At 38.6% G+C, this 109,426-nt stretch overlaps 2 protein-coding genes across 2 annotated transcripts; both read left to right on the top strand.

Annotated features, from left to right (window-relative positions):
• Positions 1 to 23,550: 23,550 nt before the first annotated feature.
• Positions 23,551 to 47,075, top strand: LOC125266344 (kidney mitochondrial carrier protein 1-like). Its single transcript, XM_048186896.1, has 6 exons — positions 23,551 to 23,959; positions 24,339 to 24,424; positions 36,826 to 36,921; positions 39,267 to 39,391; positions 39,488 to 39,701; positions 44,739 to 47,075. The coding sequence occupies exons 2-6, from the start codon at positions 24,347 to 24,349 to the stop codon at positions 44,778 to 44,780; spliced, it is 555 nt and encodes a 184-aa protein (XP_048042853.1). The 5' UTR covers positions 23,551 to 23,959; positions 24,339 to 24,346; the 3' UTR covers positions 44,781 to 47,075.
• Positions 45,142 to 83,120, top strand: pof1b (POF1B actin binding protein). Its single transcript, XM_048186522.1, has 14 exons — positions 45,142 to 45,193; positions 48,177 to 48,784; positions 51,409 to 51,477; positions 60,630 to 60,847; positions 61,382 to 61,415; positions 61,936 to 62,016; positions 62,638 to 62,730; positions 71,159 to 71,272; positions 72,436 to 72,588; positions 73,009 to 73,128; positions 74,287 to 74,415; positions 75,285 to 75,355; positions 75,482 to 75,608; positions 82,729 to 83,120. The coding sequence occupies exons 1-13, from the start codon at positions 45,142 to 45,144 to the stop codon at positions 75,603 to 75,605; spliced, it is 1,866 nt and encodes a 621-aa protein (XP_048042479.1). The 3' UTR covers positions 75,606 to 75,608; positions 82,729 to 83,120.
• The last annotated feature ends 26,306 nt before the right edge of the window (positions 83,121 to 109,426 follow it).

The raw sequence follows: 109,426 nt of genomic DNA, 5'->3' as shown, positions 1-109,426 counted from the left end.
AAATGTTTAGACCCTTACTGATAATTAAATCTAGATTGTGTCCACAGTTGTGTGTGGGTCCATGTACATGCTGAGTCAGATCAAAAGTATTCAAAACTGTTAGGATTTCTTTTGCCATATTGGATTCTGCATTTTCTATGTGGATGTTAAAGACCCCAGTAATAGCAAAACAGTCAAACTCTGAGGAAATTGCTGATAACAGTTCTGTAAAGTCCTCCACAAAGGCTGGAGAGTATTTTGGAGGCCTGTAAATAACTATAAGTAAAATGCGAGGAGCACCTTTTTCAACACAATACCCAAATATTCGAATGACAGGTAATCACCAAATGACACTTGCTTGCATTGATAGATATCTTTAAATAGAGCAGCTACACCTCCACCTCTCCTAACAGCTCTGCATACACTCATAAAAGTAAAGTTAGGAGGGGCTGTTTCATTCAAGATTGTTGAACTGCAACTGTCTTCAAGCCATGTTTCATTTAGAAGCATAAAATCTAGATTGTTTGTGGTTAAGTCATTGACTAGAAGTGATTTATTTTTAAGTGAGCGGATGTTTAAAAGTGCTAACTTAAGAGTCTTACTTTCTGTTTCTGTAGTAATCTTTGTTTAGCGTGTAATAGGTAGCAGAGTAAATGGGTTTGCCAAACGGTTTGAGAAGGCCTTAGGCTTTCTATCACGTAATAAAACAGAAATAGAGAAAGCAACAGGCACACTGGGTTCTGTAAACATTTGACAAAGTCACTGTTATCATAGCGGGGACCTGACACACATCACTGAGAGCTGTTATTGGTTGTTTTTGGTTCACCTAGAACAGATGAAGGAGGGTGAGGGCCCTGGCGTTGTGGCAGGGGCCGAAGAGCTCTCGCAGGAGGAGGGGGAGGCCGAGCTAGGTCCACAGGCTTTGGTGGTTTCGGGGCTCGCTTTTTTGTTGATATCTGGGGGCTTGCAGCAAAAGAGTGGGAGAGTTTGGTTCCAGCATACACCAGTTCTCTGAGAAGCACAGAAGAGGGGATGCTGGAGAGAGGGATAACGTGTCTGGTGAGAGGGGCTGTTGCTCTGATGTTACCGGAGGCTGTAATATGTTGTCCTGGCTTCCCTGGCTGTTTTCCTGAAAGTCGTTCTTGGGTGCTGAATCTTGGTGCAGTTCTAACACGTCACTGTCTATCAGTGAGCTCTGTGGGCAGGGCTCAGTCAGGATTGTGTCCGTAAGCAGTGGTTGTTGTGGCTGCATGGTGTTATCATTGACCTTGTGGGATGTGTCAACAGCATGTCCATTCAGGTGCTGAAATGAAGTCCTGTGGTCAGTTGTACTCTGTCCAGGTGTGTTTGTGCAATCCGGATTGAGTGGATTTGCACACATTGCTGAAGGATGATGAAGGGAGAAGTAGATATTGTCCTTTAGCACTCTTGAGCCCAATTTGTTTGGGTACAGGCCATCAAGTGTGAACATTTGTCTCTGACTCCAGAAAAGATTGTAGTTGTCGATGAAATTCAGTCCCTTTAAGTTGCAGGTTTTTTGCAGCCATGTGTTAAGCCCAAGCAACCGTGTAAATCGATTTGTTCCTCTTGCTGGGAGTGGTCCACTGATGAATGACTGAACTTTTAGTCTTCTAAGCATTTCAAAAAGTTCATTGAAATCCCTTTTAAGGAGTTCTGACTGCTCCTTCTGAATATCATTCTTCCCCACATTAATGATTAGTCGATTTGCAGTCTTATATTTCATCAGAAAGTTCTTAAGTTCCCTGTTTACATCAGAAACTGTTGCTTGTGGAAGGCAGCATGTAGTTGTATCCCTGCTGCTAATGTTTCTGATAATAGAGTCACCCACTATCAGAGTCCTGGGCTTGGCTGCTCTAAGAGCTGAGTGCCGCTGTCTGCTCGAACTTGAGTGGCAGTCAGCATCGGTGTTAGCTGCTGGCTGATTTGATCTGTGTCCGATCATGTTTGGGGATTCCTCACCCACATTCATCACGTCTGGAGATGTGATACTCGTGATAGTCTGATGTCTCGAGTGCCTTTGGGTCTCGCTCCCTGTTTGTGCCATCGATTAGTATGTTGATCGGTTATGACACTCAGTATGGCCTGTTTAGGAGCATTAGATTCATGGGACTCACCGGCTGTGTGCTGAGGACGTCCATGGCGAAGCTCTGTTGTGTGTTCCGTCTGGTTTGGTAGTCCCGCAAGTAACTTTGTTTCAAGAACTGCAATCCTTTGAAGAAGTCTGTGGCAGTTTGTGCAGCAGGTAGATTCTTCAACCAGAGGAGGCATATTATTTCTAATCCTTTTGGATGTAGGCAGCTGTGTTTTCCCTTCTCCGGAATGTAAGCTGATGGCTGCCTTCAGTGGGAGGCTGGTTGGATAAAAATTCCCCTTTTTTGTAGCAATTCTTCCAGTTAAAAAGTTTGTTGGTGCCAAGGTTTGTCGTTTGAGCACTGTGCTGATTTGCTGTAGTTAAAATTAGGAGATAAAATATAAAAGCAATAGAGCAAACCACAGAGCTGTAAGCAAGAGCAGCACAACACCTCTGCACCTTACTCACGATTCAATTCTTCAAAAGATCTTTTTTGTGTGTGCCAATAACAATTCTCTGGCTATTTAGAAGGAAGTTAAAGGTGCCCTAGAATCAAAAAAAAGTATCAAAATTTATCAAAAATTTTTTATCTCGGCATAGTTGAATAAGAAGAGTTCAGTACATGGAAAAGACATACGTTGAGTTTCAAACTCCATTGCTTCCTCCTTCTTTTATAAATCTCATTTGTTTAAAAGACCTCCGGAAAACAGGCGTTACGTAACAGTCGGGATCATTAATATGTATGTAGCAGCCCGGTTGAAATAATAAAGGATTTAGCTCCTCCACTGATGTTGTACTATTTCTTCTCTTTGTTTATTGTTCTTATTAATTCCACAACACCGTAAGAGCTAGAACAGATGAATAAACAATATTGTAATTTGTAAATAATTCACATTCATGTAAATGAAACAAAACAATTGACCATATAGCAAAAAAATTACGAAATTAATACTAACATTTATCCTAAACAACATAAAATTACTCATAAATCAAGCAAATACATATAAAACAATCACAAAGACAAAGTACACTATATCTATGCAAGTATAAATATACATGGATACCTTGTTCTCCTTTCCAACCAGGTGCTAAACAATAAAGACAAAAAAAACAAAAAAAATACTATTATCACGCTCCGTGAATCCGTAACCGCATGGTTTCGTGTCTCCGTCTGTCTGCGATCTTCCGTGTATGCGCCTGTTCACGCAAGCAGTCAGTTTTTTGCATTTCCGCCAAGCCGCCTTTCAATGTAAAGGTCTCTAGGCATAATAACTTAAAGCGGGGAAAATAACATTCCAAAATAAAATAAACCAAACTATTATTAATTAAAATATAGAATTACTATAAATATCAGAATTATGTATTAATCTGCAAAACTAATTAAAATAACTGAGGGTTAGTTACAATGTACGCCCCCAATATTTGCATATGCCAGCCCATGTTCAAGGCATTACACAAGGGCAGTCAGTATTAACGTCTGGATGTGCACAGCTGAATCATCAGACTAGGTAAGCAAGTAAGGACAATAGCGAAAAATGGCAGATGGAGCAATAATAACTGATATTTTTAGTGATATTTGTAAATTGTCTTTCTAAATGTTTTGTTAACATGTTGCTAATGTACTGTTAAATGTGGTTAAAGTTACCATTGTTTATTACTGTATTCGTGGAGACAAGAGCCGTCGCTATTTTCATTTTTAAACACTTGCAGTCTGTATAATGAATAAACACAACTTCATTCTTTGTAAATCTCTCCAACAGTGTAGCATTAGCCTGTTAGCCACAGAGCATATAGCCTCAAACTCATTCAGAATCAAATGTAAACATCCAAATAAATACTATACTCACAGGAATCGTTGCATGCATGCAGCATGAATGACGAACATCTTGTAAAGATCCATTTGAGGGTTATATTAGCTGTGTGAACTTTGTTTATGCACTGTATAACTGCACTTATAGTCGAGAGCTCGGGAGGGCAGGGAGCACGAGATTTAAAGGGGCCGCGCAGCCTGAATCGGTGCATAGTTAATGATGCCCCAAAATAGGCAGTTAAAAAAATTAATTAAAAAAAATCTATGGGGTATTTTGAGCTGAAACTTCACAGACACGTTCAGGGGACACCTTAGACTTATATTACATCTTTTGAAAAGACATTCTACAGCACCTTTAAAGGAAACCTAATATCATCATATAATTAAATCATGCATTCATAGCCTATTTGATGCATAATGTATCCATGAACTGAACTTCTTTTAATGAACATATTTGATTAAACATTATTTTTAGGTGCCATTGTTACAGTATAATCATACAATTAAGCATTGCGTTATACTAATTAACAACATGTTCTTACTAGAGTTTGGAGAGTTAGAGTTTGGTTTAGGGATAGTTGCATGCAATTATGCATACAAATGAAGGGTCAAAAAATGATCCATGCTGATAACTTCAGAGTTGTAGACACTGGGACAGTGCAGGGTGTGTGTGTGCATTTGTGGAATGAAGGATGCAGTTTGGAGTTCTGAGATCCGTTTTGAGGCTGCTCTGCAGCGCTGTGCTGCACTGAATGTGGCAAGGGTTTTTTCTGCCTTTCTGGACCAGTTCCCACCAATGCTGCATTTCTTTCTCATCAGACACACAGACAGACACACACACACACACACACACAGAAAGAAAGAGAAAGAGTGTGTGTGTGTATTTGAGAGTAAGAGAGACAGACAGAGAGAGAGAGAGAGAGAGAGAGAGAGAGAGAGAGAGAGAGAGAGAGAGAGAAAGGTGTCCTCTGCTGGTGCAGCAAAGAGTCTGGCAGGGGACGAGCCTCTTTCAGCACTCTGGTATACCGCAGTGAGCGAGCAAGCAAACACACACACACACACACACACACACACAAACACACGCACACGCACACAGTACAGGAAGTCAGGTTCTCTATTTGGTTGAAACAATTGAAAATCTATAAATTAAATTACTCCTTTTAAGTATAGGGCTCAGAAGCCCGTCATCCATCTCTGTATGACACACACACAGGCATACACAGAGCATCTGAAGAACACAGTATTATAATAAAGCGCTTATAATAAACATACTCGTGACTGACCTCAGATCAATGTAATTTAACACGAGCAGTGCTATACTTTTTTTTGTCTTGTCTCTCAAACACATGCTTTTAATCTACATGCTTTCAGTATGCTAAATAAGTTTTGCTACAATAACAAACACACACACACATGTGCTGATCACAGCCACATTTAAAATAAAAGAGCATGTGCAAAGTTTCCCAATTTAAGGGAGAAGGACCTATGTCTGTTCACCGTATTGAATGAAACTAACTCATGTTATCAATATTTTATGATAGACTTTTACATCCACCAGAGGGTGCTTTTTCACCCATCATCACATCCACTGCTAACTGAAAAAAAAGCTAGAATGTTAGGTATGGTACATTTCCTTTCGGAACCCAAAAACTATAACGGAGTGGTTTAACTTATTTACTCTCATCTGGACTTAAATGTTTGTAATTCATGAAAGCTTTGGAATATATACCTAAGGTTTTTATTTTAAAAAAGACACCCAGAGGCAGCAGATTGTTACAATAGTAACAAAATAAATTGGACTTTAAAATTGCTAGAAGATCAAAGCCATATGTCTAACCAAGTGTTCCAAATTTAATGTTTATATTACAAAAATTGAACCTGGTAAAAAGTTTTATTTCCATGGTTAAGCAATGTCCAATTTTAAAAGGGTTCAGTCTTGTTCGTGGTTTTACTTGTGTTTCTGTTTTTTTTTTTTTTACAATGACTAAATCAGTCTACTTTGAATAAATAGTCTAATAGTCATACATAAAGTTGCTCTAAGAGATTTTGAAAAACGCTGTTGGCCATTGTTGATATTTGAAATCAACTCAAACAAACCCGCCCCTCTCTTCATTGCTCCGCCTCCAAAACTCACATTCCAATCCCAACCACCCTGCACCAAGTCGGTTTCGAACCCCAGCCCAATCACTGCTGATATGCGAGGCGAGTGCATTAACAATGACGCTAACACCGCATTCTCTAGCAGTCATCAGTGTGCAATAGTTTAACAGCAAAACTCTCACTATCTGGCCACTGTTACACACGCAATGCGAGTGGATGTGTTTATCACAGCTGATGCGCAACAAAATGCTTCACGAAAAAAATAAAGCGCGGTTGATGAATGAACGACAAGGAAGCACAAAAAATGAATGTACAGTACACAAGAGTAAATACAAAGTGTTTGTTGTTAGTCGCCAACAGCACAGCAGCTCCAGACAATCAAAATCGTGTTACTCACGTGAGTAGCAGGATCAATGCAGCCTCCGCGTCTGTTTTCAGGCCTTCCCACTTAGCTCTCTTCGGCGCTGGAAAGCTTTTCTAATATAAACGCGGGTCCTAAAGTGCTTGCCCAGGCACAAACCTTCATTCCAGTGATATTCTTTTGAGCTGTTTTGTATTGTGTCCCATTTCTCGTTCTGCAGTTTTTTTTCCTTATTTTCAAATCTCCCTCTTGCTCATTCTCTCTCCTTGACTGTCATATGCCCCCTAATGCTGACTGGTTAAGCCTGGCTCCACACCGCGAGCCTCGGCTGACTGCGTGGGCATCTCCCCAAATGGACGAGATGTTTATACTCAACGTGCTCACCGTTGTTCTATTCTTTAAAAGGACAGGGGATGACTGAGAAATTGTTCTCTAGATCAGCAGTAAGCAGCGGTGAGAAGAAGAAAGGTACATGTGCGGTATTCGAGCGGTATTCGAGGCTAAGTGTATCCCATCATGCATTGTGTTCGGGATCTCATATGCCCTGAAATCGCGAGATGTCAAGGAAAACAAATGACTGTAAGTTAAATTATTTATATATTACATATAATTTGGTAGTGAAATATAAAGTGTTGCACATATTATTGATGCAAAGATGAGTAGGCTATGTGTATTTTGTATATCGTTTGCAACTACTTTTTATCACTCAAAGAAGCGCCACAATTTTAAAATGTCTTCTGTTAGTTGCATAGCGACCACTGAACAGACATTTAGAAGTGTATTTTAAAATGCAAAGTACTGAAAATAATAATTAAAAAAAAAAGTTCTGTAAACGCTAGCATTTTTTACAACACTATAAGTGTGTCCCATCAGGTAATCAAAAGTTCTACACACACTTGCAGTCTTCAGGCCTGCTTGAACACTTGGGCCAAATACAGGAAATACGTCATGTAAGTAGACAAGTGGTCAAGTGCAAAGACCGCAAGTGTGGGTATTTGGACAAGGCTACAGACCCTCTTATCTCCCTATAATAATACGATCTCTGCCTAGATAGCTGTCTTGCTGCCTCGCTGCCTTATCAAGCAATGACTTGTAAGTAGGGCTGGGCGATATATCGCATGCGATTGTCACGCGCATTTCGTCAGTAAAGCCGGTTCCCTGATTGCCGATAAATCGCCATCACCTGCTTTCAGATGGAGCGGCATTTAATAGACAGAGCCGTAGATCACTGATAAGCCACGCAATATCGCATTCATATCGCAGATGAATCGCCTTCGATAATGAACGCGATATTGCGTGGCTTATCAGTGATCTACGGCTCTGTCTATTAAATGCCGCTCCATCTGTAAGCAGGTGATGGCGATTTAGCGGTAATCAGGGAACCGGCTTTACTGACGAAATGCGCGTGACAATCGCATGCGATATATCGCCCAGCCCTACTTGTAAGGCAGCGTTTGTGTATGAAGGCATCTCATGAAATGGATTTCAGACTTCTGAGGCAGCATAAGAGTTTAATGATCTACAGCAATATAGCCTGAGTTTTGGTGAGAACTAAACAAATATTTAATTACTACGGTAGTAATTTCTCATTAGAAATGACATCAAAAGTGGAAAAGTGTCTCAGAATGGAAAGCACAGGATTCTGGGACATCAAAGGCAGCTAAGGATACATCTATGCTGCCTTCAAAAATGATCAGATGAAGGTAGGCTATCTCAGGAAACAGGAAGTGAAGCTAACATTGAATTCGGATGTGCCTTGATGCCTTCCTACCTTGAAATGTGTCCTCCGAAGGCAGCATTTCCAGTTTTCGGATGCAGCCGATGTTTATTCTAGTTTACACCAGAGCCGTCAATGGCTCTGGTTTACACTTCACCAAAACCACACTGCAAAAAGAATTGTAAAACCCAGTAAACCTTGAGATTATTACTTTTGACATTAGAACAAAATATATGGATATGAGAACATGTAGCCTATACAAATAAATTAACAATCTCTTAAATATTTTCTAATTTCACTAAACATTTTCATTTAGTTTTGTGAACATAGGGGTGTTTTCACACCTATGGATAGTTTGTTTTGTTCCATTCCAAAACAGGGACAAAATTTGTTACAAAGTTGCATTTTCTTCTTGGTTCGGTTCGCTTTCACATGGCAACATTTCAGGGTGCTTTCACATTAGCACTTTTGGTGCGCACCCGGGTTCGATTGACGTCAGAGTTCGGTACGTTTGGATGATGTGAACACGGTTTTCTGAACTCGGGTGCGCACCCGCGAACCGTACCCAAGTCCGCTTAAAAAGGGTGGTCTGGGGTGCGGTTCAAGTGAACTCCGGTACGGTTACGTACGTTCCGATACGGCTATTAATGCCGTATTATTTGATAAAAATGTTTGTTTGAGCGTGTGTTTCACTCACTTTCCCAACGAGCGTGACTGACGTGCTGCAAGCAGAGAGCTTCCGTACTACAGTCGCGGCAGATAGAGGCAAGTGTCGTTATGAACAAAACCAACGGTTCAAAAACAAAAATATGAAAGTGAGGAGAGCAATGTTATGCATTTTGCTGCCTTCTCCTGCGCCATCGTTACTAAGCAACGGAGTAAATAGCTGCTGGTTTGATGACGCAAACGAACTGCGGGTCGGACCCAAATAATATAATGTGAACACAGTCCAGTGGGGGCAGGGGGAGCAATCGAACTCGGGTTCGGTACAGGCAATTGAACCAAGTGTGAAAGCACCCTCAAGTGTACCAAAATGCTTTTATGCAAGTCACATGCGAGTACAACTGTCCTCTTATTGGTCAGAGTTTTCTCTGCGTCATCCATCAAAATAATGATTGACAAGTTCGCTCCATGAGCTTGTGGCTTTATTTGTAAAGTCGAGACACAAGCAAACACTATATGAACGTAGCCGTCATTCCCGCTGTTAAATTATACTACATTTATTAATGCTGCAGCAAATTCAAACACTCTCTCTCTGGATCTCCCAGCGCTGTCTAGTAGGCGAACTGTTGTCAGTGTGTCGAGAGACCATATGAATTTTATAATGATGCAGAGCGGGAAATCAAAGGCTTCGTCGGGACAGCATTCTCGCACGGAGAAGTGCAATCACACAAAGTAGAGGCGCGCTTTGGTTTTCAAATATGGTAAATAATGTGCTCACTTACAGAATCAGAATCAATTTTGGTGCGCACCTGAGTGCGATTGCTGCTTTCACACCCAAACGGACCGCACCAAAGGGGAAAACGAACTCTAGTGCGATTCAACCGAACTAAATGAGGCAGATGTGAAAGCACCCTAAGGGGCCGTTCACACAGAACGCGTTTTTCTATTCCAATGCGCTACTTCCCATTGTTTTTCTATGTAAACACGTGCTTGACGGACGTGCATGACCGTTACGCTCGCGTCTTTTGCAGCGCCTTGCACATGGGTGCCGCGTTTTTAAGACGCCGTGTCAAGTTAAAAGAATTTCAACTTTTACACGCAGCGCCGCTCATCAATGTCAGTTCCAAAACAGTGGACCATCAGAAGAACTCAGAGGCGGGGCAAGCATTGCGAGTTGGCCTAACTGTTTTGTATAATGGCAACATGGCAGAGGAAGCGCTCATTATTATTTTCTTTTCTTTTTTTCCATGTCAAAACTTGTATGATCAATTCTGCTATTTGCGTATATTATTCCCGTTTTTTGTTGTTAGTGCATCACGTCTCAAAGGCGCGTCTCGAGACTCTCGCGTTCTATGCTGCGCTTTTTTTTTAAACCACTCCCGAGCGCTGCGTCTCGCGTTTTTAGACGCAAAGACGTGTTCTGTGTGAACGGCCCCTAAGGGTGCGTTCACACTTGGCAGTTGGCATGTTTAGTTCGATTAAAACGAACCCTGGTGCAATTGCTCTGTTAGTGCGGTTCGTTTGAGCATGTGTGAACGCTGCCGTCCGTACCCTGGTGCGCACCAAACAAGCGGACCGAGACCACTGAAAAGATGGGTCTCAGTCCGCTTCCAAACGAACTCTGGTGAATCCTGACACATTGTTTTTTTCTCGTCATAGTCGCGAGTTTGCACAGGCATCAGACGCGCGTTTCCACGCAGATGATCTTTTGTGTGTGTGACGGATGGATTCCTGCCGCTGGTTTGACTCCTTTACACATTTTATAAGCTCTTCACGAGTTCCCAGCTGGCCAAAATACCATAACATGCAGGCTACGCACACACAACGAGCGCACTTACCTCAGCACACAGCATTGTTTTGGATGTTCGGTAAGTTCCATCACAAAATAGGCAATACGTCATAAAATCCGACCAATCAGGTTGTGAATGTATCCCTTTGCCTTTAAGGTTCGGTATCTTTTGGTTTGGTGATAAAATTGCCCATCTGGGGTGCGTTTCCCAAAGCGAACTATGGTCGCAAGTTCCGTCGTTACCAATAGAGTTCAATGGAACTTACGACCATGGTTCACCAACGATGCTTTCGGGAAACTCACCCCAGAACGCTAATCGGACCAGGACTAAATGTTTTTATCTGCCCAACTAACCTCCAAGCAGTGTATTTGAAATACTACTGAGTCCCCCTTTAAATATGTGGAAATTGATTAAAAAAACAACCAAAACTAGGAAAGCTAAATTTAGAATTTTAGCCTCACAAAAGTCCTGACTGGCAGTAGGTGTAAAAAAGTTTGTTGCTTGTACAGCTTTTAAAACTAGCTTTACCATGTCAAAATTTCAAAGAGAACATAACATCCACAAAAGGTTTTCAAAAAAAGTTTTTTTTTTTACTTTTAAAATGTCAATAAAAAAAATCTATAAACATTTTTGTAAAATGTAACAAAACCAACAAGAAAAAAAAAAACAAGAAAAAAATTTGTGATCAACAGAGATCACAGTATTTCATTTTAAATTAGGATTAAAGGATGGATTAATCAGCAGCATTGATGAACAGAGGATCCCAAAACCCTGAAGATTTGATGTTCATGCAATGAGATGGGCAGTAGAAAGAACAATCAAGGTCCAAGTACAACATGTTCAATAATTTTTTCATGCAGTTCCTCTTTGATCCATCCATATATTTCCAAAATGTTTTACTGATGTTTTGCAAAAGGTTTTACCATTTGTGATCCACATGTAATGTGTTCATACACAGAAACACATCCACACATGTATGCAAACATACACATGCACAAAAGTGCATATGTAGATCGCATTTGTAGAACATCACATACATGTGTGACCGCACAAACTGCCATAAAACATTGCAACAGACAAACACAGAATGAAGAGTGACAAAAAATTCTCAATCATAATTATAGGCAGCAACAGTCCATGATGTCAGATTTTATATACATATCTTAACTAGTATTTCATATCTTTTAAAGAATAAAAGGCTAGATGATCTCACTTTAAGTATAAAAAATTACCCCCCCCCCCCCCCTTTTTTAGGGCCCAAGCGAAAATTCGCGCAGGGCCCTCTTGTTCTTCTAAGGATTATTATTATTTTTTAGGGCCCAAGCGAAAATTCGCGCAGGGCCCTCTTGTTCTTCTAAGGATTATTATTATTAGGGCCCAAGCGAAAATTCGCGCAGGGCCCTCTTGTTCTTCTAAGGATTATTAGGGCCCAAGCGAAAATTCGCGCAGGGCCCTCTTGTTCTTCTAAGGATTATTATTATTTTTTTTTTTTTTTTTTTTTTTTTTTTTTTTTTCCGTCTTCCGGGGCTTTTTGGGGGCCTTAACATGCTCAAAAACTCTTGAAAATTGGCACACACATTGGAATCCGCGGCCATTAGGACGCCGGAGAGGCTGGTACCCGGGCGTGGCAGGGGGGCTCGACAGCGCCCCCTTGAAAAAAGTCTGAAAATTTGGTCCATATATTAAACACGCTTGCACGTATTAGTATGAAACTCAGTACACATATAGACCTCATCGGGCCGAACAACTTTCGTGCTCTAAGTTAAACACCACGCCAACAGGAAGTCAGCTATTAAGGGTTGTTTGAAAAACGCATGCTCTGGAATTTGATATACTCCTCCTAGACGATTAATCCGATCGCCACCAAACTCGGTCAGCATGAAGTCAAGACACTGATGATTAAAAATTGCCAGGGGATTTTTGATATCTCGAACGGTTTGGCCGTGGCGAGGCAACGAATTTATGGCGAGAAAAAGGAAACAGGAAATGTGTTATAACGTCTGCATACATATATTGATCTTTATGAAACTTCACGAGTGTGTTCGTTATAGGAGTCTGATCACATGGATGTGACTATTGTGAGTCAAAGTTATAGCGCCACCAACTGGCAGCAGGAAGTGTATCACTTTTTGAAATGTTTTGAGATCACCCTCTTATTTTTACCTGATTTGCTTCAAACTTCATCAGTGTAATGTCAATACACAGCAGATGTAGACCTATGACAGGATTTTTGATATTTGAAATATTGTTGCCATGGCAACAGGTCAAACTGTAATAATATTCTTGAGTGTTTTTGAGGCTCTTAACATGCTTCAAATTGCATGAAACTCGACACACACATCAATATTGTCAACCAGTAGACATGGACAAAGCCATAGAAATGGGCGTGGTGGAGGGGCTCAGTAGCGCCACCTTTTGACAAAAGTGGGGGGGTTAGTTTTTCCTACAATCACCAAACTCGGTACACATATTGTTCTCATCAAGCCGGACAATTTTCTAATTTACATTCATTAGCTCCGACCAACAGGAAGTCAGCTATTTTGGTTTGAATGTTAATTTTTTGAAAAAACAGGCTATGAATTTTATACTACTGCTCCTACAGGGTTTATCCAATTTACACCAAACTTTTTTTAACTTGTTGCTAACACATTGAAGTTGTTTAATTGCAAACGGATTTTGGATATCTCAAACGGTTTGGCCGTGGCGAGGCAACGAATTTATGGCAAGAAAAGGGAAACAAAGTGTTATAACTTCTGCATACATTAATTGATTTTGATGAAACTTCGGCTTAGTCTTCGTTGTACAAGGCTGATCACATGGATGTGACTATTGTGATTCAAAGTAATAGCGCCACCAACTGGAAGCAGAAAATGTGTCACTTTCAGCATACATTGAGATCACCCTCTTATTTTTACCTGATTTGCTTCAAAATTCATCAGAATAATGTTAAAACTTGGCACATGTAATCCTTTGAAAATGGGCAGGGAGGAGGGGCTCTATAGTGGCACCTTGTAGTGCAGTAAATGTGGAGTGAATTTGACATAGTCCTTTGATGTTTAACCGTTTTAAGTGCCTATTGCCCGCTGTGCACAGTTGCCCTGAAGCCACCGGGGTGGCGGTGCCACCGGGCTTGGGCCCGCCATCGCTGCTCGCAGCTATATTTATTTTTTTTTTTTTTTTTTTTTTTTTTTTTTTTCCGTCTTCCGGGGCTTTTTGGGGGCCTTAACATGCTCAAAAACTCTTGAAAATTGGCACACACATTGGAATCCGCGGCCATTAGGACGCCGGAGAGGCTGGTACCCGGGCGTGGCAGGGGGGCTCGACAGCGCCCCCTTGAAAAAAGTCTGAAAATTTGGTCCATATATTAAACACGCTTGCACGTATTAGTATGAAACTCAGTACACATATAGACCTCATCGGGCCGAACAACTTTCGTGCTCTAAGTTAAACACCACGCCAACAGGAAGTCAGCTATTAAGGGTTGTTTGAAAAACGCATGCTCTGGAATTTGATATACTCCTCCTAGACGATTAATCCGATCGCCACCAAACTCGGTCAGCATGAAGTCAAGACACTGATGATTAAAAATTGCCAGGGGATTTTTGATATCTCGAACGGTTTGGCCGTGGCGAGGCAACGAATTTATGGCGAGAAAAAGGAAACAGGAAATGTGTTATAACGTCTGCATACATATATTGATCTTTATGAAACTTCACGAGTGTGTTCGTTATAGGAGTCTGATCACATGGATGTGACTATTGTGAGTCAAAGTTATAGCGCCACCAACTGGCAGCAGGAAGTGTATCACTTTTTGAAATGTTTTGAGATCACCCTCTTATTTTTACCTGATTTGCTTCAAACTTCATCAGTGTAATGTCAATACACAGCAGATGTAGACCTATGACAGGATTTTTGATATTTGAAATATTGTTGCCATGGCAACAGGTCAAACTGTAATAATATTCTTGAGTGTTTTTGAGGCTCTTAACATGCTTCAAATTGCATGAAACTCGACACACACATCAATATTGTCAACCAGTAGACATGGACAAAGCCATAGAAATGGGCGTGGTGGAGGGGCTCAGTAGCGCCACCTTTTGACAAAAGTGGGGGGGTTAGTTTTTCCTACAATCACCAAACTCGGTACACATATTGTTCTCATCAAGCCGGACAATTTTCTAATTTACATTCATTAGCTCCGACCAACAGGAAGTCAGCTATTTTGGTTTGAATGTTAATTTTTTGAAAAAACAGGCTATGAATTTTATACTACTGCTCCTACAGGGTTTATCCAATTTACACCAAACTTTTTTTAACTTGTTGCTAACACATTGAAGTTGTTTAATTGCAAACGGATTTTGGATATCTCAAACGGTTTGGCCGTGGCGAGGCAACGAATTTATGGCAAGAAAAGGAAACAAAGTGTTATAACTTCTGCATACATTAATTGATTTTGATGAAACTTCGGCTTAGTCTTCGTTGTACAAGGCTGATCACATGGATGTGACTATTGTGATTCAAAGTAATAGCGCCACCAACTGGAAGCAGAAAATGTGTCACTTTCAGCATACATTGAGATCACCCTCTTATTTTTACCTGATTTGCTTCAAAATTCATCAGAATAATGTTAAAACTTGGCACATGTAATCCTTTGAAAATGGGCAGGGAGGAGGGGCTCTATAGTGGCACCTTGTAGTGCAGTAAATGTGGAGTGAATTTGACATAGTCCTTTGATGTTTAACCGTTTTAAGTGCCTATTGCCCGCTGTGCACAGTTGCCCTGAAGCCACCGGGGTGGCGGTGCCACCGGGCTTGGGCCCGCCATCGCTGCTCGCAGCTATATTTATTATTTTTTTTTTTTTTTTTTTTTTATTTTTTTTCCGTCTTCCGGGGCTTTTGGGGGCCTTAACATGCTCAAAAACTCTTGAAAATTGGCACACACATTGGAATCCGCGGCCATTAGGACGCCGGAGAGGCTGGTACCCGGGCGTGGCAGGGGGGCTCGACAGCGCCCCCTTGAAAAAAGTCTGAAAATTTGGTCCATATATTAAACACGCTTGCACGTATTAGTATGAAACTCAGTACACATATAGACCTCATCGGGCCGAACAACTTTCGTGCTCTAAGTTAAACACCACGCCAACAGGAAGTCAGCTATTAAGGGTTGTTTGAAAAACGCATGCTCTGGAATTTTGATATACTCCTCCTAGACGATTAATCCGATCGCCACCAAACTCGGTCAGCATGAAGTCAAGACACTGATGATTAAAAATTGCCAGGGGATTTTTGATATCTCGAACGGTTTGGCCGTGGCGAGGCAACGAATTTATGGCGAGAAAAGGAAACAGGAAATGTGTTATAACGTCTGCATACATATATTGATCTTTATGAAACTTCACGAGTGTGTTCGTTATAGGAGTCTGATCACATGGATGTGACTATTGTGAGTCAAAGTTATAGCGCCACCAACTGGCAGCAGGAAGTGTATCACTTTTTGAAATGTTTTGAGATCACCCTCTTATTTTTACCTGATTTGCTTCAAACTTCATCAGTGTAATGTCAATACACAGCAGATGTAGACCTATGACAGGATTTTTGATATTTGAAATATTGTTGCCATGGCAACAGGTCAAACTGTAATAATATTCTTGAGTGTTTTTGAGGCTCTTAACATGCTTCAAATTGCATGAAACTCGACACACACATCAATATTGTCAACCAGTAGACATGGACAAAGCCATAGAAATGGGCGTGGTGGAGGGGCTCAGTAGCGCCACCTTTTGACAAAAGTGGGGGGGTTAGTTTTTCCTACAATCACCAAAACTCGGTACACATATTGTTCTCATCAAGCCGGACAATTTTCTAATTTACATTCATTAGCTCCGACCAACAGGAAGTCAGCTATTTTGGTTTGAATGTTAATTTTTTGAAAAAACAGGCTATGAATTTTATACTACTGCTCCTACAGGGTTTATCCAATTTACACCAAACTTTTTTTAACTTGTTGCTAACACATTGAAGTTGTTTAATTGCAAACGGATTTTGGATATCTCAAACGGTTTGGCCGTGGCGAGGCAACGAATTTATGGCAAGAAAAGGGAAACAAAGTGTTATAACTTCTGCATACATTAATTGATTTTGATGAAACTTCGGCTTAGTCTTCGTTGTACAAGGCTGATCACATGGATGTGACTATTGTGATTCAAAGTAATAGCGCCACCAACTGGAAGCAGAAAATGTGTCACTTTCAGCATACATTGAGATCACCCTCTTATTTTTACCTGATTTGCTTCAAAATTCATCAGGAATAATGTTAAAACTTGGCACATGTAATCCTTTGAAAATGGCAGGGAGGAGGGGCTCTATAGTGGCACCTTGTAGTGCAGTAAATGTGGAGTGAATTTGACATAGTCCTTTGATGTTTAACCGTTTTAAGTGCCTATTGCCCGCTGTGCACAGTTGCCCTGAAGCCACCGGGGTGGCGGTGCCACCGGGCTTGGGCCCGCCATCGCTGCTCGCAGCTATATTTATTATTTTTTTTTTATTTTTTTTTTATTTTTTATTTTTTTCCGTCTTCCGGGGCTTTTGGGGGCCTTAACATGCTCAAAAACTCTTGAAAATTGGCACACACATTGGAATCCGCGGCCATTAGGACGCCGGAGAGGCTGGTACCCGGGCGTGGCAGGGGGCTCGACAGCGCCCCCTTGAAAAAAGTCTGAAAATTTGGTCCATATATTAAACACGCTTGCACGTATTAGTATGAAACTCAGTACACATATAGACCTCATCGGGCCGAACAACTTTCGTGCTCTAAGTTAAACACCACGCCAACAGGAAGTCAGCTATTAAGGGTTGTTTGAAAAACGCATGCTCTGGAATTTGATATACTCCTCCTAGACGATTAATCCGATCGCCACCAAACTCGGTCAGCATGAAGTCAAGACACTGATGATTAAAAATTGCCAGGGGATTTTTGATATCTCGAACGGTTTGGCCGTGGCGAGGCAACGAATTTATGGCGAGAAAAAGGAAACAGGAAATGTGTTATAACGTCTGCATACATATATTGATCTTTATGAAACTTCACGAGTGTGTTCGTTATAGGAGTCTGATCACATGGATGTGACTATTGTGAGTCAAAGTTATAGCGCCACCAACTGGCAGCAGGAAGTGTATCACTTTTTGAAATGTTTTGAGATCACCCTCTTATTTTTACCTGATTTGCTTCAAACTTCATCAGTGTAATGTCAATACACAGCAGATGTAGACCTATGACAGGATTTTTGATATTTGAAATATTGTTGCCATGGCAACAGGTCAAACTGTAATAATATTCTTGAGTGTTTTTGAGGCTCTTAACATGCTTCAAATTGCATGAAACTCGACACACACATCAATATTGTCAACCAGTAGACATGGACAAAGCCATAGAAATGGGCGTGGTGGAGGGGCTCAGTAGCGCCACCTTTTGACAAAAGTGGGGGGTTAGTTTTTCCTACAATCACCAAACTCGGTACNTCACCAAACTCGGTACACATATTGTTCTCATCAAGCCGGACAATTTTCTAATTTACATTCATTAGCTCCGACCAACAGGAAGTCAGCTATTTTGGTTTGAATGTTAATTTTTTGAAAAAACAGGCTATGAATTTTATACTACTGCTCCTACAGGGTTTATCCAATTTACACCAAGCTTTTTTTAACTTGTTGCTAACACATTGAAGTTGTTTAATTGCAAACGGATTTTGGATATCTCAAACGGTTTGGCCGTGGCGAGGCAACGAATTTATGGCAAGAAAAGGGAAACAAAGTGTTATAACTTCTGCATACATTAATTGATTTTGATGAAACTTCGGCTTAGTCTTCGTTGTACAAGGCTGATCACATGGATGTGACTATTGTGATTCAAAGTCATAGCGCCACCAACTGGAAGCAGAAAATGTGTCACTTTCAGCATACATTGAGATCACCCTCTTATTTTTACCTGATTTGCTTCAAAATTCATCAGAATAATGTTAAAACTTGGCACATGTAATCCTTTGAAAATGGGCAGGGAGGAGGGGCTCTATAGTGGCACCTTGTAGTGCAGTAAATGTGGAGTGAATTTGACATAGTCCTTTGATGTTTAACCGTTTTAAGTGCCTATTGCCCGCTGTGCACAGTTGCCCTGAAGCCACCGGGGTGGCGGTGCCACCGGGCTTGGGCCCGCCATCGCTGCTCGCAGCTATATTTAGGGCCCAAGCGAAAATTCGCGCAGGGCCCTCTTGTTTTCTAAGGATTATTATTTTTTTTTTTTTTTTTTTTTTTTTTTTTTTTTCCGTCTTCCGGGGCTTTTTGGGGCCTTAACATGCTCAAAAACTCTTGAAAATTGGCACACACATTGGAATCCGCGGCCATTAGGACGCCGGAGAGGCTGGTACCCGGGCGTGGCAGGGGGCTCGACAGCGCCCCCTTGAAAAAAGTCTGAAAATTTGGTCCATATATTAAACACGCTTGCACGTATTAGTATGAAACTCAGTACACATATAGACCTCATCGGGCCGAACAACTTTCGTGCTCTAAGTTAAACACCACGCCAACAGGAAGTCAGCTATTAAGGGTTGTTTGAAAAACGCATGCTCTGGAATTTGATATACTCCTCCTAGACGATTAATCCGATCGCCACCAAACTCGGTCAGCATGAAGTCAAGACACTGATGATTAAAAATTGCCAGGGGATTTTTGATATCTCGAACGGTTTGGCCGTGGCGAGGCAACGAATTTATGGCGAGAAAAAGGAAACAGGAAATGTGTTATAACGTCTGCATACATATATTGATCTTTATGAAACTTCACGAGTGTGTTCGTTATAGGAGTCTGATCACATGGATGTGACTATTGTGAGTCAAAGTTATAGCGCCACCAACTGGCAGCAGGAAGTGTATCACTTTTTGAAATGTTTTGAGATCACCCTCTTATTTTACCTGATTTGCTTCAAACTCATCAGTGTAATGTCAATACACAGCAGATGTAGACCTATGACAGGATTTTTGATATTTGAAATATTGTTGCCATGGCAACAGGTCAAACTGTAATAATATTCTTGAGTGTTTTTGAGGCTCTTAACATGCTTCAAATTGCATGAAACTCGACACACACATCAATATTGTCAACCAGTAGACATGGACAAAGCCATAGAAATGGGCGTGGTGGAGGGGCTCAGTAGCGCCACCTTTTGACAAAAGTGGGGGGGTTAGTTTTTCCTACAATCACCAAACTCGGTACACATATTGTTCTCATCAAGCCGGACAATTTTCTAATTTACATTCATTAGCTCCGACCAACAGGAAGTCAGCTATTTTGGTTTGAATGTTAATTTTTGAAAAAACAGGCTATGAATTTTATACTACTGCTCCTACAGGGTTTATCCAATTTACACCAAACTTTTTTTAACTTGTTGCTAACACATTGAAGTTGTTTAATTGCAAACGGATTTTGGATATCTCAAACGGTTTGGCCGTGGCGAGGCAACGAATTTATGGCAAGAAAAGGGAAACAAAGTGTTATAACTTCTGCATACATTAATTGATTTTGATGAAACTTCGGCTTAGTCTTCGTTGTACAAGGCTGATCACATGGATGTGACTATTGTGATTCAAAGTAATAGCGCCACCAACTGGAAGCAGAAAATGTGTCACTTTCAGCATACATTGAGATCACCCTCTTATTTTTACCTGATTTGCTTCAAAATTCATCAGAATAATGTTAAAACTTGGCACATGTAATCCTTTGAAAATGGGCAGGGAGGAGGGGCTCTATAGTGGCACCTTGTAGTGCAGTAAATGTGGAGTGAATTTGACATAGTCCTTTGATGTTTAACCGTTTTAAGTGCCTATTGCCCCGCTGTGCACAGTTGCCCTGAAGCCACCGGGGTGGCGGTGCCACCGGGCTTGGGCCCGCCATCGCTGCTCGCAGCTATATTTTTTTTTTATTTATTATTTTTTTTTTTTTTTTTTTTTTTTCGTCTTCCGGGGCTTTTTGGGGGCCTTAACATGCTCAAAAACTCTTGAAAATTGGCACACACATTGGAATCCGCGGCCAACAGGGCCGGGCAGAAGCTGGTACCCGGGCGTGGCAGGGGGCTCAACAGCGCCCCCTTGAAAAAGGTCTGAAAATTTGGTCCATATATTAAACACGCTTGCACGTATTAGTCTGAAACTCGGTACACATATAGACCTCATCGGGCCGAACAACTTTCGTGCTCTAAGTTAAACGTCACGCCAACAGGAAGTCAGCTATTAAGGGTTGTTTGAAAAACGCATGCTCTGGAATTTGATATACTCCTCCTAGACGATTAATCCGATCGCCACCAAACTCGGTCAGCATGAAGTCAAGACACTGATGATTAAAAATTGCCAGGGGATTTTTGATATCTCGAACGGTTTGTCCGTGGCGAGGCAACGAATTTATGGCGAGAAAAAGGAAACAGGAAATGTGTTATAACGTCTGCATACATATATTGATCTTTATGAAACTTCACAAGTGTGTTCGTTATAGGAGTCTGATCACATGTATGTGACTATTGTGAGTCAAAGTTATAGCGCCACCAACTGGCAGCAGGAAGTGTATCACTTTTTGAAATGTTTTGAGATCACCCTCTTATTTTTACCTGATTTGCTTCAAACTTCATCAGTGTAATGTCAATACACAGCAGATGTAGACCTATGACAGGATTTTTGATATTTGAAATATTGTTGCCATGGCAACAGGTCAAACTGTAATAATATTCTTGAGTGTTTTTGAGGCTCTTAACATGCTTCAAATTGCATGAAACTCGACACACACATCAATATTGTCAACCAGTAGACATGGACAAAGCCATAGAAATGGGCGTGGTGGAGGGGCTCAGTAGCGCCACCTTTTGACAAAAGTGGGGGGGTTTGTTTTTCCTACAGTCACCAAACTTGGTACACATATTGTTCTCATCAAGCCGGACAATTTTCTAATTTACATTCATTAGCTCCGACCAACAGGAAGTCAGCTATTTTGGTTTGAATGTTAATTTTTTGAAAAAACAGGCTATGAATTTTATACTACTACTCCTAGAGGGTTTATCCAATTTACACCAAGCTTTTTTTAACTTGTTGCTAACACATTGAAGTTGTTTAATTGCAAACGGATTTTGGATATCTCAAACGGTTTGGCCGTGGCGAGGCAACGAATTTATGGCAAGAAAAGGGAAACAAAGTGTTATAACTTCTGCATACATTAATTGATTTTGATGAAACTTCGGCTTAGTCTTCGTTGTACAAGGCTGATCACATGGATGTGACTATTGTGATTCAAAGTCATAGCGCCACCAACTGGAAGCAGAAAATGTGTCACTTTCAGCATACATTGAGATCACCCTCTTATTTTTACCTGATTTGCTTCAAAATTCATCAGAATAATGTTAAAACTTGGCACATGTAATCCTTTGAAAATGGGCAGGGAGGAGGGGCTCTATAGTGGCACCTTGTAGTGCAGTAAATGTGGAGTGAATTTGACATAGTCCTTTGATGTTTAACCGTTTTAAGTGCCTATTGCCCGCTGTGCACAGCTGCCCTGAAGCCACCGGGGTGGCGGTGCCACCGGGCTTGGGCCCGCCATCGCTGCTCGTTTGTTTTTATAAACGTGCTGTTTTGATGAATAGTCCCGCCCACAGCAAAGTCTTTATGGTTCAAGGTCTCGCTCCACAAAATGGATGGGAATTGGGAAAAGTTAATGATTTTGAGTGGATTTCTTACAATTCTGGTTTCTTAATTCCTTTCAAATTCAAACATTCATTCATTCATCCAATTCAACACATTTTACAATTAAGAAATGCATTACGTTTTTGTGTGTTCTACAGACAGACTTTTTTAGGCTCTCAGGGCCAGATTTACTTGCAGCTAACTCAAGCACAAACCCTCTTTTGGTGTGAAAAAAATACTGTTTTAACTAAGGTTTGCACCAGTTAATTTACTGGTATTTGCGCCATTATTTACCGCCCAAAAGCATGTCTTAAACCAAATGCTAATTTGCACTGCTCTTGGTAGATTGCGTTGGTCATTATGGAAATGATCTGTCTGCGTGTGTGTTCTTTAATGTGTGCATTGTCAGTAAATCACCCGCAGAACTTTCCACTCCCATTGGTGCTTTTATGGGATTGCGCTCATGCTAATTTGGCCTGCTTAGTAAATCTGGCCCTAACCCTATTTTAATTAAAGTTGGTTTATTTCTAATCTGACATGATGAAAGCAATAACATTCGGTTTAGTAAGTGAGTCTGAAAAATTCAGTTCTCATTAACCGCTCTTGGGTGCAAGTTCCGTCATTACCAGCACAATTCAACAGATCTTGTGACCATAGTTGGCTAATGATGCTTTTTGGAAACGCGTCCCTGATTGATTGTAAGTGTTTTTGTTTCACTAAAAAGAACTGTCACATAAGAGCAATTTGTTCAGGAACTGCACCGAAGTGTCTAGCTGTATAGTTTTTGATTAATTACAAGGGTTAGTTCATCCCAAAATTTAAATTTACTTGTGTTTCAAATCCATAGCACTTTTGTTTCTCTATGAAACAGAAATACGAAGTTTTTGGTGAAACATGAGACAATTCGGTCCCTCCATTGAAAGCTCATTGCACCAAAACTTTGATGCTTTATAAAGAGATTATTAAAGTAATCCATGTGGATCAAGTGCTTTTATTCAAGTCTTCTGAAGAGACAAGATCACTTTACACATGAAAGACATCAAATATGATGAACAGAAGCTCAAATGTGCTAGATTGACATGCTCGATAAAACCTCACTGGAATATTATACAGTTTTTTTCACCAGTGGCTATTGCTTGTTTGGTGGTTTTAAGTGGATGGTGGATATAGACACACAATGGATATAGACAACAGGGTTTCAAGGAGTATGTCTTTTTGATTTAAAAAAATAAATAAATAATGTAACATTTAGCTAAATTTTTTTTAAACCCCATTACGACAGTTATGCCACAAGCCCAGCTCTAGCAGTACTGTTCTAGAAAACAAGGTGTAACCACCATCACTAATGTGCGGTCCAAACAAAAGGTGCTGAAGCGGCAGGCAGACACGTCTCTAGCATTACCTTATCTAGTGCTGGCGCCAGCGGATTTCCATCTGACATGGTACAAAATCTTCCCTTCTCTGCAAACAACACAGACTTTTGATTGCTTGAATCCTTGTGACAAACACTCAAAGCAAGGTCACAGCTAGGCTTTTTTAATGTATTGAACAGGCTGTATTTAGACTCTTCTGGCCAATTTCTATTGCTTTCACTGCATTGTTTTCCAAGGATGTTGCCACTTTGTGTCAAATGCTTATTTTGATACAGGCTTTGCCTGCTGGTGTGGGGGTACCAATGCCCGTCCTCCTGCCAAAATGGCTGTTCTGACTGTTGGTCACATTGATCAAGGAATTACTGTAACTATCGATCTAAATTTGATCCACACTTAATTTTTTTTCTTTCTCCTACTGTCATCACACTGAACTCTAATCTCATTCATTTTTCTCTCTTGGGGTCTTTATCATTGGTGCCTTGCTCTATCAAGACGAGGTGCCACATCTTAAAATAGTGAAACAAGGCATTTACCAAAATAAGGCTTTAGTGAGCTTTAATTTAGTTAATCTGTTTTTTGATTATTTATTGCATGTCTTTCTTACTTCTGCCTTATTAATTTGAATAGTTAATCTGCTTAACGTTTTGTAGCTTTTTTTTTTTTTTTTTTTTCCCCTCTGAATCTTTAATGAAACATGCTAAGGATCATTCTGAATCTAATGGATGCTCTGGTCTGTTTTTCAGATGAAACTATGGTGATAAATGTATTTTGTGGGGTGGTGTCTGGTGTTTTGTCCTCCTCTTTGGCAAATCCAACTGATGTGCTAAAGGTACGTAAAATCTCCTCAGATATATATATATATATATATATATATATATATATATATATATATATATATATATATATATATATATATATATATATATTTTTTTTTTATTATTATTTATTTATTTATTTATTTATTTTTTTTATTTTGTTTGTTTTTTTTATTTTAGCAATGTTTTTAGGGTATTAAGTAAGAAAGGCTAATATAAGTAGTTGTTTGTTAGTTTTTCCAGTATCCAGGATATGATAATGTTTATATAAAAATATGGAAAATGTATTATTGAAAATAAATAGAGATTAGAAAATATAAATAAATAAATACATATGCAAAATTTAATTTGACAAATGAGATTTGTTTGATCCAAAAACTGAAATATTACTACAATTTAAAATAATGGAAAATCTGAATTGTCAGCATCATTGCTGCTTCAGTATCACATGATCCTTCAGAAATCATTCTAATATGCTGATTTGATGCTCAAGAAACGTTTATTATTGTTGGCAATGTTGAAAACTGTTTTTGCTAATGATAATTGTGCCGCTTAATAGTGTTGTCAAAAGCATAGACATATAATAACACTAGACGCCCTATTGGCCGCTTTGGACTGTTGCTGCGATACGTCAACGAGTCTGCCATATTGTGCGGGGCAAGACTACGCTGTTAACAAACACAAGTAACCGGACGAGCTGCGGTTTTTCTGGATAAAAACAAAAATAACGTTTACATTTATCAACCAATTTCAGTGGTTTATAATGTACGTGGTGTACAAAAAGTTCTAGTTACTTAAGATCTCTATAGTTAGACATACAAAATATTTATTTTAATAAAAAATAGTCAAAGCTCAGACTTGTCATGTATTTGACTGCTTTATTCTTGCATAAGAATTGTGAAAACGCCCATACTGAGATATAATTTAATTTTCACATTAAATTAAATAACGTTTTCTTATTTTAAAAAAGGGATTTTCTGTCTTTAATGCAATTTTAGCTTTTCTTGAACTTAATTGACCACCATTGATAAAATGAAACAAAAATAATCAAATACAAATCACACAGGCTGCTTTCTGTATTTTTATAGCACTAAAATGATACAAATAGATACTCCAAAAACATACAACAACAAAGATAACTGATGGATCCTTTATGGTAATACATATGATATGGTACATCTACAGTGCAATGCAAATAAAGAAATTGAGAATAGTAATTAGTTTGTTATACATTATAAGGCCGTGTGTCCACCAGAGTGTTTTTTCCAGCTGCTAGCGTACTTTTTCAATTGTTTTCAATGGGAGCGCCACGTTTTTTAAACGCCAGGAGCGTAAAGGCCCTTTCACACAGGACGCGGTATGCGCTGCGCTATGAAACCCATTTGTTTCAATGACTTGTGCCGCGCGAGGACTGCGTCGACTAAAGCGCAGACGCAGCGGAGCGCAGCTTGCGCGCACGCCGCGGTCAAAGTTCAAAATAGTTAAACTTTTGCCACTGCGCTCTGTGACGATTACCCGCGCGACCAATAGCAACGGGGCATTCAAACAATCGGAAAGCAAAATGGATGAACAGCTATTGACTGTGTTGGAATTTCCAGACCTATACAATACAAGTTTGCTGGTCGTATAGAGACATCGGGAGAAAAGCTGTATCATGAAGACATGACAGACACTTCTTAGCACGGGACATATACTTTGCTGCTGACAGAAAGGTGGAACAATCAAATGATTAGACGATTAGATGATTAGAACTCCCGATACAAGTTTGGAAAACTCCAACTAATGTGCTCTGGCCAGCGCAGCGCAAATCGCTTTGTATCTGAAGAGCTGCGCTGAACCCAGCGGCGAGCGCAGCGCATACCGCGTCCTGTGTGAAAGGGCCTTAACGAGGCGCTAAGCGTCTTTTTAACGCTCAAGCGCTGCGAGCTCAGCGTTTTTTACTGGTCGCCTCGAATTGAAGAATGCTCAACTTTGAGTAAAACGCTGCGCTCATCACTGTCACTTTTTAGCCAGCCATCCAATCAGAATGAAGGAGGGGCGGGACAAATACAATTCCGTCCAACTGTCACATTCTTGCTCTACAGCGACATCAATAAACAGAAACAAAATGGATGAGAAATTAATATTGCTGCTCTCCGAAAATACATAGCAAAGTAATTTCATATTGTGTCAACATTTTAAGTCTGAAACAAATTACCTTAAAAATCAGTTTTAAGTAACAGTGCCGCGGATATTCCGTATCATAGCAACAAAGCGTCTCAACGGAAAAAAACGCTGCGCTGCAGAAGCGCTCTCAAGCTCTCACAGACAGGCATTTTAAGCAGAGCTCCTAGCGTTTTCAGCTGGCTAAAAACGCTCTGGTGGACACACGGCCTAAGAAATAGTTTATGTAGTATATAATATAATAATATAGTCAATAATAAAGTAGGCTATATAATATTGTCAATAAACAAACAGTATACAACAAATAAAATAGTAATGAATAGAACATTTATAAAATAGTATAAGTACAATAATATAATATATTGATAATAGCATATTGTATAATAATACTATAATAGCAATAGAATATGTAGTATCATTTACAGAATATAGACAATAATATAACATCATAACTATAATAGATTGATAATTATAGTATTGGTATAATAATAATCGCAAATACAATGTAATATCAATTGCAGAATAATATAGACAATAATAAAAATAGTAAATTAAATAGTGACTAGTACAATAATAACATATTGGTATAATAATAATAACAACAAAAGGCTATATATTTTCCATCAGTCTCTTGGAAATGGTGAGAACAGTCCACTGACAGACTCTCCTCAGCTTTCCTTGAGGCTTGTGTAGCCCTGGTTGCAATGGGCTGAAAAAGAAATAAAAATATAAACAAATCACCATTTAATGGCAAACTTTTAAATAATGTAGATGGGTCGGGAAACTTTCCTTCTAGCTACCACTGTCTCCTCAACTCGTTGTCTTTGTGAAACCTTAAATGTGTGAAAAGCTAGCCCACTAACTAACCTTAAAGTAAGGGTTAGATTAACAAAATATCAGTCACTTAGCCGTAACGAGTACTTGTCATAAAAGTCGGTTTTAATAAAATAGAGATGCATATTTAAACTTTAGTTTATAAAATAACATAAGCTAAAATTATTAGAAATCATGTAAACTCACGTCTCAACTTTCACAGCTAATTAGTGACATCGCTAGCTATTTTAGTCTAACTGACTCCGGTGGCCAACTACTATCAATTATATAATGACCATACAACCAGAAACAAATGTTCAGTCTTACCTGTGAAAGGTTATTCCCCGAGACCGGTTTTCAATTGTGCAGCGATTTGTACAGCCACAAGCAGCACACGAAGCAGGCATTTTTCTCAATTCCAGTTATGAGCGTAATGTGAACGTTGCCCCGCACAACATGGCAGCGCCGTTGACGTACGGTCCAGCGGCCAATGGGGCGTCTAGTGTTTATTATATGTCTATGGTCAAAAGTACCGGTACTTCGTTACCAAGTCGGTACTGAAATTTTGAAAATGTGACGATACCAGCATTTCTGTATTACCAGTAGTACCGAGATTCCGGGTATATTTGGTATCCACTGATAGGACTGTGGCAGTATTACGTGAATGTGACACGAGTGAAGCACAAAGCTTTGTTTATAGAATAAATAATAGATTAGCAATTAAATGTGACATCGCATCCATGGAAACATTTTGGTTCATGCTGAATGAGAGAGGTATACATAGTCCATACATTTTAAGATTTGTATTCTGTTTTGTCAATCGCGATCTGGTCACCTGATTATCAGAGAATTTAACAATATTCCATTCGTTATTCCACTGAACATGGAATCTCTGTTTATTTTCCCAAATCTTCACTCATGCATAAACGTTTCTTCCTTTGGTTCACTTTTAATTAGGCCTATTATATTTGCATTCTTTACTGTGGTAAAGTAGAAAAAACACTGAAGGACAGAAACTTTTTTGCTTGCACGTCAGTTTCTATTTAACACATTTTGTGCTTGTTATTAGACTTTATAAGGTGCGTCAAGTTTATATACGTTAGACCGTTTCACACACGCTGGTGATTTTTACTTTCGTTTTCTCTGACAGCGCAAAATCAAACACAGCCTGAATGTCCTGCCCCTGCTGAAGATAAAACTCACTCTTCAGACCTTTTACAACAAGTGTCAGTTGCTTGTAACATCAGGAGATAATATGAAGATATTATTAAAGAGAAATGGTCTCTTTCCTGCTCGTGGCCCACATCCCTCTCAAAGCAGCTATATCAAAGACTATAGAATAACGGGACTTTGGCTATATGACGCATCTTTGTGTGGAAATAAACTAATGTTTTTTGAAATAATATTTAAATTTCTTATTATTTAGGTTACCATTATTTACCGATATTTATTTCATAGTTTTACAGGCTGTAGTGTGTTGTTTCACTGACAGAATAGCTATTTTTTTATAAACGCGCACGTCTGTTACCCCTGTTGGAAAAAAAAACAGCATGCTGGTAAGGTAGATTTTGAAGCTGGTATGCTGGTTTGAGCTGATCCAGGTCCAGTTTAGGACTAGCATGGACCAGCAGGACCAGTTTAGGACCAGCATTTGACCAGCATACCAGCTTCAAAACCTACCTTACCTACCACCATGTATGTTTGAGCATGTGTTTTTTTTTTTTTTTTTTTTTCAAAATGTATTTCATTGAAAATGAGCCGATTCAGGGTGTGTGGCCCTTTAAATCTCGTGCTCCACGCCCCAAGAGCTCGCGCTTGCCTTAAACAACATAAAAAAAGTTCAAACAGCTAATATAACCCTCAAAATGGATCTTTACAAAGTGTTCGTCATGCAGCATGTCTGATCGCGTAAGTACAGTGTTTATTTTGATGTTTACATTGATTCTGAATGAGTTTGAGGCTATGCTCCGTGGCTAACGGCTAATGCTACACTGTTGGAGAGATTTATAAAGAATGAAGTTGTTTATGCATTATACAGACTGCTTATAATGCATGTTTAAAAGACTGTTTAAAAATGAAAATAGCGACGGCTCTTGTCTCTGTGAATACAGTAAGAAACGATGGTAACTTTAACAGTACATTAGCAACATGCTAACGAAACATTTAGAAAGACAATTTACAACTATCACTAAAAATATCATGTTATCATGGGTCATGTCAGTTATTATTGCTCCATCTGCCATTTTTTGCTATTGTCCTTGCTTGCTTACCTAGTCTGTTGATTCAGCTGTGCACATCCAGACATTCTGCCCTTGTCTAATACCTTTCATAATGTTGGGAACATGGGCTGGCATATGCAAATATTGGGGGCGTACACCCCGACTGTTACGTAACAGTCGGTGTTATGTTGAGATTTGACTGTTCTTCGGAGGTCTTTGAAACAAATGAGATTTATATAAGAAGGAGGAAACAATGGAGTTTGAGACTCACTGTACAGTAGGTGGCCATCCAAAACGGTGTTTCTACCGCCGCGTCGCAAAGTGCATTTGCAGCTTTTGACCGCTGAGTGGCGTTTTAACCACGTTATCCAACAAATGCATCAAAGCACATTTATCTTTATGCAAAATGTCAATTTTCTCACATATTTATATTTATCACAAATACATTTTTATTTATATTTTAAACTCCTTAAATAAAACAGCATGGATTTTTGACACGCACATACTTTGTTATTCGTTACCTGTCCTTTATTTGACAGATAACTACTTAGGAAAAATATAGCCTATCTGTTTGGACACTGATTAAGAAATTGTTGCGTGTTTCATGAATTATATCCTTTATTTTAGTAAAACGTGAGTCACTGAATAATTTCGCTCCCATTATTAAGGCACGATTTAGCTAAATCATTAAAACTAAAAAGAATGGACGGATTAATAAAATGTCATAAAAAACTGCAACTCCTGCAGCCGCATTTAAATGCAGGAGTGTATTCTATTCCTTAAAATATCAGAAACAACACATTCCAGCGGATAGATCGCCTCTTATTTAACACAGACCCACGAATTTATTATCGAGTTGAGATGTTTCTTTCTTTTCAGGTACAATTATTCGCTGAGTTTAAGTTCACTTTTGAGACGTTTTAAATTCTCGCAGAGAGACAGCTGAAAGCGCACCCTGTTTTTATTTTATTTTATTTTTCAAAAGTACAATGTTTTGTTGTTATTGTGAGCGTACACAAATAAAAGTAGACCATTTGTAGTCTTGCACTAATCTGTAGGCTATCGCCAAAAATGACGGAAGGCCTGTTTTAAGTTGTTTCAGCTGTCATGAGGAGAAAATTCATCAGAACGCGCCGGCCCTTTCGTCGGCCAGAGGGATAAAAATTTAACCAATTTAACATATTTAAATATTGGGCTATAGACTAATATAATTTTTTTTAATATGTCACCAATGTTGATTATGAAAAGTGAATAGCATGACGGATGCGCAATGTTGGGAGACAAATGCAGCGGGTCAGACATGAGTTTGACCACTTCATTAAGTTTTGTTTTATAGTAAGTCTTTCTTTAAAACGAATTTCGTTTTGTAGAAATTGTATCTTAATTTCAATCAATGTTTCATCAACCAATTATTAATAATTAGGAAGAAAACCATGAACGTCGGGTGTGGAATGGATTGAAGTGCGTAACAAACGAACTCATGCTTCCGTGGCCTTTGAATAAGGCTGAATCAATAGACGTCTTTCTGTTTTTATTAAAGGTGCCCTCGAATGAAAAATTGAATTTATCTTGTCATAGTTGAATAACAAGAGTTCAGTACATGGAAAAGACATACATTGAGTTTCAAACCCCATTGCTTCCTCTTTCTTATGTAAATCTCATTTGTTTAAAAGACTTCCGGAAAACACGCGGATCTCAACATAACACCGACTGTTACGTAACAGTCGGGGTGTACGCCCCCAATATTTGCATATATGCCAGCCCATGTTCAAGCATTAGACAAGGAAAGGCAGTATTAACGCCTGGATCTGTGCACAGACAAGGTAAGCAAGCAAGAACAACAGCGAAAAATGGCAGATGGAGCAATAATAACTGACATGATCCATGATAGCATGATATTTTTAGTGACATCTGTGAATTGTCTTTCTAAATGTTTCGTTAGCATGTTGCTAATGTACTGTTAAATGTGGTTAAAGTTACCATCGTTTATTACTGTATTCACGGAGACAAGAGAGCCATCGCTATTTTCATTTTTAAACACTTGCAGTCTGTATAATTCATAAACACATCTTCATTCTTTAAAAATGTCTCCAACAGTGTGTAATGTTAGCTTTAGCCACAGAGTATAGCCTCAAACTCATAGAGAATCAAATGTGAACATCAAAATAAATACTTTACTCACATGATTCGATGTATGCACACAGCATGCATGACGAACATCTTGTAAAGCTCCATTTGAGGGTTATATTGTGAACTTTGTAAATGCGCTGTAATATAGTCGAGAGCTCGTGAGGCAGGGGGCACACGATTTAAAGGGGCGGCGACTGAAAAAACCAGTGTATAGTTAATGATGCCCCAAAATAGGCAGTTAAAAAAATGTATTTAAAAAAATCTATGGGGTATTTTGAGCTGAAACTTCACAGACACATTCAGGAGACACCTTAGACTTATTACATCTTGTGAAAAAGCATTCTTGGGCACCTTTAAATTTCTTAAATACATGCCTTTATTACTTAATTAATTGATAAGATGTTTTGGTCTAACAATATATTTTAGGTGGTCTAAATTCTAAGTTAGACACAAATTTGCGTATAGGCTAGGCTTCTAGACAAGCGCGTAAATTGCTGTTTCGGCCGCAAATTTTCAGTATTTTCGATCGGTGCATCAAATGATATAGGCCTAAACTAAATTCATGTATTTACAGTAAAAGAATAAAGAAATAGCCCAACTCTAGACTTATTGGCTAGGATATTTTTACGTTTGGGCAATATATAATACTAATAATAATAATAATATCTCAGCAAAGACCGAACAATTTTGTCTCGGCACACGACCGCTAACAGTAACACAGTAGCACAGCGCATCAAAGCTTGCTGTTGTCTTGGGTACCTTACAAACGGCGATGGAAACAGTGATTTTTATTTTTTTTTTTCCCCCTTTTGTGGTAATTTAGCACTATTTTCTATGGTATTCTGCTTGCATTTTTGGGCTTCAGTTGGATGCTTTATTTTTATCTTTAGTCAATTTAGTTTAGTTCTAAAAAAGCAAAGGTGGTGCGGGGGTGTCCCGTACGCCCATGATGTAATGGTAATACATCGCTTACAAAGGGTTCATGTTAACTACTGTATGATTATCAGACGATTTAAATGTGTTAATGTTTCAATTATCGTGCAATTATAGCTATGTAACAATCTGATAAACTGCAATTGTGCAGTTTGTATCCATTAACACGCTCATAAACATTACAAAAAGAAATGTCATGCCATAAGCTACACAATTACAAACAACAAAAAAACTTTGATATCCCAATAATCAACATTTTGTTATTTAACAAGTGCTAGGCTATTAAGATAAAAAGTTTCTGCTATAGTTTGCGCCTAATCTGGCGCTTCACAATGGGCTACACAATGCATAAAAATATTTTATAGGCCTATTTGTATTTTGACTGCAGTTAGAGCAAAATGACTAAAACATGTTTAACATTGGAAGTTTAAGATTCTTTATTAAATATTCTTACTTTATGCAAAACATATAGGCATCTGTACATTGTGCCTCTATAACATCATAACATAAATTATTAAATTATATTTCAAATGAACCGTACAAACCCAATCTAGTTTTTTTTTGCTATTTATTTAGGCCTATTTATTTATATCAGCAGATCTGTGTTGATTCAGTTCATTTCAATAACTGCTGATGTTGCAAACTGTGGTTAAGCTGTAAAGCAGATATGTAACATTGGCTCCGTATTATTAGAACAATAACTGTACAGAATCTTTACTGCCATCCAATGTTCCTTAAAGACAAAGAAATAAAATAAAAATGTTAAAGAAAAACAAACAAAAACAACAAACCGATTGTGTTCCATTTATATATCAATGTATAATGTTTACATTATCTTGTGTGTATAAAAGGCACTCACCCAACCTAACAGTGCTTGCTCTGCAACACTTGACAAGTTTGAGATAGGGGGAAGGGCGTTTTGTTTAAAATGTTTGTCACCAAAGCCATTAATCCAGAGGGTGGGAGACTCAAAATATTAAGCTATGCGTGTGACAGACCTTTTTGCAATCTTGATGCTTTTTGTTAATTTTAACATCCTGATCCGATCATATGAAATAAGCTGACAAAATACACAATTGTTAGACTCTGTTATGAGTATTTGCAGTAAGTTTCTTTATTTGTTTGTGTTATGGGGATTTGCAGTGTTTCGCTCCACTCCAGAAGTTCCGAATGGGATCAACCCTCCCCCCGTGCGTTTGGCGTCTGCTGCTGCCGAGCAGAGTATGTGCGCAGTTTTGACTGGAGCGAGGATTTTTTTAAAAGTCGGAGCGTCGTGTTTTTTTTTGTTTGTTTGTTTGTTTGTTTTTTGTTTTGTTTTTGTTTTTTAAATCTGCAAGAAATGTTATGAGTTTGGCGTGTGGTAGGAAAAAAAGTTTGCACAATAAGCCACTACGCAAATTTGTGTCTAACTAGACCAACTAAAATATATTGTTCGACCAAAAACATCTTATCAATTATTTAAGTAATAAAGACATGTAATAAAGTAATAAATAAATTTAATTAAAACAGAAAGACGTATATTGATTCAGCCTTATTTAAAGGCCGCGGAAACATGGTTTCGTTTGTTACGCACTTCAATCCATTCCACACCCGACTTTCTTGGTTTTCTTCCTAATTATTAAATATAGGCAATTGGTTGATGAAACATTGATTGAAATTAAGATACAATTTCTACAAAACGAAATTCACTTTAAAGAAAGACTTGCTATAAAACAAAACTTAATGAAGTGGTCAAACTCATGTCTGACCCGCTGCATGTCTCCCGACATTGCGCATCCATCATGCTATTCCCTTTTCATAATGAACATAGGTGAAATAAAAAAAATAAAAAAAATAGGCAATAGCCCAATATTTAAATATAAATATGAAACTAAATTGGCTACATTTTTATCCCTCTGGCCGACGAACACGCCGGCGCTTTCTGATGGATTTTCTCCTCATGACAGCTGAAACAACTTAAAACAGGCCTTCCGTCATTTTTGGCGATAGCCTACAGATTAGTGCAAGACGACAAATGGTCTACTTTTATTTGTGTACGCTCACAATAACAACAAAACCTTGTACTTTTGAAAAATAAAATAAAATAAAAAATAGGGTTCGCTTTCAGCTGTCTCTCTGCGAGAATCTGAAACGTCTCAAAAGTGAACTTAAACTCAGCGAATAATTGTACCTAAAAAGAAAGAAATATCTCAATTCGATAAGATATAGGTCTGTGTTAAATAAGAGGCGATCTATCTGCTGGAATGTGTTGTTTCTGAAATCATGGCCAGTGCTCGTTGCGGCTGCTATCAGTTCTCATGGCGCTCGTGCACACGCGCAGTTTTCACACAGACAATCAAGCGTTTCGTTCTGGTAAAAGCACAAAACAAAATGCACACAATGTGTCCTTGCTCTTGATGTACAATCACTGATGAACACCTTTGGTTTTAATGAGTAAATTAGCCAAAATATTTATTCCTGCCGGTATTTTAGTCTGCAAATCACTGACATTACATTTTTTTTTTCTAAGAGCAGACCAGAATGAAAATATTAAATTTGTAATCGTGTGTGTGTGCTCCTTTTTATATATATATATATATATATATATATATATATATATATATATATATATATATATATATATATATATATATATATATATATATATATAAATATTAGGGCTGGGCGATATATCGCATGCGATTGTCAGGCGCTTTTTGTCAGTAAAGCCGGTTCCCTGATTACCGCTAAATCACCATCACCTGCTTTCAAATGGAGCGGCATTTAATAGACAGAGCCGTAGATCACTGACAAGCCACGCAATATCGCGTTCATTATCGCAGATGAATCGCCTTCGATAATGAACTTGATATTGCGTAGCTTGTCAGTGAACTACGGCTCTGGCTATTAAATGCCGCTCCATTTGAAAGCAGGTGATGCCGAATTAGCGGTAATCAGGGAGCCGGCTTTACTGACGAAATGCGCCTGACAATCGCATGCGATATATCGCCCAGCCCTAATATATATATGCCTAGTAATGACTGTTTAATGACAATAGCATGTCCACTTTGTGTAAAGGTCTTTCTTTTAATTTTTGATGCATAGACTGTAGCCTAAGACTATCACACGTTTTGAAATTAACTCTCACTTTACATTTTTTTATGGTTTTTAAGGATGTTAAAATGTTATATAATAATGTTATTGTTGTTTTACTTCGTCCTTTCATCGTTTACAAACCAACATTTTATTATTACAGTCACTTTCCAATCCGTCCCTTTGCGCCACCTGGCGGTAGTTTTTTTACACGCGACTGAATTTCAGTTAACGCAACAGCCCTGCGGCGGCGGTATGCGCGGTGGTAATACCCATTTTGGTTGTCCACCTACTGTATGTCTTTTCCCATGTACTGAACACTTGTTATTTAACTATGCCGAGGTAAATTCAATTTGAATCTAGGGCACCTTTAATGTTTTTAAAATAGGCTATATAAAATAGTAAAATAGTTCCAATAGATTTTACTGTGGTACCGAAATTGTTACTGAGAACCGTAAAATTGTCATGGTATCGGTACCGACTACTGGAATTTTGGTACCGTGACAACACTACCGCTTAATATTTTTGTGGAAACAGTAATTTTTTTCAGGATTTTTTGATAAGTAAAATAAATTCAAAAGAGCAGTATTTATTTAAAATAGAAATGTATTATAATATTATAAATGTTTTTACTGTCACTTTTGATCAATTTAAAATATATATATATATATATATATATATATATATATATATATATATATATATATATATATAATTTTTTTTTTTTTTTTTTTTTTTGTGGCCAATTACAGACCAATATATAGTCAACTACTTGTACATAAAGCTTTGTCCATACATTCAGACATAAATGTCATAATTTGTGTTTTGTCATTTAGACAGAAAAACATACTTTACGCAAGTACACAAACTCAGCTACGAGCGCTTGGCCAGCACGCAAATTTTTGAATTGTATGCTAACACATTATGTGTACTTAAGTTAATAACCGTACTGCTCTCAGCTGTGTTCGCATACTTGCGTAAAGTATGTTGCCCATCTTATCTTTATCCTAACTTTTATTTTTTACAACACAGACCACTGAGCTTGTTTTATTTGATGTCCTGTTATTTCCCTTGGCTTTTATCAGATTCGCATGCAGGCTCAAGGCAGCCTGTTACAGGGAAGCATGATGTCTAATTTCATCAACATTTACCAGACAGAGGGCACTCGAGGCCTGTGGAGGGTGAGTGCTTTCATTATGTCTTGTCTTCGACATCAGTGGTGAGTTTTCAAAGCATGTGTGTTAGGGCTGCACAATATTGGGAAAAAACTGACATTGCGATTTTTTTTTTTTTTTTTTTTTTTTTTTTTTTTTTTTTTTTTTTTTTTTTGTGATATGAAAACAGTTTCACCAGATAAAAAGCTCTAATTGGAAAGAATTGATCATGATTGGGGTGATTTTGTATACACTGCGTTCCAAATTATTATGCAATTGACATATCAGTAAGATTTCAGTACAATAAACATTCAGATTTCAGTTTTTCTAAGAAAATGTTTGTTTGTTTATTTATCCATGTCTTTTTAGATAACTGGCATCAATCTCGGACAAAATAATTTGCCAGATCTATGGAAACCCTACTTAGAGGTTGTTCCACATTATTAAGCAAGTCACAGTTCTCATGCAATATGGAGAGGAAGAAAGATCTTTCTGAAGATGAAAAGCATGAAATGTTGCAATGTTGTGCAAAAGGCATGAAAACAACTAATATTGTGTGAAACTGAATGGAGATTATCGAATTATCATAAGATATGTGAGTGATTTAGAGCACAGCAGAACTCGGTCAGATAAAGGCTTATTAATGAAAGTTCCTATCAAAAAAATTTATTGTAATAAAAGGGCAGCTATAAAAAAAGCCAGTGTTGAGCAGCAAACAGGTATTTGAAGCTGTTGGTGTCTCTGGAGTCTTGAGAACCTCACCATGCAGGCTGGCAGTTGTGCGTAAAGATGCATTTTAGACACCACTAACCAAACCTAACAAAGAGAAACATTTACAGTGGGTGTAGAAATACATTTTCAAGCAGTTTTATTGCTGTGGTGTTTTTTTTGCAGCATGGGATAGTGCATAGTGCATTGTACAATAGTGCATTGTACTATGCACTATCCTCCTTTTTATACCATAGCTGAAAATGGCCAGTTATGAACTCCACATATCTTGCAAAAGTCATTTTAATACTCTCCATCTCACTTCCCAGTATTCCAGCCCAAATCATCACCCACCAGCTCCTTGCTGACGTTGCAGTCTTGTTGGAACGTGGTGGCCATTCACCAACCATCCAGAAATCCATCCATTTCGACCATGCATTGTAATACGGCATTAGTCAGTGAATAAAACTATTTAAAAATGAGTCTTCATGTATTTCTAAACCCACTGTAGATGTTTCTCTTTGTGAGGTTTGGTTAGTGATGGCTGAAATGCATCTTTATGCACAACTGCCAGCCTGCATGGAGAGCTTCTTGAGACTCCAGAGACACCAGGAGCTTCAAATACCTGTTTGCAGCTCAACACTGGCTTTTTTTTATAGCTGCCTTTTTAATGCAATTAAGTTTTTTTTACAGGAACTTTCATTAATAAGCCTTTATCTGACCGAGTTCTGCTGTGCTCTAAATCACTCACAAATCTTATGATAATTCGATAATCTCCATTCAGTTTCACACAATATTAGTTGTTTTCATGCCTTTTTCACAAAATTGGACCATTTCATGCTTTTCATCTTCAGAAAGATCTTTCTTCCTCCCTATAATACATGAGAACTGTGACTTGCTTAATAATGTGTAACAACCTCTAAGTAGGGTTTCCATAGATCTGGCAAATTATTTTGTCTGAGATTGATACCAGTTATCTAAAACGACATGGATAAATAAACAAACAAACATTTTCTTAGAAAAACTAAAATCTGAATGTTTATTGTACAGAAATCTTACTGATTTGTCTTTTGCATAATAATTTGGAACGCAGTGTATAAGTAATATAGAAAAAAAAAAAAAAAATTACAAGCATAGATAAATACAATAGAACAATGAAAAAAATGAAATAAACAGTGACACGAGAATGGAATTCAGTGTTTGCGTGCTGCATAGCTCTGTGTGTGTGTGTGTGTGTGTGTGTGTGTGTGTGTGTGTGTGTGTGTGTGTGTGTGAAAACAGCATGCAAGTTCTGAATTTAGTTTGTCTTTTATGTCTTTGTATGTTCAAATGGTTTAAAATTGCTTAAATGTTTAAACTGATAGGAACTAAAACATGTGCAAATGATAAACTTTCGCTGTATGATGGTTAAACACTGCTTTTCGAACTGTTTTGCCTGGTCCGTTCGGATCGCGTATCAACTATGATAACTATACTTGACAATGCACATACTGCAATATGACTATCACAGATAGACACAACGCTGTATTAATGCTAAAACAATATATAGTGCAGCCTAATGTGTGACCATCGGCTGTTTGAATTACTCCTTAGCATTCCAGCTTCTTAAATGTAGCACATTTATTGGCTTTGCTTTGATACACTGATCTCTTTATTGTTTTCAGGGTGTCATTCCTACTGCTCAGAGGGCAGCCATTGTGGTGGGTGTAGAGCTGCCAGTCTATGATATCACCAAGAAGCATTTGATTCATTCAGGCCTCATGGGAGACACGGTGTTCACTCATTTCATGTGAGCATTTCTAGCAGTACTTGCTTGTTGTTTTAAAATTTGAATTTGAATAAAACATTGACCTTGTGAGCCATATTGTTTCTTCTGTTTATTTAGTTCCAGTTTCACATGTGGTCTGGCAGGAGCACTGGCCTCCAACCCAGTGGATGTGGTGAGGACACGTATGATGAATCAGCGCGTGCTCGCCGGTAACCCTCTGTACAAGGGCACCCTGGACGGACTCATGCAGACCTGGAGAAATGAAGGATTTTTTGCTCTTTATAAAGGCTTCTGGCCCAACTGGCTGCGCCTGGGGCCCTGGAACATCATTGTATCCTTTAATAATAAAACACTTTGTTTTAGGACTTTAAAGGGTTAGTTCACCCAAAAATGTACTCATCCTCAAGCCATCCTAGGTGTATATGACTATCTTCCTTCAGAAGAACACAATCGGAGATATGTTCAAAAATATCCTGGCTCTTCTGAGCTTAATAATGGTAGTGAATAGGGGGCGTGATTTCGAAGCCAAATAATATGCATCCAAGACTATTGTGTTCTTCTGAAAGAAGATGGGCACATACACCTAGGATGGCTTGAGGGTGAGTAAATCATGGGATAATCTTCATTTTTGGGTGAATAACCCTTTTAAGGGGATTTTCACACTGGACACGTTTGCTGCGGTCCAAGCCAAGTGCGATTGGACAAAACACAAATAAACGCAAAACACAACTGAACAAAAACACAAATAGGTTTTTAAGGAAGATGTACTAACAGTGGTATTCAGATAAGTAACAGCCTACAACAGATATTGAATAACGTAATCAAATATAAAATAACACTGTTGTATACATTAAATTTAGACTAATCCTTTGTAATGTGGTTCGTAAATGTGGGAAGAAGGAGGCGAAAACTGGCGAACGTTCAAACAATAATCTTTAATAAAATAAACAAAGAACAAAACGAAAGTAATGCCGGCAGACCCTCGCGGACGTCTGCCGGCCACACAAACATAATAAAATAAAGTCCAGGCCTGGTCCTCTCTCGTCCTTCACTGTCGTCGCTCCTCCTTTTATGCTCCCGGAGCTCCTCCGTGAGAGACTCAAGGCCGGTGCGCCTCCCAGGTGAAGCTCATTAACACTCGTGCCACCGGCCTCGCGCTGTTCCCTCACGGCTCTCGCCCCACCCTGGTCGCCACTTCCTTATTAAATCTACAGTTGATTCTTTCAAGAGCAGTGAGTGATTTTATCTTTCTTTTGTTGTTTGATTTACAATAATGACTGCAGCACACTTATTAGGGTGCTGTCACTTTAAGTGCTAATGCATGGATCCAGTATACCGGTGGTCGGCAATAGGCGGCCCGTGGGCCAAAACTGGCCCGCCAGCAATAATATCTGGCTCACGCCCGCAGCCACGTTATTTTGATAGCGGCTGGTTCTGAAATAGATCTTCAGGGAATCCGTTTGCTGTCGGGAATGTGTTGTCACGTGACTTGCGTCATACCGCGCTGCATCCATTGTACACAATATCACTGATTAAAATGGGTTCTATTATCTTTTGCCGCATCGCGCCGCTTGCATCTGGTGTAGACACGGTGTTATATTCTTTTAAAACAGCGACAACTTTGTTGCAGATAAGACACATCGACTTTGCATTCACAAAACTAGGTAGGATGAACACGTAGTTGTCGTTCCATTCTTCTGTGTATGCCCTATTTTCGCTGTCAACTTTCCTCTTTAGACTCTTTGATAGTGCCATTTTCTCTCACCAGCTAGCTTAAATGTTAGCATCACTCCGCACACGACGTAATAGCGTACCTCCAGCAGGCAATTTAAAAACAACAAAAAAAAGCAGTTTAGTAGGCTACGTGAGGATGCCAAGGAATTAATCTCAGTGTAAAAGTAGGCTACGTCAAATAATTATTACAATAAGTTAGGCTCCATTGTGTAACAAGCAAATTCAAATGAGACACATTTATTATTCACAATATGGAAAGAGGAAACAAAACATAGTTTGTTAAGAGCATGACTCAAACATGCATTAATGGGCTTATTCCAGTCCTCTTTTATTTTTTGTTATTTTTATATATTCCGCATCTCCCACATATGTGTGTTTTAGCAAGGCGGTCTTGTCTTGCAAGTTGGTGAATAAAGATACTTGCCAGGTCACTACTCCACTTTATTAATTTATCCAGTGTAAAACCCAGACACCGCCACACAAATGTGGCATTTAGTTAAAGGGTTAGTTCACCCAAAAATGAAAATTAAGTCATTAATGACTCACCCTCATGTCGTTCCAAAACCGTAAGACCTCCGTTCATCTTCGGAACACAGTTTAAGATATTTTAGATTTAGTCCGAGAGCTTTCTGTCCCTCTTTTGAAAATGTATGTACGGTATACTGTCTATGTCCAGAAAGGTAATAAAAACATCATCAAAGTAGTCCATGTGACATCAGAGGGTCAGTTAGAATTTGTTGAAGCATCGAAAATACATTTTGGTCCAAAAAGTAACAAAAACTACGACTTTATTCAGCATTGTATTCTCTTCCGGGTCTGTTGTCATCTGTTGATGTGTTATCTGGTGCGCCCGAGCTTCGTTTACAGTCTGAGGGAGATGCACGCTGTAAACAAAACAACCTTCGCAAACATGTCTAAGGATTTTGACACAGAGGAAGACCTGCATTTTTTTGCTCAGCCATATTTATTTGAACCCGAATACACGAACGAAGAACTAAGTCATGAACGCGGATTGACAACAGACCCGGAAGAGAAGACAATGCTGAATAAAGTCGTAGTTTTTGTTATTTTTGGACCAAAATGTATTAGATGCTTCAAAAAATTCTAACTAACCCACTGATGTCACATGGACTACTTTGATGTTTTTATTACCTTTCTGGACATGGACAGTATACCGTACATACAATTTTCAATGGAGGGACAGAAAGCTCTCGGACTAAATCTAAAATATCTTAAACTGTGTTCCGAAGATGAACGGAGGTCTTACGGGTTTGGAACGACATGAGGGTGAGTCATTAATGACATAATTTTCATTTTTGGGTGAACTAACCATTTAATGACTGTCCAACTACAGGATTATCCTTTGACTATGTTCTGGCCTGCCATCTAGTGGTGAATTTTTTTTTTTTTTTTTTTTTTTTTTTTTTGCCTGATGCCAAACTTAATTGCCAACCCCTGCAGTATACTGTAACACACATGCTCTTTCTCATCTCAGTGTTTACATTAACTTAGGACAGCGGTTCCCAAACTGGGGTACGCGTACCCCTGGGGGTACGTGAGGTGACAAAAGGGGGTACGCGAACAAAATGCTGAGTAGCTCATTTAATTCTACCTTAAAATAATATTAAAATCGAGCATGTATTTCTAAATACCAAAATGTCGTAAATCCAGTACATTTAATCAAATTACCTCATCATTTGCAGTCAAAAACGACTGTATCCACAGAAGCAGCATAGATATGATAGATTGCGCGCAGAATCTGCTGACTTAAATTGCGCTAAATTACTGCCGTTCTCGACAATGCACCTTTGTAAAAGTGGGGATTTAGCACTTACTAGCATGAAGAACAAATATAGACACAGATAGTGGATTGATATCGATTATAAATAACTCAAACAAGACAAAAACATACCTTGTGTGAGTTCTTGTATTTAATATTGATAACGAGCAAGAATGCAATTGTTCCCAAATATCCACATGACTGCAAACGTGACATTATTATACAACAGGTCAAAAAATAAAACGTACATTTTAAACACAGTAGTAGCTTATTTACTGTATTTTGCAATGAAATAATAGTTTTAACGAAAATCACAACAGAACTACAACACACGTCTGTGTTTCGCGAACAATTCTGCGGCTTTGAACGAATCGTGAGTCAATGATTCAATGATTCATTTACAGCCACTTGCTTCGTTACTGAATGAATGACTCGATGACTCACTAATAAAAACAGTGGTTTTTGTTTAATATTTAAAAGTTTTACTTAGTTTTACCATCATTGCATATTTCTCTATTGAACATTTTTTATTTAAAACGTTATTTATTTTATAAAATTATTCATAAAGGTAAAAAAAAATGCACTGGAAAATCAATTTAGGGGGCAAATATTGTCCCTTAATGGAAAAGGTGTGACTGCAGTCGAAATGGGAGAGGGGGTACGCAGAAGGATGATAATTCCTTCAGGGGGTACTCCAAGCAAAAAAGTTTGGGAACCACTGACTTAAGACATAACCGACTGTGTTTATGAGGATACTTACCAAAATGGCATTTCAACATATTTGTGTGTAGGCTATTTGACCGTTTAGGCATGTATCTGTAGCCCACAGTATACTGTGGAGCACATGCACTGAAGGCTGCCTAAGGAACAGTATCTCTTTTGTGGCTTAATAGGCTTTTAATAACACGTTTAATATCAAACACATCATCGCAAATTTGCATTCCGCATTGTAAAGAACAGAATGCTTGTCAATATATTGTTCGTTTTTATTAATCATGTGCAGCAAAGTGAGCAACACATGGGTCTACAATATGTGTGTCGCATGAAGGCGGCTTTCTACTGCTTTACAAACAGGCTCTTTGGAGACAGCTGATTACAAGCCATTAATTTGCTCACTCTCGCTCGTATCCAAGGTAAATCATCACCAATGTCATCCCCTACATGTTTTGTTGAAGTAATGACGTCCTCGACTAAAACGCACACGCAGGTTACTTTACTACTTGAACAAGTGTAGACACGAGTTTGACACTTTCACATTCACTCAAATCACGCACAGTTCCAGTGCAACCACATAGACTCAGGTTTGGTACCGTGGTGCGCTTCCCCAATCCACATGACAGCTTTCGCATTCCAATTTTTTATACAGACTGTGCTCTGTTTCGAACTAAACTGCCAGTGTTAAAAGCACCCTTAGAAATGTCCTTAGTTTTGTAGTGTTTGCATAGTCCAACCACTAGAGGTCAGTACACTGCAACATGAAATAAATGTAGATATATATATCACACACTTAAGAATCAGACAACACTGGTCGTGCTCTGATTTTGATTTACTAAAAAGATCTGGTTCATATAAATCATTTGTGTTTGATTCAGGCTACACTGGCTGTATTGTATGTTTGTTTTTGTTTGCAGTCCCAACACATTCAATACAGGTGTTGAACTTGTTTTTATAACTCAGGTAAATATGATTTAAATGTCGCTTCTAAAAAAAAAAAGTAGTGCTAAAACACTGAACTTCACTGTAGGCAAAACAGAATTCATATTGTGACATGAGCATAAGATTTGTTTGAGTAAACGCATACCCTGACAACAAGCTATTCTTGTATATTCCTGTGATCCTTGACTTAAGTTTCAGTTCTTCATAACCTTTGAGCAGCTGAAGAAGCTTCCATTGTAGCTGAGTCTGTGACTTCGCTGAACTGTTTGTGCGTGTTTGTTTGTGTGTGTATGGAGCTTCGTCCTTAGCATTCACCATCCCTTCTCCATCACGTACCTATAAGTATGTTTATTTAAGAACTTGTTTTATTCTGTTCTCATTTGTATTGTACATACTTGACATATTTAACACACTCATTTGCACCTAAATGCTTTATTTTTCACTCCTGGCAGCTATCTGTCCGTCAGCGCCATGTTCACAGGCCCAGTGGTGATATCATAATATATGCATAGCCAGCTAGAAGTCACACTGGTGAATATTTGAGGTAAAGCGCTATAGCTGGAAACCATCAGGCATAGTTTCTCCTCACTGGCTTGAGAGCATGGCATCATACCATAATGCTCAAGTTAAGTTACTAAAGACACGTCCGCTGGGTGAGAATGTAGAGCAATAGTTAGTGTATTACTGAATATAAGCATAGGTTATATAGGGTATATATCAGATCCCCCAGGAATATTTGAGGTCAAAACACTCCAAATTAGACATTATCTTTTGTAAGTTAAACTGTTCACATGTAGACACCAGAAATCTTTTTGCTTCATCTGTGGACTGCAGATATGATAGGAAATGTCCATGTTACAAACTTGTATACAGGTCAAATTAATACCAAAGGAACTAGTAAGGGGGTGATGTGGCCTCACATCCTGGATCTTTGAACTCAATGGGCCTTATTTATAAAACACAAGCAAATTTTAGTGTAGCCTCAATCATTCACATGTCCGTTCTTGCTCAAGTTGTCACATTTAAATCAACATTGCTCGTTCTATAAGGCCCAATGTGCGCAGAAAGTTTCTTTTATCCAATATTATGTCTAAAACTTCTGAAATGGTCCACGAAGATGGATGAGGAGTTTATGCTTGAACATGCACAGAATTTAAACACTTGTACACAAGATATGTACTGTTTTTATTCGTTTCTGTTTTTGCAACGATCTCTTTGTCACGTGAATGTGTGTTTGTAGTTTGTGTTTTGTGTTCTGAGAAGCACATGCAAAATGTTAAATATTTTGGCAATTGTCAAGTGTGTAAATACGGCTACTGTATGATAGAATAAAATAATAGCATATAAAGGTTTTTTTTTTTTTTTTTTTTTTTTAATTTTGTGGGAAGAGGGGTCGGTAGCATTTTGGGTGCTTGCCTCCTTTGCCAAAGTGGACATGTTTTGAACCAGAACTGCACTGTTGTTGCTGAGTTTTTAAAAGTGACATTATCATTATTATTATTATTGGGAAAGTACTGTTACATATTTATCATTGTATGTCAATATATTTCAAGCCTTACCACTTCCTGCTTTTGTATTTATGCCTTTGCCTGATTGTTTTATGCCTCTTGGTGTGTTAGCCAAACATGAAAGGTTGAACTTCTGCTATACTGTACTGTAAACTATCTGTAATCAAACATTCTTGCTAAAGTTATATGGGCAAACAGTCCTTCATACGATTTTAAGGTGACAAGTTTAAATGGCTTAATGTATATGTAATGCCTGGGTTATTCAGGGGTTTCCTCTATAATATACTTGCTTCTAATTCTTTCCCAGACTTAGGCTTTTGCTAGATTGGTCACTACAGCATGGTGCATGATATATTCCTCTCTGGATAACTTTTGAAAATGCTTATTTCATTCTGTAGCAAAGACCAAGAACCACATTAACCAATGTGCCAGTGTTTTTATTTCAATATACTGCAAGTCACCCACAGATCATTTTTTGTTGTTGTTTTTGTTTTTTTTGTTTTTATTTGCAGATTTTCAAAATTATTTTTTATTTAGCAGATATTTGCTGTTTTATTAAATGAAATGTTCTTTTGTGTAGATGTAATTTAAATTTGTGGGGGTGTTCATTTGGACGAATAATGGAAGTCATGATGAATGTTCTAATACAATGATGACAATTGTACTATTTACTGCCCCAGTTTTTTAAAGTGTGTGTTAGAGAGAGAGAGAGAGAGAGAGAGAAAAAAAGAAGCAAATAAAATCCCCAACACTGCTTTTTTTTTTTTTTTTTCCTTCCCTCAAATTGAAATGCAGCCAATACCCATTGCTGGGTATTATATTTGCTTGGAATTACCAATTTCCTTGTGATCCACTCTTTGGTTAAGTGTCTTTGAACACAAACATTATTTATTATGATCTGTTGGTTGAATAGACAATGAATTGTTTTAAGATTCTTTTTTTTTTTTTTTTTTAAATAATGGCTGGTTTAAATTTTGCTTTGTCCGATGTAACTGCACCTCGATAATAAACGCAGTGTTCACTGAAAGTTGGTTGTTATAGGTCCCATTTATTCCCTTGAAGGCATAGGAACAAACAAAACTGAATTGATGAACACAATGTAAAAAAAGAATTGTTGGTTTAACTTTTAAGTTACCTGGTTGCCTTAAAATTTTGAGTTCCTTGAAATACAATGAAGGCGATTGGTTTAATCAACAGAAACTAAAATATTATTTTATCTGAACCAAATTATCTAAGTTGAAGAAAAAAAATTTGATAAACCATGAAAATATTTTTACAGTGCAGCAAACATACAATTCTATTCTAGTTGTTTGAACCTTTATATACTGTATGAGGTTTCTTCACAAGTTAATGCAGCTCATGAGGTTACAGTCATTTGATAAAAAAAAAAAAAAAAGTATGATGCATCTTTTGATGACATCATCACAGGGTTGCAATCAGGCATGGAAGAAACAGTGCATCTCCATGCCAAGGGTTGAACTACAAAAATTTGGACACATGCCCAGCTCTTTAACCATCAGACTTACACCTACATGCCAAGTTTAAATCGGATGTAACTAGTGTACAATCTGTAGAATTCAAAGGTATTTTTTTTTTTAAATATTATATTTGTTAGGTTAATTATAAACATGAAAAGGGTATTTTTGGCTGATACAAAAGTTTGGAAATAAATTCCTTTCTATAATGTTTGAAAAGTCAATCCAAAACACATTGCAATAAACCGTTCCAAAATAAGTGAATAATTGTTTCTGCAAATTGATGACAAACGGGGCAAATTGGTGAAATACTGTTATTGAACTCTGCAAAAACTTTACTGGATTTATTCCGGGGAAAGAATGCAAATAGAAGCTCTAATTGCTTATTAAAATGAAATGGTTGCTTTTTAAAATCTTTCAAAAAAAAAACAATTGTTGGTGAACTTATGTGGATGTAAAATTTGCAAAGATAAATTTATAACACAGCAAGCATTGTCTGAGTAACATTATTGCCCTAAAATAATGTCTTTAAAATTTAGTTACATCTTAGTATATTAACATTAATAAATGTGCCAATACTTTCCCACAGTATACAGGTGGAAAACAACAGCTATTCGTCGCCTCCTCCCTGTGGCTCCTTTCAGATATTTGAGCTGAGGGAGGAGTGCTTGAGGAAACACGCCTCTTCTCATTTATACAACATTACTGGAGAGACTTCAGGAGTCGGGCAGCGGCGCGCATAAGGGCTTCGCAAACTTCCCACAACCATTTTTTTCATATCAGTGATATTTCTTTTTTAATTTTCTGGACTTACACAACTGCAGAAATGACTCTACCATACTCCCAAAGCGTGACAACACTTAAAAGCGTGACCGTCGGGGAACCGAGCACACAGACTGTCTTTACATCCACTCCTGTCGGGTTAAGCGAAGGTTCGACGACTTACCGAACGGTAAACCTCGGTGGAGCTCAGCTGCAGCCATCAAGTCCTATCGGGATAAGCGATGGTTCGACGACTTACCGAACGGTAAACCTCGGTGGAGCTCAGCTGCAGCCGGTCCAATACATTAACAGCCAAATGGAGGGGAACGTGATGTACGGGGGCGCGCGTTACCTGGTGCCCGTGCAGCAGCGGCCCGCGGAGTCATTAGTGTACCTGAGTCAGGCGCAGGCGCCGCGCGTCATGCAACAAGTGTACTTACAGAACGTTCAGCCCATGAGCGTTAGCAGCGTCGACGAGACCGACGTCTACAGACAAGTAGTAAGTGTTCATTTTTAACTTTCCTTTCGCTTTACAGTAGTATCTAAATGGTTACGTTAATATCAATTATTACTATACTATATTTACAATGTAACTATTTATAGGGACCCAGGTAGTTTGGATAAGTGGAGAAAATTGCCAAAAGATGCTGCTGATGTTGTCATGTCGATACAGCTGTATAGGAGTTTTGTTAGTACATAGTATTAGTTCAAACGTTTTAGCGCAACCTAAGATCAGAATTGAAATTTGACATGAATGTACTAAGGTAACGTACCAAGTTTTATGAAATTCGGAATTTATTATGAATTTTTGTCTAATTAGCTAATTATAGCTACTATTCTCAGTACATATTTAGTACACAGCCTCTACATACCATGTTGTATGTATATGTTAAATTTCATAATAATCCGGCCTTCAAGTTATTATCTGATGAAATGTGAATGCTGATTTGACCTATGATATTTTAAAGGGTTAATTCACCCACAAATTAAAATTCTGTCATTGATTACTCACCTTCCAAACCTGTAAGACTTTCTTTCATCTTTGGAACGCAAATGGAGATCTTTTTGATGAAATCTGAGAGCTTTCTGTCCCTCTATAGAGAGCCTATGCAATTGCAACTTTGACGCTACAAAAAGTTAATAAATAGATTGGAAAACTAATCCATATGAATTGAGTGGTTTAGTCCAAATTTTCTGAAGAGATTTGAATCAGATTGAACAGATTTTATCTAGGCTTTTACTCAGATATAAACATTGATCAGCGAACATAAACAGAATCTCAACCGAACCTGAACATGCTGCATAAAGGGGCTCGCACACTGGACGCGAAGCTCAGCGCCGCAACACGTCTTTAAAATTCGAACGCATTGTTTTCTATTGTTTTCTGAGTCGTAGCTGGGCGCTGCGGACAGGCGCCAAATGTCGCCGCTGGTGTGCGTACACTCATAGCGTTCGAATTTTAAAGACGTGGCGCGGCGCTAAGCTTCGCGTCCGGTGTGCGAGCCCCTTAACACACAAGAATAAATCGCATTGGTTACGTAGCACTTTGAGCTTCTGGAAGAGGTTTGTTTTCACATGTCATTCAGGTTAGGTTAAGCTTCTGCTTATGTTCACTGATCAATGAATGTACCCAATATATGTGAGTAAAAGCCTAAATTAAATCGGTTCATCATAAAAAGCGATTGAGTCTCGTCATTTGCGTTCTGAAGATGAACAAAAGTCTTACGGGTTTGGAACAACATGAGGGTGAGTAGTTAATAACAGAATATTCATTTTTGGGTGAGTTAACCCTTTAAGTGTAAATTAGCACCTGGACCAAAGATGGTAAGAAGGATTGTTCAATTAAAGCTACGCTATGTAACTTGAAAATTGTTCAAAATTACCCAAATTTAAACAATGAGAAAGTCCAGCTACAATACCTATATGTAGTGAAAGGTGTCATAGTACCTTGAAGCAGCAACAAATGACAGTGCCTTAAAGGTGGGATGAGCCATATTTCAAAAACACTGCTTGGAAGTTAGTCGGATCGACACCAACAACAAACGTGTAGCCAATCACCATATGACGGTTGAGGACAGACAACGAGCAAGAGGGAGATTTGAAGAAAGACTGCAGAAAGAGAGATGAGACACAATACTCCTGCCTGCCAGCAGCGATTGGGGTTTGAGACTGACTCAGAGCAGGGTTTTTTAAAGAGGGGTGGGTTTGTTTGGGTTGATTTCAAATATCCTACATCGTTTTTGAAATATTGCTTACCCCACCTTTAATAAAACATGAATCAACATTGACATGGCTTTTTAAAAATACTTTTTTAGTTTGCATAGCATCACATTTGAGTTCACAACATAATGTTTTGTGAGTTATAATAGATCCTACCATTTTACTTTATATGATTATCAATCGTTGCATCTAATGTCAGTGTTGCCAAACGTTTGTAACATTATTTTAAAGCAGTTGTTTTCAAAAAGTAAAAACAACAGCGTCATATAGACATTTACACATTTACATTTATTCATTTTGCAGACGCTTTTATCCAAAGCGACTTACAAGTGAGAAATATAACAAGCGGGTCATCGTGAAGAGGCAAATGGACATGTGAAGTGCTCACAATACAAGTTTCAGACATCGATTCATCTACTTTATAACAGTATAGTCTCAAAGAATTCTGTCATTCAGATCAGTAGTTATTGGCAAAAATGTAAATTTGATTATTCTAGTGTGACCTAAAGGGAGGATTTGAGCCTATCCAACCAAGTTGGAGGTTCTACGGTTTAAGCAGTTCTAGTTCAAACTGTTTTAGGGGAGAAAAAAAGAAAATCAGAACAAATACAATAACGTTCTTGCACTTTTGGTGGTTGCACTCCTAATAACAAGCAGCTCCACAATAATTATACTTATATAATTATATAAGTATATTTAGGTAATTAGAATCGCTCAGGTAAATACAGAGTAACATGAACACTGTAATGTAAAGTGTAAATTTAAACCCACTTTATAAAAACTTGCATGTAATTAGCAAACCTGTTAAACGGGTCAGTGCATGTCAATTCATGACTTTTCAGCACAAGACAAAACATGTTCAACAAGCCTGATTCATTCACATGTTTCTTTTTCTATATTCAGAACATAAATGGACAAACGTCTTTCTACAGCCAGTTATCCAGTCCAGTCAAGAGCCCTGAACCATCTGAGGTAATAAAATAACATGTACTGTGTATGCAGACAGGCACATATTCACTAACATTTAAGTCTGAATACTGTTTGTATGCAATCATATGGTTAGCACACAAACATGCACACCCAAAGTTACCCTTGACCTCTTGACTTTCATGCCTTTACACGCAATACATGAGCAATAGGTACTGTATTACACACGCTTTCCTCTAGGTTTGTTCATGCCTCCGGCTTGTGAGATGAACCAGGAGAACAAGCTTTAATGTAAGCCAGGCTTTAGTCTGTGTGTAGTTGCACGCACATGCTAATATGACAACAATTTATGCATTTGAGCACAAGTGCAGTACCTGCAGGGTTTAGGGTGTGTCTCCCACAAAGAATGGACTCTGTAATTCCCAGAGGAGACTGTGTTAACGCCTATTTAGATTGGGCCCGACAATAGTCATAATTTTGCAAGGAAAGTGTTAGAGGGAGTTGCCTTTTATTGCAACTGTTGCTGTCAACTGGCCTGCAGGTGATAAGAAGATGACAGGTGTATATTGGAAGAGCTTAAATGTGTAATACCAAACAAGCACTTTGCTTTATGTGACAAAATGTTATTTTTACATAACACACTAATAATGAAAAAAAAAAAAAAACGCTTGCAGTCATGGAGGAGCTGAAAACAGAGAGGTGAAGTCGGACACTTTGTTTCTGCATCCCATAGTGATGCTCGTGCTTTTTGCATACTTTATCACAGATGAAGTGAAATAAATGCAATATTTGTCAAATACACAGATGTTTCAGAGACATTTTCATTCAATACTTTACACTACTTAATACAGTGTCTGTTTGTATAAGAATAAAGTTCAACATAAGCCATACTATTTCAATACCAATCAAGCGGGGTCTACATTTTTTTATCAGTTTTATTTTGATAAACATGACACAATATAACATCGCGGTGAAAAGAGCTTTTACTGTTATAATAATGCCGATTTGTGAGCATTAGTGAGCTGAAGGTGTCTCAATAAACATGAAACACACGTGATTGTTGTCATGTGGTGAATCTGGCCAATCGCGAAACAGCTGTGTTGTCATCAGAGCTCGTGTAGCCGCTATTGAGAAGCTGTGCTGACTGCCTCAGCTGACTGCTTTTGAATTGTTCTTGTGGTACTTTGATGCCACACGCCACAGCGCTTTCTAAAGACAGACAACATTTCTAATCGGCATGCACTGCTTCAAGTCAGCCTCGATCGGTCTGCGCAGTGCTGCATTAAGTCAAACAAGCCTAATGTGGAATATGGGCAACATGTGATGTCACTCTCTAAAGCTTTTTAATAAATAAAAAAATCACAAATAAATAATAATAATCTTGAAATTTGAATAGATATACCATATACTCTACTTTCCTGTAACACTGAAAAATAAGGTGTTTTTACTTATTTTTTTTTATTGAATTAAGCAGTTAGGCCGTGTGTCCACCAAAGCTTTTTTTTTGCCAGCTGAAAACACCATACGGTCTTCTGAAAGCGCAGCGTTTTTTTCAGTTGAGACCAGCGTAACTAGTATCTGATTTCGCAGATAGTTTGCTTCTAGATATAAAATGTCGATATAATGTAAACTATTTGCTCTGGCTTTTGTTTTAAATGATTTAGTTCTGTTGTTGTGCTTGTTGTTGTCAACTGTTGCTATTGTATAAGCAGGATGTGGCAGTTTATTGTTGTGTATTTGTTGATACCTCATTACAAATTATTTCTACGATTAAATCACTGACAGAGACCCCTATCAGCCAATCACTGTGGGGATAGTCACAGTGTAGATTCATAGTAACGAGGTCAGCCCCGCCCTTTCTCTTTGCTTAAGACTTCTCTCTATTCCTTAGTAAAAGTTTGTCTCAGCAGCTTTGTGAATAGGTATTAAGAGGAAACTTTTAGCTAAGAACTTTTACTACTATGTAGAAGAACTCTTAGTGGTAAGATAAAACATTTTACAAATATAGCCCCAGAAGAAAAAAATAAACTTGTAAGTTGTTATCTGTTCAGGTTTCTAGCAGTTTTGTTTTTAAGACTGTCTAAATGGGCACTGCCAGTTCATTCTGGTTTTAACCCTTGAATGTGAAGGTCTAGTGCCATATAAGATTGAACATCATCAGTCTTTCATATGGCTTATCCTAAAATTTGAAAAGCATTACACTCAATGATTTAAAGAGAGTTGTCATAGGGTTGTGCTTGCAAACATGCTGGGACAGGAGTTGCGAGCACATCATCAGCTTTAAGTTTCGTACACAAAGGGTGGATTTAGTTGTGATTAGGCATACTGTACTCAACACAGAACACACTTAGGTTGTATGAAATTGTAGGGTTTCAATATGAGATAGCACTGAAGATTGGTTAGGAGGAGTTTAACATGATGTCATTGAACTGATGCATGCACAATGATGAATACAAAAATGGGCTTTAGTATCTTTGGTATCTTATGCAAACAAAATGTAATGCATACTGTAACTTTGCTGTGTTTCTTTTGTGTTGATTAAAAAAAAATTAAGGCGACTAATGCAAAGTGGACTCATTGGTCAGCAGCAGGCGTGGTGTAATACAGAAATTTGTCATTAGGTCATGCATAATTGCTGAGGTCAGACTTTGTGTCAGTTATATTGAATGTTTAGAGTTGTGAATCTTTCTACATAAAAATTAGTAATCTAATATTTGTGTGCATTTGAGTAAGATTTATTAATTGCTCAGAAAATGGGATTTGAGCTGATGAGTGGAAACATATCAGAAAAGTATTAAATATGTGTGCAAGAAGAAAAAACATTTTATCAAAGACAACCATTGTCCATGTGTAAAATTTAATAAATGAGCCCCATATATATTTTAAACTTGTTTGTCAGGATAGTGCATGTAATTACAAATACTGTTTAAAATATGCATTTAGCTGACAAAAGTCCTATCGAATCCACTGAATAATGTCAGCAAACAGTTGCTATCTGTAGTAGTTGTCACGGGTGTGGCAAGGATGAGGAAAGGTGAGGATCTTTTAGCAAGCAGTCTTTATTCCATGAACATACAAATACAAGGATGATCCAAAACAAGAAGCCAATAGTAATAATCCAAACAGTGAAGACACAGGAGACGCAACAGCTTTACAACAAGTACCGTATTGATCCGAATATAAGATGACCCTGCTTGACCCGGACGACCTTCAACATTCAAGATGTACCTTTTGGGAAAAGGCTTTTTGAAGACTAAATCTTGTAATTTATAAAGAAAATGCTTTTATTTAAAAATAATTGTCATATTGCATATCGTTAGCCTCATAGCATAATTGCCTAAGTATCATTTGAAAATGAATGACTTAGGCAATTATGCTATGAGGCTAACGATATTTTTAATTTTTTAATTTTTATATTGAATGTATGGTAAATACTGGTAAAATCTACCAACGCATTTAAATAATACATTTAAAAAATAAACACTTTTTGTCATACCATAAAAATAACCTGTAGCCCATCTGAATTATATAACAATTAGGTACCGTGTTACATTTTAAAGACACGTATGGGGGAAGTTTAGTACTGTCAGTGAGGCCCGCAAACGTGACTGTCTTAGACAGTAAGCTTTTCTTTGACTGTTAGTGTTTTTAGACTGTCTTTTTGTGCTCAAGATAATCTAACATTACACTCTGACACACCATATTTCTTAGCACACTCGTTTAACGTGTATTTGGCGGCACCTAATACAAGAGGCTAATGAGGAACAAGTGTGTGTGATGAGTAAACATGGAAACTAACAAGACGGCAATGGAAACAAAGGAAACAGGAACTATGCAGAAAATGAAACCAGAAACATCAAGGCAACAGAATAACAAAATAAGAGTCCTTGAAAATAGACACAGAGGAATTGTGACAGTAGTGGGTTGAGCTAGCTATTTTGTTGACTATTATTTAATATTTCACTTTTACAGATTAATTCTCTGCCATAGTTTTTCCCAAAGGAATTGTTTTACAGAAGTTTCAAGTTTTTAATAATTATATTTAAAATTAATTTTGCCCTGTACATATTTCTTTAATAAAAGTACATTTAGAAATTGCTTGTAATTATGATTTTATACATTATTTGGTAAGACTTGAATGTTTAAATTTAGAACTTAACTTGAATTAAAATTAACTCATTACTTAACTGTTTGAGTTTTTCCTATGATTTTACTGTTTGACAGCTGACTCTGAAAAGATCATGATTTAGGCCTGACTTTTGCAAAACAATAACTTAGAGCAAAATCTGAATGCAAAAACCATGTTTCTTTGTCACATCGCTGAGGGATTACAATATGTAAAAATGCAATTATAATATTTTCCATAGTTCTTGGGTGCATGGGAGCATTTAAATTGGGCTTTTTAAAATCCTAGGTAAGACCTTAAATAGATTATATTTTAAAATGAACTAGAAGGATTCAGGATCATGTGATTATAAACAGAAAAATTATATTGAAATATTTTTATGGAAAGATTCTTTCTAAAGTGTTTCAGTTTATTTTCATTTAGAACAATCATCACCTAATGAATAGTTGGAATGATATTGTTTACAATAGCCAAAGGGAACTGATCTCTTTATGATGTTTTATAATGGTAAAACAAAACAAAACTGCAGTCCCTGCCTCCATTCCTTCAAATGTTAAATCTCTCATTTACTCTGTATCTCTCTCCACTAGCTTTCTGTGGTCAGACACAACTTTAGTTTGAAAACCGAGCTCCTCCTTCCTTTCACTGTAGACCAGAGCAATGACCTGCTGTTTTTTTCACTGGAACAGAGAAGCTTTTGGCTCACACATTGACCTATTTTTGCACACAGTAAGGTATTGTGGAAAGCAAAAGGCAGAAAGGACATCCCACAGTCGCACGATTAGTAGTAATGAATAGTAGTGTCTTCTCATAATTCTTGGGAACTCTCTTATCAAAAGGTTAGATAAGATATAGATGTTTGTTTATATTCACATCAAAGTAAAGGGACACTTTAAGCTAGTTCCTATTTTTGGGTAGGCCTAATTAATAGGTGATAAAGTAAATCATTTTGCCCTCTAAACCATGTGTACATTTCTGGAACATGTGAAAAACAAGAACACAACATGTCTGTGTGAATGGACTCTACATATCATATAATTAATTTGATTAAAATTGCTAATTAAATGACAGCCCTAGTGATTATGGATTCAAACTGACCCCTACAGTTTATTTAAAGGCTAAGTATTTTTCAGATCTTTATTAACATGGTGGGATATAGGCCTATAAAAAATGTTATATAGATCTGCTGTAATGTTAATTTCAGTATTACAACATAATGAACCATTTCCAGTGCAGAGTTACTCAATCCTGCTATGGGAATATAGGTTACGATATTACAACTGAATGAAATTTGCATATAAGAACTAGAAGGGACTTCAGGTGATCTGGAATTACTCCCAGAAATCTTTTGTGCATTGACTCTTAATAACCCATATATAAAAGTTTTTTTAAATACACACTCTTACTCATTATGCGTAAGTGGGAGTTTATTGGACTTCTAGTTCTAGTGATACTACCTCTAGTCTGAGTGAAACTAGAAGCACTAAACTCTATTATGTGTCCTTGCTTGCCGTGTGCAGAACCTGCTGCAACTTGTCAGATGGTAAAAGTAACTAATGTCCAAAGTACTTTTCAATTTGATGATTTCTTATCTTCCTAATCTTGTTAGAACACACCCAGACGCAATCTTTAATTCACACAATGCTGCATTCACTCATGCACAGCTAATCCTGTAAAAATCACAACTTTAGTAATATGCGCAACTGTTAACAAGCTCGGCACCTTGTTGTAGCAGCTTCAAACCGGTTTCGGCACAGCGGTCTCAGTAGTGAGTCCACACACCCAGTTAACACCGTCACTGCTGGTCTTTCTGCCACAGAATGTGTGGAATGTTCTCAAGGCCTGACACACCCGCTGTCAAAAACACTTGTCTTTTTGTAAGTGCTCTCAAAACAGATGCTGATGTTGCAAACACCTAAACGAGTATCTCTTTTTATAGTACTTTTGCTGCATTGCTAAACATGCAAGTTTTTTCTGAATGCAATGGACAGAGCAGATACACTTGTAAGATACTTACTCCAGTTGCTCTTTTGGTAGAGCATTGTGCTACCAACACTAAGGTCACAAGTTTGAATCCCAGTAAAGGAGCATACTAATGAAATGCGTAGCTTGAATGTGCTATAAATAACTTTGGAGAAAAGTGTCCTCTAAATGTAATGATTTTTGATGGTTATTGTTTTTTTGTTTTTTTTGAAAATCATTGGGTTTGGTGTTTTATTCATTTTAATTATTTTATTTTATTTTATTTTATTTTATTTTATTTTATTTTATTTTATTTTATTTTATTTTATTTTATTTTATTTTATTTTATTTTATTTTATTTTATTTTATTTTATTTTATTTTATTTTATTTTATTTTATTTTATTTTATTTTATTTTATTTTATTTTATTTTATTTTATTTTATTTTATGCCCTCTGGGTCATCTAGTGTTATGCCAACAGAAGGTCATTCATTTAGTTTAATTTTTTTAATTATGAGAATGTGAAAATGTCATTCACATACACACTGGCTGTCAGTTCATAATTAAAATGTTAATTCATAATTATAAAAGAAATAAATAGTAAAATAATTGAATGTTTTTGCTTTTTTTTTTTTTAGAATTACTGAGACTCTAATGGGATTCTAATGATTTAGGCTTAGGAGTGGATTCCGCTAATATACACCTGTATGCTGATGATGCTAATATATTAATATAATTATTTATGCAGCAGCATCTTCTTTAAATAAAGCTCTACGAACTTACAAAATGTGTTTAATGTAATACAACATGCATTGTTGCAATTAAAATTGGTTTTAAATTTAAAAAAGACAAAATATATGATTTTTACTCATACTCATTGTAAGGAAACAGATAAGGCAATTTCAACTTTAGATGGCACACACAAAAAATTAGCTCTCATAAATATTTAGGCGTATGGTTGGACAGACAACTAGCTTTTAACGTCCACATTGATAATTTGCTGAAGAAGGAACAATTGGTGTTCCTTTATCGCTTAAAAAAATTTATCTCTCTAAAAGGATCTCTTTTTTTTAATCTATAATTGATTATGGTGACTTTGTTTATATGCATGCATCTTTGTCATTATTAAGGAAACTGGACTCTGTCTATCAAGCAGCGTTACGTTTTGTGTGTGGTGCAGAATCACACACACATCACTGCATACTTTATGAATCTTTAGCATGGCCATCTTTACAATATAGGAATTTGCATATTTATTGCTAATTATTTATTGCAAATATTTATGGCACTTATAGGTAAATTATCTTTATTTATTTTAAAACTCTTAACATTTTATACAAACAGTTATGGTACTAGATCATGCTTCAGCCACCTTTTGAATACTTTTAAATATATTTTGCAGTCTGTATTAAGCATCTTGTAAGTGCTTTTCTTAACCCTATTTTTATCAACTTGTTTGATCTATTTTAAGTTTTGTTTTAGTACTGTTTTGTGCTGCCGTCTTGACCAGGTCTCCCTTGAAGAAGAGATTGTGATATCTCAATGGGATCTTCCTGGTTAAATAAAGGATAAATTAATAAATAATGAGAATCACTATTGATAATAATAGAAAAAAAAGTGAAATGACAAGTCATGGTCAATTACTTGTCATCAAAATATGATCTTAATTGTCTTAAAATGTGATTTATTCTCTTATAATTCATATATTTTCTTATTTTATATAATTTCTTATTTTGTGTCTTTTAATTTTGAGGTGAAGTCTGACCTGGGCATGTTTTTGGTGAGATTCACCCATTCACTTCTAACTTAAATTTAGTTAAATTTAAGAGAATTTTCTCTTAAAGTAGAAAACCAATGAATGATGAGGACCAGAATCATGATTAGAGAAATTAAATCAGTCATCTTGGTAAATGACTTATAGTTATGTCAAGATGATTAAAATTTAAACCTAAAGATCTTATGTAGTGTTTAGTAACCAGACCCTGAGTAAATCCTTGTGTGATTCTCTCTCACAGATCAGTGGAATCTGGCCCGACCACTCCGACACACCTTGAGTTTTGAAGTTACTGGAGAACTGACAAAACTGTTGCTCTGTGCCTTGCATTCTATGTCGTGCCATCAGTCATTCTGAAACACTACACAAACATTGCTAAAGCTTTTAGAATGCAAAAATATCAAGCTATTTGAAACACTATTCCTTTCACAGCCTTATCTATGATTGTAAAATATCATGTTTTGTGGTCTGTTTTCTCTTTTACATTGTTAAAATTTTAAAAGTTATCAATTTTTTTTCTGTGACAGAGAAAAATAATATACTGTGTAAATAGAAAAGCCCTAATTTTATTTGTTTGTGTTTTTATATATATATATATATATATATATAAAAAATTTTTTTTTGCAAAATGTAACTATATTATCACTTAGCTGTTTATATAAAGTTGGATATATAACTGTGTCCAAGTTTATAGGCACACATAGAGTATACTTGATATTCGCATATACGATATATACTATACAGCGAATGTCAACTACTTAATTGCTTGTGTCACAAAATGTAAACTATTATCGGCCAGCTTTAATCTTCTAAATGCGACTATAAGCCTTATAAAGACCTTACACCTTTATGGTCCACTTAATTCCCAGCATGTAGTTTTATTTTATGCAGCATGTAGTTTTATCTGCATTTATTGACCTTGTATTGTTAGAGAGGTCACTCATGAGGTGTCTGATCTGGATCCATACACATGGGTGTGGTGTTTAACTTACTATTCATCGAGGTGTGGACTGACAGATTTCTCTCGTATGTCGTTGTCTGTCATATGCATCACTCACAATCTACTTTAAAACACACACTTGTAAAAGTGTAAAAAACCCTCATTTCTAAGTATACATAGACAGAGTTTGTTGGCTTCTTCTAAAAAGTTTCCTCCATTTTGACAGTTATATAAGAATCATGTTTTGCATGTGTCAAGGAAGAGCAGTCCTGTAGCTGATTTGTTTAATATTAAACTTTTGAGTATAACATCTAATAAAATTAATGTAACTCAACTAAAGTTGTGCACTCCTACTCCAAGTATCCTCTCTTCACATCCTGTTTAAATTTTTCCAGTCGGAGTTGGTGGAGAGTTCAAGCATTCGGGAGGAAGTCGTGGACTTAAGAGAAATAAAGAATGGCTTCTCAAGTGAGATCAAGACCGAGGTAATCGAGGTGGAACCGGTCGCCAAGCTGGACAACCGCTTCTTTGGTGAGCTTCTTGCCGAGGTTTACCGCAAGAACTCCGATATTCACACCTGCATCTCTGAGCATGTAGCGAAGATCCGGGGAAGGTAGAGCACGTCCTTCAGCATTTTAATGCTTTTTGCAAGCTAATTAATGAAATACCATGCTTCTATTATAATGAGATACACTGTAGTTGTGTTTCATATACTGTAAATTGTGTTTCACATATTTTTTCTTAGTGAATTCCTCCCTGTGTGTCTTGAAGGAGAATTTACATTGAAGATTTGCATGCAAATAACAGCCATTAACCCTGTCAGCCACTATGTAGATGATTGAAGACTTGACACATAATGAGAAAAATCTATTACAGACCAAAAGGAAATCTCATCTCTTTACTTAATCTACGGTCACTTTCTCAAATGACTCATTAGAGTGATCAAAAACCTGAAACCTCTACACCTTGTCTAAAGCTGTCTAAGAGCAATGCTCAATCCAGTGATTCATGGCGAGTTAAGAGGTTCTGTACTTTACACCTTAGAAATGATTGTGAGAACAGCAACACCTATGGACGCCTCTGCTTTAAGGCTCTTTTTTTTCTTTCTTTCATTTTGACTCATTCATATTGTTCTCTGTCTCTGCAGGAAACACCTTCTGGACCCCACCATTGACTACAAGGTAGGGAGTGGCAGATTGTTCAGTTCCTGTGATGTTGGCTGAAAGTTTTCCATGTTGCATACAGGATTTCAAGTTTCAATTATGGTTAATTCAGAACCCTTTTTTTTTCCATTGATATTAATTTGTTCAAAAGTCAATTTAAAGTGCAGTTTATGCACACAGTGATTTGATTACACCTATTCTTCTATTATGAGAATGTTTGTTTTTTGATATTTTCACTGGAGCATTAATTAAAAAATATCAGTGATATATGTCCTGTAAAATATATATATATGTAAAAATATAAAATGTCAAAAAAATGTTTTTGGAAAGTTACATTATATGACATTCTATATTTTTACATATTGTATGCATATTGATTGTAATAATGATTAATAATTAATGTTATTTTGAAAGAAAGAATAAAAGATTAATTTAATTTGCATATAAGATTTAATAAAAAAAATGTTGTTGCAGCTTTGTCGAAGAATATATATGATGAAATTGTTAAACACGTGTTTGTCTGTATGTGTGTTTGCAGGTGGAAAAAGAAGAAATAGAGAGTCTTATTCCTAAAGGAGTGTCTGAACTGACTAAGCAACAGATCCGCTACCTGCTGCAGGTGAGCTCACATTATGAATATCTGCCCTGCCCTCTCACACTCAGCCCCACCTACCTCTCAGTACACCCCACCCTCAGACACCTCTCCTGACAGCAGCAGATTATAAGCTTATAAACCTATCCCAGGAACACATGTTCCTCCAGGCACAACGGAGCCTCACAGTCATTCTGTTTATTTCACAAGGGGCGGGGACTATGATAAAAACAGATATTCGCTTCAACTCAACATCAACTTTAGATATTCGGTCAACTTTATTGAGCAAGTTAGATTAGATTAAGTGCTGTCATTTTTTTCTGTTTTTTGAACAACCAGGGGCTCAGTATTGGCAGGAAATGTAGGTGGGGGAGTGAATGAACAGCGTACTCTTCCACTCTCATTAACCACAACTGAGGTGCCTTTGAGCTCCTTGGGCACTGCAGCAAAAATGCTGTGCACTGCTGTTCACAGTGTGTGTGTGTGTGTGTTCAATACTCACTGCTGAGTGTGTGCACCTGGGTGGGTGAAAATCCAGAGTGCAAATTCTGAGAATGGGACGCCATACTTGGGTACATGTCACTCTTACTTTTTTCCTCCAAAAAAGTTGATATATGTGATTTAACTGTCTTTCTCTCTCTCATCTAGACTCGTGTGACAGCTGATAAGACCATGCGTCTGTTGATGGCCACGTTCAGCAGTCTGCGAGAGGAGCTAGTGCATATGCAGGAGGATCTGAGGGTGAGTGCGATTATTCTACCACTAAACCAGCCAACAGCCTCCTGTCCTGCAGAAACAGTTCCCAGTTGCCACTGTAGATATGATGATGAAACATATCAGGTTTTGCCCTGTGGGTGTGCATTTGTTTTACAACCCAGCTTTCAGCAGACCGTGTGTTTTTCAAGGTGTGATGCATGTATAAACAATTTCAAGGGTATGATAACAGCTACACAACAGCCCCCTGCCCTTCAACATTATGTTAGTATTATTTTGTTACGGGTAAAACTATTTTATAAAAGTATTTTAAACAAAATATTTCCAGTTCTTCGATTATACATAAGAAAAAGTTGACATATGTCAAATGCATCTTGCTTCTGCAAGTACAAATTCAGATTGTTGTGATACAGTATATCAAAAGAATATCACAGAAAGCCAACCTGCTTTGTTGGTTTAGCAGGGGGTAATTTCCTGTTTGAGTGAACAAAGCTTCTACTCAGTTAAACATAAACCATTACAGGGTCACCACAAATGCATGCGGCATATTTTCAATTGGTAAGCCAACGTGAAGCAGCCAACAGCTACTGAAAACAGCAACTACGTCAGTGTCTATGTTTGAAATTTTTCACTATTCACTCACCTAAATAATCAACAAAAGTTAATTACTTATAATTAAGCTTTGTGTGCTTTCTCATTTGAAGCTAGAAGTATTGCAAACTTGATTGAGAAATACGGAAGTACACTGAATGCACTGTGTATATTTGCATGCTATGGGTGTGTGTGACATCTGACTGGTCTTGATTGGTCAGTTGTAGCATTCTGATGTCATATTTTATGTTACAACTAGGGCTGCATGATTTGGGGAAAAATCTAATCAATTATTGTACTAATTAACATAAAATAATAATAATAATGTTATTATTATTACTATTAATATTAATATATTAATATTTCAAATCTACGGAGCCTCTGTACAAAAGTACAAAAACACCATGGTACACATTATGCTATCATTATTACCTTATTTAATATTTAGTACACGTGTATGAAGTGTACAACGAGAAAGACATAACCTTTCAAAAAATAGAAAACTATCGCGGTTGTTGCGGTTTTTGCAGTGTTCTGCGGTTAGCTCATCAAAAGCGCGGTATTACGATATTGCGGTTATCGCGACAGCCCTACCGCTAGGTTTGCTACCCAAACTGACGCAAAACCGACAAATGTGACAACATAGAGCAGGGGTATTCAACTAAAATTTAAAGAGGTCCAGTTAGAGAAAATTTCTTGAAGCAAAGGTCGGAAGATCATAATGTCAAACAAGTTAGTGTGGTGTATATATATATATATATATATATATATATATATATAGTATAGTAGTTGTATCTATATCTATATATATATATATATATATATATATATATAGTAGTTGTATCAACATCTGCATGTAATCAGTTCCTGACTGTCAAATCAAATGAATTCAGTACAATTCAAAAACTTTGACAATATTTATTGTCACGTAAAATAGAACTGAACAAATATGTATGACTGTAGTAGATATAATGTTCTCTCATTAGCTAAATAAAGTAGAGCTACATTTCAAAATGAGAGAAAATAAATAAAAGATTGTACATGTTCAAACTTAAGCATGTTCTGACTTAAGTAAAGTTAGCCACATATTCACAGATTCGAATTTCCCGGATCAATTAATCATGAGCCAAATGCTGTTATTACACAAATAACACCTCTTTTCAATCGTAGTAATGTAGACAAGCAGCTACAACCTAATTTCCCTCAAAACACACTGCATTGTCACCAAATTTATTTCACAATCCACTGCTGGTTATACTATAACACTTATTTTAGAAAAATCTATTTTTGCATTTAGCAAAAACCCATTCAAAAAACCCATAGACTTGACGGCGTTGGAACCGGAAGTCCTAAAATGCTAACTCGCTTCTTCGATTTTGCCTACAAAAATGCGTCATCACTGAGGCACTCTAGTTTTGCTAAATCGCCTGAAATAAGGTCTGTGGTTAACAAAGCCACTAAATACTTTCACGTTTTGATCTATGACATAAAACACACCAGTTATAACCCACTTGTGATTTTTTAAACTTTTACTGTGTCTTAAAATCAGCGGTTGCTAACAAATTGCTAAAAGGGACTACTTCCTTTGGCGGGGACTTTAGACTTCATCATTAAAAACGGGACATTTGGACAGCATTTCTCATGAAAAAGTGGATAAGTATTCATATACTGCGCAGATCATAATCAGCGAGCATGTTTATAAATAAAGTTGTTTTCTAAATAAAGTTTGAGGAAGCTTGGTGGTGGTGACGTTGATCCGCTACCATGGTGTGCTGTAGTACATTTACAGCCTACTGTTAGCCTTTAATATCTGACGACTTTATTTAGGCTTCAAAATCTATAAATGTTGTGTTAACTTGTAAAGATTATCTTGATAGACAAAACGTGTAAGTGTCATAACCCTTTGTTAAACACAGAGCTTATTTTCTGCGATTTTCCAAAAGTCTATGGGAAAAATTAAAGGGTTTCAATCGAGGGAACCCGTGCGCCGCTAACTTCCGGGTTGGCCTACAAAAACTTGTCATCCCTGGGGTACTCTATTGGTCTGTGTGTTTCATCATCCGCTAAACCACTACCGTAAAGACTACAAAAGCTGCGTGGGTAATATAGAAGCGCCCCGTCAGGTTTTAAATCATAACCTTCTGTTTTGGCCATAGGTTCGGGTCCGTACGGGACGGCTTTTGGGTCCAGACCCGGACCGCGGTCCACCTGTTAGTGACCTATGACATAGAGGAATAAAATGGATAAAGCAGTTGAATCTCACTCAACACTCCCAAAACTAATAATAATGAGAGCAGTAGACGCATAATTTGGAATTACTTTGCTTATAAAAATGATAAAGAACCATCAAGCCTTGCCAAGCACCTGTCACTTTAAGGTAAAACAACTCAATTCGGAATGCGCGAGCTCTATACAGGCGGCTTGTGTGTGCGTTGTTTGTTGTATAAGTACAAAGAAACCATCTCTCAAAGAGCTCCTAAGAACGTTACTACTGAATGATAAAATCACTTGGATGTTCAAATTGGCAAGGTTTAAAAAGACGTGGGCATGTGATTTCCGTCAGTTGTCCGAAACGCGCACAAAAGTGTTGTATCACAATTTGCGCACTAATTTTGTACTTATATACTAAAGTTTCTTCTTTAGTACTTCTTAAGATAATCTTAAGAACATGTAAGTGTACTCAACTGTGCTATTTTGAAACACCATGAAATATGAACTAAAATGTGCTTTTAATATACTATCTCTGTATTTAAAAAATGTATTTAGTTACCACTTGTAGTACACTGTGGGTTCAAGTGTACTATAAGTGGTAACCAATTACTGATTTGATGTGATAATCTGTGTTGATTAATTTGCTAATAAACGTTTGCAGTAATTTCCCGCTTTGTAAACGCGAAACCTGCGAGAATGAGTAAAATTATGTGCAATACTCGAGCCAAAATTTAGACCCTGAAAGGTATCGATTTAATACCGATATACCGGTATTAGATTGTGGTACCGTACCGAAGCCAAAATTGTGGTATTGGCCCATCCCTAGTTAAGAGTGACTGAATCTCCTCGGAAGAATGTTGGAGCCATCCCGATCGCAAATCGTACAGTGCTCAGCATAAATGAGTACACCCCCTTTGAAAAGTAACATTTTAAACAATATCTCAATGAACACAAAAACAATTTCCAAAATGTTGACAAGACTAAGTTTTATACAACATCTGTTTAACTTATAACATGAAAGTAAGGTTAATAATATAACTTAAATTACACATTTTTCAGTTAGGGTGAAAAATGTGTAATTTAGGGTGATGCAAAAATGAGTACACTCCACAACAAAAACTACTAGATCTAGTAGTTTGTACGGCCTCCATGATTTTTAATGACAGCACCAAGTCTTCTGGGCATGGAATTAACAAGTTGGCGACATTTTGCAACATCTATCTTTTTCCATTCTTCAAGAATGACCTCTTTTAGAGAGGATGGAGAGTGATACTCAACTTGTCTCTTCAGAATTCCCCATAGGTGTTCGATTGGGTTCAGATCAGGAGACATACTTGGCCACTGAATCACTTTCACCCTGTTCACCTTCTTCAGAAATCCAACAGTGGCCTTAGATGTGTGTTTAGGATCATTGTCATGTTGGAAAAGTGCACGATGACCAAGGGCACGGAGTGATGGTAAAATCTTCTCTTTCAGTATAGAGCAGTACATCTGTGAATTCATGATGCCATCAATGAAATGCAGCTCCCCGAAACCAGCAGCACTCATGCAGCCCCACATAAGGACACTACCTCCACCATGATTTACTGTAGCCACCATGCATTTTTCTTTGTATTCCTCACCTTTGCGACACCATACAGTGTATGCTGTATTGTGTCATGGGAAATAGTCACCCCAATTTGGCTTTCTACTTCTTTAGATAACTGCAGTGAACTTGCATGCCAGTTTTCTTCAATCTTTCTCATCAGAAGACGCTCCTGTCGAGGTGTTAACATCCGTGTACGACCTGGACATCTCTGTGAGATGGTTGCAGTTCCACCTTTTTAAAATTTTTGTACCACTTTTGCTACAGTATTCTGACTGATAAGAAAAGCTTTGCTGATCTTTTTGTAGCCTTCACCTTTCTGGTGTAAAGAAAATGTTTTTTTTTTCTCAGGTCTTGTGACATTTCTCTTCCATGTGGTGCCATTGCTGACAGCATGAAATGGGAAGGGGTTTTAACACCCTTTTATAGTCAACTATCTGCTGGACACCTGTGTAATGAATAGGAATGGGTACCGAAACCCGGTATTAAATTGACCCCGGGGCTAAATTTTGAAAGACCGGTGTATCGATAAGCTCTGACGTTAACAGTTCTGCTATCGGTACTAGAGAAATTATGAAGAAAATACACGTGCATTTATTATTGCTATATAGACATTATCTTGCAGATTCTATCTCGCCAGAGTCGCCAGCTGTTTCTATATGCAATAATATTAGGACATTTGTCTATGATGAATTTTTGCTTTCGCAAGAAGAGAGATCGCGCTCACGCAGAGAAGCTACAGCGCGCGCAGCCGCTCACATGAAAGCCCTGTTTAGCCTAATGGTGACGATTGAGGAGAGAACTAAAAAACTAAACGTCTGCATACACTTTAGGCCTGTGCTTTGATATTAAGCTAGTTTTATTTTTGATTTTGATGTTGGCTTTCAAGGATCATCAGAAAGAATATATCTGAGGTAAAACTATTAAAAACTGGCACACGTTTCGTCTGGCACACCTTCATTCTCTTCACAGCTGCGCGCGTTCGTTCCTCCCTAAACTCAAACTTAAGGTAAGAATCAGCACAGTCGGTGATTGTTGTAAAATGCAGTCTTTACTGTTGCTAAATTGGAGTAAATGTTTGAAAATTATTATCAACGTTTAAAACGTTGAAAGCACAATAATCCGCACAAGAGACGCTGTTCCTCAGGCTGAATTGCGGCGCGCGCTTCAAAACGGATCGCAAATAGACAAACAAATTACACGTTGGGCTTCAGGTGCACGTCCAAAAGATCAAATACACACAATAGTATGTTAAAATGACCGAATTGGAGTGTGTTTAGCTACATAAATGCAGTTTATATCGGAAGTGTACATGAACAGCTGGGAGAAAATCCGATGTGTGTTAATATCTATTGTCTTAAAGCAGGGGCGGCACCAGCCGATTTTGCCGGGGCTTCAGCCCCGAATGTTTTGAGTCAAGCCCCGAATGTAATGACAGTCACTGAGCAAATATGAAACTGGACAATAGCCTATGCAAACCCCCGAAATCATAAGTTGTTTTATTTCATTGCGCTTTGACTTTGCATATACTGCATACAGCCTGTAAAAATAGACCTTAAAAATAATCTAGCCTATAGAATACATTTCTTTGCTGTCGGTAGCCTATGGGCTACACCGTTTCTTCCTCTCTGTTGAATATGCAGCAGGTAGGGGAGGAGCTAGCACAGTCAACCGCAAGAGTGCGAGACAGTCAGCGAGCAGGAATTTCAGGTTTGAGGTTTCTTAACAGTGCTCTCAAAATATAATTTCTAAACATATCTCTCTATTAAAATACGTTAAGCAGTTCAATACCGCTTTTCTACAGTATCCGACCATACACCGGCAGCGCTTTCTCTCTCTCGCACATTTGCGCACACGCGATCAGCTGGTGATCTGGTGATCAAAATAAAAGCTCAAGGATTTATCTTTTAAAAAGAAATGAGTACACAAGTATTGTAAAAAAGATGTTTGAACCCTTTTTAATGTCCAGGTACAAGTCAACGCTGTTTCTTTGTTCAATTTGCACACTGTACATGGGTTGAAGCTCTTAATTTTGAGTTTCCAGAGTGCACCAGATTGATGCATTTAACCTTAAAATGTACAAAATCTTCTTCCGGGGGGCCATGCCCCCGGACCCCCCTAGAGCTGGTACATCCAACAAAGTTTTACAAATTACAGTGTCAAATAATGTACATTTTCTAAACAAGAATACGACAACAAAAGCTCCTTTCATGTCAGTAAAGCTGTTAATAGAAAATTTAAATGTCTTTGGACAAATATAGATTTGGGCTAAGCCCCGAATGTTTGCAATGTCTGGCTCCGCCCCTGTCTTAAAGTGACAGCAGTCACCTTCTGACAATTATGCCATCAGTGTTAATCAAACAACAAAATGCAAAGAAAAAAATCACTCACAGCACTTCTTCTGAATATAGTTAGCTTTAATAAGAGTTAATCTATTAATTTATACTGTGAAAACCATGCAGTGTTACTTTACATTTGGTTACTTAGATTTCTTTTATAGGCTAGGCCTATATTACTTACATGAACACAATGACAAATGAAAGCACTTTATTTCATTTGTGTCTTTGTTTTATTGTATTTGGCAGTTTGTTTCTTTGTTCATGTTCTTACTGTATCTTATATAAAACACCAAAAATGCCAGACACTATATAATATAAAGCAAAGTTAATTAAGCTCTCTCTCTCTCTCTCTCTCTCTCTCTCTATATATATATATATATATATATATAACAAAAAGTACCGATAAGAATACCGTTAAAGTACCGGATCGATAAGCAGTATCGGTAAGAGTAGTAATACCGTTAAATCCTTAACGATACCCATCCCTAGTAATGAATAATTAGACTCACCTGTCATTGAATTCTTGTTAAATTAGACATCTGTAGTCTAAAATTGAGCTTTGCTCCAGAGACTTTAAGTGGGGTGTACTCATTTTTACATCACCCTAATTTGAGTAAAACTGAAAATGTTGTTCTCTAAGTTATATCATTAACTTTACTTTTATGTTATAAGTTAAACAGATGTAATATAAAACTTAGTCTTGTCAGATTGGAAATTGTTTTTGTGTTCATTGAGATATTGTTTAAAATGTTACTTTCATTTACGCTGAGCACTGTAAATATTCAACGTATTGTATTCAAATCCTGATGTGTGGGGCAACCCAGAGGACAAACTCGTGCACGCTCTGGAGATTATCACTTGAAACGAAACAATATACAATCAGAAAGTGAGCTGACAGAAGACGGAAGCATAAGAAACACAGTCATGGCGCAGCACAAAGCAAAGACCATGTTCCCACCGTCTCCACAACGTTACCCAAACCCCCCTTTTTTTTCCCATGAATTTTCTGTCAAAATCATTCCAAACACTATCATCGCAATTTCTTCCTGCCTATCGTCTGCCATGTGTATTCTGAAGTCTTGAGAGATTTTGTGAGATTTCCTGTGTTCACAGTTGGAACTCTGGTTGAAAATCTGTTTGTGTGTGGTGTGCTGTCTTTGTCACATCACAGCACACCACACCACACATTATAGGAGCAAAACGGTTAAATCTAGGATTTTTTGTCATCATGTTTGTAGTCTCTAACATTTTGAAAATCTTGTAAGATTTTAAAAATCTTTTAGTGTGTACCCATCATTAACCATATTGCAGTTTCATTTTAATTTGATAATTCGTGCAGCCCTAGTTAGTGACCACTGAACTATATATTTGATAATTGTCCTTGGCAGCCTTTCTTGTTACAAAATTTTTAATATAAAATGTAAGCACTTAAATCATTATTTTATTTGATAATTAGCTCTAAAAGGTGTGATAATGTACAGTCAGATGGTCATTATTGCAAAAAAATAATAATAATAATAATTAATTAATTTATTTATAATTTATCAGACAAGGTGATAAGAGGTTTGTTGAAAATATTATATATATGAATATATTGTTAGCATATATTTTGACTAGCTTCTACAGTATTTCTCCCTTTTACAAATCTATAGGCCTATTTTTTTTTACTACCCTAACCATGCACAATTATATGGTTAGTTGCATCTAGATTTACTGTGTGCGTTTGCAGCGTCTGGAGAGTGAGAAGGAGGAGCTGGAGAGAGATCTAAGCTTTAAGGCAGATCAGGCTCTGCAATATGACAGACTACTGGAGACCGTACGTGAGCACAACAGACAACTGCAGGTACCACTTCACTTCATAATAATTCATCACTCCTGCCAACAATGCAACACCAATAAAACTAGCATTATATAATAACTGAAGACAGTTAATGGATTAAGTAGTCATTTTAAAGGGGTCATGACGTGAGAAATCAAATTTGCCTTGATTTTTTTGACATATAAGAGGTATTTCTACCATTAAAACATCCTGCAAGTTTCATAGCTTAAATTGTCCTCCTCATTATAAACAAAGCATTTATTTAATCAAGCTCCAAAAACAGCTTGTTTAAATATTGTGGGATCTAGAGTTCGGTACTTCGGTACCACATTGGTACAGAAATTTAAAAAATGTAATGCTTTGAGGGCTGTTGAGTGGATTCGTAAACACCTCTGATTCGCCATTGTGTTCATGGCTCATCGGATATGTCTGTGATTGGCTTCAATGATCAATGCTTCAAAAACTTTGTAAATAGTCATCATTGACGCTCTTCACCGAGTGCTTACACAGATACACACGGGAACGTTTGAAAGCAGGCGTCTATTGCGGACTAGTCCACTGATAGACGCCTGCTTTCAAGCACTTCCGCTTTCAAATTCAAACACTTCCATGCATTTTCAAATGATCATTGTAGCCAATCACAGACATATCCGATGAGCGCGTCAACACAATGGCCAATCAGAGGTGTTTACGAATCCGCTCAACAGCACTCAAAGCATTTACATTTTTAAAATTTCAGTACCGATTGGTGCCGAAGTCGGTACTTTTGAAAACTCTAGTTTGATCTGTGACGTCACATACACTTGCAAATCCCTGCCTCCAGAGCAAAACATCGACAAATAGTTTTACATCATCGCTGACATCAATGGCTGACATTTGTCTACACTGGGTGCGACTGTTGCATCTCATCAAAATCGAGTATTACGTCACATTATAATCACTGACACTGTCTACACTGTATACAGTAAACAGTGTCTGTTTACTGACAAGCTTTAAAGGAGCCGCCCCTTAAAAACGGATCATTTCAGACAGAGGGTTAGAATGAATGTTTAAAAATAATCATTTTCCACACTATTTGCTTTTTTGTGCAAAAAAACTTGTCATGACCCCTTTAATGATGATAACTAACAACCCGTGCATGTTGTTAGATATCCATCTCAGAACTTCATGTCCTTTTTTTCTCTCAGGCGGCTGTGAAGGAAAGTAACAATGCTCAACGTACTCTAGAAAGTCAGCTAATGACCTTCCAGAGCAAAGACCCCAGCAAAGACTTCCGTATCAAAGAACTGGAGGGCAGCAAAAGAGCCCTGGAGCAGGAGAATGAGCTACTCAGGAAGAAGGTGGGCAAACCTCGGGATCTTCATCAAAATTCAATGTAATCTGTATTTCAATTGCACATGTTCAATAAATGACCAAAATCAATCAGCTTTGCTAATGCAAATATTTACTATAATATTGAATTATATCCACTTACAGAGTATTAAATTAAACAAAAATGCTGTTTTTGTAACATTTTAATATATATATTTTATTATTATTTAAATATAATATGTGTGCAGTGAAGTGTGCCGTGAAATCAGCACAAAAGAAACATGGTTCATGGACCTTTAAACTCTTCACTCAATTCACACTGCAAACTCACATATCAGTATAATCTACTTTGTAGACTGTGGCTAGTCCAACCTAACTATAAATGTTATAATATTATGTTTCAGTATTTACTGTTTATGTTTGTGCATTTATGGGTATCACTTCTGCAGTTGGCAGGGCAGTGCAGTAGCTCCACCATCCAAATCAAAACACAGGAGCTGTCTAGAGAGTACGAACAGATGCTGAATGATCTACGGGAAGAGAAGGACAAAGAACTCAAGAACCTGCGGGTAAATAAACAAGTATATAGGGAAGAAACAAAAAATGCAAAGGAGTTGATGATATTTGTACTCAATGTACAGGGTTCCCACCCTTCTTGAAAGTACTTGAATTTCAGACACATGGATTCAAGAACTGGAAAGTATGTGAAAACAAACATAGGTGCATAACAAACATAGGAAAGCAGGAAAAATCGGAAAAAAAGCATTGTGAGTGCATGGATCGTGATCACGCACAGCAGCCCTGTATGATTAAGGCCTGAGAAGCATGGAGATATTTAACTAGCTCAATATCAGGGAAATTCAGTAATGCTTGGCTCAGTATTGGGCCACATCAAATTGTTTAATCAAAGTTCCAACGAATAAGGCCTAATAAAATAGTTTATATGCACAGTAGTGTTTATGCAGTAGTGCTTTGTTTACAGATTAACAGGGGTAACCACTATATTTCTGCTGTTCCATAAGTGGCATCTACTTTCAGAGGCTGAATTTGTGATTTCATTCAGCGGGTCTGCCATTTTTGTTCAGACCAATGTGAAGATCGAAATATATTTTTATACAGCTTACACACAGTGTTGATAAGAAGCTAATGTGTTTTCAAAAAATGTAGAATAATAAGCTATCTAGAATATTATATATATATAATCATATTTTAAATAATTATGTATAATCATTCATAATTTCAAGATCTTGACCAAAATTGAAATAACACCACAACATTTATTTCCATCAAAAGGCACAAAATTTTTTGGTCAAAATCTTCTATTGACAATGCAAGAGTCGATCACTCTGTAAAGTCTACTCCAGCACATCCCAAAGACTTTCAATGAATTTAAGGTCTGGACTCAGAGGTGGCAATTCATGTATGAAAATGATTCATCATGCTCTCTCCCACCTAGTGTTACACTACTCCCAACCATTCTTTCACAGTTTGAACCTGATGAATTTTGTCTTTGTCATCCTGGAATATGGCCATGATACGTCTTCCTGAAGTTCCTACATGGTTGTTTAAGAAATGAAAAGCTACACACTCCATCAATTAGGGTTCAAAGAACTGTTCCCAAACATATAACATGCTAGAAACATTATAATCAATTAGTCCAATTAGTAGTATCAATTTTAATCATCTAGTCAGCACTATCTATTTTGTGTGTATTTCTTCTTTTTTAGACTCAGCTTATAAAAATCCAGACCGAGCGCACCATAACACACACCACTGACAGCACCTTGGAACTGCGCATCACTGAGCTCCTGTCCAAACTGGAGCAACGTGAAAGCGTCATCAGACACCAGGAGGAGGTACGTCAACATACACCCTCATGGAGACAAAATGCTCTGACAGTGTTGTGTCAGAAACCTGCTGGAAAAACATAAAGCTCAATGAGTTGAGGAAGTCCCTATTTTTGGACTTTTATGCCTTTGTTAGTAGACAGTGTAGACGAGATGGGAAACAACAGGGAGGAGAGAGAGGGGCACAGGACAGGGAAAGGCCCTTGAGCCGGGACGCAATCTCAGGTCGCCTGAGGCACATCTGCACTATATGTCAGAGTGCTGCCCACAAGGCTATTGCTCCGACAGGTGGTACATTTTTATACCTTTTAATTTTCATCATGCCCTCTATGTAATATATGCTGTCTGTCATTCTAGAATCGCCTCAGCAGCAATTTTAAGGTAAACCTGACTTAACTCAGGATCAACAGAATTACAGTTAATCTAGGTTTACTGTAAAACTAAAACATGGAAAAAAAATGTGTTAAATGTGACATTTTAAACTAGGGTTTAAAGTTGATACAGCTGAACTAGCAGATAAACCTTGATTTAATCCAGGTTAAAGATTATTTCAGTCGTTCATTCTGTACGCATTTCTTTTTTGTTAAATATGTTTGTTGGAAAAATAGATATTTAGTGATATGAATTATTTCAGAAGACAGTATTGACATATTCAAGGAAAACAACATCTGTTTCTAAACGAATCACTGAAGGAGTACATGGTTCTAATTATAAGGAGCGGCAATTGACATCATAGTTGACATTCTTTCATTTCTTCCATCTCTGCGTTACCTCAGCCTCATTACCCCTGAGGAATGTGAATTCATAGTACAATCTGACTGACAGATACCTCTCCACTTTTCTACTGGAGTACTTCATTCTGACCTTTGCATTCTCAGGAGATCAAGCGACTCAAACAGCAGAAGGTTGACAACTCCAGCAGTACGACGAGGACTGTTGTTACCAAGAGGTGTGTATGTGTGTGTGTGTTTGTTTTTATTGCTTATGAATAGTCTGAATACCATGTGAAAAGTAAATTGCTAAATTGCCATTCAGTCTTAATGGTCATTGTAAACTCTTTCTTATCATGGAACAGATACATGAACCAGTACCCTATACTGGGTCTGCTGAGTGACGATTACCAGTACACACCACCCATTAAAGAGGACAGGACCGTCGTCATTGAGAGAACAGGAGAGGTCACCACACGACTAATCTAGATTGTAAGACTTGAAATTGTTTGGAATGGGAGGCATTTCTCCAGTTTTAGTGTAGAAATGGCTTTTTACCATGGTCTCTTAAAAGGGGTCATGTAAATTATTAAATGTTCTATGATATTTTGAAGAAAAAACAAAGCTTTTAGAAAAGAAGGACATTTACATAGAGGTCTTAAAGGTACAGCAGCCAAAAAAAAAAAAAAAATTATTAATGTAAAGCTAAATTCTGAGTTTATTGGATAATTTATTAAATTTAATATTACATACATACTACACTTAAAAAGTTTGGGTCAGTAAGTTTTTTTTTTTTTTAATTGATACTTTATTTGGAAAAGATGCATTAAATTGATAAAAAAATGACAGTAAAGACATTTATAATGTCAAATAAATGCTGTTCTTTTGAACTTTCTATTTATCAAAGTCTGGGGGGGGGACACTTTTTACTCTTTATTAAGCAGCACAACCATTTTCAACTAATAATAATACAGAATATTTGTATTCTGTTCCGACGCTCACATTCACATTGTAGGTGCTTTCGGCGGTGGACAGGGGCCACCATAAGCACTCTGATTGGTCTGCTGCCAATATCCATAACCATCAGTTTTGTTTGACTTGTGCCACAATATTTACATTTACATTTACATTTATTCATTTGGCAGACGCTTTTATCCAAAGCGACTTACAAGTGAGGAATACAACAAGCGAGTCGTCATGACGAGGCAAATAGACAAGAAGTGCTCATAATACAAGTTATAGGCAGTGCTCAGATTATCCTAAGATACAATAGAGAGGGATTAGAGGAAGTGAAAGGATAGGAATAAGAAGGTTTTTTTTTTTTTTTTTTTTTTTTTTATATGAGGTTAAGTGCTCACGAAAGAGATGGGTTTTCAGCTGTCTTTTGAATATTGCCAGGGATTCCGCATTCCGGATGGAGGCAGGAAGATCATTCCACCAGCAAGGAACAGTGAACGAGAACGTTCTGGAGAGTGATTTTGTGCCTCTCTGTGATGGTACCACAAGCCTTCGCTCCTTTAATGAGCGTAGGTTTCTGGTAGGAGTGTAGACTCGTAAGAGTGAGTGGAAGTAGGAGGGTGCTGAGCCTGTGGCAGATCTGTAAGCAAGCGTCAACGCCTTGAATTTGATGCGAACAGCAAGTGGTAGCCAGTGAAGAGAGATGAAGAGAGGCGTGACGTGGGCTCTTTTGGGCTCGTTGAAGACGAGACGTGCTGCTGCGTTCTGAATCATTTGTAGAGGCTTGATTGTGCATGATGGCAGTCCAGCCAGAAGACCATTGCAGTAATCAAGCCTAGAAATGACCAGGGCCTGGACCAGAAGTTGTGTTGCATGTTCTGTTAGAAAGGGCCTGATTTTCCTGATGTTGTATAGTGCAAATCTGCATGACCGAGCTGTCTTTGCAATGTGGTCTTTGAAGGAGAGTTGGTCATCAAGGATTACTCCAAGATTTCTGGCCGAATTTGACGGGGTAATTGAGGATGTACCTAGCTGGATGCTGAAATCGTGATTTAGAGTCGGATTGGCAGGGAAGACGAGAAGCTCAGTCTTAGCCAGGTTGAGCTGTAGATGATGTTCTTTCATCCATGCCGAGATGCCCGCCAGACAGCTTGAGATTCGTGCAGCTACTGTGGGATCATCTGGTTGGAATGAAAGGAAGAGTTGTGTGTCATCAGCATAGCAATGGTAGAAGAAACCATGTGCCTGAATGATGGGACCAAGTGATGTAGTGTAAATGGAGAAGAGGAGGGGTCCAAGAACTGAACCCTGAGGAACACCCGTGGTCAGTTGATGAGCTTTGGATACCTCCCCTCTCCAGGCAACCCTGAAAGACCTTCCTGTGAGATAGGATTCAAACCAGAGAAGCGGAGTACTTGTGATGCCCAGTGATGAGAGGGTGGACAGGAGGATCTGATGATTCACCGTGTCAAAGGCAGCAGATAGATCGAGCAGAATGAGAACTGATGATTTGGAATCAGCCTTTGCAATCCGCAGGGATTCAGTGACCGACAGCAGTGCAGTCTCAGTCGAGTGGCCACTCTTGAAACCAGATTGATTGACATCCAATTGGTTGCTCTGTGAGAGGAAAGATGACACCTGGTTGAAAACAACTCGTTCAAGTGTTTTTCCTATGAATGGTAGGAGAGAAACAGGTCTGTAGCTGTCTACAAGAGACGTGTTTAATGTGGGTTTCTTAAGCAGTGGGGTTACCCGAGCCTGCTTGAATGTGTTAGGGAAAGTGCCAGTGTGGAGAGATGTGTTGATGATGTGTGTCAGTGCTGGTAAAAGTGTGGGAGCGATGGCTTGTAGAAGGTGTGTGGGTATGGGATCTAGAGGGCAGGTGGTGGGATGGCTGGAGAGGAGAAGTTTGGATACTTCTGTCTCAGTGAGGGGGGAGAATGAAGAGAGGAGGTGTGTGGCTGTGTGTGTGGTTGGTCTGAGTTCCTGTGTGTGTGGAGCGGAGAACTGACTGCTGATGGTAGATGTTTTATCAGTGAAAAATGTAGCAAAATTATCAGCAGTAAGGGATGAGGTGGGTGGCGGTGGAGGGGGGCAGAGGAGAGAGTTGAATGTTTTGAAAAGTGTGCGTGTGTTTGGAGCGCTGTTGATTTTGTTGTGGAAATAGGAAGATTTAGCAGCATGAATTTCAGCAGAAAAGGATGAGAGCAGAGATTGATAGCTACTTAGGTCAAATTGGTCTTTTGATTTGTGCCACTTCCTCTCTGCAGCCCTGAGTTTAGTCCGATGTTCACGAAGAACATCAGATAACCAGGGATTAGAGGGAGTGGCACGTGCAGGCCTGGATGACAGAGGACAGATACTATCTAGAGAAGAAGTTAATGTGGAACATAAAGTGTCTGTTGCTGTATTCACATCTAGAGATGCGAATTGTGAGGGTGAGGGAAGAGAGGATGATACAGTAGAGGAAAGATCAGAAGAAGAAAGAGAGCGCAGGTTTCGTCTGAAGGTAACTGGTAGCGGGGTTGGTGGTGAACAAATGGGGAGTTGTAGATTAAAAGTAATGAAGAAATGATCGGAAATGTGCAGAGGTTTTACAAGAATGTTGTCGGTGATGCAGTTGCGTGTGTAAATGAGATCAAGTTGGTTGCCAGATTTGTGTGTACTTGTGGTGATGAGCCGATTAAGATCGAATGAGGCTAGAAGAGAGTGGAAGTCTGAAGCATAAGGCTTCTCTAGATGAATGTTGAAATCGCCAAAAACTACAAGTGGGCTACCATCCTCTGGGAATGAGGACAGCAGCATGTCCAGTTCCTCTACAAAGGTACCCAGTTGGCCTGGGGGGCGATAAATTACTACGATATGAATTTTGACAGGAATTGAGATTGTAATAGCATGAAACTCAAATGAATTGTAGTTGCAAAGAGAGGAATGAGTCGAGTATTTCCAATTGTCAGAAATGAGAAGACCTGTGCCCCCACCCCTACCAGATTGGCGAGGGGTATGAGAGAAAGTGAAGTTGTTGGAGAGAGCAGCAGGAGTTGCTGAGTCCTCTGGACGAATCCAGGTCTCAGTCAAGCCCAAGATATTAAGAGAAGAATTAGTAGCAAAGGCTGGAATGAAGTCAGCTTTGTTAACTGCTGACTGACAATTCCATAGACCCACAGAGACAGAGAGAGGAGCATTAGTGTTAGAAGAGGAGTAAACAGGACGCAGGTTAGAAACATTGCGCTGCCTTTTACGTGGGTTAGTGGAGCGTTGCCGAGAGACAACAGGAATGAGTTGAAAGCACATGCTGAGGAAGAAGGAAAAGTGTGAAAGGAGGGAAGAAACTTAAGTGCCTACCGGTGTCGTTGCTCGGTGGAGTCGCGCAGGTAGAGTCGCAGGTCTTTACCCGAGTCGGTCTTCACACGAGGAGGCTGAACGCTCCCGCTGACGCTTCCGCGACAGCGCGCACACACAATTAATATACTGCTTATTAACACGTGATTGAAACGAGCTAGGCCCGCCTTGCAAATCAGCAGTGCAAAAGCCTAAACCCGTGAATGGCTGAAAACCGAAACTAACTAAAGCTTAAGTGCGGGCAATAACACCAATAAAGTCTGCAAACGCAGCTGTTATTCTAAACAAGTACAATTAAAATACAATTCTATATAGTCGAGGTAGGAAATAGGACAAACACAGATACGAATTAAATCCTTCCTAGCAGCAAAGAATAAACGAAGCAACTGACCCAGAACAGATATTAAGCAAAACACTCACGCGCTCTTGCGTCCGTCACCACTGCCAGCTCGCTAGTCCTGCTCACTTCTGAATTACACGAGTTTAAGTACGTTTACCCTCGCCAGGCCCGCCTTGCAAATCAGCAGTGCAAAAGCCTAAACCCGTGAATGGCTGAAAACCGAAACTAACTAAAGCTTAAGTGCGGGCAATAACACCAATAAAGTCTGCAAACGCAGCTGTTATTCTAAACAAGTACAATTAAAATACAATTCTATATAGTCGAGGTAGGAAATAGGACAAACACAGATACGAATTAAATCCTTCCTAGCAGCAAAGAATAAACGAAGCAACTGACCCAGAACAGATATTAAGCAAAACACTCACGCGCTCTTGCGTCCGTCACCACTGCCAGCTCGCTAGTCCTGCTCACTTCTGAATTACACGAGTTTAAGTACGTTTACCCTCGCCAGGCCCGCCTTGCAAATCAGCAGTGCAAAAGCCTAAACCCGTGAATGGCTGAAAACCGAAACTAACTAAAGCTTAAGTGCGGGCAATAACACCAATAAAGTCTGCAAACGCAGCTGTTATTCTAAACAAGTACAATTAAAATACAATTCTATATAGTCGAGGTAGGAAATAGGACAAACACAGATACGAATTAAATCCTTCCTAGCAGCAAAGAATAAACGAAGCAACTGACCCAGAACAGATATTAAGCAAAACACTCACGCGCTCTTGCGTCCGTCACCACTGCCAGCTCGCTAGTCGCCAATATACCTTCTGTTGACTCGGACCAGACAGTATAGCCTTCATTGCTATCATGCATCGACGGCTGTTGGTAAATTCTCACCACTGCTGACTGGGAGCAACCCAAAAGCCTTGTCGTTTCAGAGATACTCCGAACCAGTCACCTTGTCATAACATTTTGGCCCTTGTCAAGGTCGCTCAGATTTTTATTCCTGCACATTTCCCCTGCATCCAACATGTTGATTACGAGAACTGGTTGTTTACTTACCATCTAATCTACCCAGATATTATTATGTGGCCGATATTCACTTCACCTGTGACTGGTCATAATGTTTTGGCTCGTCAGTGTGTATGTGTGTGTGTTTATATATATATATATATATATATATATATATATATATATATATAATATATATATGTGAAATTTATTTTAAATTGTAAATGTAATCATAATATGTAATCATATTATTTTAAAGGTCCCGTTTTTCGTGTTTTTTTGAAGCTTTGATTGTGTTTATAGTGTGCAATATAACGTGTTCATGTTTCGCGAGTAAAAAAACACAGTATTTTTCACATAATTTACTTATCTGTATACCGCTGTTTGCACTGTCATAAAAACGGGCTGATGACTTCCTTGTTCTATGAAGTCCCTCCTTCAAAAATACGTAACGAGTTCTGATTGTGCCAGCGGTTCCTGTGTTGTGATTCGACAGCTCTGAGCGCACCGTGCCCGGAAAGGTCACGCCTCTTACCATAACGTGGAGATGCACGCGCTCAGTGTTGTTGTAAACATGTCTTTAATTTTACCCTATCAATTTGAGCCGGAATCAGACCCGGTGATTGGACTGCGGGATGAAAATAACAGCGTTTCGACGACATGGCGACAAACACACTCTACAAACGCAACTCTTGTGTATTCCTGTGGGCGGAGGTTAGTCAAAAAACTGTTTTAGTGACGTCATTAAAGAAGGAAGTAGAGGGATGTAGTCCAAACTGGCCGTTCGATGTAGGCGACTTCTGTTAAATGAAATATCTCGCTTGGCATTGAACTTTGAGCTTTAAAATATTACAGATTTTATTTATACTCTAACAACAACATTACACACTAACTAAAGTTTGAAACTGGGATCACGAAGAACGGGACCTTTAAATTGTATACATTCTTTCAAAAAACATAACATTGTACCAACCTCAAACTTTCCAGCAGTAGTAGGATATGTGTAAGTGGTATGAAGACAATGTTTGCTTTAGTTGCACTAGAAGTTTCACATAATTTCCATAATTTCTCACCTTGTCGAGAGCATTTATCTTAAGCATGTGTTTGTCTGAGAACAGAACACTGAAGTACACTGTTCAGTAGTTAATAATAGATCGCTCCCTGGCATAGAGGGCCAATGCTAAATTCTCCTTCTGGCATAAATTAATGATGTCATTGAACTCACTTTTTGCCAGTGACCTCATTATTTTATACACAATAAAAGATGAAAAACAAAATGATGCAATAAAGCAGAATGCATATTTAATAACATTTCTGCTTAGACAAAGAAGTGCCAGTAAGCACCACTAAGACCACAGAAAACAGAGGTGCTGTGCTCTTGCACCAGTTATAATTTCTAAGATAAAAGGTTAACTGCAACATGTACTGTATGTTGCAGCATTTGAGCTCTATACAGCCTGGTAAATGTTTACATCGACACCAGCAGTGCCCAAACATCTTAACAAAAGTTGAGTTGTGTTGAGTTGACAAATTTTGTAGTCATATTTTCAGAATGGATGAATCAATTTTTCAAAGTCTCATCACTGGGCGTACTTTCTGGGAAGGAAGCCAGCGTGTCTCCTATCCATTGAGTGTCCTACAAAGAATTTTGTTACTACAAAGAATGGTCAGAGCGGTTTGCCAGAAACATTTTATCACTCAGAAACTGTAGTATAACTATACTATCAAAACTACTACTATATAAAACAAATCTTGAAATCTGAAAAACTGCTAAGCATTCTCAAGCTGTAATGAACACTGACATGGAAATTCCCAGAATTGGATAAGATAGTTATCAGGTAGTTAGTGAATATAAAATATGTTTTCCCACTAAAATACAGCATGCATAATTAGACTAAACTGTCTGATGAATTTGTTCCTGTGTGTTCTGTTATTCTAAATCCTTAAACAACTGTTTCTTTCTGACAGGAATCAACAGGAAGAAGAAGATTTAGAGGCCTCTGCGTTTTCTCTGTCCAAATCTTATTCTCTCCCTCTCTCCCTGCATGCCGCCCTCTTCCCAGTGGCTCCTATCGGTGATGGTGGCGCTGACTTTTAGTGTTTAGGCTTTAGAATTGGATAATGCCGTATGGAGTATGAACCAAGAAAAGCATTTAATGACACAAAATCTTCCAGAAACATATTGTTTATTACGATATAGCATGACTACTGATATTTGTGTGTCATCTCTTCATATGATGTACCACAACCTCTAGTCAACACTACTGTAAGGATGTAAATATTTGGAGAGAAATGACTTGCAAGTATCATAAACCATGACTGGAATGAAAGTAAAGCATTGTCAGTAATGTAAAAGGTGATTGCTGGTTTTCTTATTCATTTGGGTACATTAATTATGCTAATTTTATTCTGTTTTTTATTCTTATGTCACAGAGGTGATGCTCTATATAGAAAATAATGCATAAGGTAATAGTGGTCGACCAATACATGTTTTTCAATGGCCCACGCAGATATCTGGAGAGCAGGATGACCCACTAAATACAAAAAGTTTGGGGTCAGTAGCATTTTCTAATGTTGCTGAAAGAAGGCTCAACAAGGCTGCAAAGCATATATGATCAAACAACATTAAAAACATTGTGAAATATTATTACATGTTGAAAGGACTGTTTTCTATTTGAATATATTTTAAATGTAATTTATTCCTGTGATGGTAAAGCTGTATTTTCAGAATCATTACTCCAGTCTTCAGTGTCACATGATTCTTCATAAATCATTCTAATATGCTGATTTGCTGCTCATGAAATTTATTACCAAAGTTGAAAACAGTTGTTCTGCTTAATATCGTTGTGGAAATCGTGATACTTTTTTCAGGATTCATTGGTGAATATAAAAGTTTCTTGTAACAATGTAAAATGTTTTACTTTTTTTGATCAATTTAATGCATCCTTGCTGAATAAAAATAAAAATAAAAATCTGACTGACCCCAAACTTTTTAATGGTAGTTTACATAGAAAATGTACATGAGAAACACAAACATGTAAAAATAAATAAATTAAATAAAAGTAAAAAAAATAAGAAAAATATTTTTTCAATATTTTTTTATTTATCTGTTTACAAAGCTGTTGGATATTGTAACTAACACAAGGGGGCGCCAACACAGTTATCAATCGATGGCAGATATGGTTTTTTTTACAATCACTAGGACCCATTTCTCAATACTTGGGTGACTTTTTCAAAACTCTTCACACAGTGATTACAACCTCAGTCTATGGGGCTAAACTGTGGATCATTTATCATTGCTTTGGCACAAAATGCATTCAGTGACTACATCTTTCAAATTACATGAATTCTTTTCTCACACAATTACTGCCTAAACTCCTGTACCTGGCCAATTTGCACATACTCTTTTCAAAACTGTTAAACTTAAGTCCAAACCTTAGCATAATACAAAATTGAATAAGACTGAAATCTGCTACATTTCTACAGTAATACCATATTGAAATATAGTCTGAATCTAAAAAAAAATATCAAATACTATAACTTAAAAAAAAAAAAAAAAGCTTGAACAGCTACACAAGTGTTGTCTTTCAATTTTATCATCTAAAGAAAACTTGGGAATAATTTTTACTGTAATCTAAAGTTCTGTAAAGACATTTTACAAAAGAAAACATTGTATAATGCTACATGGCATTGTTTTATGAGTGAAAAAGTGTTTGTTGGGTGAAAAACTTGCAAGTGTTATGGATGAATAAGTTGATTTGAGACGTCACATGTATGAAGTGTTTTGGTAGTTTTAGTGCATTTTAAATGTGAAATCAACTGCTGTTGCCAATTTGAAAGTTGGTTAGGAGAACTGCGTGAAGAGTTTTTAAAAAAATGTAAGTATTGAGAAATGTGTCATGATTGTGAAAAACTAGCTCTGGCTGATACATTGGTAGACCACTTATATGTAATGAAAGCTGGTGATGGGTTTTACTGCTTTAAAGTGATTGGTGTAAGCTATATAAATTCTCACAGCTATATGTAACTTTTTTTTTTTTTTTTTTTTTTAAATCTGTCAAATGGTCAATTTTAGTCTATGTAAACATTGGTCGTTTTAAACAAAGTTAAACAAAAACCTCCATAAACGTTTCTGTTTTTATAGTCTGAAACTGCTGGGATGTTTTTGTCATGGTATACATTGAATCTATTTCTACAGAATCTGCCTGTGTTTTTACACATGAAAGGACATTTTTTGATGTGAGTACAGAAATTCTCTTGAACTGTAAAGAAAATGATCTTTGATGTTAAATGCATCTTTTTTTTCCATTTGAAATGTGCCCTTTCAAATTAAACTTCACAGACATCTACAGAATGTATCTCTTTTGGATGAAACTCTACATATTCTAAATATCTAAAGGTGTTTATTTCTCTTCTAAACTAAACCTGAGTGTTCTGCTTTTTTTTTTTTTTTTTTTTCTCTCAAATATTTGATTGTCATTTTGATTTATTATTAATTGCTTTGTTTTCTTTTATGTTATTACAATAATAGTTTCAACATTTTTTTCTGTCTGTACCAGTTATTTTAGTGTCATAAAATAACCCTGGTATGAATTGCGTAAAAATAAAGTCCAGAAATTACTAGTCTTTTTACCAGAGGGCGCTAAACAACAACTTTTCCTTTCTATCACAGAACTGCTATTACAGTAACATCCCCTCCATCTACACATTGAGGTCATTATATCTGAAATGGCTTGAATGCCATTTTGGTTAATTCATATCTTTGATAAAATGGAGAAATTGATGTATTTCCCTCTTAAATTCTACCTATGATAATCCTAAAGTTAATTTTAGAATGTAAACTTTGCACCATGTGGCAACATTTGCAAAGATGAGATGCAGTAACTGATAATGACATAATCAGAGATAAAAATAGACCCTAAAGTCCACCATTAAATGTCCAGCCAAATGCCTGGTGTCCCACAGCACCTACAAAGATTTTAAGAACAGACATCACCCCAGACTAATGACATTTCCCCCTTCACTCGTTTTCTTGCTCTCTTTTTCTCTCCAGTTGATCCCACAGCCCTGCTGTGCTGTACAGTGCAGTGGGAGAGCAGGGCCAGTAATGCAAAGGCATTGATTATGGCTGATAATTCAGAGCTTTGATGTGGATAATGCAGCCCATCTCTTCCTGCACTGGCCGTTCACTCCCAGCCCCTGGGGCCACAGAGGATATTGGGTTTACAGACACTGCTCAGTGTCTCTCTCTCTCTCTCTCTCTCTACAGTATATCACTCAGTCCATCTCTCGTGCACATTTTTATGTGCTTTGGACTTTGGCAAATTACAGCATTTTATTAAACAGCTTTGCATTAATTTATAAAACTGAATTTATTTATATTTATTAACTAATAATCTGATGATTGGTGAGGAGTGACAGGGCTCAAAATTAACTTTTTTAATTGGTAGCAATGGTGCTCCCAACCAGCAAAAATTTAGGAGCACCACAACAAATATGTGTGTTTATATATATATAAGGCTTGACATTAAGTCTTGTCATTTACTTGCCAGGGAAAAAAATGGATTTTTGTGTTGTAAATATAATTTATTCTGAAGCAATATTCTCATCAGTTTTTTGTCAGCTTTGACATATTTAAATCTGAATATTTGTGATATTTACCCCAAGGGCATTTTTTTTTACCTTTATAAAGCGCTTTATTTTTTTTTTTTATATCTTATTAAATGTATGCTTCATCTTTCATTTTAAATTCCTAAATTTGATCAATAAATTCTAGAATAATAAGACTGTAATGAATCGTCACTCAGGCTAGGATCCATTTGCATGATTTTATTAGATAATAGCGTAGTAAAACAGGCAAGGCCAAACAGGGGCAAACAGGTATAACAGGGGACAGGCAGGATCATGGTCAGTAAACAGGCAATGGATCAGGGCAGGCAGATATCACTCACAGATCAGGATACAAAGCACAGGTCAGAGGTAGGCAGCAGAGAATCGTAAATGGGTAACAAACAGGATCAGCAACAGGCAGACAGTCAGACAGAAAAATAGCGCTCAGAAATGTACACCGGGGCAATACAAGACTTCGCAATGAGATGATGTGAATGAGAGTCTTTTATAGTCCGGATAATGGATTTCAGCTGTGTGTGATGATTGGTCCAAAGTACGGGCTGATGGGAAATGTAGTGTATGTGTGTGTGTGTGTCAATATTCGGGCGAGGGCTCCCTCCAACGGTTAGAGGAGGGAACCACAGAGTTCGTCTCTGTAACAGAGCCCCCCTGCGAGCGTCTCCTGGAGCGAGGAGGTAACTGATGCTGAGGTCTCCCACGTGGTCGAGGGGCTGGTCTCTCAGGATGGTTTACGTGGAACTCTTCCACGAGGTTGGGGTCTAGGATATCATCCGTGTTAACCCACGAGTGCTCCTCTGGACCGATATTGGAGAACTCTTCCTCAGCGCCTGGAGTCCAGCAGTTCACGGACCCGATAAGCCTCCTCGCCTTCCACCATGATGGGTAGGGGGCCCTGGTCACCACTGGGACCATCGGCAGGCTTGAGAAGTGAGACATGGAATGTGGGAGAAATACGAAAGTGATTAGGCAATGCAAGACGTGTATGTATGATGTATGATGTAACCAAGGAACGAGGTAGAGGTTTGATGGAACTTGCATTTTTCAGCTTTGGCATACAATTGGTATTGGATTAACCATTTGAGGACTTGTCTGACCTGTTGTACGTGTTCCTCCAGGGTGTCGGAGTAGATCAGGATGTCATCCATGTATACAATTACAAATCGGTTTAATATGTCTCTGAAGATGTTGTTGATAAATGCCTGGAAGACGGAAGGACTATTGACTAGCCCGAAGGGCATAACAAGATATTTGTAGTGTCCAGTTGCAGTCGAGAAAGCAGTTTTCCATTCATCACCTTCTTTAATATGGATCAGATTGTAATCGCTGCGAAGATATAGTTTGGTGAAATATTTGTCTGTGCGAAGCTGTTCCAGTGCTGCGGGAACCAGGGGTAATGGATAATGAAACTTAATGGTAATTTCATTCAGACCTCAATAGTCGATGCACGGACGGAGACCGCCATCCTTCTTGCCCACGAAGAAGAAGCCAGCTGATGCCAGTGATGTGGAAGGATGTATGAAACTCTTAGCCAGCTCCTCTTTGATGTACTTTTTCATAGCCTCTGACTCAGGTTGTGACAATGGGAAGATGCGGCCTTTAGGAGGAGAGATCAATTGCACAATCATAAGGACGGTAAGGAGGTAGCTGAGAAGCACGCACCTTGCTGAAGGCTATGGCCAAATCGTGATATTCGCTGGGTAAGTTGAAATCGGGAGTGGATTCGGTGGATTCAGTGGCCTGGATCGCTCTGACAGGGGGGATGAATGAGACAGACATTTGGACTGACAACGTTCGTTCCAGTGGGTAATCTGTCCCTCTCTCCAGCAGATTTGGGGGTTATGGGTGTGTAACCACGGCAGACCTAGGATGATGGAAGAGGTTGAAGTGGGTAGAATGTGGAACTGAATAGTCTCTGTATGGTATATACCGGTTTGCATGGTGAGTTGTTGGGTTATGGCGTTAACACATCCGGAGCCCAGCGGCCAGCCATCTATTGCTTCTACTGTGAGAGAAGAAGAGCATTTGATTAACGGAATTTGGTTTTGTTGGACATAACATTGGGACATGAAGTTTCCCGCTGCCCCGGAATCCAGTAATGCGGTTGTGGTTAAACGTTGATCGTTAAACAGCAGAGTAATGGGTACAGACACACACATGTCAGAGCTGTAGTATGGGTTAGTATCACTCACCGACCATGGATTTTCTGGACGAGATTGTACTGGGCAGTTGTTTCTCACATGACCGGGGTTACCACAGTACAAACAAAGATGGTGGGTCAGTTGGCGGCTTCTCTCTTCTTCAGATAGATGGTAGGCGTTAATCTGCATGGGTTCAGAATATTCTGGATCCATGGGTGGAGATGAATGAACACTACGTTTCTGACCAGATTTGCGGGAACGGATGAGATTCTTCTGCCCTCATCACGGCAAGCTAATCCGTCTGTAATTCATGAGACAATCCTCTCCGAAGGCATACTTTTAACATGTCACTCACCCAGTTAATCTGTGCAGCAAGCGTGCGGAAGGCAAGAGCGTATTCAGCCGCCGTTCTATGCCCCTGTGTCAGCTCCATCAAGCGATCACTGGCTCCTTTTCCGTCACTGGGGTGATCGAAAACCTCTCTAAACTTCATGAAGTACTCAAACGAAGGAAAGGCAGCCCCAACATCTCTCCAAACAGCAGTAATCCACTCCAGCGCTCTCCCAGTGAACAATGAACAGACAAATGCGATCTTCCCTGCTTTGGTGGTGTACATTGCAGGTTGCTGACTAATGAAAAGGGAGCACTGAAGAATGAAGCCCTTACATTTTGTGGGATCGCCGTCAAATTTCTCTGGCAGTGAGAGGCGTGGATTCCCCGGTGACGGCGTTCCTGCTGTGTGGGTAATGGCGGCCGCAGGGGTGTTTGGAGACCTTGCAGCGCCTTTACCAGTTCCTCCGTGAGTGTTGTGAGACAGTTGAGCTGGTGTTGGTGTGCAGCGAGCTGGCTGGCTTGGACTGACATGGTCGCACACAGGTGAGAGAAAGCAGCTGGATCTTGTTCTGGCAAAGTCTTCTGCAATGAATCGTCACTCAGGCTAGGATCCATTTGCATGCTTTTATTAGATAATAGCATAGTAAAACAGGCAAGGTCAAACAGGGGCAAACAGGTATAACAGGGGACAGGCAGGATCATGGTCAGTAAACAGGCAATGGATCAGGGCAGGCAGATATCACTCACAGATCAGGATACAAAGCACAGGTCAGAGGTAGGCGGCAGAGAATCGTAAACGGGTAACAAACAAGATCAGCAACAGGCAGACAGGCAGACAGGCAGACAGTCAGACAGACAGAAAGATAATGCTCAGAAATGTACACCAGGGCAATACAAGACTTCACAATGAGATGACGTGATTGAGAGTCTTTTATAGTCCGGATAATGGGTTTCAGCTGTGTGTGATGATTGGTCCAAGGTACGGGCTGATGGGAAATGTAGTGTATGTGTGTGTGTGTGTCAATATTCAGGCGAGGGCTCCCTCCGATGGTCAGAGGAGGGAACCACGGAGTTCATCTCTGTGACAAAGACACTATGGAGCTGTTACCAATGAAATTAAATAATTTACACTAAAAAATTGCATTAAATTGCAAAAAACTGCATTAAATGATGTTATGAGTTTGTTTTAAAAATGAATATACAAATAAGAAATATTGGAAAGAATGATACTTTCAAACATGAAACTAAACCACCAGTAGGTGGCGGCAGGTGACTGTCTTATTGAGTGAGTCATTGAGTCATTCATTCAAACGATTAGTTCAAATGGCTGATTCTTTCAAGAATGAGGCAGTTCTTTATGAAAGGGTCATTGAATCTTTGATTCAAATGATTCGTACAAAAAGCTGAATCATTCAGTAATGAAAACTAGGCAGAGTGTTGCTGCGAGATGCACGATGCACGTTTTGCTGTGACCTCTGTTTGGAACTATTTTCGCTGTTGAAACAGAACAAAAAAGTCAATATTGCGTCTAAATGTAAGTGATTTAATTTTAACTCCTTGTTTATTCAACTGTTGAATGAAATCAATGTCACATTTTCAATCGTGATGGTGGAAGACAGTGGTCTTCTTGGTCGTGTGATGTTGCTTAACTGTATCTTATGTTATAAATATAAAAACTCCACATTTTGTATTTTTGAGTTTGTGTGTGCTGCCCTCGTTTGTTTTTATTCCTCCTCGAGAGACTGCGCAACCTTGTTACCATCAGTACATATTATATATTATTATTTCGATCGCCACTTACACTAAATGTAATAAAATCAGTGTTATTCTCACGTTTTGGTGACTCCCTAGTTTTTTTAAGCGTTCAAGTGTTAATGTTGACCCTGCTGTAACTGTTCTTTTCATCTTCTCTCTTCGGCTCTTTACATTTTGCGCGCTAGTTAGCTCTCGGTCACATGACACTGGAGCGCAGTGAAAGGGAGATTGACGGCTATATTAACCAGCCTAAAGACTGCTTTAAACTTAAAAACATAAAGATGAAGTTTAATTGGTTGTGTGATAGAACGGTGGACCGGTAACTGTACCAGCTGACAGCAGGCACATAGTAATTAGCGAACATTTTGTAGAGAAATGAAAACAGGTCGCACCTCAACGATTATTTGCACTCACACACATGCTCCCAAATATATTTTGAGGTCACATGCATTAAATTTAGGGAGCATATGCGGCTAAAATGGTCACAATTTCAAGCCTTGAGTGAGGACAATGAGAGTAAAGTGATGACATCTTGGTGGGTCCTCACTTTTCAAGACCCCTTTAAAGGCCTGTTTGAGGGTCAAGACTTGATTTTAGGGATAAGGTTATAATTAGGTTAAGGGTAGATTTAGGTTAAGGGTTCAGGTTAGGCAATTATTTGTGATTGGTAAGGTTAGAGTAAGGAGCTAGAGATTGCATTGTGTCAATGAATGTCCTCACAAAGAAAGATCTACAGTACAAGAATGAGTGTGTGTGTGCGTGTGTGTGTGTGTGCATGCGTGCGTGCGTGTGTGTGTGTGTGTGTGTGTGTGTGTGTGTGTGCACGCGTTGTTGTTATGAGGACACAAATTTGTCATATTTAAAATAGCTTTAAAAACATACTAAATGTTTTATTAAAAATGTAAAAAAATGCAGAATGTTTTCTGTGATGGGTAGGTTTAGGGGTAGGGGTAGTGTAGGGGGATAGAATGTACAGTTTGTACAGTATAAAAACCATTACACCTATGGAATGTCCTCACTTTGATAGCAAAACAAACCTGTGTGTGAGTGCATGTGTTTTTGTGACATATCAGGGCACAAATTTGTAGAATTACATGGGTATGACATAGGTATTACAAGGAGAGGGTAACTTATGAGGACATTACCCCATGTCCCCATTTTTCAAAAGGCTTATAAATCATACAGAATGAGGTTTTTTTTTTTTTTTTTGAGAAAGTAAAAATGTGCACAGTTTCCTGTGATGGGTAGGTTTAGGGGTAGGGTTGGTGTAGGGCGATAGAAAATACGGTTTGTATAGTATAAAAACCATTACGCCTATGGAATGTCCCCATGATTCACAAAAATGCGTGTGTGTATGTGTGTGTGAATACCTGCTGCATCCTCTGAGTGTGTCAGGATGTGTTTCTCTTGTGTAAATCATGTGTTCCATGTTCTTTTTTCCTCTGTTTCTCTAGTGTGTCTCCACTGTATTTATTTAGTTGTGTCTGTTTGTGTCTGGAATCCTTTGCATGCTAGCTTTTTTTCACTGACTGTTTTTCCCATTTCCCGTAGACACTGATTCATGTGAATAGACGCAGGCTCATTTGACAAAAGAAAGGAACCAACTTATTTTTTGTTAACATTGAGCTGTGGTTGACTTAGACTTAAAGCTGCAGTAGGTAACTTTTGTAAAAATGTATTTTTTACATATTTGTTAAACCTGTCATTATGTCCTGACAGTAGAATATGAGACAGATAATCTGTGAAAAAATCAAGCTCCTCTGGCTCCTCCCAGTGGTCCTATTGCCATTTGCAGAAATACACCGCTCCCGGTAAGAACCAACCAATCAGAGTCAGGAGGAGTGTCTTAGCAGTGTCAATCAAGCTCGTGTGCGCGCTGATCACACTCCTGTCATGCACAGCCACAGTGCACAGCGCGGACAGGTGTTCAAATTCAAGATTACTGGTGTGCCGCAGCTTTGCTTATGGCGGACAAACAATCCAGTTTCGTACGTATAATACCCCATAAAGTGCGGATCATATGCACGCGAAAAACTCATTTTGGCGTATATATTCTACGAGATTACAAACTCGTACTATTGATACGAATTTTCGTGTGATCGGGCTCTATTAAGTCATGATATGCAGTTTTAAGATTTTTTCAGGCGAGAATGTGCTGATTTAAAGCTCAAATTTGTGGTTAATTGATAAAGCGCCTTTCTGAAAATTTGATCTGACGTTGTCGGAGTTTTGAGATCCAGGCGATCACCGGACGCTCAGCGCTCATGTACCCAGCCGAGAGCAGCCTTACCTCGGCTAATCCTTCTGACGTTTGCCGCTGGCTCCGTTTTGGCTGAGGGCAACGTGACGTTTCATAAATTTATATATGGCTATTTAACTTTTGTATCATACTAAAGCGCTGATTTTGTACGCTTGACTGAATTGTTTGCTTTATTTCTTATTGTATATTTTTATACCTTTTATAATGGCTATTATTGAACATTAAAACTGACATTTAACAAAAAGAGAAGGTTGTGTTTTATGTTAAAGCCTATTTCATTTCATTACAGTGAAGATAATCAGAGTATGCACAAATAGTATTACATTTAATATTTTTGAAATGTAAACGAAAAGAGGCAGGGTTGTTTAATATTTCGTTTTATTATAAATATAAGCAGACATTGCAGATAATTAATCACTCGTTGCCTGAGGCTATTAATATGTTTTTGTTTGTTTCTTTAAATAAAACGAAAAGAGGCAGAGTGGTTTAATAACAAATTTTGTTTTATTCTTGGCTAAAATACACATACAGAGATAACCGGAGAAGCCAGCGCGAGCTGAGTGACGTTAAGTACGCTGCTGTTCCATCTGCAGAATCACCGGACTTGTGTTCTCCCGTTCACGGGAGTTCGTTCTCCGGAGTCGAACTTGCCAAGTCCTAACTTCCAAGGACGCGAGTCCGAACTTAGTGAACTTGGTTTTGAGAAACGCCTAGTGTCAAAACTCTAGCCGCATAACATACAGATAAAATGTCACGCACTGTGCAAAGCAACTATTGAAACCTACTAATTCACTGGCTTGTCATGTTGCTGAAATAATGTACTAGCAAACCTTATTTAGCATTACATATCGATAGAATAATTACTTGCATACTGTAACGTTAGTTACCGTTATATTATCTTACTAGTTATTTATTATAGAAATAGTGCATATACGTCATATAGGCCTAGTTACATTACATGTATTGCAAAATACGTAATGTTTTGAGGACCAAGTTTGTAGTCAAAGTATGGGCAGGCCATAGTCAATGTAAATCATATTGTTGATGTTTCGTCCGTATCAGTGAATGTGCTATAACTGTTTATCCGCCGTCATCGGTGGCACTGCTTGCTTACTAGCCTGCGCGTTCACGGCAGGCTTCGTTGTGATGGGGGAGGAGCTGTGGAGGGAGGGCTGTAGCGCAGCATAGAGCAAGGGGGAGTGACCTGTGAGTTGTGCTTGTTCAAATTTTCAGGCTAAGTCAACATTTTCTAAAAACTCCCTACTGCAGCTTTAAAGAATGTTCAGTTAGTGCTGTTTTTGCATTGGCAAATTTCATGCAAAACATGTTTATTTTGTATTTTAGACACATCATCTCACAGGTCCTGTGGATTTAAAACACACTTTTAACACTAACAATAGTTTATTTAATTTTAAGACCTCTGTTATTTTGAATCAAGAATGGTCATATCCACCACTGTCAGGGTTTTGTTTAATCTGTTTAAGATTGAGTTGGTTTTGCACTGTTTTCTGTTCCTGTTTCCTTTGTTCCTGCTTCTCGCTTTGTGTCTCATTTCTTTGATTAGTGTATTTAAGCCCTGTGTTTGGTTCAGTTCAGTTTCTGTTATTGTTGCTTTCTACGTGAATGTTCAGTTCTGTGTCCTTCTTGAGTACCTTGTGTTTTGTTAAAATAAATGTTGAAAACTGCTGTGATAAGATGCATTTCAACTTCCTTTGCAACCGCCTGTGACAGAATAACGGACTTAATCAACATGGATCTAGCAGCAGTCAGAATCCTCCTGCTCTCGCAAGGGAACCAGTCCTTGGGGGCACACACATGAGCATTTCTGGACTAACAAAATCTACTGTTGTTCATTACAACGACGCCTGCCCAGAGACGAGGATCTTAATGGACTATGTGGTATGGGTCCTTTTCCACAATGGTTCCCTATTTACAATCTGCAGAAGCAGGGAGGAAATTAATGCTCCTGCCACCACCAACAGCCCAGCACCAGCGATACCTGTGCCCCCCGCAGATGATGAGCCCGAGCCTTCAGTGACAGAAGAACCTGAGTCGAAAAGAGTGCCCAAAATCGCACAGGAGTCCGAGCCAACAAAGTCTGACCAGGTGAGTGAGACTGAATCAACGCCCATGCATGAGGTTATACTGGAGTATTAGAGAATGTTTTGAACCCCCTCAGTGGTCAAGGAAGGAGCACTTATGGACTTTGAGAGTGAGTCCATCCTGCACTACCTCCCACTCCCACCTCCTCTACCTGTGTTCTAATGAGAATTTCCTGCCTATTCCTCAATGGCCATTTATGGATTTTATGCCTGTATTGTGTGTTGCTGTAAAGCCTGCCTACCTCTCCAGCCAGGGGGTGTCAACTCTGTTGCTCCACCTCAGATTCTGATGGACTTCAGTCAGTTCAAGCCATTTGGAGTGCAAGTTGTAAACCTCTACCAGGTAGCACTGGTTGTGGGGAACCTCGTGAATCTCACCGCAAATATCCAACTGAAGGTGCTGCCAGGGTCGAAAGGACCAGGGCCAGCGTGGCAGAGGAGTCTTTGACTAGGGGATCAATCTCCCTATCCATTCCCAGCAACCACACCTGGTCTCGGCAGCACTGTTTAAGCTTCACTATGCCCAGGTGGCCCTCATGCACCACTGCTAACACAAGCGCACAAAGGGGCCCTGAGACCTCGAGCCAAAGCCCACGAGCCACGCATTCCAGAAGGACAGCTTGTCTTTGATCCAGGGAAATGCAGCTAGTTCCCCTGATATATTTGATGGCCATCCATCCCCGATGCAGGGATGGAGTAGGAAAAAAGGTCAGCTACCACACTGTCATGACCTGGGGTAACTGCAGACTATAATTATACTGGCGAAGACGGTTGTACCATTGATGCAGTCTCAGTGGTTTGTGGCCTGTTCCTGATATCGCCAGCGATGTCACTAGGGCGTGATGGTCTGTCCTTAGTGTGAAATGGCAACCATAAAGGTACAGGTGCCATCTTTCACATGCCCAGATGCATGCTACTGCTTCTCGCTCCCCCACTGAATACCGTTGCTCCGTTGGATTAAGCGAAGGCTATGGGCCTTTCAACTCCACTGTGAAAGCGCAGCTCTGATGGCTGTGGCGAACTCGTCTCAGGTGACCAGAGTTTCACCGGAAGTGCTGAAATATGCCAGCACTGGGGCACAATGTCAAGATCCTACAGATTAGGTGTTAAGGGCACCTGCAGATAACCCTCTCTTAGGCACAGCTTGGAGAATACTGTAAAACCATAGAATGCAGCTCAACTGACAACCATCGTGAAGGGCCAGGAGAATGTGGCGTAGTAATTAAATAACAGGGGTGATGGCGGGATTCAGGAGAGGTTTGTGGGTAAATGTGATGAGGTAACCCAGCCCTTCAAGCAGTGCTGGCCACTGTTGCTGCCACGTTGTTGTCACGACCAGAATAGCGAACCCTAAAGCAGTGAAAAGATCCAACTCCATCAAATTTGCTCCCTTATGGGAAACATGGAATACAAAGAGGGCAGTGTTCTTTTTCCATAACAAACAGTCAATTTAAGTGACCCCAGTCACTTAACCCAGTTTTTATTTTGGAGTTGCCATACCCACAAAGGGCAGTAGAGGGTGGAGCCAGGGGGAGCGAGTAAAAAAAAACTTTCTGTAGGTGTTGGCATTCAGAATAGACAGACTAGCCCCTGTGTACTGCAGCAATGGAATTTATACATAATTTAGGGATGCAGTACATGATTTGACATGCCAGGAGATCCACGGGCGGAGATGTGTCCATGTGTGCTAATTGGCTTAGTGTGGGCTTAGTTTTGTTTGTCAATGTGGCTGCACATTCTGCTGCACTCTCTACTTAAAATGCAATGGCTCTCGACAGTGATAGATAGTCAGCATTCAACAGCAGAACTCATTATTTGTGTGTTCAATTAGTTGATTGCGAATCATTTCATTGCGCAGCACACCAACTTCACAGGAGTTTGCCAGTCCTCTCAGATTACTCTCAGAGAAGCTGGTGGCACCAGCAAAATATGAACAGCCACTGCAACATGCTCTGTGTTCATTCAACATAGTCACAGCCTCGTCACAAGTGGCGTCGTTGTCAACATTGATCGTTCCGAGCACTCGCTGTCTTTCCGCACCTAGGCAGTGTTGCAGCAGTGCTTTTTTCTGGCTGGGCTCACTTCAGTGATACCAGGCTGCGACGAGATAGAGACAGGGATAGCTGCAGGGCGGAGTAATGGGCGTGCCAAAAGGAGGCGTGCCGAAAGACAGACAGCTTTTGCAACCAATGATAAGGACCTTTCTCCATGCCCCTACTTTTTGGCATGCCCCCAACCTTTCATCACATCCATTACTCCAACCTGTGGATACCCACACTTGGAGAGATAAGATTCAAAGAACTGCGGCCAGCGGGGCCATGGTATGAGAGGCTTGCCAGGGAGTATGAGGAAAAGCGCCAGTGGGGGCAATCAGCCATCCTCATTGCCAAAATGTAACATGCAAAGGAAACCAAGAGACAGAAAATTCCTTTCAGCAACTCCATGCTTTTATATTTACTTACACTCTCACACTTTTCGAACAACAAAACCAGATTCAAATCAAACAAAAGAGGGAACATTCAATGTACGACCACGATCTTGCATAGGACTGCAGGCACAATATCCAGGTTTCCATCCAAGGATTTTTTTTGCGAATGGTTTATCGCTTCAAAATGTTTAGTGTATATAGCTGATGGAAATGCCATTTGCCGATAAGATTTCTCAAATGTCGACAACATTTTTCCGAACCTGTTATCTTTAGCGCATAAATTCTATGTTGATATTTGAAATGTCACAAAAGTTATTTTTGAAAGCCTTTTTATCGAGAAAAAAGGGCTTTAACACAAATAAATGTGGTGTCACATGACAGAATTAGCCTATACATGCAGCGTCCGCGTTCGTGGTGTTGCTCCTGTTAAAGCACTGTAGTTTAAAGGTGCATCACAAGGATAGTGTCTTGAAAATCTCTGCAGCTCGAGAAAATAAGCAGAGTGTCTGTCAAATTAAGGAAGACTGTTGGAGTTTTCAACGCTGACAAAAAGAAAGGTAAAATAAAATACAGAAATGCCTACTGTCATAAAATCGTAATTCTGTTTCGATTTCATGATCAGAAGAGGTTCTAGGCTACATGACAAATGAAAATCTCAAACATGACACTTGTAAATGAAACAATTTTATAAGTGAAATTTATTAATTAGAATTAAATTAATTAATTTATTAGAACTTTATCTGAGATAAATTAGGAAAATAAAGTGGTTGACTCCTAAAGCTCTAATAGAACTTTAGAAATGTTATGTGACAATAAGCCTCAGTTTAGCTAATGCCGACGATTTAAAAAATTAAAAATAAAATGTTTTTACACAAATAAAATGTATTAGGTCACAGCTGCATCTTTCTCTGAAAAAAAAAAAAAAAAAATTAACAGCGATTTGATTTTTTTTTGATTGGTTTGATATTATTGAACTCTAAAACCAGAACGAATAACTCTTTTGCTTTGAATGCATTCCTGGCCGTGTCAAACAGCTACTGGCTTGACTGCATGTTCAAGGCTTTAAAGATTGTTGCAATATGCAAAGACTGAATATTTGACTATCTTTTTATGGAGCCTAAAAAATTTTGCATACAGGACAACTGAGCTGCAGTGTCCATACCTGGGTTTCTTCAAATAAATGCAGTAAAGTCCTGTCAGACAAGCTGCTTCACTTCACTGTCGTCTTCTTATATTTCTTATTTAATAACATTATATGTGAAAATAAGCAGTAGGTTACTGGCAAATTTCAATTGTCTCATTACTCTGTACATTTTACAAATATTTGGGACTCAAACGATAAGTATTTGCAATATACGCAAAATTATGTATGGAAACGGCTCAAGGGCAGATTTTTTTTTTTTTTATAGCAAAACTTACGCAACAATGCAATTTTTTAGGGATGACGTCATCACGCACACCATTTTATTGGTAAAAGGCCAACTGAATGGAAACAGTCTTGAAAAAATATTTTTTGCGCATATTTGCTTGGTCAATAAAAAAACAGTGCAAAAACTGGATGGAAACTTGTCTATTAATAGGGAGCAAACAAGGCAGGTTGTTCAAGCAAGCTGCGTGTTCACACAAAACATGACATGAAAGCACACGGCCGTTAAAACACGAGCCGCATGCTACACAGAACACAACAACACAAGACCACCTAACCAAAGAAAACAAACCAAGCGCTCACAAAACACACAAGACAAGAGTGCATGGCAAGTGAAAGAACACACAACCCGTGCGCTCAAAAAAGACAGAACGTGGAGCGTGAGTGTCCGAACCCCCGTTGTGAAGCAGAAACTGAACTAGACATGAGTGCCGGGATCCAAACACGCAGAAAAGAAAGCGCAAGGCTCAAAGACAAGACAATACAGGAGTGTCAGGGCTCTGTCACAAAACCAAGAATAAACTATACCACAGTGAATCCTGACAGAATCCTGACAGAAAACTTTATTTCCTATGCATTATCTGTGTTTACAATTAGATTTAGAATTAACAAATGCTGAAATGGTTGTGTTTTTAAAGTTGTTACCCTGACAGCAATATAGTGTCGGCCCAGATCCGGCCCACATCTGGTCTGTGTGTAATCTATATGTACCAGATGTGGGCCAGATCTGGGCCACATTATGTTGCTGTCAGGGATACTTTCCACAAAACATTCTTGAGTGATATCCAAAACTGATTAATAACCTTTTGAAAAGATAGAGCCTTTCTAGTCAATTCAGCTTGGCATTATAAGTGAATATGAATCACCATCCACTTTCACTGTATTGAAAAGAGCAGCTTGGACATTCTGCTTAGTATCTCACTTTGGGTTTTATAGAAAACAGAAAATAGTACAAGGTTAGAACAAAATGAGAGTAAGCAAATAAAAAGATTTTAATTTTGAGGTGAACCATCCCTTAAAGGGCATACAAACTGCTCATCACCAGTGTATGGAGACTGCAGCAAAAGCTTTGAGTAAGTTTTTTCTGGATGTGCTATTAGGCCCTGTCCACTCTAAACTCAGCAGTGAGAGAGACTGATTCAGACAGAAGTGCTTCCGCCCCAGGTTCATATTTCCTCACTTCTTGCTGCACTTCAATAATTAATATTCATAATCGCATATAATGTCAGCAGAACACCCTCAGCTTCCTCTGCGGAATGACTGATCCCATCACCAACATAATTTTCCATTGTCACATCAGCATATATTAATAGCTTTATTCTACATTGCATGCAGCTGAAGTTGGCAAGCACTGGCCAGCCTCCTGTCGCATGATGCCAGTGGGTGGTTACTCAATCCAATCAAGTGCAGTGACACAAATATAAGTTAAAAAAGTCTAAGAAGCAAACTTTTTGCAATATTATTTCTGTTCTTTTTCTTTCTTTCTTTCTTTCTTTCTTTCTTTCTTTCTTTCTTTCTTTCTTTCTTTCTTTGGCTGATCAGATTGCTGATCAGTGGGATGTGGAGGACTTGAAATGAAATTCACCACTGTATTTGGTCCGATTGCTATAACTGTAGCTGTTGTTTCATTACAGTATATATTCTTTTTACACTATTTCAACAAGGAGAAACACTGTAATATTAATAACATTAAACTATAATGTTTATATTAATGCATAATTTATTAAAATCAAATATAATAAATTAAATACAACATTATGAAGCATATTTCACGTATCTTATATTTGTTATAGTAACTGTTATTTGGCCTAAACCAAAGTGCTCCAAAAGTTGTGATTTTCCAGTTTGTTGTCCAGTTTGATTTTCTGTTCTGATTGACTGTTTGTAGACCTGTTGAAGACCTGAGTGGTGTACTTTGAAGTTGTCATTGTTTGTATATGTATGTATATATATGTATGTATAAGGGCTGTAACAATATATTGTGTCACAATATATCGAAATACAAAAATGCAACAATGTATCATGGACAGTATCGTGGATAGTGACAATCTGTATTGTGTATAATTACCCAAAATGAAAATTACTGCTTGAGAAAAAAAATCATGTTTACAGAGTTTTAGTGTCAGTAGTACTACATTAAACTACTATACAATGTTGAATACAATGTATAATAGTGTAATGGGGGAATATTTGTGGGTCCTGATAATGCCAGATGTCTTATGTTACCATTAAAAAATGACCTACATTATTTTAAATATATCTAGTCAGTGACAGAGTGCAAGAATATTCATCTAAAATAATTCTGTATTTTCAGCTTCAGAATCGTGAATATTTTTATTCTGTTGTCACCATTGTCTGGTGCATTGGGTTACCAGCACCAAGTCCAAGCCTATTCATTCCCACGCCCAATGTAAAACCAAATTCAGCATTTTAATCAGTACATTATGTTAACCTTTTACCATATGACTTGGAGTCATATGGAATCAAAAATATATTGTGAGTTCAGTATCGTGATGAGTATCGAATTGTGACATCGTTACTCCCCTTATGTATATATATATATATATATATATATATATATATATATATATATATATATATGTTTGTTTTGCATGTTATATTTAATTATATTAAAATAATTATTAAGATTGACATCATGCCTTCTGTAAGCTATGATCCTGTGCTGCGTTCACGTCACCTCTTGAGATAACACGTGACGTTATATTCGGAGCTGTTCACATCCTTTTGGACTGGGAATTATGCGTTTCCATGGCACGACTATCAACGCCTAAATGAATCTACAGCAGTCAGGTGGTACAGCGGCCACGTGGTACATGTGGGAGCTTTCAGAAAACTCCCAGCTTACAAGCTGTAATAACGAGCTCTACGAGGACGTGAACGCTTTTTACAAGCAAGAATCTCGTAACTACAGGAATTACTAGGCCGCGTGAACGCAACTTTGATCTTCATGATCTTGTAAGCCATGTTTACATTTTATATTTGCAATAGTAATGGTAATGTGTATTGTTTATAATTTTGATGAAAACTATTATCAGAAACTAACAAGTAACCAGCCAACCAGACAAAATCGGTGATGCAATTTTTCTTTATTAGACAATTCAAAGAAATTTATGGGCATTTTTTTTTACACCATGTCAGAGATAGAATACAAAGGGATACATTGATTTTGAGGCCTTTTAATGAATTACAAGTTTAAGTTACACAAAATATAAGTTATATGAACTACTTTTATAGTATGGTCCTTTTTGACAGGTCCTCATCACTGTTTGCATTCATTCTATTAAAAAAAAAAAAAAAAAAAAAAAAAAGGCTGCCCAAATAATCTTATGTGTTCCATGGAAGAGAGTCAATCAGGTTTGGAACAATATGAGGGTAAGTAAAAAACAGGGCTAGGTTGACTAAAGCCTTGTCCAAATACCCACACTTGCGGTCTTTGCACTTGGCCACTTGTCTACTTACATGACGTATTTCCTGTATTTGGCTCAAGTGTTCAAGTGGGCGTGAAGACTGCAAGTGTGTAGAACTTTTGATTGCCCGATGGGACACTTATAATCTTGCAAAAAATGCAAGCGTTTACAGCTTTTGTATTATTATTTTTATTATTTTCAGTACTTTGCATTTTAAAATAGCCTACACTTCTAAATGTCTGTTCAGTGGTCACTATGTAACTAACAGAAGAGACCATTTTAAAATTGTGATGCTTCAAGTGATATAAAGCAGTTGCAAATGTTGTACAAAATACACATAGCCCACTCATCTTTGCATCAATAAAATGCACAACATTTTATATTTTACTACCAAATTATATGTAATATAAATTAATTTAACTTACAGTCGTATGTTTTACTTGACATCTCGCGATTTCGGGACATGCGAGTTCCCGAACATAATGCATTATGGGATACGCTTAGCCTCGAATACTGCTCAGAAGCGGTATTCAAGGTAGTGTGGGTTTAGTGTGCATTAAGGGCACTGCACTTGGGCATTTTTAAGAAATGGGACAGTCTTGCGCACATACTTCCTGTCGCGTGCACGAGCTCTCAAGTGGTCAAGACAGCAAGTGTGGGTATTTGGACAAGGCAAATATCAATTAATTGTTTTTAAATGGATTTTTTAGATTAAGCCGTTTGATGCGTAGTTCAGTATTCAGTAGATGGCTCCCTCTGGCGGTTGGAGGAATGGATGGCGGATGCAGATGTTACAGAATCCCTCCCCCTATGAACACCTCCAGGTGCTTTTCGTGGCCATCTCCTTGGTCTGGGTGCAGGACAATCGGGGTGTGCCTGGTGGAACTCCTGGGTCAAGGATGGGTCTAAGATGTCCTTGGCGGCCACCCATGATCTCTCCTCTGGACCATAGCCCTCCCAGTCCACCAGGTATTGAAACCGGCCCCCATGACGCCTGGAATCCAGAATCCAGCTCCAGGAATGGAGCCGGAGCTCCATCAATGTCAAGTGGTGGAGGGGGTTTCCTCTCCTCAATAGTGGGGCCGAAAGCAGGGTGGACCGGTTTCAACAGAGATGCATGAAAAGGAGGAGAAATATGGTAATGAGCAGGAAGCTCCAGCCTGTAGGTTACTGGATTAATCTGTCGTAAGATACGAAATGGGCCTACATACTGTGGGCTGAGCTTCTTGCTGGGCAGCCGCAACCGTAGATCTCGAGTCAACAACTAGACCTTCTGACCCGGCTGGTAGTTTGGATGGGGACGCCTCCTGCAGTCTGCCTTGATTCTCTGGGCTTTGATTGCCCTCTGCAGCCTCACATGGGCACTGTCCCACACCCGTTCACTTGTTCTGACCCAATTGTCCACCGCAGGCACTTAAGAAGGTTCTCCAGACCAAGGGAACATGGGAGGCTGATAACCTAGGACACACTTGAAGGGGGTGAGTCCTGTAGATGAATGAGTGAGTGAATTGTGCATATTCCACCCAAGGTAAAAAGTCACTCCAACGTTGTTGTTCCCGGCTACAGTAAGATCTGAGATAACGCCCCAATTCTTGGTTCAATCTCTCAACCTGTCCATTAGCCTGGGGATGATAGCCAGATGTTAATCTCACATTGGTGGTTAAACAGGGGAGTTGTAACTGGAGTTGGAGGCAATGGCTGTAGCAATGTGGTGACCTTTTAGTAAGCTCTTTGGAATTACAGGAAATCTGTGGATCATGAAAAGTTAGCCATGGATTCCCAAGACTACAGGATGCTGGGATGTTGATGTTGCATACAAAGAGATGGTTTCTGAGTGGAACAGGCCTATCTTGACTGTAACGGGAACAGTTTGATGAGTAATTCCTCCACCAATAGGTTGGCTATTAATGGTGGTTATGTTGATAGGTGGTATGCATGGGATAACAGGTATGTTGAGTTTATGGACCAGTTCATGATGAATCAAATTCAATGCCGAACCGGAATCAATTAGCGCTGGAACACATTGAGCAGAATTAGCATAGGAGAGTGTTAGAAGAAGAGTAAAACATCTAGTCAGCATTGTCATTAAGGAAGTACTCACTTTGTTCTGGGTGGGCTTGTTAGGGCATGAACAACACTGATGACCTGGTTGACCACAGTAGAAACATAGACAGTTAACTCTGCATCGTTCACGTTCCTCCATAGACACTCTAGTATGTCCGATCTGGTTATCAAAATAGATTGTGCATTGACGCAAAAATCCTCTGCATTTTTCAGCTGAACCATCAAACTTGTCAGGTAAAGAGAATCTTACCGGATCAGGCCTGGTTGGTGGGAGGGATTGAATATATTGTGTAAGATGTTCGTTTGCAGCTCATAGTGAAGAAAGTTGGCCTTGGAAATCCTTGATCATTTAGTTCTAAACAAACGCAGCCTTTAGTTGCGTTAGCTCCGCTGGATTCTGGTCAGGTGAAGTATGTGACTTGAAGGTGACTGACTTGGTTGAGTATTTGAATCCATGTGCGGAGATTTATTAAGCACAACAGCATAAAAAAAGTTAGATGTAGATCAGGAATCATGGTCAAAAAACAAGCAAAGGGTCAATAACAATAGCGGCAGTCCAGGCAGCAAACAAATCCAAAACAGTAATCCAAAAGTCGGAAACAGGCTGAGAGACATGCACGTGCAAACAAACAGGGGTAATGAAAACACTAGGTAGAAACAGAGTAAACTGGCAATACTTCGCAACATAACACAATACTTTGCAACAACATGGCTTATAACAGGTGTAGACAGGAAGAGAGGAGAGAAGAACAGGCAGTGTTCAGAATTCGGGAGATGGCTCCCTCTGGTGGTTGGAGGAATGGATGTTTATGGCACTATTAGAAAACGTTTACATCATTTAATGTTAAAAAAAAACTCATTATTTTTCTTATTATTTACATTGTTGCAGCACCTGTTTTCACTCACTGTCTGAACAGTGTTTTAGGTTGCATCCAAAATTACATACTCTCTTAAAGGGTTAGTTCACCCAAAAATGAAAATAATGTAATTTATTACTCACCCTCATGCCGTTCCACACCCGTAAGACCTTCGTTAAACTTCGGAACACAAATTAAGATATTTTTGTTGAAATCTGATGGCTCAGTGAGGCCTCCATAGCCAGCAATGACATTTCCTCTCTCAAGATCCATTAATGTACTAAAAACATATTTAAATCAGTTCATTTGAGTGCAGTGGTTCAATATTAATATTATAAAGTGACGAGAATATTTTTGGTGAGCCAAAAAAAAAAACAACAACGGCAATTTCAAAACACTGCTTCAGAAAGCTTCGGAGTGTTATGATTCTTCTGTGTCAAATCATGATTCAAAACAAAACATATATAAGTCATTATTATTATTATTTTTTTTTTGGTGCACCAAAAATATTCTTGTCGCTTTATAATATTAATATTGAACCACTGTACTCACATGAACTGATTTAAATATGTTTTTAGTACCTTTATGGATCTTGAGAGAGGAAATGTCATTGCTCCCTATGCAGGCCTCACAGAGCCATCGGATTTCAACAAAAATATCTTAATTTGTGTTTTGAAGATTAAAGAAGGTCTTACGGGTGTGGAACGGCATAAGGGTTAGTAATGAATGACAGAATTTTCATTTTTGGGTGAACTAACCCTTTAAGTAGGTTCTTATTTTTAATAAATAATTAGGCTACTTCACGACCGCCAAAAAGGTATGTTACATATAGAATGTGTGTAGTATGAATGTAATCTGGTTGTACTACATTCACCATGTAGTCATTGTCATGTGACCCATCAGTTTTAGTTGCATCACTTCACTGCCATTCACAAATCCTCTCCTGTGGCCTTGTGGGATAGTAAAGTGTCCATCATATGCACACTTCAGAATCTTGCTGGAAGTAGTAGGTCATCCCGGTACTTTTTGCCTACTATTTTATGAGTACTGTGAATTCGGACATACTTCTTTTGTCACATATTGTTTTTTGCCTACTAAATAGTTGTGAAATATGCAATTACAGATGCAGCCAGAGTTCCGGTTTCTTTAAAACCCACCTTCTGAAAAGCTTGGTCAGATCTGATTGGTCAACCAGCCCCAGACTGTTGTGATTGGTCTACCGATAAGAGTGTGTTGAAAATGTAACGACCCCTACCATAACCAGCGAGTATCAGCTCCAGAATCCTCCTGAGGTGCTGCTGTAAACACTCCATGAACTATGCTAATTTATTCCCTTTAGAGTGGACTTTGTGTTTTGTAACTTTATCATGCTCAGACAGCAACATTACACACTAAAGAAAGTTGAAAATCTAAAAAAGCATAATAGGATCCCTTCAAAAAAAAAAAAAACTTCACTAAACATTATTTGTAGCGTTCCTCCCATCCAATAATCACAATAACCTTTGTTACTTTTGATAAGAAAATTCTGTCAATTTGATCATGAAATTCAAACAATATGAATTTTTTTGATGCTCTTTAATGTGGCATGACATCACTGTAGTGCCTCAGTTCATATGTGAATGGATCATCTCTTAGCATACGAAATAAACATGAATGAATGTCAGAAGGTATGTTGCAAGATACAAAACAACTTGTATCATGCCTTATGTAATAGCTCAATCAGTGTTTCAACTTTGGAAAGACGTCAGTAAAGCAGCTTGTAAACAATGACATGTAGCATCATATTTATCTCAGGAAAGCTATTCAGTGCTGACAACGTCTCGGTTACTGTTGTAACCAAATAATGACACTAGGGGTCAGTATGGAAAATGGCACTGTGTGATAGATAACGTGCACTTGCAACACTGTAACCTACCCAGCCTATGTAAGCCATGTTGTCCTTCATAATATTCGTGCACTGAAAGAACAGTACTTGCAATGGGAATAGGTTGGAATAGGTTGGTTCAGTCGGACTTCCTTGACCCTTTCTGCTCTTCTTTTTTTCTTTTTTTTTCTTTTTTTTTTTATAGAAATATATACAGCGGATGCAGACCAGAGAGTTGAGGAAGCACTCTTCCTCCTAGATGGGAGAAAGGACACTATGGAGACCACATCCTACATGAAGGGGAGATTAGTATGTGGAGAATACATCACATGGACTTACCACACATGGAAAAAAGTCCCTGAAAATGGTCCTACTTGAAATAAGGGGGGGACTACTACAAACACAGTGACTGGCAGCATATGGGATTACCGTCAGGGAATCACTACATATAAAGCACCTAGCCTCAAGTATACTGGTTGACCAAAAGGGCATGCATCTTGAGTACTGGGCCTGGCATTGAATTACTCAGCCTAATTCGACAGGGTGAAAATTAAGATAAATCCAGGGTTCGCCGGACTCAGGAACTCAAGTGGACAAAAAGAGCATGTTATTGCCTCAGGGGAGAAGAAAGGCTCTGTGTGCAAACGGAGCACCCGGCCAGTTGAAGTTGACTTGGACGTACCTGACAACACACGGGATGAAACTGGATCAACCTGTAAAATCTCGCGAAGGTATAAGGTGTTATACCTTATACCCAGCCCGCTGCTCTGCATATGTCTGTTAGAGAGGCACCATTGGCTAAAGTCTAGGAGGAGGTAACACTTATTGTGGGGTGTGCTCGGACTCCAAAGGAGCAGGGCACGTTTCCCTGTGCCTGATATGCCAAGGCAATAGCATCCATGATCCAGTGGGCCAACCTCTGTTTGGAGACAGCTTTCCCCTTCTGCTGTCCCCTAAAAACAGACAAAGAGGTGCTCAGAGTCTCTAAAGCTCTGGTGTGCAGTACAAGTATATATGCAGGGCATGTACTGGACACAGCAATGATACAGCTGGGTCTGCCTCACATCGAGGCAGCGCTTGCAAGTTCACCACTTGATCCCTAAAAGGCAGGGGTGTCCAAACATTTTTTTTTTGGGACAGCTGTTTTTCCTCTGAATAAATTCAGGCAATTCAGCACCAACTGGGGGCCGCTCATTCATGAGATGCACCATCATATTCCAACTCCATCCCTAGAAAAGAGATGCTCTGCACTGGATAGAGCTTGCTCTTTTCCCAGTTGACTTGAAGCCCCAATCCACTGTGGTGCCTGAGTACCAGGTCCCTGTGTACACACAAGAGATCTCTGCACGCAGGATGGGGCATCTTTAGCTGCCACAGAGGCACCTGATGATCTGAATCGTGTAGCTGTGTCAGATTGTCATGATAAGTCAGCACAACAGGTTCTAAAGTGCTAAACAGGCTTCCAAACTCTGCATGAGTGGTACCAGAGGGACAACCGTGTTGGGCGATGGAGCATTGCCCGCCATGTTGTGCATCCCGGCCCAGTGGCTGTGGGTGTACTGGAACACTTACCTCGCTCCGTGAGCCCCAACTGAAACTGACCTGGTGGCATTGTTCAGAGCCAAGATGCGTTTAATCGCCTCAGTCTGCTTCTTTACTGATGAGAACTGCTGGGCAGAGACAAAGTGAACTTACAGGCCCTGGATCCGAGCCAAGATTCCGCCAGGTGGCAGGGTTTTGCAGGCGTAAATGCACCACTACTGCATGCTCCACCTTTGTAACCTCTGTGTATCCACTAGCACTGAGGGCAATATGAGGGCAACAGTTGAGGTTAGTGAGAGTGGAAGAGCCCGTGAAGCATGATCTGGCAGTAAAAGTTGCCTTCCATGAGTTTGTGAGATCTTCATGCCCTTCCGGGAGGAAGGGCACTGGGTGGGGCATGGCTGTGAGCCCAGATATACCCCTTTTCCACCAAGGCAGTTTGAGTGCTGGTTCGGAGCCAGAGCCTAGTTTCAAATCAGTTCTTTGTCTTTCGACACCTAAAGCACCAGCTCCCAACCAGGAAAAGTGGTTCATAAGTAGCACCAAAACATTGCTGGTCTAGAAGTAAGAACCACTTGTGTCAGGGGCTGGGGATGGGGTTACCGTGACCAACAAGAAACTTGTGACTGCCATTTTTAAAATATCAGCTAATCCAGCTAATCCAGCAGCTCGATTGTAATCTCTGTCTATCTACAAATTAAGGTGAGCCGTGTTTGGATGCTGATGTAGGTTCACAAAACGTCCGCCATTGTTGATGGAAGGCTTGTTCGAGATGCATCGGAGAAGCACGGGCCGATCGGCAAGTGACATTGGAGTGCCACTGGAGCGTTTGTAGAGC

The sequence above is a fragment of the Megalobrama amblycephala genome, linkage group LG4 (genome assembly GCF_018812025.1).
Source record: "Megalobrama amblycephala isolate DHTTF-2021 linkage group LG4, ASM1881202v1, whole genome shotgun sequence".
Taxonomy (NCBI): Eukaryota; Metazoa; Chordata; class Actinopteri; order Cypriniformes; family Xenocyprididae; genus Megalobrama; species Megalobrama amblycephala.
Note: the sequence above shows the minus strand (reverse complement) of the source record. Positions and strands in the feature narration are given on the sequence as shown.

Coding starts and splice junctions, on each gene's coding strand:
- LOC125266344 (XM_048186896.1), top strand. CDS start 24,347: ATGGTGATAAATGTATTTTGTGGGGTGGTGTCTGGTGTTTTGTCCTCC. Junction 24,425..36,825: donor ATCCAACTGATGTGCTAAAG/GTACGTAAAATC, acceptor GGCTTTTATCAG/ATTCGCATGCAGGCTCAAGG. Junction 39,702..44,738: donor TGGGGCCCTGGAACATCATT/GTATCCTTTAAT, acceptor CTTAAGTTTCAG/TTCTTCATAACCTTTGAGCA.
- pof1b (XM_048186522.1), top strand. CDS start 45,142: ATGGCATCATACCATAATGCTCAAGTTAAGTTACTAAAGACACGTCCG. Junction 60,848..61,381: donor GTAGCGAAGATCCGGGGAAG/GTAGAGCACGTC, acceptor CTGTCTCTGCAG/GAAACACCTTCTGGACCCCA. Junction 71,273..72,435: donor AGCACAACAGACAACTGCAG/GTACCACTTCAC, acceptor TTTTTCTCTCAG/GCGGCTGTGAAGGAAAGTAA.